This window comes from Xiphophorus maculatus, chromosome 16 (genome assembly GCF_002775205.1).
Source record: "Xiphophorus maculatus strain JP 163 A chromosome 16, X_maculatus-5.0-male, whole genome shotgun sequence".
Classification (NCBI taxonomy): Eukaryota; Metazoa; Chordata; class Actinopteri; order Cyprinodontiformes; family Poeciliidae; genus Xiphophorus; species Xiphophorus maculatus.
Window position 1 is genome coordinate 8747032 of NC_036458.1, and position 144179 is coordinate 8891210.

Consider the following 144179-nt stretch of genomic DNA (forward strand, 5'->3'; position numbering starts at 1 on the left):
TGTTGTTTTTGTTTCATCAATGTGAGCCTTCCAGCCTACCCATGCAAATTCTTTAGAAAAGCATATATTGGCTTCATAAATTACTGAATGACTTGACTTGAAAGACTCTGAGGTAAAATAGACAGAATCAGAGCTTAAAGTTTGTCCCTGAAGTATAACTGGGATGAAAACTTAACTTCTACACACAGAGTGAATCAAAAATGTACTTTTTAGTGACTATTCATCCATATCCCACCGAGAAGATTATATGAAACATACCGAATTACTGAGCTTGACAGTTTCCAGCGATCCTGTTAAAAGTTAAAATGTTCCTTTCCAAATGCTTCTCTGCAGGTCTTGATGTCATTTTCGTTCACAATCCTTTTTTTTCTTGACAGATTTAATGTTGTCACTGCTCTGAATGGCTCTCCGTGCTGAGCAGCTGCATTAACCTCTTGATTTTTCACCCTGAAGCCAATCAGAGTTGTCATTAATGATTTCCATCAACTCATCTTTGACAAGGAAAAGATAGGGAATTTCTGAAGGGGGTAATAATGGGTCCAGTATCTGGAAAAAAAACAATAATGCTTCAGAATCAGAGTAATAATAGACTCAAACTATCTGCATGTAAATTTGCATTATAAGCTCAAAAGTTGTCACGTAGATTCCCACAGCAAAATGGCACAAGACCTCTTAGTAATGTTAGACTTTTCAGCATGTGGGTTTTATGTAAAACCAGAACATCTAACAGGACCATTTGTTGCTAGTCCTCATGGGTCAAGACCCTAAACTGGGTCTTCTTTTAATCCTTTTAATCATTATAGTATGCTAATGATGATTTGCATTGACTTTTGAATTCACTTTTAAATTCAAGATGCTCTAAACTGGAAATAACAAAACCATCTTACTTTAAGTGCATGTCCATTTAAAAAAAAGTTTAGAAAAATAATTAATTTTATATTAGTTTTTAATTAATGAGAACTTAGAGCATAACTTTATATAAGAAATCAAGGGGATCGATAACAAAATCCCCAAAGTCAAGGTATATTTTAGGAATTAGATACAACTACTAGAGCTAAGATCTTGTTCATGTGTCTTTTCAATTTTATTTTTTTCTTCTTTCTCAGTAAAAGAAAGACAAACACTCCTTATAATGCATCTATTTATTTGATTCAGGTGTGGACAAACCAGAGTTTCCAGCTTTGAATCCAAACACTTTCAGCTTAACATATTTAACTTTAACATAGTTACATAAAAATAACTAATATTGCTCCATATGACAGGATTAAAAGAAGAAAATCACACAAACTGAAATAGGTGAAAACTAACACCAGTTTCTGTATGCCTGGGCTACTGCATGAAAGATTTCTCTGACTTTATCTATCCACGTTTCATTTTTATTGCTTAATCCCCTGCTGCACGCCTGTGAGTCCAGGCGCCTTATCCAGGCACGGTTAGACTAATGTGCTAATGCGACAATGTGACCCACCATATTAAGGAAATTGGGTATTCACTTGCTTTCCAACTGATGAACTCATGTCTGTTGGCCAACAGCAGTATTTAAACTGTCATTTGAGATATTCTTTATTAATATTTGATTAACCTGCCAGTGCTGTCTGCAGCTGGCTGCTACTTAGTGAGCCATCAGCAGACATACCAGTTTAGCAATAAGCTCAACTTTATCTCCGTTCAGTTAATTATAAGTTTTCCCCAAGAATGCTTAGGGCTGGATGACATGGCACTAAGGAAACTCTTCTCCCCCACACACCACATGACACTTAATGTATACTTTAATGTTTAATTAATCCTATACATTGCTTCTTTCTGTTTAAATCATAAAACATCAGATTAATATTTTAGTCATTTTTTGTAACTCCTATAGAGGATCATAGGATTATATTGAAATCCTAGGACATCAAATCTAACACCTGCAATGCCACTTGTGTATATATTGTAATAACTCCTCATTATAAAGAAACAAAGGTTCACTGGAAAACTAAAAGCTGTCTGACTGACCACTCTAACCTTCAACGTAAATACCAAAGAAGCTGTTGTAAATGTCATGAACTTTGAAAGACTCTGAGGTAAAATAAACCTCTGGCGCTCATCAGAAATGTCTAACAGCTCATACTGGAATCCATTAAGCGAGAGCGCATCTACATTAAATGAAGACATAATGAATCCAAAAGGCTTTTATAACTGCTGCTGCTAAAGCTCTTAAATTTAACACCAAACATCTCAAAGAGAAACAGCTGTGAAATATGAGATCACAAAATTAAAGACTGACACAAAACAAAGATCATTTAAAGGGCAAATATCAGACTTTAGAACTGGAAAACTTAAGACATCCTGAACATTCGAAATACTGATATCTTACAATTGGCTATCCCCCTTTTTCAAGGCAAAAAGTTATTTTCATGTTATTTTCTGACAACAAAAGGCAGTCTGAACTCGATAGATACTTCAAGATATAAATGGTGATACAGCATCTGTAACCAATTTTCCTACTCTGTATTGTTGTCAACAAAAACAGATTGTTTTCTTGACAAAAATGATCCTTTAAACAGACGCTGAATCAATGTGTGGGCACTAATTAATGACACAAGATGGAATGAGCACTTTTACTTTAAAAAATGAGCAAAAAGTATGAGTAAGCTTCACAAAAGAGTTAGCAGGTTAAAAGGACAGACTTCTACTCACCCATCAAACACAATCTGTCTTTGTTTTGCTTTGATTTAAGGAAAGAAGTACCCCAAGGGCAGGTCCAGAGGATGAAACACAGGTCATGACACAGCTAGAACGGATAGCCTGAGCAGAGATTCAACAGCCAAACTATCGAGGTGACCCTTTGTGTTGTTTGTAAGCCTTAAGTCTATCCGATAAGAAAAGGCGTTATGTGTCCATCAGTATGAAAGTTTCTGCTACAAATCTCAATAAATCTCAATCTGCCCTCTTAAAACTCTTCTCTGGAATGCTTAACAATGACAATTAAACAACTACTGCATGATTCACTAATGTAAATGAGGCTTTCCCTGTGAGACGGTTGTTTGGAGAAAAGTGAGTCCAGACACTAGTACGCATCCCAATGACACATCTGGTCAGAAAAGGAGCAGATACTACATCTACTTAAATGAATCCAAACTTTTGTGTTCTAAAATAAAGTTTTTGTTATAAGTGGCATTTTATTACTGTGGTGAACAAAAGTATAACAACCATTTTACACTGGCACCTACCTAGCACTCAGCCCTGCTAGGTTACAGGGTTTTCCACACATAACAATTACTTGGTACCACCCCCATTTTCAGAACCGACTGTGCTGAGGTTCCAAGCGTGTGAGTTCAGGCAAAAAGAGCAGCATCAGAAGACCATCAGTCTCTTGTTGTGTCACAAGATCGACTCACACGCTCCTTTACTTCTCCACCACGGCCTGTCCTGGCTGAGCATATATGTTCAAAATATCGTCCATGTTGGCTTTGTTGCATTGTATTTGTGGGGCAAACAGATCATGTCGTGCTACTTTTCAGACTCTGGGGCTGTCCACCAGATGTTTTACTCAATTGTAATGGAAATCCAATTCAACTCTGTAGGGTGGGGCAGAGTTCCTCTTAGAATACCAACAAAACTGAACTCATCATGGAGTCCTTTTAAATCCCTGGATAAGGTGCCAGTATGTTAGGTTTCCAAGCTTGATGTTCTAAGACAACGGTTCCCCTGATTTTCATCACCATACTGAATAAATAATCATATAAATCATCATCTAAACAACATAAATTAAAGCTGGATACTTTATTATTACTATTTTACATGAGGATGACAATTGTTTTATACTTTGATGTCTGAGTTCAGTGTTCCAAATGTAGCATTCTTGGAAAACCTAGAATGCTAGGTTGTCCTGTGCTCAAGATTTCTTTCAGGGTTTGTTTGCTTTTTAATTTCCAGATTTGCAAAGGGAAATAAAGCCTGATCACAATAAAGAAAAAAAATCAGTAGATCTAAAAAATACAAGGAAAAAAATAAAACTGATCAAAACATAATATCAAAAAATAATCTGCTCATTACATTAATTGTAATATTTGAAGTGCTACACTGTGAAATTTTTCAGGTTGGCTAAACTTTTATGGCATCGCTTGACAATTCCGTGTGTAACAGATTTCTGCCTTGTTTCTTGCTGACAGGTTCAGTTTCAACAATATGACTTCTACTTGTGGAGGACAGATTTGAAGTATTTATATCGAGACATCTTCTTGTCCCCATTAATGAGCCAAAGCCATGCCAGATAATGATCGTGTTCGCTTTTTCCAATGGACAATGAGAACAGACGTTCTGTTGGATGATTCGAAACCTAGCAGCCTGTAACCCCTCCAGAGGAAATCTCATTAAATACTAAGATGGCATGCAAGCTAACCTCTATCTGCATCGATGCACCTTTTGAATATGTCATCAGTACCCAGGTTTTTTCCCCTGGAACTGTCACTGTGCATCGTCGTGTACTTCAAGCAGTTTCTCTGAATTAAAAGCAGTTGGAAAAAAAAAAAAAACATATCTCCTCTGCAGATGAATCTTGGTACTTTTTAAAAAAATATATCAATGTGTTTCCAATTTCTTCAAGCCTGATGCAATGCAAATGGCAAAATCTGCACTAAACTTATAAGTTTCCCATTAGGGAAGAACATACATGATCACTGTCAAGTAGCCATACAAACATGCACACAGCTAACCATCGCAAACCTTTTCCACTCACCTCATTTCCTGTGGTCTGTTGAACATGCCTTACCTTCAGAAAAGGTCAAATTGAGAACAGTCCTCCCTGGAGAAAGAAGGCTAATTAGCCAGTAGCAATGGTGGATGAGTACCAGCTCCTGGGATACCACTCTCTGAGGCAACAAATAAATGTTTTCACATGTAAAGCTGGGATGCTGTCCTCTGAAACAGTAATTAGGAACAGAAAAGATCATATTATTTATTTAAAACAGTTTTTTATGAAGTAATCAAGTAGCTGAGACATATTTAATCTCAAGAGGTTTTAAAAAAAAAACAGTACTGCTTGCCAGTTTTTTGCATTTATTTATTTGGTCCATGGCTTCACTTCATCTTTTATGTAGAGCATGGGTTTCTACGCAGGGCATCACATGGGGGATCGGATGTTAAAAATTTAAAATAATAAGGTAATTAGCCCCCAACGTGCCCATGGTGTCCATGACATAAGCTCCTTGAAAAAATATTGCTTATAAATATTGGTACAAATTGCAAGACTGTTTCAGTAGCTCCATCTCTAGTTCATAATATTACATAGGTCTGGCTGTTTACTTTAATATTTTTTATGTGAGTGTCTAATGATTTTTATGTCTGTCCTTCTGTTTTAGTTTCTGTAAAGCTCTTAGTCTTACATTTCGTCTTCTGAAAAGTGCTATGTAAATGTTACCTTCCCCCAACTCTAAATAGTCAAACTTGTATTTACTGTAATGAGTTCATCATCATAAATTATTTCCTTTTTATTGTTTTGCCACCAGGCATTAAATTATGAGTAAGTGTACGCAAACATTGCCCTAAAACATGACAAAGGAAACCTAATTTCTGGCAGAGAGCGTTGCTACGATGCGATCCATGTTTGTGCATAACTGCTTAATTTCTTCTTCCAGTTGCCAGGAAACAAGAGGAGTCTCCAGGATGTTATTGGTGCTGGCCATGAGACACTTGCGTAACTCTCCAGCTCAGTAAAAGATTTGAGGTTTGTTATTTTCAAATTTTCGCTAACTAGCACCTTATTCTAGTTCTTTATAATAACAAAAAAGCTTTCAACACAACTGAAAGACTAAATTTTAGTGGTGATTTATTTCAGTGGATGCTGTTTTCCTCAAACAAGTCTCAAACCAGCAGTAGATATTTTCTGAAATGCTTTTGCTTGGTAAGTAGTACTTTTCAAAAGAATATTTTAACAGCTGTTTTGGAGGTTACAGTTTTGCAAGTTAAAACAATCATTCTGTTTTTTTGGCAGAAGAGAACCACGCTCTGGCCTCTGCCTTCTGTTTAAATGTGAGATCATGAAGGAAGTCAATTCTCTCCACAGAATAACACCCAGGGGACTCCTGAAGGAAACGAAGGGACGGCAGCGATAACAGACACTCTCTCCAGGAGGCCTGATAAGTGCAGCCAGCCTGCGTTTGTGAGATAATTAAAGTGCTTAACTAAGCAAACGTGGCCAGCAGCTTGGCCAAAATGACCAACACTTGCTTAAACTTCTACCACAAACAGGTCAAACCAAATTATTTACATACACTGCATAAAGACACATTCAAACATCTAAAAGACAGAAAAGGTTTGAAAATAAAAACTTCTTAGAGCAGACTCAGCTCTGAGAAGTATAGATTGGAGTAATAAAAAAATATATTTTAATATATTTTTAATCTATAATGAATTGCTTCTTGCTCTCTATTATAGTACTCTGAGATGGCTACTTCTGCTCCAAACGTTTCACATAGAGTGCATATTAAAGCCCCTTTCAAACTAAATCCAGTCACTTTGTGAGAAAAAAATAGTAGCTGTACGGTTATACAAAATTTACACAGCAGCTAAATCACTGTTGCATCTTTGACACAGTATTGAAATCATTCTTCATTTGTTTTACTTGCTGATCAATACAGTAAATGTGTGCTGCTTGTTTGGATGTAATTTGTTATTCCTGGGTGGGGATTTATGAAAGCTCCTTTAATAAAACAGAAACATAAAGCTGCCGCGGTTGTTTTCAAGGTGTGAGTTAATGCCATTAGTGTCATACACATGAATGGAGAATGAGCTCAGCTGATATATTGCCTCATTGGCTGTTACTGTGTAGGCATTTTGAAAGAAAAGGGGAGAAAAAAAACGCCTAAATGGTTCTTGAATATAACTCTCTGTAATTGTGTAACTAATGGCCTCACTCTGGAGAACAGGAGACAATAATCGGATCAAAGCCAAAGCCACTGAGATTGCCTCTGCCTGCCTGGGATAACGTCTCTGAGGGAAATTATCAGAGATTGTGGCAAAGCTTTTTGCAATCACACTTGCTGGGCTCTGGTGTAATGTGACTTATTAAAGCATTTCCATTGAATCATTAGTTTCACCGTTTCACTGAAAATGGGCTCACTCAGACAGTATCAGTCCATCTCATTCTTTTATCTGTTATCATCTCCGCTATCAGCAACCCTCACACACACCCCATTAAATATTTTAAGATATTTGCAGTTCACTGCAGCTGCTCTGTGCTATAATGAGTCTTTTCTTACAGAGTTAAAAAGGTTGAATTTGCTGCATATAGTTTTTTGATGTGAATTTTTTACTGTCAAATTTAAAACTTTGGAGAAGTTGGTATTGGCTCAAAACTTAAGTTCCTCTGAATTCCCACAGATCTTTCAGGAAATGGAATAGAAAGTTTGACTTTGGAGAATTTCTTAATTCAAGTTGACAGAGGTTTTAGATCAACCTCAACACTCCTCTAAGTGAACTAGTAAGACAACCATTTTCTTTGTTTCTTTAGTGTTTTAGATCTACAATTAGGCGTACAGGCTACATCCAAACAGATCAGACATGTCATTTAAGTCACTCACTTTCTTGGTATCTATTGAACCAATACGTTCAATAAATGCCTTGAGGCCAAATCTAATAATGAGAAATTGGGAAAAGTTTGTTTGAGAACCTCAAACCTGCTTAGAAATGTACCTCACCATTTGGAAGAGATTAAAATTTCTGGTCTCTTCACTGGAGAAAAACATTTTGGTTCATGTTAGTCTCATTCACAAATTAAACAAGCAAAATATTCAATGGGATGAAACAAAAAACTGAAAGTGGTGTCAGAGGCTAGTTGTAAATTTTTAAGCAATTACTATTGATTTTTGTCTATTATTAATATTGATTTTTGTAATTTATTTATTGCACATTGGAAATGGCATACTTCATGTTTATATGTTGACTTCATTGCATGTTATTGGAATTTTGTGACATAACTATAAAATTAGTCATCAATTTTTTCCAAATGTAGGATATCTTTGTATTTAGTTTTATTTCAACTGCAGCAGCAAGTTTTTTGAGGTATCTGTCTACCATCTACCTGAGCTATTATTGTGTCTTTTCTTCTTTGCAAAATAATCAGGTTGCAGGAAGACGACCTTGGACTCTAAATGAGCTCTAGATCTGAACTTTGACTGGGCCTATTGCAGATAATTAATTTAGACCCTTCCATCGTGAGTTGGGCTTTATGTTTGAGGTTGTTGTCCAGCTAAGGTGATCCTCCAATTGTGATTCAAGTCTTTGAAGTGAAACATCATGACAGCATGATTTTACAACAACCATATTTTACTACAGAGTGTGCTGTGTAGTCCTTTGTTAGTGTTTTGTTCGTGCTGAGTGTGACTCTAAAGATACACGGACATAATTACTAACAACTGAAGTAGCATAGCTCACATAGACATTAGCTCCCGCTATCAGAAACATATGAGGAGGGCAGAGTATCAAACTACCAGACATATAAAACGTAATTTGAAATCATTTCTAATTATTCGATGTCTCATTATAATCAGAAAGCAAAGCGTGCAGGTTTAGCTTCTACTTACTTCTGAGGGTAGACCACCTGGACGCTCCGTCTTGCTTCTGGGTTTGACTGCCTGTTTTTCCAGCCAGCGAACCATTCCGCCACCTAGTGGTCGTTTATTTCACGTACAGATGAGACGTGTCTGTAGGCTACTGCTCAAAAATGCCCAATATGTTTATAAACAATTTTGAAATATTAAAAAGAAGTGCTGAGATATTCCACTTCCCACACAAATAACGTCCTTACCTCTTCGGCTCAAGCACAGTGACAAACGTTCAGAGGATGAAAACACTAATGTTACGGCCCCTCTGGCCCATGCCACATTACTCGGGATAAACAAGACAATGATGTCTTTTTGCTCAGATCTGAGGAAGAAAACAGTTGAAGAACAGACACAGATTCCAATGTGTTTTCAGGTTTTTATTCAGATTGTATAGATATATATCACAGCTGCACCCACCATCTCATCTCTAAACAATGAAGTGAAAGGAGCATTTTCTTTGGTAAAAACATCTAAGAGCTAGACTAGTACAAGGACACATTTCACCAGTTATGCAGTTTTAGGAAAGGGAAATTCAGAAAGGAGAACAATCAGTCATGTTACAAAAGGGTTTTTCAATGACTGGGGTTATTCTACGACAGATTTTTTTTTAAAAGTCAGATTATGATAATTACTTGCATGATTTGATTCTTTTGTTGGTGAATTTCAGGATTTGATGTCTGGTAGGAACTTTACACCACACCAATGTTAGCTTCACAGTAAATATTTAAAATTTAAAAAGCACAAAACCTCTTGCTGTGAAGAAGTCATATGCAATCTCAAAACTGAAAAAGAAAACACATTGTTATGAATAAATGCATCATTTTGCCATCTTTTAAGATCATGTGCTTAAGAGCTGAAAAGATTGTTTATGCTCTTCAAAATAACAATGCAAGAATGTGTCGATTTCTTACTGAAATTCAAATTTTAACAGTTTATCTCAACATCAAATTGAACGACTTAATGCAAGCACAGAGAAAGAAACATTAAAAAACAATCTGTCTTCCAAGTTAGTAAAAATGGGCATAGCTTAATGGCTTGTGCTTGACAGATAAACCTTATAGCTAGATGCAGAAAACAAAGAATCAGTCTGTGAGACATGACAAGCTGCAGTACAAGGATGCAAAGAATGCAGGAGGATTAGTAACATTTGCTGACATAACTGGGACTTACATTGAGCTCCACTGGAATTGTCAGCCTCTGTGTCTTACAACATCAAAGATGTTTCAGCCTTGAAATATTAAAAGTGTTCCATCAACATAACTCAAAGCGAAACAATGCAGTTTAAAAAAAGAAAAGACCTTCCCGGAATGTGAAATAACAAGAAAACAAAAGACAGCTGGATGTTTTGGTGGGCCAAAAAATGCGAAACATCTTAATCCTGAGGTACAGCGATGAAATGACTCAGAGATTAGAGTTTATCCTTTAATTGCTCACTTGATGATATTTTCTACGAATAAAGAAACCTTTATAAAGACCTTTTTGAACTCTTTGGTAAGTTGATCCATATTTTACAAGAGAAACCCCCTACAGGAATACTGCAGTGCGGAAGATTTGCTTTTTATTCTCTTCATATAAGGCAGAGCCATTTCTAACCCAACTTGTGGACTTGTGTGGATTTTAAAATCACCACTGTCAGTTATCTGTAAACGTGGAGTGATGATTTGCCACAAACTGTCAAGACTGAGTAAGTGTAGTATTTTTTTTCCTCCTTTAATTCTGTTTCTGGAAGTTGAGATGGCACTTTACACACCCTGAAATCACTGTCTGATGTTAAAGTGAATGTCTTTTTTTTCTTTTAAGCGTGCCATTGCTTTCATATCTTTTTAAAGATATTGAAGGTTTCTGAAAGATTTTTCTCTCTTTGTTCTGTACAGAATAAATGACTTTGGTGCTGGATCCAACAGCAGGCATCCGTACAAAAGAAAGATGTGAAAGCATTTTAAAATTCAAGGACTGCATGGGTCTTACTTTTTGAGGTCACACATATTGCATGATTATTTCCAACTATCTGCTCCAAAGAATAACCATTCCAGGAACCATTATCCTGGAATGGTTTAAAAAAAATCTTCCGTGACTAACTCTTTTTTTGTCTTTTAGTATATTAAAGCTTTCATCAACAAAAATTCAACATGTTGCTTTTTTTGAGGGAGGAGGAGAAATAAATAACTTTAGGGAGAATATTTCAGAAAGCATACCTTGCTAAAAACTAAACTTCATGTGGAGTTTTTCCAGCATTTATTATGTTTGTTTTTAGTTTTGTGCTGAACATTTTTTGCATAAAACAAAAACATTACAATTGCATCAGTTTAAGCACTTAAGTTGCATCAGTCCAACACCCTGTTCAGAGTCACATCATTGCCTTTCAAAAATGGTGCAGCAATGGCACCATTTAATTTGCTGCAGGCAGCACAGGAAAAAAAGGAAAAAATAACTCTGGCTCTTGATGATGATGGTGATGGCCATATTGGCAAACCGAGTGTTGAATGTATCTCAATTCAGGCTTGAATGACAGGACAGCTTTTTGATATTTGAATTGAAGCAACTAAAAACAATTAATTTAAACCTTAAATAATGATGGATGGATGGATGCTTTTCAAATTTAGTCATAATTAATGAAAACAAAACAAAGTTTAGGATCAGCCGTCTGATTTAGCTCAATCACACTGCAACTTTAAAGGCACAAATGTGATCTAATAATAACAGCAATGCAGCATTTTCCCAGCTGTTGCAAAAGGATATCATGTAAACAATTCAAATATACTTCAACGTTAATATCAGTTGACATGGAAAAGCTCCTACCTGTCAAGTACAGAGTAAAGTGGACAAAGAAGCATTAAAAAATTGTAACTTCATTGTCCCCTAATAGATTTTGGAGCAGAAATGTGGATTATAGAAAAAAAATATAATAATAAAATAGTGCCAAGGGAAAAGACAACTCTGCATCATCACTGAGACACCTAAATATTTCTTTCTACCCCTCTTCCCTGAAGCTAAGAACGCTTTAGAGCGAATAAAGGGGAATGATGTGGGTGAGCAGATATGATTCATGGGGCCAAACAAACAGTGTGTCCTATGGCTGCTTGTTAAATGTTCTGAAAATGGATAGTGGCATTTCAAAAATCCCAGAACTCTGTCATGCGTTCTTGCACAGAACAGAGCTGAGCCTCTTTGGCATAGACTGCCGAGACAAAATGATATGTCAGAACTGCACCCCCACATGGTTCATCATGTAAAGGTCACACCTATCTCTGCAGAGAGGGCCTGATCGGCACCTTAAAAGAAACGCTATGTTAGGTCGACAGGAACTGCATTTTAACTCACTGCTATTTGGGGTGGATTAGCGGAAGAAGAAAAAATGGAGCTCAGTTTGAAATTCTCATTGACCCCTATTTTGCACAGGATTGCATTGTCGGATCTCATTTTTAAAAAACTGCCAGGTTAAATTCCCCTTGAGCTGACCAGCCAGGCCTGTCACAAATAATACTGCAGGTTTAAACTCAGCATAATGAGATGTTAAACACGGAAATGCTGATGCTGTCAATCTTCAGACAGCAGCTGCAACATCAAAGTTATCTCACAAGCTAAACACTGCATTTTTATTCATGTTTTTTTTTTTTTTGCATAATGTCCTAAAGTTGTTGTTTTATCTAAAATCTTTGGTGCAAGATTTAAAAATAACAGCTCAACAGCTACTTATAAATCAAATCAATCATTCCTGGGAAAAGGATTTTTGAGTTTCTGTAATCGCCAATATTTTTTTTTCTTCTAATAATCCCAGAGCATTTCAGTTAAACATGCTTGTTCATCGATGCACTACAATGTACTTATTCACCAGAATGTATTAAACTTTTTTTTTCTATTTTCAAAACTAAAAATATTCTGTTTTTCAAATATCACAGCAATGTAGCTAACAGGAGGCAGCAGAAAACAATCAATCCAAGCAAAAAAACGACGGACATAATCAGAGCATCACAAAATATCACTAAAATGTTGGATATTTATCTCTTTCTTTTAATGCACAAAAGATGTAGAATACTCATCGCTTCATTTTCCAGTATCATAATCATGATCGTGACCTTAAGCAGAAACAAGGCAGACCTAATCCAAATCGTTATACTAATATTAGAAAACACCAAACCATACAAACAACACATATCATACTGCTATGTATGTTTCATGCACAGTGTTCATTACAAGGTACTGATATTCCAAAAGGGGTCAGTTTTCTTCATGTAATTTGTAAACTTGCCAGTTCATTGTGGGTGTCACACCAAGCTCTGCATCTCACAGAGTGACCACTTTAAGCAAGTCTTAAGTAATTAAGTAAGTTTATATAGTGCCTCTCCCAGACACAGCCGGAAAGTGCCGTGCAGCACATGTGAAATGAAGTTGCAAGCAGTGCAACCCAAATAAAAAGATTCACAATAAAATCATGACTTACAAGCCTGAGAGCAAAACACTGTCAACTGGAGTCAGCAAAACAAAGTTTATGAGGCAAACCTTTCCAGAGCTGTGGAGCTATGAGGCTCTGTCTTCCTTGGTTTAGCTGTAAATGTGAGACACAAAAAAACATATTCCAAGGTTAGGATTGAAGGCTACAAGCAGAGATATCTTTGATGAAAAGCAGAGAGAAAATCAAGAATCCGCAGGAGAGTAAACATACTTCTAACATCTATTAAAAGTCGGTGTAAAGCAGTTGTGATATAGGTTCATTTTCTGGGTTTAGGGCAAAGTCTGGGTGATGGATGTGAATAGCTAGGAGTTGTGAAATTGATTATTTGCCCAGCCTAGTAAATAGGACATTACAATCAGAATTATGACACCAATACATTTATGCATTTCCCTGAAGCTGCCAGGAAAATCACATTTTCATATTTTAGAAACAGTTCTTGGACGAAAGGTACTGGTGTGAGCAATAGATAATATGCAAGTCAAAGTATAAGCAGGAATCAAGTATAACTCCTACATTTCTCATGTTGGCTGTGGAGGAAAAAGAGACCTGAACTTAATGTTTAAGTTCACAAGACATTACCTCAAACCCACAGAGTCAGCCATGCATAGCACCTCGCTAACGAATTAAGACCATCTCTCCGTTACAGTTAATAAAGAATATGAACATCAATTAGTGATAAAGGACTAATATACCAGTTAACATTTTAAACTCTAGAGCTTACTTTAGGAGCATTTTACAACTTTTTTATTTTCAATCCATTACAGTATCTCAGTGAAACTGAGAATGATAAGAGTGACAGTTCCACAACTGTCCTTAAGAAAATGATTTAATCGCAGAGGAAATAAGGATGCAGATGACGCTGAGGAGTCACCACCTAAAAGAGCTCAAGGACAAAAAGCTAAATACGACGTTTGTGCAGCTATAAAAACAACCTATTTGAGTGCCTTGTTTTTGTTTTTCTTATTTGTATTAACATATTTAGATGTTGAGTTCACTTTTTATTTCCATTGCCTTTGTTCTAGCATCACCAACATTATTATTTTTTTGTTACTGTGGAAATATTAAACCACAAGGTTGAAGAGGGGAGGGAGGGTCAAAAGACTCAAGGGAAAGAGTTGAATGTGGGAGGGATGAGACAAGAGCACTCCCAGAAAAAAGGCTAAGAAGTCATGTGGAAGATATTTTTTAGCATGGTAACACAGTCATATTCAATAAATAAGTTTGGAACTCACTTCCTGTTGATTTAAAGTCTGTAACCAGTTTCAGTATGTTTAAGAAGCACACAAAACTCTGGTTATGTCAAAGACAGAACTGTACCCACTTTTGATGTTTCATGTTTCACTGTTTGTTCGATTATTACTTTAACTTTTAGAGTTTTTTTTTTTTTAAAAAAAGCCCATCTAGGGACAAGTGCTGCGAATTAGCTGTTGCTATTGCACTATGACGTAAACATGGGACTGCTGTTTTGTTCAGTTTGTCTATGTCACTGTATGTCTGTCCCTACCAAATAAACCAATTAAATTAAATTAAATTAAATTAAATAAGAATAGCATTGAAAATGTTATTTTTTTGATAACTCAATTCACTAAGAGAAACATGTTATATAGATTACACACAGATGTTTTAAAGCCTTTAACTCTGTTAGTTATGCGTTTTCTACTTATAGCTAAATGTTAAGTGTTTTGGGGTGGTCATCAGAAGCCATGATCCCACAGAAAATGTATGAGCACGCCACACATTGTGGAAAAAAAAGTCTCTAATTTACAATAAAATACCGGCAGCTGTGGTTTCACTGAATTTTATTGTGTAAATATGGATTTTATCACATTTATAAGGTAAAATCCATATTATTATATGGATTTTACTGTACCTATCCAGTAAAATTCTGGCAAGCACAGCTGCAGGTATTTTACCGTAAATTAGAGACCTATTTTTCCAGTGCAAGTGAAACATTTTATAAGCAAAGAACTCTGACTTGGTTACAGCAGTACAGAAGAAATGGGTCAAAATCACAGTAAACTATCATGAAAAACCATTTCAACTCATACAGTTCAAAGGGCAATTCTCCCAAATTTTAAGGAAATAAATTAATATAGACATAGGAATTAAAATTAAAAGCTAAAAAATCTCCATGAATATATCTGTCTCATTATACTGAGACAGATATAATGAGGAAAAAAGTTACCAAACAATTGTGGTAACTTTGAAATGACTGACAATAGAAAACTTTGAGTCTGATTTAATGCCTCTCTTTGCAGTATTTATGTATCTTGTATCAACTACTTTTAGTTAATGGACTTTTTCTATGATGTCATTTTATGCAAAACATTGCAGTATCTGATAATGGACAGGTGTTGCTGTTTGTGAGATGCTGTACATAAATGTAAAACAGATTAAAGAGTGATAATGTGCGGTAGGGGTCATGAAATGTCACAGAATCAGCAATGTTTGAAATGAAAAACCTTCAACAGCCCTGCATAAAACTTCAAAAGGAATCATTTCAGCGCTGTAGTTTTTGATCACTGGAGACAATTGATCTTACATGTTCAAAGAATATTTATGCTTCAGGCTTTCCTAAGAAATGCTTCAAACAACCTGCCTTGAAGTGTGATTCTAATATCAATGCCAAGAAAAGTACAATGCATTCCTGACTGTAAAGTACAATACCTGCAGGGACTCTTCTTCAATTATGAAGACATTTGCTCTTTAACAGCCATCCGTTACTGAGAGATGAGGTATACATTTTTTGGATTGACGGGGTGCAAATGGCTCCATGGGGATTAATTTAGAGCCGTGCCTGGGAATCTTACAAGCATCAATTCTTCGTACTTCAGGCCATGTAACAAAATGCATGACATTGAAATACAGTGTTGTTTTGACTAAACACTTCAATAGTAAAATTAAGGCTGCTATTGAGCAACATAATGCAAGTGGTGAACACCTGCCTTACAACACAATATGCATCACAACAGATTTATGCACAATTTGAGAAACATTAAGAAAGTTAGCCTCACTATTTTCATTGTGATGGGAGCATGTTCCAAATTCATTACCAATCATCCCCTTGCTTTTTAGAAATACAGAGTGAAGGACGAGTTCTTGTGAATACACAAAACTGTGACACTGATTTGTTTTAGGGATCATCTATTCATCCCTGACGTGTTTTAATCCAGAAGATCACCAACTTTACTTCTACAATAACTATATACTTAAGAAAGGGTGACTCTCTTCCTGGTAACTTTAAATGTGGCTGCAACCTGCATTATTGCTCAGTTAACTTCAACTTATACGAGGATATCAGTTGTTTTTCTGAAAAATTTCAGTTCTTCCACAGTTTTTAGTTAAAATGTGTTTTAACTACACACATACGGCAAAAGTCTTTGTGGCAACTGGAGATGTGTCTTTTGAGTCTCTGTTTCAAGATGTTTTAAATGTACATCAATTTAGGCTTAAAACAAATTCGTCACTCATGAACACGACACCGTGATACTTAAACTTCAGTACTTGAGGCAGAGACAGTGTAAGCAAAATCTATTTAAAATTTGGTAGCCTACAGAAAAGTATGATGATAGTAAAATATCATAAAATTGTGGAGAAGTGAAAAATGATGGCTTTTATTTTATAATGGGAGTCTCTCTTCACTCTCTACAGCAGATCTTTGTTAACACTGCTGCAGTGGGAGGAGTTTTCCTTTTAGCCCTATTTTGAACCCCACAGTGGGAATGCTCACAAAAATGGCCAGAATAAATGAAAGTTCAAGTAAATTAGGTTTTTGGGGGAAAAAACACCATGCCTTTAAAAGGAGCTCACTCTCATCCTGGTAACTTCACATGAATTGCTCCAGCATATACTGAAGGTTATGACATGAAGAAGCCAACAGAACCACATCAGCTGCAAAAAGCAAAGATGAGACTCTGAGATTTCAAACAGGGAATCTTTCTTTCTATGACTAGGCCTTTAGATCCTGTCCATGGAACCCTTAAACAGGTTAGACAACAAGAGCCAATCTGGATTGAGTCCAACACACACTGGGATCAGGCTCAACATTCTGCAAAGAACGTGGACAAAGCTCTAGCTTTATATACATAAGGCTCGGTTAGCTTTTAGAATCATCCCATCAACCTACTAGCATACATAGTACTGTATTTTAGGAGAGACATTCATAGGTCTTCAACTGACACACAAAAGATGTATACAGTACAAAGAAGCTGTGAGGAGTGAAGATCGCTAGCACAGGTTGAAAGATTTCCTTGAGATATATAAAACTCTGGGAAGAGTTGGTTGAGTCCAAAATTTGTAAAGCTTCTTTTGTGCACTTAAGTTTCAGTCTTATTAACAGCACACAAAACTGTTGTGTATCAATTTCCATAACCCAATGTGATGTTAATAGTGTGATGAAGCAGTGTGTTGGATATTTTCTTAGGATGTGGGGTAACCTGGCTCTACAAGAGCCTTAAGGTTTCTTAAGTACAACAACTAGGAGATGCTGGCAAACTCACAGATTGTTGTGTAAGCCCTGTCCTACATGTCCAGAAATTGAGACAGCCTGGAGAAGTCGTAAATCAACTCCACAAGCTGTTCACCAAAATAATCGCTGTTATTGCTGTGAATGAAAATTTTCTGATCGAACAAAATGCTAACTCGATACATTAACCTACAGCTGCTGATCAAAAATATGTGTGTGAGGTGCGCAAGACAAAGAAAGGTGTATTGGTTAACATAGAGCTGCCTGGTCTTGGTTTAAAATGTGTACTCTGTGACTACAGATAAAGCAAAGTGACACTGAATATTTAGATGTTACAGCACAAACTGGTTTGCTAAAACAATTAGAAGGCTTAGCTGTAGGAATCAGACAGTCGCTCTTTTCCTGCACACCAACCACACACAAGCTGCTCATTTGTGTCGTGGTTTCACACGTCTGATTGCACAAGTGAAGTGACATGTAGCATGCATGATGAGTGTAAGTGTTATTTGTATATTTTCAACCAGTGCATCCTTCTTTTACATGCTGGCATCACTCACTCTGAACTGGACAAAGGAAAAAATGAAAAAAAAAGAGTGCGAAGAAAGTTCACTGGCCACTTTGTTATGCACAGTGAGACTTCTCTCAGGTAGCCTTGATAGAGACAGACAACTCTTGACACTTTGCCTCCAGCCTAAAAATTAATCTTCATACTAGGAGTGGTGGACAGGCATTTTAACTAGGCTGTAAACCTCATAGCAAGCAAGAGAAGGAGGGGTATAAAACATAACTATTCATTTGAATAATCATGTCATATCATAGATATAGATAGGGATGTAAACTGGTCAACAGAGGTGGTTAAAGTCAGAAATGTTGTATTATTATTTTTTTTAAAAACTCTATTAGAGTCAGAATTGGTAATAAATTCTTCATGATTTTAAGCTACACCAATTCCAGTTTAAGTTCACAGAGCCTAAAGGCCGTTACTCAACTTTTTAAAAAAGAAGCAGTGACATATTTCTGGTTTAGCTAATGTAAAAGGCTGTTGTAGAGCCATCGTTCTGTTATCAGCTCTCTTCAGAGCCACAAGAAACACAGCAAAAGCTCTTGCAGAATGGATGACTGTGAATGGTGAACATACTTTTTAATATATCAAGGAATAATGTTTCTCAGTCTCCTTGGAAAACTGTCAAAATCAGATTAACACCAATATATGGATAAACACCAGGAGCACTGATGTTTCTTTTGTCCTAGCTGGACATTTGATTTTTGTTTTGTCATTGTTGAACTGCTGAGGGGGTCATAGGAGTTTGGCTGTCTGAGAATTTGTCTGGGATTTTTCTCCTGGACTTCCTAGCCCTGATCTTGGATAAGTAAAAGTCCCAAGGTGATATTGTTACCTTATGGCTCTTAATTAATACTACATATTATAAGTAAACCATTACCTTTCACTACCCTACAGAACAACAGTCTGACCTTGGTCGGCAGGATCTATTTTCTGAGAGAAAGGACAATCATCATCATGCTACAGGATGTGTAGGTAAGAATTACAATCTTTTTTTGTCTACATTTTAAACATTATTCCTCCTTTTTGCCAACTATCTGTAGTACAATGAAGATCTATGCACCACTAATAACTTCAATAAGTTCTGATTGTTAGCACATTCAATTTGGCATCCTTTCACAGCTACAATTGAAAAACCTCTCCAGATGTAGGCAACTTTTGGAAAGAAAAAGAAATGTGGCATATGGCAAATGCAAGACTATTCCACGCTGTTTTTCAAATAATTGACATCAATCATAGATTGCACCCATCTGTTTTGTCTCTTTATGGCTGCAGATGACGAGAGAAGACTTATTTTGTCCATGGCGGATTTGGCTTCAGTACTACATTAAAGATGCAGCAAGTGTCTGGAAAATAACATGCCCGAAAGATAAGTTCTTTATTGGGAGGATGGAGGGTGACGGCAGATAGGTCTCTATCCTCAGAAACATTCACACATATCCTCAGCTCACCTTTACTTGAGGGAAACTGAAATTAAAGAAGGGAGCAAAATACTGGAGCAAACAAGGGCTCTTTAATAAACTATGTTTAGCAGGCTGAGGTTCTTTTTCCATCGATATTTCATCAACAGTCCATGTCTTACTTTAAAGAAATGAGTGCACAGTATTGCAGAGAATATCAACAACATTTTCTTTCATATAATTTATAAGAATTATGAAGCTTGCTCATTAATGTTCACATTAGTCTTTGGAGGCAAAATATAATGGCAAGACTATGTGTCTTTTGAATCATCATAGACAAGATGTCACAGATTTTTGCAATAATTCAAATATGGACAACTATTGTGAAAATGTTGCATTTTACAAAATATACGACTAGAGTTGAGCTCACATCAATAGAAACTATACACATATTAAATCATAAGAACTGTTGACTATAACCAATCTTGATATAGCCTCCTTTTAGATATGATTTTCAGCAGCTTCAAGCCACACGCCTTAAATTAACTGTCTGCTTTCATTCATTATTGAGGCAGTCATCTCTTCGACAAACCAGCAGTCTTGTAGACATGAAGCTTTTTTCTGTTGCACAAAGATTAGAACCAACATATGCATCCTAGGACCAAGGGTGTGTGCTTCTTTTCATGTCTGATGCAACATCAGTGCAATTTTTATTCTTTTCCTATTAAGACTAAAAAAATGATAAACAGTTGAGCAAACGAGAAAACAGAAAACATTATTTAGACTTTTGGGATTTTGGTTCAAACACTCTTTCATGTCATTTTATTTTTAATGGCAAAATGTCTTGCGCTCCTTGGGGAGTGGCACAAGCAAGTTGCTCTATCCATGCACAAACAGCCATTACTTTTGATTTTTTACAGAAATAGAGAAAAATAAACATCTTAGTGACAGATGTGTCCATTTTTCCCGTAAAAATTCAAGTTTATGGAGGTGGTTTGCAAATTCTTGGAATTTAAATAATTTTTTAAGCAACCCAGTCAGTGACAGCAATCCCAGCTAAAGAACTAAGATTGCTTGTGTTGGTGCATCACTTCCAAAATAAATTGCGTAACTTTGTATCAGATCAAAACTATATAAAAAATGCTGCAAAACGTCTGGCATCTGAACAAATTAAAGATATAAACCAAGATCACCAGGATAATGGGAAATGTTTATCTATCCATACATAAGATCTTTATTAGTATTCATTACTTGTTGTTGCAAGTATTTGGACAAACAAAGAAAGGCCTGTCAGCTGTTGTTTAACAATGTATCTTTGCTTTTCCTCTCATGGATGGCTGTAAAAATCCATCACATTGTGTGTGGGTAAAGCTGCGGGGATCTTATATACTCAGCTGTCCTATTTATCGCAGCACAGAGTGAGGATCAAATCATCCATTGCTGCTGAGCAAGGAATTGTCTTATGATCCAACACTATAAAAACAGAAGTAATGGGAGATAAGGGGAGGAAGAGTTAGATTTAAAGAACTTCAAAACAAACAAAAAAAACAGTAGGAAGTTAATAAATAAATCCTATATGATATAGTCTTGCCGTTATTTAATTCAACTCAAGTAAGTCTTTGCTTGAAAAAAATGCAGTCGCTGCAAGTTTTGAGCTGCTTGGTATTTTAAACACGTCAAAAGGATTTTCAGCTTGGAAATCTAAGTATGCTACAACCCGCTGCCGCCTTGTGAAAGGATCAGCCTGGTAATTGTTATAGCATTCTGAATAGATTAATTACTCTGCATAGTGATGTGGTCTTACTGAGTAACTGACTCACAGTTCAAGCAATAAAAAAGATGCTGTCATCCCCAAGCCCTACAAAAGAATAGTTATGAAATCATAATTTAGTATTTTTGCATGTGTTTTGGTCTTCCTGTTCTGTGTTAAAGTGCAGTCCAATTTTATTTACTATCACATTAGTTATTATATCTCTGCTGTTAAATAAATCCTGTCCTAATAATGGAAGAATAAGTTACATGGTTAGCTAACAAAATCTGTGGTAATCATATCCTATGCTTTTGGGGTTGGATATAAGACCCCAAAACAGTGTGTGAATAAAAAAGGCAGATGAAAGTAAATTAATGATAACTTATTTTTAATAAAACTATATAAAACCAGGTTACCTCTGCCACCCCATTAACATTCAAAATGTAGGAAATCATGTAAATCATGACGTAAGATAAAATGCAATGTAGAAACTAATAAAAGCATGCAGTCTGTGAATATCTGGGTATGGTCAACATGCCACACATAAAACTTTGCTGCAGAGTTAGTGTTGGTTACAGAAGGTTGTGCAAGATCATGGACCCCAGGCTGTCTCCTCTGTTTTCATCCAGTCACTGACTTAACTTTACTTTATCCAGGCAACCCACTGGGAATGCTCCCAGTTCTCCCGATAAGCTAATCCAGGTCTGCAATTGAGCAAAATTAACTTGTTATGGTCTGTGCAGCTGTTCTAGACATCAAAGTTGACCAAGCTGAATCATCTCGGCCAGTCATTTCTCCTCCATGAACTTTGCCAGAGAAAAAAACCTAAAGCTTCAGGGGAGCAACTGGCGCGCTGTGAAAAGCAAGAGCCACAATGTTCAGCATGCATCTCTGTGTGTTTGCAATTGGCGACACGTTACGTCCAGAGCTGTGATCGATTCTCGCGCCAAATATGAGATGAGATGAGATGAGCAGCTGGTGGATGCAACACGCTGCAGAGCTGTTTCACACTCATGAAAGAATTAGACACAATTTGAATATATCAAGCTCATGGAGGCACATTGGAGTGCTAAATAAGTAAGTTCCCTTTGTCATTTTGTCAAAGCAAAATGGGAACGGGGAATAAAATTCTTGAAAAGGGACCAATATCCAGATTGTACACAGAATGCTTTTAGAGTGCGCATGAGGCATATTTAAAACACGAGCTTGAGTAAACAACAGTTTGCAGGTAAAATAGCATTATAACCTATTAGTATGTTTAAGTATTTAGCATTATCATGACATGTAAATCTTTTTTAAATTGTGACTATGATAAAGTCTGGAAATATAAACTTGTATTAGCTGAAAAAATATGAAATACTTAATTCCTTGCATTTTAAGTGCTGGTTAAGTCTAATTTCTGCATAAGGTAACTGACACACCAATGCAATAAAAATTTTAATCAGCACATCTCTGCTTGTGGCCTTCATCAGCATCAGGCCATAAACCAAAGAAAATCTTTAAAGGCAACATATAAAGAAATGAGTGATGACTCAAGACTTATGGCAACCAGTATATATTGATAGATTTAAAATGTTTTATACTTCTGTTATCCAAATTTTAGACAAATGTTGCAGTTTAGAAAAGTGTTTCTGATCTTATCTTTGAGGAAGGGCTTACCTTGATTTTTAATGGAAAGACTAAAATCAACTATTTTCCAGTTTCATGTGAACAATTTTAGAGCGAGTCAGAATGGCAAAATAGAAAGTGATCCTTTCTAGAATAAATTCTTTCTTTAAACATTAATTCACTAATTCATTAATTAGTGAATTTGTGATGTACAAGAAAATCCTGGCATGTAGAAAGAAAGGAAAAAGCCTAATTAAGGTGAAAAACAATAAATTTGATGCTACATTGTCAGGTGCCTGCCATTCTCAATCCCTCTCCTGCTGACTTCCTAACCCAGGGCAATATTCATTATGTATTTATCAGCAAGCACTGTACTGTAATGCTTTCTTCCCATGTTTACTTCTACTGCTACTCACACAGGCTGACTACCACAGTCCAGTAGTAAAACTGTTCTCTGTTAGTGTGCCAAAACAAAAAGATGCAGAGGGCATCAGTATGTGATTAATTTAAAGTGAGAATGATGTGGATTATGTCCAAAGTATCAAGATCCAGAAGTATGCAAATGTAAGCAAACCCTTACACTGATTTATTAATAGTAAGGGTCATTGTTGTTAACTGTAAAGAACATAAAGGTAATGGTTGTAATATATTAACACCGTCTATTGTTTTACGTTTAACTTCTTAGAAAGATCAAATTGTTTGGATTTCATTAATAACCTAAAATTAGTTTGGGAGAGTAATAGTTACATGTGACGCTAGCCTGGCCATTGCCTTCCTGTGCAACTCCATTGGAAAAATGGAAAAATTTTTCTTTTTCTTGGACTAGTCTTAGTCCAAGACTATGCTGGACTAAGACTTCCAGCATAGTCTTGGCTTTCTCCCCTTGGCTTGGATTGTCTTCAGTCAATTTTTGACAGGGAATAGAAGAAGAAGTTGATGTTTTGCATTGATTTTTTAGAATTGTAGTCTGCCGGTAGTTTTAGCAGAGGCAGCAGAGGAAGTGAACAATGTCATTCAGCCTGTGTTGGCCACGCTTCCAAATGTTCAGTTGTTCAGTTTTCAAACAATTTAGACCATGTGAGGGGGGGAATAGCAACCTATCTAGTGTAAAATAATTCAACACACACCTTTAAATCATGAATTACCTGCAATTAGTCAAAAAAAGTTACATTTCACTAGACACATTCAGGTCTGATCACTGCAAGAATTGTTGAATTAAAAATAACAATAATAATAACATTTAAATTTTCTGGCAGAATGAAGCAGGCTAAAAGATTTTTGAAAGCAGCATGTCCTATTTTAAAGGGATTTGAGAATAAAACATAAAGTTTGTCTTTAAACAAATGTGCAACAATGTAAGCCAATACTCATCCACAGCAATGTTAAAGTATGTAATAAATTTTAAATAATTAAATGTGTCAAAAAAAGAAAAACAATCAAAAAAGAAAAACAGAAGACATACAGAAGTAAAATGATAGGGATGTTGCTCACTAATCAATAAAGTAACCCCATTCTGACTCACTGCTCTGACATCACTGGCAGACGCTGGAAGAAGAATCAAGAAGAATGTTTCCATGTCAGCACTAGATATAAATATCCATCATCTGGTGATGAATGAAACAGTCAAGGGAGACTAAATTTGCTCTGCGTCTGCGTGGGCCCTGATAACTCTCCCCAAACATATCTCGTCCTTCACCAGAATGTCAGCTTGAACCTGTTTCAGAGACAAAAAGAATGCAGTGATTAAATTCCTGCCTTCAGCCACCGAGAACCTCAGCACTCGAGAGGATAACACCAGCCAAGGTCAGTGCATTCACATTCCAAAGCATAACTCCTTGTTTATCTGTTGTTGTTTTTTGTTTTTTTTTAAGTTTTGAGGCTAGGAATCGGAGGAAAAAAATCAGAGAGGAATAACTGGGAAAACTCTGGACATGGCGCAATGTAATCGAGCGCAGTGACGTTCCTATAAAAGCAACGAGTTTGTGGCTGTTTATTAAACAGCAAGCTTACACTGCAGTATGGTCTTAACTATGATTCATTACACTCACTGAGTCTTGTATGAAAATAAAAGAGGCGCCCAAGGAAGCTGCTGGATTTCAGCCACACTAAATTGCTGTAAATTGCTTCTGCATTACATGCAAATACTTTCTTTTTCATGAAGTTCACTTTGGTCTGTTTTCTTTCCCTCTCACTTTATTTTACCCCTGATTAAAAATGCATGAAAGTGGAAGTTTTAAGATCCTCATCATAAGTCGCCAAGGGGTTTTCAAGTTTACACACTGGAGGCAGAGTTTGATATTTTATTCATTAATGACTTTTCTCACATCATAATTATAGAGGTAGACTTAAGGAGTTTGCCTTAAAGTCAGGGCTGACATTTCTTCCTTTATGAGCAGCCAGCTGCACTGAATGTTCACCAGTTGTTGAGGGTTTCATGTCATCCCTTGCAGCAACGGCAAAATGAGTTCTTGAGGACTATTTGGATCTGTAAAACTGATAAACGCTCTCACATCCAGGGCAAGAATCACGTCAGGATGGGAAGCTGTTCCTTTTTTTGTAAAATGCCATAAATACGAAAACTGAAGGGGATAAAGCACAGCTTATATATGTGTTGAGAATATGTTATTTTTAAAAGGTGAATACTGCTGTTTATTCTATCGAAACTCCTGTTATATTTCACATTTTCACACCATTGTAAATATGTTAACATGGAATTTAAATACTCAGTTTTATTCTTCCTTTTGTGGATGAAACTAATTGATGAATGCATAAATAAAAAAATAGATTATGTAAATGTTTTACCTTCCTGGAAAAAATGTGAAAAAAGTGTTCAAGGACGTAATATTTTCAAGAAAAATGTTTTATTAAAGTTTGGTTCAACATCTATTTTGCATCTTCCTATGTATGCATGTATGGATGGATGGATACATGGATATTCCATTCTTTCAAACAGCTCTTTGAGAGGAAATATGGGACTTGGCTCATTTCATAGAACTGTTGCTTTGCTATCTAAATTTACGGTGACACCAAGTTATCTGGAACTTCATTTGCTTCTGGCCTGCAAGACTTTAAGATCACAACTGGTGTGAAAACACCGAAATGTGTTCAAAATTAACTAAGCTAAACTAATAACTAAATGGAAGTACATTTTCTTGATAAAGTGGTTTTACTTGTTATACAATTAGCATATTGTAAATGAATTAACAGGAGTTTATACGTAAGCAGTTACATTTTCAAAGTGACCTGCCAAACTTTGCTCCTTCTGACCTCTGACTCCACCTTCACATCATGCAATATAAAGGATTTTTCTCTCTCGGGTCGATTAGGTAATGTGTATCTTTCACTCTCTGGATTTCAGGCTCCTTGCAAGCGGACAGTACAACGGTCCCACCTGCTTATCTTCCTGACAACAGAATCTCGGCCCACTGCCCTTGAGACTAACTTAGGTTACACTAAGGAATGAAAAGAGGCCAAGGGTGTCTGTCTGGAAAACCTTTTGAGGTTCTTGCAAAGATGTCGCTGCTAAAGTTTGTTTGCTTGCTGACAAACAGATGATGGTGATGAGGACAAAACAAAAGACTTTCAAAAAACTTCCGTCTGTGCAAGCTAAAGAGGAAATAATAGGTCCAAATGTCACACTTTTAAGGTTCATGTGTACCACCAACAAAGTTCAATGTAGAGCACTCAGCTCTGATTTAATTTTATAAACCTAAAAAGCTTTAAATGGTTTTGCATTCAGTATTCTTTAATTTAATATCTCCAACAAAATGTGACAGCCATCCCCCCTTTCTTATTAAAGTTATGACTACTATGCATTGGTCTATTGCATACAATCTTTGTAACACCACAAAATAGAAAAAAGTCCAGTGAGTATAAACACATTTGCAAATATAAGAAATATGCAGGTAACATCAAAACAAAAAAAAAAAAAACAACAACAACAAAAAAACCTGTCTTAGAACTTAAAGCATGATAAACGTCAAAGAAGCGATGCTTTGTATAAGGGTGCTGCTCTACTTTAAAGAAAAGTTGATTCACTTGGAGAACCCTCATTAAATATCTTTTTTGGACCCTCAAAATAGCTCAAAAGTGCGGTGAGTGGCCACCAAGATTTTCTGTGTACTAAAGTGGTGCAATTATTCTTTAGAGCATAGGGTGATCTATAATTCATTCTGTGAGGTTCATTGTTATTCTCATTGGTGGAAAGGGCACTCTGGGGAATGTGATAGGGTCTATTCTTGCAGTTAATTAGAAGAGAGGGGAGGCTGGCTTTTTAACAAAAAAAAAATATTGTGAATGTGACAGAAAGCCATTAGGTGACAGTGAAATTTGACTAAATGGGGAAATTGCACAAATGCAGTCTGTGGTTGCATCTTCTCTCCAGAAAAATGGTGAAATGTAAATACTTTTGAAATCTCTCTGACTTTGTCCACTGTGTAAGTGTGTGCTAACGATTCTGCTTATTCTTTTGCATCAAGGATACACAGAAATTTTATAGCTGAATAAATGAGCACTTCTGGTGCTTTGAAGATCATTAATACCACTTGAACCTTTCCACATTTTCTGAAATTCAGCAACAAACTGAGTGAACGTGATGGAGAGCCATCTATTGTTCCAATCCCAGCAGTAAATTTTTAGGTGTGGCTTTTTTTCTTTTCCTTCTACCAGCTTTGCAAGATCTCCTTACTTGGAAGGAGAACCTCCACACAGTAATTTTCAAGTCCTGCCACAGTGTAGCCATTGCATTTGGGTCTGGACTTTAACTGGGCCATTCTGACATGGCTTATATGCTGTGTTTTAAAACCTTATACCGTAACTCTTAAGATTTTTTTTCCTATATTGTTGTTCTGCTGAAAAGTAAACCTTCATAGCCTCAAACAAACTGTAACCATCTTTACTTCTGCATTGTCCTGTATTTAGCTTGATTTATCTTTAATCCACCCGGACCAGCTTCCCGTCTCTGCTGAAGAAGAACATTTCCACTTGAAACGCATGTCTCAGTCAGCACACTTCAAAGCACAATCTTTTGTTGCTGATGAAAGTACCTGAGCGAAGAGGGAGCATCCACACCAGTCATTAAGAAAAAAAAAAAAAAATCTTTGTCATAAAGCCGCTCCATTTTCATTAAACGTGTGATTTGCTCTGATTCAAAGGCAGATGAAGTCATTTACATTTGTGCTGGCAAGAAGTATCCTCAAATGTTCATTTCACTTTGTACAAAACGGTAATCTGGGCTACTAATAAACAATGTATTTACTTTTTTAAAAATCTTTTTGCTAAACATCCACTTGTGCAGTTTCTGCATGTTGTTTGTGGCTGAAAGGAAAAAGAAATAAAACCCCAAGACAAAGCACTACTTTTATAGATTTGACAGGCAATAAAGAATCCAAGACCGTGCTTAACACATATATTAGCCCATTTCCCAAGGCCCGGGGACATATTAGTGCTGCTGGAGAATATTCATTCATAAATAAATAATGGTGAAGCAGCTTATGGGAGGCATCTGGCTTTATATTCGTATTAGCTGCTGTGCTCATGAAACCATGTATCATGATAAAGAGGATTCATGAGCCCTGTTCCTTTTTAAATAACGGTTCCGTCAAGCCGTTTGTTCTTGTGGAAAAGTGCAATATTAAAGTCATGTTGAATCTCTTTTCCAGCTCTACTAATACATCTAGTAGTTTTAAGAACAAAAGTGAAAATAAACATCGGAATTATTGTCGTATGTTTTGTGTCTTGCACTCTTTGATCTCCAGCTAACCGAGGCACTTGTTGACTTGACTGAGCTTGTTTCCCCACACAGGTGTGTTGTACTTCTTCCTATTGTTCTTGAATTTTTCTACTTCAACAACAACATGGATGCAGCACCTGTTTTGATGCTCATAATCGAGTTACAGTCCAGCAGAGAGGATGGATTTGTTCAGCTGATGGCAAAACAGACAAATCTCAGCTAGCACCAGGATGACGTTTGCAGGAGGTTCTACTAAAATGGGTCTTTAACATATTTTAGAAGCCCTCTTGCTGTGGACTCTACCTGCTCACCGTCCTTCTGTCGGGCTGGCTGAGAAACATCGGAGCTGGAGCGAACAGAATGAAAAACAGCTTCTTCCCAAGAGCTCTCTGCTGAATTCATAAAACATGCATGCACACACCTGATGGACAAGTGCAATATACCTCAAGGGCAACACATACATAATCACATTGCGCCATCCCCTATGCTGTTTTTAATTGGTTCTTTTTATAACCTACTGGGTTCTAAGACTATAGATTTATTATTTTCCAATTTTTGACTTTAAATTAGTAAATGGGTTAGTAAATTGTGTCCATTTTAAAGGTTGTTTCACACAAACTAGTGCCATGTTTTGAATGGAATGTCAATTAAACCCTCCCACAGTCAAATTTAATTCATTTCAATGACCAATTCAAACACAAAAAAATCCAACAGTGTGGTCAGATTCCAAACCATTAGCATATCTTCAAATTCAATTTGCTTTCTGATAAAATACAATTTGCTAATTGTCAAAATGTCAACTGGTAAAAATGACTTAAGGACGGGAGTTCAAACATACAGGTGGATGACAAATATACACACACAAACAAAATAAAATAAAACAAAACCACAACAAAAACACACACAAACAAACCCTAACCATAGAAAAAGCTAAAAAGAGAAGCACTGAGGCAGGAGTACTCTCTGTAAGATTTTCTATTTTTTTTTCTTTTTCTAAAAATCTCTAAGTACAGTTAATGGCAATGATTACCATGCTCAAAACCCTTTCACAAATCTAAGATTTCATCCATCTCAAAGTCTTTACCCTCTGGGAAAAGTAGAGTTCCCATTATTACACAAATCTGTATTCTCTCTTTCAAGAAATATGCTACATGCCTAATCTTTTTTTTCTTTTTTTTTACTGCTTTTATAAAGGCATAATGAAAATCCATGTATCCACAACTGCAACAGAGACACTCTCATTCACTGATAGGTTCTTGCTTTTTTTCTCTTCCACCACACAGCCAAACATAAAAAACAGGCTATCAGGGTAATTGTGATGACATAAAAAGTGCCGTCAGCGGAAATCACCTGAACTGTATAAAGGGTTATTACACCTGTCTGCTCAGACAGCCATAGCAACAGAAAAATTGGATATTTACTGCAGTCTGTCCGTTCGCTGCAAACTCAAGGGATTTACAGCTTTCTGACATCCTAATCCATGCTGTTGATCTTAAAATTAAATCTAAATAATTTGTATGTGCATCTAAATGACTGACCTAGTGTGCATTTGAAGAGTGAATCTTTATGTCTTATTGAATAGATTGTATGAAGCACATTCCCAGCTCTAAGGTTTGGCTGGCTGCATCTCGAAGTGAGTTGCGCCAAAACCGTCTGGCCCATCTCCGCTTCTAAAGAGGCTGCTGTGATGCTGAACAAATAATTCCTTTAACGGTGAAGAAAAATAGGAAAAAGTAACACCCCAGCAGCTTTGTGATTGGGTGCCCATGGGTGCACGCATCTATATTAAAAATCACCCTATTGTTTGGACGGTTCTGATCAAAATCTGAAAGAGTGGCGATTTATCTCAGAGCTATCTTGGGGTATTTGCTTTGTCTGAAACCACTAGATAAGGAAGGAAAGGAAATGACAGCAGGGAATGATAAAAAAATATATATTCAATACAAAAAAAAAACGAGGAATGAAAAAGTGGATAAGTAGCCGCTTATTTACCATGAAAATTCACCAATCTTGACACTCTGATGGCTTCCCAGTGTTTTACGTCTAAGTCTTCAAGTACTGAGTACAGTTCAGCAGCCCTGATGATGGTGGGAAGAGGTGGACTTCAGTGAAAAGACCACACACACACATACATATATAACACATACACACGCACACCCTTCACTGTGGGATATAATGCATCTGCAGCCGCATCACCTCCGCCCTGTTTCGCTGGTGTCTTGGATCACTGGTCATGCTGTCCAACACTGTTCCGCCTGGGAAAGATCTCAACTATCAATCTCTAAGCTGTCAGCCTCGCTGACCCACTGGACCCCAGACGGATCCTTCGACAGAAATCAAACAGCTCTTCCTTTCTGCAGTGAGAGCCTGACTCTTTTTTTACCCTCCTTTGAACATATCTCTCTGAAGGTTGACAGTGAAAAAAAAAACAACTAATAAACAAGCAGTGTGAAAGTAAAGCAGGCTCCTCTAGATGTATATTATTTGGCCGAAAAATTCACGAGTTCTTATAAATTATTCCTAACTTGAAGCAGAAATTCAACAAGAAGAAGCTTTTATGAGCTAAACGTGCAGAAAACCTGTTTATTTTTTCTTTTCTTCAAGTAGCTCTGGCACTTACCGTTTTACACATTTTTTTATTTTTTGTTTACACCTGCCATTATTCTCCTTTTTTTTTTTTTATAAGATCTCGCCACTATGAGCGTAAGACAGCTAATAATCTGTTGTTACAGACAAGTTCATGTTGTTGACCTTTATCCGTGCCAGCACATACGTATTATGCTTGGGGTCTTTCACCTCTCGGCTAGTGCCTCTCTGTCTCTGTCTTCCCCTGGTCCTTCCCCTGAATTCTAACCTCCTTTTCCTGCCTTGTAAAATCAATTTTTATTGATTCCTTTGCACTCTACAGGGTGGAGTCAAAAGAGGGGACAAAGGAGATAAAACCATAGGCAGATTGTCAGAGTAACTCCACCATACCACTGGGGACTTAACCGATCATGAGAGAGGAGGCAGATACTGGTTTGAATGCACTTGAAAGCACTGGCAAATACGAGCATAATGGCATCTGGTGCTGATGGTGGATCTTAGCCAGGTTGTCTGGGTGGTCTAATTCATAACATAAATAAACAGGCTGACGACAAGAGAGAGACTGAAGCAAAGATACATCAAAAGGACAGCAAACACAGCTGTTGCGAAAACTATAAAAGTCAAATAAATTCATGAAAATGGTTCTACAGTGAACAATTTAAATAAGTATTGCACATTTCAATTTTCTTAATATCTGATCAACAATTTCATCCCATTTAATGAAACTCTAAGCATACATTAACGGATATAAACAATAAAAATAATTGTAGGCTGCAGATGATATCCATGCATTACAAGGATTATGTATTGTCACATGTTAACATGTCAACTAATCAGTCCCAAAAACATTAAGAACATTTGCTCCATGTCAACTTTCTACAATAAGATAAATATTTTCATTTTGAGCTCATCTCCATAGTAAACATTATCAACTGGAAAAATACAATGGAGTTAATAAACTTGAAAAATTGTAGGGAAACACTTTCACAAGTTTCCTCACAAAGAACAGAGCGGTCCGTAATTATAATAAGTGCACCTCAACTGCGAGAGACAGAATCTACAAAAAATACATATTTTATGATCCTTAAAATCTTTTTTGGATTTTATTTCATGAAATAACTATTTGATACCATAAAAAGCTAATAAAAAGCAAAGTTAATATTTGATAATTACAGAGTCACTTACAGATGTGGAACGTTTCCTGTCGTTCTTAACTAGGTTTGCACACAGAGGGTTTTTGGCCCACTACTCCATACAGATATTATCCAGATCTTTTAGGTTTCAGGGCTAATGCTGGGAAACACAGGGCTTCAGCTCCTTCCAAAGATTTTCTATTGGGTTCAGAGCAGTCCCTCTAGGACCTTGAAATGCTTAACCGGTTGTCCACTGGTTGCCCTGACTGTGTGTTTCAGGTTATTGCCATGCTGGAAGACTCAGCTATGACCTGTCTTTAATCTTCTTACTCAGGGAGAGAGGCTGTTGGCCAAAAATCTTAAGACATATCGCTCCAGCCGTCATCTTCTCAATAAGGTGTAGTCATCCAGTTCCCTTTGCAGAAAAGCAGCTCATAGCGTGATGTTTCCATCCCCATGTCTCACACTTGGGATAAGCGTCTTGGGATTTTACTCATCCTTTTTCCTTTATACGTGATAAATGGAGTTCATACCAAACCGTTCTATTTTGGCCTCATCTGGCCACAGGACCTTCTTCCATGCGTCCTACGGATCCTCCAGATGGTCACTGGTACACTTTAGATGAACCTAACATGGCTTAAGCAGGAAGTACTTGCTGCATGATTTTTAATCCATACTGTGGTAAAAAAAAAAAAATTATCCCAGCACCTCCTGTGTAGCTTTGAGTTGATATCTCATCTTTCTGTCTGAGAGATGTACATGTCATCCTGAATTTCTTCCATTTTCTAATAATTACGCTAACTGTTGTTTTCATTTGTCACCAAGCTGTTTGCTAATTGTCCTGTAGCTTATCTACACTGAGCAGATCTACATAACTGTAGATCTGCAGTTGGATCTGCATGGGCTGTCCAAGGACCTATGCAGTCCTTGGACAACCCATGGAACAAAAGTCTTCTTCTTTTCCATTGCGGCGGACCGCAAGCAATTCAAGGTGCATAACGCCACCTGCTGTAAATGACTGTTTAACACAATTACCTCTTCTAGATTCTCATAAGTTCTGTACTTAAAAGTCTACTTGTGTGGACACGTGTGTCTTATACTGGTAAGTTCAAACAGGTACAATTACTAGAGGTAATGAGTGGAGGAAAGGAAGGCTTCTTAAAGATCGACCAACAAGTTTTTGAAGTTCTTTTTAAATTGACTGGTGATCAAATGCTTATTTTATGCATAAAAATTCTAATCAGTTCTATAAAAATCAGAGGATATTTATCAGATATGCGATGTATAGTAGTTTCACAGTGAGACCAATCAAATAAAAAAATATTGAAACCAAAAGCAATCTAAAGCCATAGTATTTTTTATTCACTTTTTGAACCAGAAATATCTTGTGTAAAACTTTCTGAATTCACTTTAAGTTCTCAAGAATTTGAGGCACATTTTGTTGAAGGAATGTTTTAATAATTCAAATAATAATAATAAAAAAGCTTACCCAGGCTCCCTGTACTACAACTTGTCAAAAGAAATCTACAGCAGATTTCATTTCTAACAGCTCTGTTTTTTTCATTCCACACTGACGAACCACAGGAATAGCGATATTATCTCCAAATCCTATATGTCAATATAATAAAACAATACTTCCCAACTGTGATTTCTTTTTTCCAACCAGAAAGATAAAGGTGTTCAATTATTATTCTCTTCTCAGAGAAAAGCTAAGCTCAGACATGCTTGCATCTGCACATCCTCACTCCTGCACCTCTATATTGCGTGACCAGTAAAAGCCTGAAATAACAACACGGTTCACAAATTTAGAGCCTTTTGTGTGTTGCTGAGTGTTGATATCTCAGATTACACACCGTATCTGCAACAAGAACACAATAAGCCATATATTTATGTGCTTATGCACCGCTTGTACAAACACTTTGCGTTTTAAAACGCATGCTGTGGGGGATGTTGGAGTCCATGATGTACTTCATGCCAGTAAAGTAGATTTAGTGACATGAGAGACAAACACTGGTTAAAGTAGCAAAGTGTGACCTCAATAAAATGTAAATACATTGAGACAGCTGTTGTCTTCAGCAGTAATGTTAACTAATCAACAATATCCTACCTACAGTAACATAAGTGGCTAGTTTGCTTGACAAAAGCGCCACCTGGTGGGGGAACATAGTGTAGTTACAAAAGCATTTTTAAAAGAAATCTAAACACTCAACATTTTAATGAGAAGTTTAATTTTGTACTTGCATGGAAGTATGTACACACTTGTCCATTTGGATGAAACAAATATAAAAGTGCACATGATAGAAAAAACAAAATTAAAAAATAAATTAAATTCAAAAGACTTATGAGTTCAAAACAACTAAATGACCAAACAGTTTAACAAAAAAAAAATGTACAGGCATATTGTGGAATAGAGGCTGTAATGTATAACAAAAATCTGAAAATGCAGCTGTCGATGTGATAAAAAGGAATAAACTATTCTCAAACTTAAAAAGTAAACAACATTTGCAACACATTTAATTTTACAAAACAGCTTGTGGATTATATAAAAATGTAAAAAAAAAAACATTTTGTGTATCCAGAATGATTTTCTAGCTTAACAAAAAAAATGACACTCAAGACATTTCATTACACAGCTTTCTAAATTCTGCATCATCCAAAGATACATAACTATTACATGTGACTGCTTAAGGCTAGCGATCAGTTTTAGTACATTTGTAGTGCTTACACTTGAAAAATGCCTCGAAAATCCATTTCAAAGCACTGCAAGCCTTTTAAACTTCGAAGCTCTACTTGAGGGAATATATTTGAAGTGCCACAGAACCTGCAGAAATGAAGTGTGTAACTCAAATGTAAAATGCAGCTACTTTAGTTTCAAGGTTCAATGCAGCTTCAGTTTAGCAGCAAAATGCATATCTGAATATGTAACATGCTATTTTATCTTAATAGAGGGAGATGTTTGCTCCTGCAGCATGGCTGGCTAAATATTCAATTAACAAAAGTTCACAAGCCATAAAAAAAGAGTCATCTGTAAAACTGTCTTTTTAAAAATTTGAATCAATAGTAAAAAATAAAATCAGCATGACCGAAATGACTGTCTGATAAATACGAAACTAAAAAAAATAATGTCATATTTATGTACTGTATTACAAAACTAAATTTACTATCTCTATTTATTGCATGTAGCTACGTTAATATTTTTTTTATTATATATATTCAAGACTGACCACACCTTGGATGCAGCTGAGAAAATGGCAACAGGGGTTCACACACTTTTTTTCCCCCCACTGAAGTAAACTAATGAGAGGCTTTCACAATATACAGTCATAGATAATGAGTCGACATAGTAACCACATATAGATTTTCGCATCCATAGTATTATCTCTGCTGGTGTACAACGATAAATGTGAAACAACAATGACAAAAAACCCACCAAACTAGTGGGAGCACCCATAAAGATGAGAGAAAGTCAACATAGAAGAAATTAGATGACTCGAAACACTTTACAGCAAAATGAAATATTCTGTGTTGTATAGTTCTGAAATATCGTAAAGGTGTGCAAATAAAGCAATGGGATATACCAGCCATGCATTGCAATCTATGTTACACAGCTGCACTCTTGCATAGTTGATTTAAAATACATGCATTAGTGTTTTCATGCAATACTGCATTCATTAATCATTCTAGTCTGTACAATGACAAGTTTACAGGAAACAGCAAAGGAAAAAAAAAGACATGCACTGCAGTGCAGAACAATAGACAAAGAAGATTCAAGTGAAGATTGTGATTCAGCTTTAATGTTTTCAACTGGAATGAGAATTGGTTAATTATTTGATTGTGCACATTTTTATAATTTTTTTTATCTCACATAATCCATCATCTGGATATTAAAATTATAAGAAGTAAATCCCAAATTGTATTTGTTTGCTTTAGTACAATTTTTATCTCTCTTGAACATTTGGAAGCAGCTTTGATACATAAATTTAAAAATCAAAACAGCCATTCAACTCAAATATATAAATTACCTACTGAGTGATATATTTCAGGTGTTTATTTTTGTTACCTAGGTGATTCTGGATTACAGCTCATGGAAACCATAAATTCAGTTTCTCAACAAATATAAATATCACACAGGACCTTTAAATTGAGTTTTTACTACAGGTGCGTTGTCTTATTAGGGATAACTGCTTTACAACAGCTGCTGTCTATTTCTATTCCGTGTATCAGCCACAAAAAGTTCCTGTTAAGGAAGCTGCCTGTTCACACAGTGCTTTATCTCATACCAAAAGAAAGTGGAGTGGAAGAAAAAAAGGGTGGTAGTAAATATGGCAGAATCAAGAAAGGTAACAGTAGATTTGAGAGGACTGTGAACCAAAAGGTCATTGATTTGTTGTGGGGTGAATCACAATGTGTGGCGTGCAGCTAGCACTGGAGCATAAATAGTCATCGCACACATCTGCAGCCAGAAAATTAGAAAATTAAGGTCTGAGATTGCAGCAAAAAGAGTGCAGTATCTCAATTTCCTGAGAAACTGAATTTTGACTTTATTAACTGTAAGCCTTATTTAATTAACAGTTCTTTTTAAACTGAATTACAGAAATAATTTTAATCTTTCAGTAACATTCCAATTTATTAAGTTGCATCTTAGGCGAAAACCTGACTATTTCCAAAGAGTTAGCTGCCTGACGTTTAATACTAAACTATAAGTCCTAACCAGTCAGATCTCTAAGTATTGCATGTTTAAAGAAACTGTCAGAAATGTAGTGGTGATAGAAGCAGATGAGAAACAGTGGAACATGCCACCTGTCTTTATAGGGTCCCAGAAACTCTAGAATGTTTTAGGAAGATGATGTGCCCAAAAGAGATGATTTATATTTACATATTATTAATAAAGTATTAACATTTTCTGTTTTTTATCAGATTGTCTAACAGCAACCTTCAACCCTAATAGAAAATATAAAAAAGCTTTGTAAGTAAAAGGGCACCACACCGCTTTATGGCTACATGAACTTGGACATGGCTGGAAACAAAAACATGAAGGATGGAATGAGCCATTTCTGAAATGTATACCAGCAGTTACTGACTTTACAGAAAGACAAAGCAAAATGAATCAAAAAAAAAATGTCTCCTCTGATTCGAGTGCCATGCACGTGTTCCTGATAGATTAGGAAAATAGAGCAGCTACAGCAACACCACATTATCTAAACATGCTGCCTTTTATTTTTATGGTCTGTGACAGAAATGTGCAGGCATCAACCGAGGATGATGTCATATCCAAATGTATGACTGTACTTTTCAGTATTGGAGAAACACGTTAAAGAAACGCACCTACCGGAAGTAAAACATAGCTAAAAATGTGTTTGTTGTGTTTTAATGGTCACAAAGTAGGTGTGTCTAGTTTTTAGATTCAAGCCTATTTCCTTTGTTTTATGAAACATTATTACTGATAAATTCTGTCTATCACGTGAACAATGTATTTGATTCAATAATTTTATTTGCCAGTTTAGATGCAGAATTCTACACTTTCCAACCTGATCTTGGTGCATCACGCAACAGTTCTTTTAAAACTTAAGATTGATAAAGACCGATTCAGGGTTAGAGAGACTTTTAATAGACCGATATAGCCAAGTATGTAACGTTTTGACAGACACATTTCATACAGACCATTTAAATAAGGCAGTCAGGTTCAATAAGGTGGCGTTTTCTCAAACAACCCGAGAACCATTGTAAACGTGACAAATGCTATGGAAACCGACTCCTGCATATCTAAAATAGAAAAAAAAATATTTGAGATTTAAATTCTGATCCTTTACAGACATTTAAATCTTTGAAAACAAAGTCTCTGCTGGTATCTGATGTGTGAATATTGCCAGTAGAGGTGGCAGTTTAACAATGACCAAGCTACAGTTACAATCGAAAATAAACCCGGCAGGCCTGACGACAAGCACCAGCCGTACACATTGATTTGCTTCATGTTTTTTTTTTTTTAAAGTAAAACTGTCTTGCACTGTCTGGTAGATCAGATCAGAAAGTTCAGCATTCATGTCCACACATTGACAACTACTCCCAGACAACATCTGTTGAGTTATTTAGCTAAGTAAATGGCTCTTTACCAATAATGTGATTCAGGCTTCAGAAGACAAAATGTTGTTAAAGATAATATCTTGAATGAGGTACCAAAGGTTATGATACAAACACCAAAAGCTCTGTAACTCGTTAAAATTGTGGTTATAGTTCTTAACGTCATTATTTAAAAGAAAAAAACCTGTCAGTGCTACTGAAGCAGTGGTCTGTTACAGCACCAGGTGCATTAAATGAAATATTTCTTATGGTAGGGTGACCCCTGCAACATTGAGATGAATGTACCCTTTTACCATTTTAAGTCTAAGGCTCCTTACTCTACTTCACAATACACCCTATAATATTTAACCAACTATTATATAATAATTTTCCTATGTTTTTATCTATACAAAGTGCTATTGAACAACATTCCTATAGGTGACACTTACAGTAAAAGACTATTTTGCCAAAAGGCAATATTTTGTTCCATGTGCAGCATTGAAAGGCGCTTAAGATCATTTCTTATCTTGCTCACAGAGGGGGAAAACAGATACAATTTATGTTATGTCTACAGTTTTATAGATAAATCAATATATATTTATAAACTTTAATTTTAAAGGGTTTTCCTTTCAAAAAAATCCAATTTTTTTCTTTTTTTACATAAGGACCTAAATACATTTTTACTTAAAAAAAAACTTTTATCAAAACAGTACTCTATAACAACAACAAAAAAGTTTCAAAATTTTGCAAAACCTCTTTTAGAGAGTAATTTTGAATATTTCCATTTTTGGTCTAGAGCCAACATTCACTTTAATCTTTTTAATATTCAAAATAAAGACTCATTTGTTGTTGCTCCTATGCATCAATACCAAAAGCTTTCAAAAATGTTAGTGTATCTTTAGAAGTAAATATGGCATGCATTTTCCTCCACTGCTTTCAATTTAAAAACTTAGGATTTATATTAATAAATGTGTAGACAGCATGAAGAGAGGTGAGAAAAGCAGAGGCTCACAGCAATTCACAAAAAATACAATTTTTAACGAATTATTTCAGAATGAAACTCTTAAAACATTCTTTCTGAACTATGAAATAACTGGCAACTGGTGCCAGAGGCTAATTTTGATATCATGGTTTTGTTTTCTTTGCCACTGACTTTTGAATATTTACAGAAGACATTCAAAACATAAGCATCAAAGGCTGGAAAAATACTGTTAGCATGTCAGGCAAGTGCCATGAACTCTTATATGCAGACGATATAATGCTTTTACTTTAATAAAAAACAAAAAAGAAATATCTTAAACAGGGAAATTTCAAAGCCAAAGACTTTAGGGCTGATGTACAAAACCATAACACCAAAAAGTGTGTCTCAAATACATCTGATGCTAACTGAAACCCAGGCACAACGTAAATAGCTGCATTGTTCTATTTCTCATTACTACTACCGATGTATCACTGAGGCCTCTGTGTTGTTCGTGCAGGAGATTGCATGCTTGATGACAGCTTTCGAGAAGATGCCATCTTTTCTAGAGGTTTCTTCCCATCTGTACGAGACTTGCTACTTACATCGGATGAGGAAGACTTGGACTTTCCTAGTAGAGTACGACTAAGAGAGCTGGGGGGCTTGGAAGACTCCTGCTTGTCTGAGTTTGACTCGCCTCCCAGAGTTTCTTTAGACGTTTTCAAGGACCCAGCTTCTCCAGTCTTTTGACCATCACCGTCTACCTCCTTAGCTTGTCCGTTCTGCTTGCATGTCCTCTCTGAAGCCTTTTTGGTAAGCAATGCGCTTTTTCCTAAATCAGCCGACCGGCGACTTTCTCTCTGTCGGAGGGCACTCTTGAAGAAAGACAAGCCTTTCTCCTCTGATTTGCTACTCCGTTGCAAGTCTCTGGTGGATACACTTGGTGAGCGCAGGCTTGTGACTGAAGAACTGCTGCTGGAACTCCTTACAGACCTCCTCTCAAGCCGACTACTGTCCCCATTCTTGGGAAGTGAACTACGGGACACACAGCTGCTCCGATGGCTGTCAACGAGGGGGCTGGTGTGCATAGAATCTCTGCTGTAACTCCTTTCCATCAGTCGTTTCCGGCAGCTCGTTGAGCCCTTCTCAGTAATGCTTGAGTTCTTCTTCGCAGTTGGAGAGGGAGAAGCTGAAGACTGAGGTGTGGAGCAGAGGGAAGGTTTACGTTGTGGAGTCGCCTCAGGAGTTTTATTTGATTCCTTCGTTTTAGAGGGCGTTCCACTGGGTGTCAAGGTGCTTTTCTTCGTGTTTACAGTCTTCTCCTTCGTGCTGCTCAGCTTCTTGCCTTTTGCCGGTGAACTGGAAGACGCGTCAGAGGCTGGGTTCTTATTAATTGAGCAAAGACGTTTTTTGGAGGTTTTCTCCAACTCTGTTTTGCTGGAGCTCTTGATGGAGCCTGTGCTTTCGGACTTCAGGGTAAATCCTCCAATGCTACTTTTTCTTTTTTGCTCTTTGGAGGGAGTTGCTTGAGTGGGTTGTATGTTTTGGTCTATAGCTGTGATCTCATTGTTGTTTTCAGTTGTGTCATTTTTGTTGCTCTTCTTTTCCACTGGGGTGGGAGCTCTGCAGTACATCATGTCTACGAACCTTTTATTGCTGTCTTCACCGAAGTTGCTTTCCATCATAGACAACGGAGTCCTGCTGCCAAAGTACCGTTCATGTCGACTGTAGCTGCCAAAACAGGACGTGGATACCTTATCGTCGCCTGCCTCTCCTATCCTCTCCAGAGGAGGAGAACACCGAGAGTCTAAGGAGAAGCGTGAGGGTGAGTTGGATCTCATCTGGAGCTTGGCAGAGAGAGACCAAGATGGCTTCATTCCACTGTCACTGAAGGCCAAAGGGCTGGCAATAGATGACCTTGAGGACAAGCTCTGTCGCTGGATGCTTCTCACAAATGGGCGGACAGAAAATCCTCCTAAAAACAGCAAAGGTTTTAGAGATTCTTTTATTAAGCTAAAAAGATGTTTGTTTTTCCTTAAACTAAATGAGTGAACATCAAACAGGGGTGGACGATATGGACTTAGAATTTTATCACAATATTTTGTGGTACTATTGTGATAATAAAAATCACGATGAAAAACTATGTATCATGTCTTTATTAAGTAACTGTAAGGCTCAACAATGACAGCGTGACAAACACAAATACTATTCTTGAAAGATTTTCCCATTTTAAATTGGCTTCTTCGATAGGAAATGTAATTTACGTCAACAAACTATGCAAAGTCACTACATTTAATCAGATTTTGAAATTTACTATTATTTGTGAAACAGTGGAAGAAAATAGTAAAAATAACATTCCTGATAATGTCAGTATTGTTTTTGTTTACATCATTAATGGAAATTTATCAAGACAACAATAAATCAATAGGTTTATCATGATAAGAAATTTCCATAAGTGATAAACAATACAGTAAATGCCCACTTGTAATATCAGAATAATATGTGGTTTACAAAAGTAGGACATGATAATAATGTGTATTTTATTAAATTGAGGCAATCTAGTAATAACGGACATGAAAACAAGTTTTGCAACTCATAAAAATTGTGGTTGCCAACTGAATCAATAAACTGACATGGACATAAATCATAACAGACAGTTAATTATCATATATATTGCAGAGGCACAGAATTACTGAATTTGTTCCTATCAACCATGTAACATCTAAGAAACGTTACATGGTACATACAGAAACGTCTAAGTAATATTTCATTAGAAAATTTTTTTGGGGGGGAGAGTTTGTAGCAGCTTGATTACAAGAAAAGAAAAAAAATATAGTTTTTATTTAGCCTTATTTAATTTCTGGTTGTAGGCGTCTTTAGCTTTGTGATTCACTCAAAATTAATATGGGAAAGTACAGTCAGATGAATGTGGTTGAAATGACCATTTCCCCTGCAATTTCAAACACTATAAATGAAGGTCTATCCTCACCATCATCCTCATTACGTTCTGCAGGAAACTCCACTGACTCAGCCAGTGAAGCAAGCGAGGTACGTCTGGATGAAGCTCCAGAGGCCAAACTGGCAGGCCTGCTTCCAGGTAACCTATTGATCCAATGGTCGCACAGTGATGAGCTAGTGGAGCCTGTGTGACAGACAAAGGAGGATTCAACCACAGATCAAAACTCAAGCTCCAGTACAAAGACAGTTCTCAAGCAATTTTGTCGAAACATGATCATTGGGTTAAATTTGTATAAAAACAGTATAGAAAGGATGCTGACCAGCAACAGAGCTGTTGGCAGACCAAGAGGGAATTGCGGTTCTTCTCTGATAAAACAGTATGTAGGCCGTTTGCTGACACACAGCATCATCAGAAATTGGTGTCACCTCACTGTCATCGAAGCAGTACCACTGACCATCAACAGAGTTTTTGCAGTAAGCTGAGAACACAGAACAAGAATAAAACAGATTCAAATTAACAATCAAACCCATTCATTCAGATCTTGAAACATGAACATTGTTTAAAAATGCTTCAACTATGCGCTTCACCAGTGTAGTGTCCTCCATGCATATTGCCATGATGGTTGCAAACAGCATATAGGTCATAAAGGTAGTCATCAGGGTTCCTTCCAAGGCCGTAGGACCGTCTCCATGGCGACCAGTGAGACGGTAAACTCCAGCTGCTCTGGCTTCTCTTGACCACATGTGGTGCCATGTCCATCCCCATCAGTGGGAACCTCACCATGTTCTGCATCTTCACCCTCCGGTCTCCTTCCTGAATTCAGAAACCGATCGCGATCCAGAAGCAGGTTAGATTGAAAAGCTTTTTTTGTTTTTTTTTCAGAAATCTATTTTCAAAAGTGTGACTTGTGTAATATAGGGATTAACTAAACACAGTGATGTATTTCAAACATTTATTTCTGTTAAAATTTTGTTTTTTCACAAAATTTTATCATCATAAGACCAATAAAAACCTTATTACATAAAGTTAGCCTAAAAAATATGTCCATTTTTTGACATATTTTGGACTCAAATTTGGACAAATTGGACACATTTTGCACTCAAATTTGGTTGTGTTGCATGAATTACTGCATCAGTGCTTATCTGCATTGTTGGTTCTGGTGTTTCTCATCATCTTCTTGGACTGTCCTTCATACATTCTCAAACAGGTTATGTGATTTACTATAACACTTTTTCCTTCCACTCAACTTATGTATAATAACCACTAATATGCTTCAACAACCAACTTCCACAGCAATGATTTTTCATGGCTTATGGTCCCCTAATGGAGGGTCTCAATGACTGAAAACTTCGGACAAATCAGCAGTCTTGTCTATACTTGAGTAGACGATAGAAAACCTTTAGATAAACCAAATCCTTTTTTATAGATTTTTTGAAACATTTTAATTTTCTGGGATACTCAATTTTTAGTTTGAACTACCTGCAAGTAATCAAGATCACCATGAATAAATTTAATTAATTACTGAAATAAATAATGTTTTTAAGTAATTTTCAAATTTATTAGGATGTGATTATATGCTTTAAAAACTGTTTTAAGTTTATTTAGTAATCACTTAAGCTCAAATACCTGTCGAAATCTCTTGAGATGCAGTATAAGCACATCCGGCAGCGTCCACAAGCTGAGCTTTATCCGGCCCTGCTGCAGCTGCTTGCAGTGGGGACAGCGCCAGGCATCATCTGGAGCCAGCTAAAACACACACACACACACACACGCACGCAGTCCAAAAAGAAGAACAAGTTTCAACCACATTGCTTTTAAAATAAGCTCCACACAGGATGAGGCCCACATTTCCACCCTTTTCTCTACTTGCCAGTTCAAGGCAAGTTAAACCACAATGGAGGCATTTGACTAAGCTTAGGATTTTTAGTCTATATGAAACATAGCATTAGCAGTTACATGCCGTTAAACTGTTAGAACAGAATAGCTTTTGGGTGTTTGGAGAAATTTTTAAACTGCAAAACAAAAACAAAAAGAAAAGTCGGGATTTTTTCAAACTGCTATTGCCAAGGCAAATTTAGGTTATATTCTTTTCATGGGAAACTACTGAGTGAAAGCATATTTGTCTGCTGGTTGGCACCTGCTCCTCTTTAGTGTAGAGCTGAAAGCACTGAGCGAGGGTGCAGGCCTGGGGCTGATGATGCTGCTGCCTGTGCAGATAGACGCTCTCAGCATCTGGAATATACTCCTCCTCAGTGTGGCCGAACAGACTGCAGAAAACAGAAAACGTATGATCAAAATGAGCCCCTGATTTCTTCAAATACCTTCTGTTTTTGTTGATATTATTATGAGAGTATATTTTGATACTGTATTGCAGGTTAACACCAATAAATGTGACAGTAATCAGTTTGAGTTTATCACTTCCTCAAAATGACCAAATAAACACAACTCAGAGGACTCTTCTAGAACAAAATTTAACAGCTGTCCACAAAAGAATCCTGATCCACATAAATGTAAAAAATAGTGACTGAGTAAAAAAAGAAGAGGCATGTGCACTAATGAGCCAGGATAGTTTGGCTGGCATGACATAAAAAGATGATTCATCTGATTGGGTAGGAGGAACTTCATCATTGGTGATTAGTTAAAAGAAAGCTTTTTCAACCGCAGAACATCAGTTCTGAGAAAAATCTGGTTTATATTTTCAAAATCAGACAATTGTGAAAGGCAGTACCAAAGTAGAAACTTTCAAGAGCTCAAAAGAGACTGAATCTGGTTTGAGGTTATTTTGAAAGCAAAAACATTGTCAGAAATTCTGATCAAAGTTGTCAGATTAGGTCTCCATGACTTTTATAAATTGTTGTTGACCTGCAAAATATTCTGCACTACAAGAGATGTTATTCACTGACCGAAGGTTTTCGATTTAAATAATACAATCTTTTTAACATTTCTAAATAGTGTGCTGCATTACAGGATCTTTCTTTTTATGGCGTTTAGCACTCAGAATTAATTTTGTTAATTCAACTGTGTTTTAACTCACTAGTCCTTGGTTTCCTTGTCCCACTCGACCACAATCTTCACATGTGGAGGTCCTCCTTGTCCACAGGACTTGTACGCTCTGCAATTAAAAAAAAAAGGTCACTGGCATTTTTTTTACAATTCAGACTCCTGTTTCACCCATTTTGTCCTCTGACTCGTTCCTGTACAGAACCATATTGTGCTTAACTGCTAAAATCATGTCGTTTTATTTTTAGTTGTCCTTCAGAATTTTCAATTAGAGATAAATAGACATAAAGGTGTCTAATTTCAACTTTAAACGTATTCAAATGTAAAAATTTAATTGCTACAGTTACTTACTAATAATAAAATATTATTAATATTTTTGTTATGGGAAGTCAGTGTTAAGAACTGTTAGAACCAAATGTCCTTTTATTCATTATATGTCACTTAAACATCAAATGGTGTAATAACAACAATATATAAAGGATTACTACAGTGACAAGCTTTACTGGTTCATTAATGCAAAATGCAGTGGAATAACAAAACAAGCTAAACTAGAATCTCAACACTCAAATTCCTGTTTCAACATAACTTAACCCAATACGTAAAAGCAATAAAACTAAAGGAGAACATGAGTAGAAGCAAATCTAGAGAAGATTGGTGTATTCTATATATCTCAATTTTCATATTTGCTATAATTGTTTTTTGGAAGGCGTATTTCTATAACCGAATGAACTACAAGAAGATACATCCTGGAGAATAAAAATCAGGCTTAATTTATATATGAAACTAACGCTTGATGTCACAGGTTCAATCTATAAAAGTTTAGGAAACATGACATTAACTATATGAACTGACCTTTCAACCGTTGGGTGACACAGTGGTCTCTCATCTTGAGGAAGGAGGTAGGTAATACCAACAACGCCAACCACCCGAAGACTGAAAGGTCCAACCTAAACAATAAATTAATAGATGTTCTACTTTCTTTATAATGCTCTTTGTGATCTCACTGCTGTAAAAAAAGAGTCAATTCACAGACAAAATATTTAAAGTAGATTACACACAACGTAACAGGCAGAAATTTTAAATCTCCCTACCTGAATGTAGACCCCAGGCCTCAAAAGATGTCGCATTTTCTCCAGGATCTCTTTTTGTAGAGCATCCCAAGTCACAGTGCGCTCCATGTACAGTACAAAAGGCAGGCCAAATCTAATAAAACATATTATATAGCTGTGATTAACTAGGAAGACACTTGGCCAAAATTACAAGCGCTGACATATTTTATAGCAGTACCTTTTTGCCTGGTGGCCAGTGCACGCTCTGTTACACACCAGGAGAATAACCTTTTCTGGCCCTACGTTTTTATTTGGAGATCCAGTTACAGGAGTCACTGCTCCCTGCATGAAGGATGGAGTCCTGCTGATTTCTGTCCCGTACTTTAAATTGTTATGATTTAGATTTGCCAGAAGGCTTCCTGTGACAAAAAAAAGACACGCTGAAGTTTCTGTTTCTGCATTGTTTATTATAAGCAGAAAAAAAAACACTATGAACCCATTTTTGAAAATTGTTTCCAGCTTACCTCTTTTTGTGCGTAGGTTTTCTAATTTGAAGGTCTCTGGTGTCTCAAAGGCAAAGATGGAATCGCTCTCTTGGATGATGTCAAGATCATCGTCATCATCGCAAAATGAGCGATGGAAGCCATCGTAATACATTTCAGTCAGAACAAACTGCGGGAAAGAAAAAGGAAAGCCGACATAATGCTTCTGCTGACAGCTACCGTCAATTTCAACTCATGCTTCAGGGAAAACTAGTTAAATTTACGAATTACTATCTGACTGGAAGGTAGAACAGGTTCGACAAACACTGACTGAGCCGACACCTTGTGCCTGTAACATAGCCTTTCAGTGTCAGACCCTGAACAGAGACAGGAATAGCACCTGGTCCATTGGGATCTTGGTTTCACGTGACACAGCGTCTCTGAGGCGATAGACAGTACTTTTGAGAGGAACAGCAACTCCAATCCTTATGCAGTGAGAGTACTTCCCCTGGTAGACCACAGTCACATACAAGGGCCTGATGAAAGAAAAACAAAGTAAAAAATATTGTTTTATGTATATTGATTTGCAAATTACCAGTTCATTTAAGCCAGCTGTTAAGTAAAAAGAAAAGTTTGACACATCAGTAAATTTAAAATGAAGCATCACATAGAGACTGACATTCTGACACAATAAATTAGTAGTTTGTCCTTTACTTTACCACATCATTTCTGAATTATTCCAGCAGAATAATCAAAGTTTACTTTAATAACTGCACATTCAAGAGAAGATGTTTGATACGCTCAACAGTAATGTCCGGGTTTCATTTCTAGTCAACAAGATTTTTGATCCTTGCAAGGCCAAGTCCTTCAACACGTTCTCATTTTCTCTATTTTTAAGAAGGTCAAATTTGTTCTCATTTAAACATTTTTTACTTCTTCACTTCTACCAAAGACAAGAATCTGCAATTTAGAACAAGTGGGGAAAAAAACAGTAAACTCATCCATTCTGTACTACCAAAGAGAAAAGATGCACTGCTTACAGGTTAAACTTGCTGATCTACAATATAACAACATGCTTCACCTACAGTAGTTTTTGTTTTTAGGCCCGAGCAGCAAAGCGCTGCGAAGGCCTATTGTATCTGTACTGTTTATTATTATTATTCTTACCCCCTCTTCGTGCGCCTTTTTGGGGGCTTTATCATATTCAAAAACTCACCAAACTTGGCGGAAGCGACTGGGCGGTTTAAAAATTTTGAATTTTCAGGTCGCCGCAAAAATCGCAAAAAAAATTGCTCAACGGCGGCAACTAGCAATTTTCAACAGACCCATTGCTATTCACTTACTTCATCGTAGAGACTTGAAATTCGGTACAGTTGTAGAGCTCACTAAGACGCTCAGAATTTACAAGTAATGTCATAGTGCAAGTATCACAGGAAGTCGGCCATTTTGTATTGAAGGTCCATTTTTTACCTCGAGTTTGACGTTTACAGCCTTCGTATTTGATCGAACTCCTCCTAGGGATTTCGATTGATCGGCTTCAAACTCGGTCAGTCTGATCATAAGGCATGTCTGATTTAAAGTTATCAAATTGGTGAGTTTTGGAGCATGTTGAAGGGGGGTTACCAGGGGTCAAAGTTCACCTACACGCCATGAAACAAAAACCTCTTATATTTCATATACAAAAACACATAGAGGGACCAAACTTTCAGTGATTGATCGGCATCGGGTGTCCTATAATACCATGCGGTGAAATTTTTTTTTTACGTAGGCCACGCCCCCTGAGAGCCGGAAGTGTAATGTTTTACTGTGAACGGTTGCTATCTTAGCCCTTTGACCTAATCAACATGAAACTGTGTCCAGAGACAGAAGACATGTTGGTGTGTTGTGGATTCCAACCCCGACCGGCTGCGATGAAGCAGGTGGGCGTGGCGGCGTTGCGAACGCCATCGAATTTCGTTTGGCTCTGAATTCCACAGTTTTTGGGAGAGCTGCTCCAAACTCACTAGGATGGATCCTTATACACCCGCCAACAGGAATCCATAGCGAAATTTGGTGGGCGTGGCCTAATTTCTCTACATCTCCCCCTAGAATATTTTAAAAAATCAGCCCTAAGCCATGCTTTATCCTAGAATTACGAAACTTGGTACACATGTGTATCTTGTCAGGACGTACAAAAAAGTCTCTTGGAGCCATGCTCTAAACCCAACAGGAAGTCGGCCATTTTGGATTGAAGGTCCATTTTGGACCTCGAGTTTGACGTTTACAGCCTTTGCATTTGATCGAACTCCTCCTAGGGATTTCGATTGATCGGCTTCAAACTCGGTCAGTCTGATCATAAGGCATGTCTGATTTAAAGTTATCAAATTGGTGACTGTATGAGCTTGCTGAAGGGGGGTTACCAGGGGTCAAAGTTCAGCTACTCGCCATGAAACACGAAACTCTTATATTTCCTATACAAAAACACAGAGAGGGACCAAACTTTCATTGATTGATCGTCATCGGGTGTCCTAAAATACCCTGTGGTGAAATTATTTTTTTAAGTAGGCCACGCCCCCTGAGAACAGGAAGTGTCATGTTTTACTGTGAACGGTCGCTATCTTAGCCCTTTGACCTAATCAACATGAAACTGTGTCCAGAGACAGAAGACATGTTGGTGTGTTGTGGATCCAAGCCTTGACCAGCTGCGATGAAGCAGCTGGGTGTGGCGGCGTGGCGAAGTGACCTGTAACGCCGATGCCATACGTTTGCTTCTAGATTCCACATGTTTCGACCGAGCTGCACCAAACTTGGCCTGACTCATCCTGGTGTGATACCTGACAATGCTATGTCATCATATTATGACGTCATCTAAGCCCCGCCCCCTCAGAATGAATTAGAGAGATCTTCTGTGTAATTACATAATAAACAGTCCATGTTCGTTGTTTGTAGGGCAATGCTGCCCTCTGCTGCCCACTGAAATAGTTTCATTATTTCAGTAATTCGACACCAGAGGGCAGCATTGCCCTACGGAATGACAGTTCACTGTTGTAATGGAGGAAAAAATTAAATAATTTGTAATTCTAACACAAAAACTCACAGAGACACCAAACGTTCAGTGATTGATCATAATCGAGTGTCCAATAATATCCAATGGTCAAATGATGACATCACTTAGGCCACGCCCCCTGAGAACAGGAAGTGTCATGTTTTACTGTGAACGGTCGCTATCTTAGCCCTTTGACCTAATCAACATGAAACTGTGTCCAGAGACAGAAGACATGTTGGTGTGTTGTGGATCCAAGCCCTGACCGGCTGCGATGAAGCAGCTGGGTGTGGCGGCGTGGCGAAGTGACCTGTAACGCCGATGCCATACGTTTGCTTCTAGATTCCACATGTTTCGACCGAGCTGCACCAAACTTGGCCTGACTCATCCTGGTCTGATGCCTGACAATGCTATGTCATCATATTATGACGTCATCTAAGCCCCGCCCCCTCAGAATGAATTAGAGAGATCTTCTGTGTAATTACATAATAAACAGTCCATGTTCGTTGTTTGTAGGGCAATGCTGCCCTCTGCTGCCCACTGAAATAGTTTCATTATTTCAGTAATTCGACACCAGAGGGCAGCATTGCCCTACGGAATGAAAGTTCAATGTTGTAATGGAGGAAAAAATTAAATAATTAGTAATTCTAACACAAAAACTCACAGAGACACCAAACGTTCAGTGATTGATCATAATCGAGTGTCCAATAATATCCAATGGTCAAATGATGACATCACTTAGGCCCCGCCCCCTCGGAACAGGAAGTGCTATTTTTTTACTTGGAAAGCTCTGTTTATGGCTCTCTTGACCTAATCAAGATGATTCGGATGATAAACTCTGTCAATGCTCGCTGCTGGCTGAACCGTGTGGGCGTGGCCAAATGGCGAATATCAGTCCCTCGCCATATACATACGTTTGGCTCTTATTCAGGCATAGATCATCCGATTGGCGCCAAACTGGATATGTGGATATATATGACCTTTGTTCACCTCTAAAGAGCCCGACGGGTTTGAAATGTAATTTGGCTCCACTGCGCCCCCTAAGTTAATACATGGGCCGTATCTCCTCGACGCATCGACCGATCTGCGCCAGATTTTTTGACAGTCGTCGGGGAGCGCTGCCGAACGCATTCACGCGTGTCGCCTGGTGGACGGGCGGGGAAAATGCGCGACAGCTTCTGCGGTGGCTGGCGGGCGGCGGTGCTGAAAACTGCGGCGGAGCTTCTGCGGTGGGGAGTTGGCTGCGGCTCTGGAAATTGTGCGAGACCTTCTGCGGTGGCTGGAACCCCCGCGGTGGCCAATAGGCCGGAGCGGCGCTTGCTGCGAGGGCCGCCCGAGGCTGCTTGCAGCTTTAATTCTTCTTCTCTCTCCTCCCGCTCCGCTCACACGTAATTGTTTTTGTTTTAAAACCAGAGCACATGCTCCTTCTCAACCCGTTTGATGCTCCTGCACCTTTAGCCTGACAGCCCTCCTGTCAAAACAGGTTTCCTTCCTTCCCTTCACCGCCACACACACTCCAACTTCCACTATTGTCACACCCTCGTAAGCTTCTTAAAACACATACACCTGCATGCACAAACACTGTGTTTGACCTAAAGTCAAAAGTGGCAGTGCTTTAGAGACTGCATGTAGTGTATTTAGGTGTGCGTAGTTTCAAAGAAGAAAACACAGCCACGTTAAGAGGCAATAGTTAGGAACATGTAGGGACCCGTAAGCATATCTCTAGAAACTGATTCCTCCCTGTTGATCCACAGCCAGAGCTTTAAAGAGGAACTCACCGTGTGTGTGGCAGAGGGATTGGTAAGGAGATGCAGAGGAAGGGGTCAAAGGTGTTGCTCTGCTTTTGGCAATGCGGGCAAGTAAGAGAAGACCTGTAAGGGAAAAAATAAATAAATCTCTTAATGTGATCAACAGATAGTGTTAGCAGACTCTAAATCGATTAAGCCTACCTATACTGAGCCTGGAACAGCTCCTGCACAAACGACCCAGCAGAGAGAGGAGGAGAGGGCCCCTCTATGCTCTGGTCATCTTCTTCAATGGGAGGCTAATGAGATGAGATGATTTATTAACCTGACTGACTGGTCATAATTACACTCGTCAGTGAGGTGCATATGATGCCTTGAGATGCAATTTATATTACTAAATTCAAGTGGAAGCACATGGTCAGGCGAGTCTAATTTGATCCAACTACAATTTAAGCTAATGAGAAAAATTAAATAAGAAACAATGTGATAAAAAAAATATATAATCTGATGGCTCAGAGATCAAGAGTAAAGTCTCAGATTTCTCACTTAAATTACAGGCCCATCCTGCAACTTATTATCCTTCTAATAACTTCACAATTCACCTTAATAGCAGGCCTGGTGTTTGGGTTGACGGTGTTGAGATCCTCATGTACTCTGTCCAGCAACCACAGCAGAAACTCTTGAGCATCGTGCTGAGCATTCCCTTTAAACTGTGTGGCATTTTTTGACACAGCATTCTGCAGCAAACGACAAAATCCAACAATACAAAAAACTGACAAAAACTCTAAAACATTCATTTTGCCTATGATATAGTTCATTTTAGCAGATTAATTCACAACAAATGACATCTTGGGAAACTTAACAATAGAAACAGATAAATGCATATACAGATATATAATCAAATCAATGAAACATACAATCATGCATACGCACTGAAATTTGACTACATACATCCAAACTTGATTTTAATACTCAGAATAAATCGATTTTATCTACGTCATATGTATTTCTAGGGTTTATTTCAGCCTTATTTTAGATAAGCATAAGGGCTACACAATATGTTGTAAATATTTCCTCATCTTAAAATTAACACGTGCAATAATAACATAGCAAATGCTGGCTAAGAATGTAAAATTTCCTGACAAATAAACCCTAAGTGTTTGGAATGAATAATTTACATGCTGATAATTAGTGCAGCATCAACCAACCAATCAGACATTAGACATTTTCTGTCATCAGCTCTGACAAGTGATCATTTGGTGAAATAATAAACTGGATTTTCTTCCCATTATTTATCCAAAGGATAAAGCTAAAACCTACCACAATTTTCAATAGCATCAACTTTAATTCACATTTTCTAGATTAATACAAATTCCTCAAAGGTTAGAGACATTTTTATTGAATTGAAATGACTAACCCGTTCGAAAAAAAATTAACATTTATTTTTAAAGACTGATTATTTTTTCGAAGTAATCAGAATCAACAGATAAGACTCCCAAAGAAAATTGGCACACAGTATTGGCCCAATAAAAGCCTGATCAGTGCATCTGATCAGTGCATCTCTACCCAACAATATATTCTGCCTGTTTGATGAGGCCTCAGTTTAGCAGATATCCCCATCTAAATCAGTGCCAAGATGCTAAAGGTGACATAGAATTGGAAATACTGTAATATGAGAAATCAGCATTAATGTCCATTTATACTGTGTTGTTTTGGTTCTTACCTTGAAGTCCCTGCTATGCTGAGGTGTATACTCAAACGTCCACAAAGCCCGCACCAGTCCGGACAGCTGCTCAGTCACTTCTCCTTTGCCTAGAGGACCTTTCTTCTGCAGATGGACGCCGTTTGTTTTCGGCTTTTCCTCCTCTAACTCCTCGCCTTTGTAGTGCTCCAAAACGAGGTACTCGGCGAAGAGTTCCGTGTTACTCAGGCACTGCAGGATTGCATTCATGAAGCAGGTATTGCCGTGGTTCTTCAGACCTGACACTCCGGGAACTCGCTCTCCGGACAGGAACCCACCAAAGTCCCCATCCTCCATGGGGACATCTTTACTCCCGGATTTGAACGCGGAGAATCCTCCATCATCCTTGTCATCATCGGTCTGTACTTCAGATCCAAAGTGTGATAAGGCTGTCAGCGTCCGGAGGACTTTGCTCATAAAGCTGCCCACGGAGCGCACAGAGCCTCGCCTGAACAGCTTCTTGCTGAAGCTCGACTTTTTGTCCTTGGTTGCGGCTTTGCAGGACATGATTTCCCTTTTGCCTTCTGACAGACGGGCTGTGCTGAACCAGGGTCAGCTCACTGGCTGCCTGCTGCTACATCTCAAAACAGCTAGTATTGGGACAACTCCGAGTCTGTTAGCTAACCTTAACCGTTGATACACGGGACATTTTGCCTGAGATGCGCCTCAGTAAAACTCGCACAACAGTTAATTACTTTTATATATATATATATATATATATATATATATATATATATATATATATATATATATATATATATATATATAAACAACTGTAAAGGACTGCGATAATTAATAGAATAATATCCAAATATTAGCCCGGCTATTACGGAATGGTGCAACTTGGAATGGAATTACCTTGTTTTTGCGGCTTTCTGCCCTGCAGCAATGAATCAGTTACGCTGAAGTATAAAATAACAGCAGCCTTAGCTAATTTAGGAAAGGCTAATGCTAGCTCAAATAACAATGCGAACACCTGAAACGGTGACAGTCTGTTTCGGTCGAGATATTTTGGTCCAGTCGGAACGGATATTCCGCCATGGCATGCAGCTAACGACGGTCAAAGCTAGACACCGTGCTGAAACTGAATAACCTCACATTTTAGGTTCATTTGGAGACACATTCGGGCCAGACTGGAAAGGCTTGATTTACTTCTTCTTCTTCATGTGAGATGCGTAAGTCACCGTTTACAACTGCTTTACAGCACCACGCACTGGTCAGGAGGGAGTATTACTGAATTGTTGTTTTGTTATGTTTTATGATTTACGTCTCATTTGACATTGTTTATAGCCAGAGCAGAGGTCCATAGCGTACCTAAAAATTGTGCTCAAGTAACATAAGCACTGCTTCAACATGTTTTAACTGAAGTAAAGGTAAAAACTAGCCGTCCAAAAAATTACTAAGAGTATAAGTATTTCATGAAAATGCTATATGAGTACTAACTGATTATAAAACATGTGTTTTGACATTTTACACTGTCACAAGATAGACAAAAACGTGAAATTCTGTGCAAATTGTGGTATTTTAAAGACTAAAATAATAAAAATGATCCAAGTAACAACAACAATAACACTGATAATAATTATGAAAATAAAATTACAAAATATATTATTTTTAATACAATAAGTTTGAAAGTCATAGATTCAAAACGTAATGTATATTAGCATTATTATATCCAAGATGATGGGATATAAGCCATTTATTATTATTATTATTAGTAATAATAATAATAATAATAATAATAATAATAATAATAATAATAATAATAATAATAATAATAATAATAATAATAATAATAATAATAATAATAAACTATTTATTTTTTTAGACTTAAGTCACATAAACGCACATTTAGCTGTCTTGGTGCTTGCAAATCAATGTTCTATCCCCATTCTTTAAACAATAATAATATTAAAATCACCTTCTTCTGTGTCATACTGTTGCGCTGAATAACATTGAGGTTTTTCACCTTCTTGATTCAATATTGCCAGTGAAAACTGAAAAAACAAAATAACAGGTGAATGCTTCTTCAGTTTTTTGTCTCCCTGAGGGGGGCGCAAGAAGCACGCAAAAACAAAAAGATGGATGAGAGTCTGTTGCACATAAACGCATGGAATACAAATTAAATTGTCATTGTTTAAGTTATTCATTAACAAAGATTTTTTCTTTACCCTGGTAGTTACATTTATAGTTGCACAATTGTGACTTACGTTACTGTTACAGATAATTATGTAACTGTGTTTGTTGCTTTTTTCTTCTTCACAATAATAGAAAAGTAAAATTCTCTCAACTGAACTGAGCATATGTCCTGAACTCTACCCAATGAGTTGTGTGAAATTAATCGAGAAACTTGTGAGGTTGGGCTTTATGATTTATTTCAGAATTACAGGAATCAAATTAACAGCGTAACATAATGAGGGCATGAGACTGAATTTTTCTCATGTTAAATTTGTTTGACATAGACTGACGTGATCAACATTGTTTTGTTCCGAGGTCAACACTAATGTATTCTGTTTGGGGATTACAGTGGGTACTTGAATTAATTAATGCAAAACTTTGGTTTGAAGCTTCTAATAATAAGGCTGTTTTGTTAAGACGGAGATAAGAACAAAAAATAGACTTGCACATTCAAACCTAAAAGAAAACCCTAAGAATAGACGTGATGAAAATAAATAAACAAAATAATCACCTATGAGAAAATATTGATCCAATATAGCTTAACATCTGTCTGAGAGCGGGACTTAAAAAGTCACTTTTCCTTTTGCCCCGGTTATGACCAAATCCTTCACTTGTTATTTGCCGTCAACACTTCAAGTAGTTGAAACCAGCTGGGGAAGTTCTCTAATGATGTGTCCATGGAAACAAGGAACATGGTCACATGTGTCTTATCATCACTCTGCACAGGAAAAGCTCTATACTTTATCTTGGATCTTACAATAATGCCAAGACATTTCAAAGTCAAGAACAAGTCCACATTTGTGTTTTTCCTCCTTAATGTGCTTAACAAAGCCTCTGATAAAACCTTTTGGATTCTTTACTTAACACTTATCTCAGATTGAATGATTTGATTGTACACCCCTCTATATATATAGGCATTTTGGAAGAGAGAGCTTAAAATTATTTATTTACCAACCCTCAACAAACCAAGCATGAAAGCACTCAGTGAATAAATCATTTTGGAATCCTGAACCAACTTTTATGTCCTTCGAAACCAATGAATTTTTGGCAAAGAATTGAGATAAGGCTTTAAAGATTTAGGATTAATCTAATGTTTGGAGAGTTTTATTTACAAAAACAACATCTATTGTTTATAAAAAAGATTTCATCAGTGTTTTTCATTGAAGACAAACATTTTAAATAATTTACAAAAAGGAAAATTAATACTTTAAAACATGCTTTATTTGACCTCTTTGATGTATAATATTCCAATAAACTCTAATTAGGCTGTAGTAGGAGATTTTACTTTGTGACTAAAAATGAATTACTCCTTTCTACACTATGGGTTGAGGCATGCCTGCACCCTCTGTGATAATGACCATGTAGGAAATCTTTTTTTAAAGAGAGGTTATAACCTGCAGGGATATGCTTGTGTGCCTATTTAAAGAATTTACTTGCATGTCCTTCTGCCATTGTAAACTAAAGAGTGAGAAAATGCCTGGTGTTATGCAGATCTAACTTGATTGTAAATATACCAGCTTTTATTGAAAATTAAGGAACAGCATGCACAAACAAGTATTATTGTGAGCGTTGAACCAGAAATAAACAAAGGAAACGATTATATTGTTTTTTTTTTTAAAATAATTCTGATTTGAAATGTTAGCTGCATATCAGTATTTGGTTTAATTTAAAGTGATCACTTAAAGTTTGGTTTTACAGCAAGTTGTTTACTGAGTTCTTAACTCTAACCCCTGACCTTTGCTTCCAGAAGTTATCTTCTGTATATTGACAGTTATTTAAAAACACAACATTGTTTGCTGGTCTCTTAAACATTAAATAGACTTTGTGTATTTGCTATTTTGTATCTCTGTCATGCATCATCATACTACTACATTAACTTCTGGCTTTGTTTAATTTCTCATCTACTGTTCGAGCTAATTAAGTTAAAGAAAGGAAAAACCCATGAATCACGTGTTGATTGACAGCTGAACTTGCTCCCCTCTGCCTCAGAGAGGATTTTTCTCGGCGACATCCCCTCAGCAACAGTCAAATGATGCGTTCACGGACATTCTGTAAACATTTACTTCAGAACTTATTCAAAACTGAACGCATAATCAGTGAATTAGAAAAAGTACATTTACTTTATAATTAAGCCAAACTTCAACTTATTTTATAAACATAAATGATGTGATTGATTTACAATTTTCTAAAAAGAAAAAAGTAAAGTAATGTCTTTACATTTGGAAACCAAACTATTTATATCAAATTAATGTAAATTATCCCAAAGAGAAACAATGAAGTCTATTATTGCCACTGTGCTTAATTAATATTGAGTTGCTGAAAGAATACAAATTCTCTGACATACAACCTTTCATAGAAGTAGGCATGTCTAATTAAGGATACCAAGGTTTGAAAACATTGTTCTTTCAAAATGATTAAATTGTTAGTTTTTTTCAGCTGTATGGTACACAGCGCTGCCCCTCCACTGCCGAAGAGAAAAAAGGCAATTGAGCAACTAGTTTAAGTTAAATATACTTATTGTTTTTATCAATTGTTCTTACTGTCTTTGTTTATATTAAGACTCAGCTCTATCGCTGAAGCACTTTGTAATTTCTTTCTATAAAAGGTGCTCTGCAAAAAATGTTTACTCGCTTGTTTACTAAATCAGAACAAATAACGTTATTGTAACTCAAATAACAAATGTTACATTATGTTAGCTGAAGTTTAAAAAAATCTGAAATAGTGGTATTGTTACTCAAGCTTGTTGTACCCTGAGAATTTCATACAACATTTCCTCATTTCCTACAACCTGATAAAATTGAACTATAACAAGGATTGTGTGCTTACACAAATTAGCATTTTTATGAATAGCTTTGGCTTCAAGATTTAAAAAATCTTGAAGCCAAAGCTAAAAAGCCAAAGCTCTTCCCAGACTTGACTGATGGCGGGAACGCGTTTCTGGCTAAATGGTATATTTCTGACAGTAGACAGGGTCCGTGAAGTATCGCTCTACTTCCTATGGCCATATTTGGGTTGGCATCGGGGGAGCGGAGGGGTGAGCATTTCGAGAGACTAATAAGAGCTTTTGTCTGTCGTCTATCTGAGGAAAAAGACCCAAACGTTGTTTTCCCATAAGTTGACTGCGTCACGTTCACAGCAAGGAGCGACGTCCTGCTGCACTGATCAGAGCTTTGATTGTAGGAACTCTGACACACGCAACCTTTGCAAAAGAAAAAAAATATATCACTCTGGGAAAACTGTCAAGACACGCAGGTAAGATATATGTTTATATAATTTTTACTTATGAAAAAAAATATAAACAGTGTTGATCAAGCTAGATTATGCACGAATTGCTTTTATGATTCCGTAATTGCGAAATATGACCCTGAACGTGCACCTGTTGATTTGAATTAAGTTCCAGATAATTTCAAATCAGTCATTCTTGAAAGAATAAAGTTCTATTAATGTTCCAGTAACAGTAAAATAATATAAGGGACTATGTCGAGGATAAAGATTTCTTACAAAGGAATTTGACCTGTCAGACATATTGTGTTAAGAAAAATAATTTATGTTCTATATGACTGGAATATAAGCAGAAGTTCCCTGTATGTTAAACAAGAACGTCCTACCCATTCAAACCTAATCAGCTGGTAAGGATTGACTCAGACTCAAGATTGACACTTTTTTTTTAAAAAAAGGGAAATTATGCCAAGATAAGAAAAAAACTAATTAGAAAAGAATAAAATATGGTAAAGTGAAGAGCTGAAGATATGGTTGCAGACTGAAGACATCCTGAGTTGACTGATGCACTCGTTTCAGAAGCAGTGCTGTGAAGAATCCTGTGGAGGTCTCTCTCACTCTCTCTTGCTATTACACGCACAGGCACACACACTCACAGAGATCACAGCTCCAACTGTCTTACCCCAGAGACAGCCCCAGCAGTTCAGTGCTTTCAATTTACCTGTGCTGCCTGTATTGACAATAATTACATGCCCAGCTGGTTAAAAGGGCAATAAAAACTACTAGGTTTCATTATTCATCAGTTGAATAAAGGACAATAGAGATTAAACTCTGTGAGCGTAATCAACACGAATATCTGTATTTTGCAGAAATCTTCTGTGTCCTTCAGCACAACTCTCAACTGATTTTCTTCAGAAGCAGACTGGTGCAGGTCATAGCCTCACTTCAGGCTGATCTGTGTGTCCTTGCTAATTAATCATTAGAACTACAGAGCGAATGTGTGTTCATAACTCAAAAATCATTTCTTAAAACCACAACTTCCCTACATGTGTTGAGTCATGACAAAAAAAAAAGGTTATAGTAATGCAGTACAACTGGGTTGCTTTGTTCAGTCTGTAATTACAGCCTGTTGAACAGTAGTATGACTTCATCACATTCTTCTTAATGTGGCACAGTGTCTTGTGGATTCAGATTGATGTTTTTGTGTAAACTATGGAGGTGGCTCTATTGCAGAAAAACTCAATGTCTGCTATTTTTGACTGGAGAGGTACTTTTGGAGTGTTATCAGGCTGACAAAAGAGTGTATTATTGGGGCATAATAAGCAAGACTTTGTGCCATTGTACTAGTTGATTTTTTTTTTGTGTGTGTGCAACTGTCATTAGTTTTTGCTGCTTGGCTGTGCAGCAGAGGCTTTTTACAAAAGCACACAGCCGTCAATTCTTGGAATATTCTCTGGCAATCAATTCTGAAGTCAAAGTGCCTGTCATGTGTCTTAACAGCGTAAGCTGCTTGCAATAGACCAGTATTGTGCTTTTTTAGCTGGTTATGGATTATGTGTTATCCACAGGTGGTTGCAGTTAAAGATCCCAGTCATGTCTGCTCTGTTTTTACATCCCTCCATCCCTCCATTTGGAAAGCTTATTAAGGGTTCGAAGAAGACCTGACACTGTGATCCATTTAGCCTATGAGTCCCTAAGGGCCTGCCACATAATAACATTAGTGGTCATTGATAAAGCTTTTTGCTCTGTCTTAAACCTCATCAGGAAACATCAGTAGCACTACAGAATAATCTCCTCAAGGTTATGATATGATTTGAATCTGTATCCCCTCTGGCTGGTGTGCGAAACAAGGTCTTGAGAAATATTAAGGTCCTAAGTGAAAGTGTTGTTACATTCAATTACATAAGCTGTCTGCATCCTTTTTTTGTGGAGGCTCAAAGGAATGTATTAAATTATCTTCTCCCTGGTATTTATATTGATTTAAGCTATTAAGTCTCACACAAGGACATGTGTGCCTACATGAAGCTGGTGTTAATAAATGGATGTAGAGCACATTGCAATGACGATTTTTATTATTTCAGTGTTTTTAAATTTTATATGAGAGCATAAAGTAGACAGTGAATACCTTAGGTGTGTGATTTATACTGAAATATTCTCAGGAATGCCTGGTGTGCTCATAAAAAACTCTGCACCTTTCAAATCATTTGATCTTTTTGTCTGTTGAACCAGGCATCATTAAACTTGTTATTTATGAAGTGTGCGTTTGTATAAACACATTATGACATAAAGGGGTTGTTTTTTCATCCTTCACAGAATTCCATTTACCTGTATTTACCGGCTCCTTTCCCTCTACGGTTACCATAGAGACACTCTATCCCCATCAGCAAGTCGACTTTGGTTGCAGGGCTCATCGGCTCTCTTGCAGGAGCGAGTCCGGTAGGCAAGTGCCTCCCTGGTTTGACTTCGGCACCAATGTAGCGAGAAAGGCATTTACTTAGCTTTGACAGTGTTTCCCTGGAAGCCCGTGGCCCGACCAAGGCGGCACGTCGCCCCGTTTTGTCACTTTGGGTTGACGACCGAGACCGTGTGAAATCCAGCTGGGAGACATCCACCCCTGTAATTGAAATGAGTTCACCTGGGAGACAGCTGCAGCGCCGTGCCTGGAAGCTGTCACAGTCTGTGCATGTGGAAGTGATATGAGAAGCACTGAGCAGTTATCACTCGGCCTGTGACACCATTGTTTAAAATTTGGGAAACGTTTTCACTGCTCAGTGCTCGCAGCAAACATGCCTCAGGTATTCCAGATGCATGGCATTTAGATATGTGATGAAAAGAGCAGAGAGCTGGTAAATAGGAGTCACTCGATGGAGCATGAAACATTGAGTTGTTCACCTGCAGTGACAAAATCCACATAAATATAGCTGCAGCACAGCTTGAAGGTAGAGGTGCTTATGCTCTCATGCGAGACTTTGTTGAGTAGAAGCATGGATTTCTAACGATATTTGTCAATATTTTAAATACAATTTTTGATTTTATAATCTCAAGTAAGACTTTTAAAATAGTTTCTTATCTTTTTTTCTTTTTTTTTTGGCAATGTATATTATCTTAGTTTGCACATTTTAGCTGGTTTCTGTGCACCATAAAGGAGTAATTGTGGAGTTGGCACAATGCAGCAACCTTTCATCCTGGCTCATTGTGCCAACAAAATATGGTTTGATGCCTCTTAAGAAGAAGCAAGCTCACCTGAGAACAAGATTTTTGTGTTTGTGGAAGCTCTTTTCAATGCTAACAGACAGCTGTTTTTGCTTTGTTGCCAGTTCTGTAATATAAAAAATATCTCTCTGATTTTCACTCTTGACATCCAATGAGAATACTTTTGTCTTGTTCTTTTTCTCCCTCTGACATTTAGTTTTGTTTGATCTCAAAATCTTGCACGGATGCTTCACTAATCTTCAGCCTGTGTTTCAAGCATTGGACAGTATGATAACCTCCCAACAATTGAACTGTATCTTGGCATTAACATAAAACTTTAAAATAAAACTGCATAACAAAATGCAATAGCTTAAGCATTCCCTGAACTGCTAGTAGACTGAAAACTGTAGTTTTAAAAGCGTTAGTTTGAGAAGAGTGATCATTCAGCATTTTTCACGACTGGAAACATTTATAAAATAAAATAAAATCTGTTTTTTCTGTAAGTATGAGAAAAAATATTGCACCCTTCTTTCAGCCAGCTCACTGGTGGTTACATATAGCCAAGGAAAGCACCAGTCTCTCCAGCATTTTTGTCTTTCATCTCATTAAAAGAACTGTAAATCATAGAAATAGTTGTAGATTTTTTTCTTTTTTGTGTTCGTGTTTGTGTTTCTCAAACTGTAACTTTTCAAAGCTTTACCCTACCCTAGCCAAATTTTCCTTGGCTCAAAGCCAACCAGACAGAAACTTTATGTATGATCAGAGAGGAGATGAAAAGTTGAAGCAATGTTGCTTTATACCATTAAGGTCCTGGGTTTGAATCCATATGTGGGGATTTTTGTATGGAGTTTTTTGTCTTTCCCTGCTGTTACGACTGGAGTCGTTAAATGTTATTATGTAAATGAGTGTGCAGGTACTTGTTTTTGATTGGTGCCTGGAGGACGACGGGGGACGTCCGATTGGTGGCTTCCCGGATGTGAGGAGTATAAAAGCGGCTGACGTGGACTTCCTGAAAGATCCCTCCTCTGCTCATCTCAACCGGCCACATTGTTTGTTTTGTTTGTTCAACATCTTGGTTTGGAGTTTGTAGGAGTGAGCTGCCATTTATGTTGCCTTAGTTCTTTCCTGTTTTTTTTAGTTAGGGAGGTAAGTTTTTGTCATTTGGTTTATTTATTTTCGGTTAGGTAAGTTGATTATTATTTAGATAGTTCCTTTTGTTTGTTGTTTTGGCACTAGCTCATTCTGAAGTTATATGCTCCATTTTTGTTATATTTAAATCAAACATATATTTTTTAATAAATATCATTGTAAAATGTTTAACTTTGTATGTGTTGGCTGTTTGGGATGGGACGAGGAGGGACCTTTCATGTTATGATCTGGCCACCCCTAGATGGGTCGTAACACTGCTGTGTACGTGGGTTTTCTCTGGCTACTCCGCACTTATGGAATATTCCACTGTCTTCCTCCCACTAAATGTATGCATATTTGGTTAATTGACCACTATGAATTACCAAAAAGTGTGTCTTGGTCATGGTCTCTGTTTCGCCCTGTATTGGATTGGCAACCTGGCCAGACAGTATCCAACTCCCCATCCATTGACTGATGGACATAGGGACCAGCCCGCCCCCCATGAACCTGCAAGGATTAATCTTGTGCAGAAAATCAATGGATGGATTGATGTCTATATTGGTTCTTTGTCAGAACTATCCGTCTGTTTTGCTTGAGATCAGAAAAAGTTCAAAGTCTGCTAGTGAAATACATCATTCCTGTGTTACATCTGTTTTGTCATTGACATTTTTTTCATATTTAGAAAAATTATTTTTCATTATGCAGAGAAATAAAGGTGAATAAAATAGGATGCCATAAATTCAATTTGGACCTCTGCACAAAAAAAATATACAATCAGCTTCAAAATGTAGCATTCAGACAACTTGCGTAAGCTCAGAGAGCAATCGGCAGCTTTAAAAATAACTAATGTTTAGTTATTTTGTTTTGTCTTTGTGACTCATCAGCAACCCATGGGACCTTCTCTTAAGCATCTCATGCAGGGCATTTATGCTGCTTGGTTTTAAACTGTTTATGTTGAAATTCAAATTCTAAAATACTTTAATGATCCCACAGGGAAATTAAATAAATGTTAGAGAAGACAGAGCCAGCCAATGACTGAAGCTGAACTCAACTGATGAAACATGCACACCCCCACAGACACGCATACACAATAGTTGTTGACATTAATTAAGTCAGGGAATCATGGCCTGGAGTGAGCAAATTATACATTGTATCTTTAATATATCAAAAAACACCTTAGCAAATAATTTTAATTTTCAGTGGACATTGTCAGACTTGGATGAGAAATATATTTATTGAAATATTGAAATATAAGAAATATCCAGATTTAAATCCATCTGAAATTAAGATTTTGTGACCGTCAATGGGTTTGCTTTGAGCTTGACTGAAGTGACAACATGATGAAATTACCAGAAATATAGTTATTTTAATAAATTATCCATAGTTGCAGGTGTAAAATGTACAAAGTTAAAAAAATATATCTTATTTTCTTTTCCATAAATATGTCTAAATTTTTTGAACTTCTTTTATTATTTATGCTGCTGTATTCAAAGACCCAGCAACTCATTATATCTGAGTTCTCAGAGATTTATTGTGTCATCAAGGAAGTCAAGAGATATTTCAGCAGTCAACAAGTCTTTTTTTGTTGTTTTGTTTTGCTAACAATGATTTTGTCATTTATACTTTTAAGCAGCCACTATGTGTTACTACAAGTCACAGCTATCATAAAAAAGGTTATATAAGGTATAACTTGAAGAGCTCCAGTTTTTCTCAGGTGTTTATAATGAATAACAACTGGTATTGTCATTAGAGAAGAACTAAAAACTGAAAACTTATAGTAACTTACTGTATGCTTGTCAGCCTCCTAGCTAGACACCAGACTGTTCTTTGGCTCAGACAATGATGCATCTTGTACCATGAATTTTGGACTTTCTCTGAGCCAGAACTCTGCGTGCATTCTGCTTTCCATTCTGTTGGCTCAGCGCTCCAAATTATTACACTCAAAGAGGCCAACATGTTTCATTTGCTGGATCCATTTGGTGTAAGCACTATGCTACTAAATAGGCAAACCTAAACCGTGCCATTCAAAACCAAGGGAGAAAAATGAATTAGCGTCGCCTCTAATGTGGACCACAACAACAAGCACCCTCTTCCTACAAGTACACCAGGCTAATTGTCCTCAAAACTACTGACAATGCTTCATGGCATCATTTTCACATTGACGCAAACACATAAGCCTGTCATCTGTTGAAAAGAGTAACTGACTGCAAGCCTGAGTGTGTCTGGCTGTCTCTGAAAACAACTATTCCATCAATCAAATCCCGTCTCTGTTTAGTCTTTGTTGCATGTTTTTTTGTGCGTGTTTTGTTTCCTCTATTTTTCCCTGCTGCTTGCAACTGTTGGAGCTTAAAAAGATAAAAAAAAATGCAGAGTTAAGCAGGTGGTGCTTGTTAACAGGGCTGTTAAAATGTATTTGCAGCTTTTGTCTTTTTTTTCCTTTTTTGTCCCACTAAAATGTGACAGATCATCAAATATGTTTTGATATTAGACAAAGATACATTGAGTGAAACCAAAGTGTAGCGTTCAAATGATGATTTCATTTACTAAAGGAATAGCCATCCATACCAACATAGTGATGTGTGATTAACCCAAATAATTAGTTGTAGAACCCAGGACAACTAATCCAGGGTTGTTTTTTTACATCACAATGAAAGAATTTAGGTCAAATTCATTTTGGAGTTTTTGATTTTAATTAGCCACATTTGAGAGTTTTGAGTATGAACAACTTTTTTAAGGTAATATAACAGAATTTGAATCTGATTTAATTCCAGACTTTGACAAGGTCTCTTGTTTTTGATGTTTTTGAGACAGTCAGAGGTGGATGTGTCGTTCGGGTGCATTTTCCTGCTGTTTAACTCGGGTGCGCTTGAACTTAAACTCAAACTTGATGGCTTGATATTCTCATTCAGGACTTTCTGACAGAGAAATTCATGGTTCCATCAAGGAAGTCAAGTTATCCAGGTTCTGAAGCAGTGAGGAAGCCTCAGACCATCACATTTCAACAGATGTAACAGAACACACACCATTCTCGAAAGGAGATTTTAGTTATCGGTAGGGTTGTCCCTCTATTCTTTATTTGCTGGGCAGACATTTTAAAATTTTAAATGTTTGGCTGTACAAGAAATTTACGTTTGTATGACTGAAAACTTTAAATCTGCTCATGCTGAACTTTTACTTAAAATACACAATAAGCAGGTGTGCAGCTACAGGGACTATGATAAATTATGCTTTGTTTCAATGAAGACTGCTTGAAATGAACATGTGGGTTCTGGTATGATTAAAAGATTTAACTAGTAATAAAAGTGAAAGCTGTGCTCAAATTAAAGTCCTTCCCTGAAGTCTTGCAAAAAAGGTCACAAGGAGAAACTGCAATCAAAATGAACCTCATTTTTGTTTGCTCACAGTCCCTGTTCTGTGTAAACTGACTTGATGCTGTGCATAGGAAATATTAAGTTTGATTCCTATACATGTTCTATTATTACATGCCGCTCTTAGAATATGACAATATGTTCTGTTGTATAAAGCATCTCTACTAGGAACAGTTTGTTCCATTCATTTGTGTAGAGTAGGAACTGTGAGGTCATATGATTTAGACATGCTTAGAGGACTCCAGGAAGCCAAAATGAAAATTCACTTTGTGGCAAGTGGTTCCGAGTACGCCAACTCCGTCTCTGAGAATTGCTTAGCAACACATTGCCAATCTCTCTGAGGTCGCCTAGTAGGCTCATGTTGCTGTCACGATAACCCAAGAATAACTTTCTCTGCAATAATTGGATGACATTTGAAAAAAAAAAAAAAAATCCCACATGTTGATAAATAAGATAGAAAGTTATTATCTTGCTGTGTGTTTTCTTCTCTAAATATGTATTTTGCCTGTTTTTATAATAGAATTTATGTTTGTTTTTTGTCACCCAAATCCAATATCTGTAGTCAAGATGTGCATAGTTAAGAGGTTTAGGTTTTGTACAAACACATACTTTCAAAAGCTATGGCTTTGAAAGTGAATAACTCAAGACATTCACTTAAAAATCATAAATTCTCCTCTGGTAATTGTATGAAGTTAACTTGTTAGACTGAATAGTAAGAGATGCAAAAGTTAACAAGTGTCCTTCTTAAGCACAAAGGTTTCCCAAATATTATCACTAGAGTCTGTGTTTGCACAGGATATGTTAATTCTAATTTTAATTATCCTTTAATAACATGCAGTAATTATTTCTATGTACATATAGGATTAAGGTGTCATTTCCTTTATTTTTTGTGCCTTTTCTCAAAACAAACCACATGCCAAAAAGCTTTTCCATTAACTAATCTGAGCGTAACAAAATTCATCTTTTAAGGTGATTTTTACTTTGCTTTTTTAATGATGTGTTTCATATAAATGGCAACAATTATTGCTTTAGAGTGTCTCTTCTATTTTTTTAAGCTTTACAAGAATATAAAAAAATATATACTTTGAACGTGCAAATTAATATTGTCCTGAATCTTGGGGTTGCTAAGTATTTACAGAGAGCTAAAAAATTTTTATTATTAATGCTCTAGTGAGTTAAAGCATAAAATCTGAGAGTATCTCTACCTAATTTTTTGTATTAATTCTTACAAATGAATTAAAATAAATATTTGATTTTTGTCATTTCTGTCTTTGCCAGTGAAACATGACGACACTGCTTGACCTGAAGAGCAGTGTGCTAAGGCAGGTCCAGAGGAGCCAGTCTCTGAGGACTCGGAGAGAGGCCCCGCCCGCTGCCAGCAGTCCCCTCACACACTGTCCTCCTGAGCCCTTACCTCGCAGGTGAGTCACTGTTGATCACACAAACACAGATCATCACACAGAAGATGTTATAAAAGGTCACTCTCTCATCACCTGGTCTTGAGTAAGTACGACCTCAGATAAACAAATTATTAAGCTGAGACAAAATATTATGCCTCAACATGATGAAGCTGAAATTCAAAAGTACCGTAATGTGTAGAAAAGCTGCTAAACATCTTGCAGCAATGATAATTTTAAGGTAATTGCCTTCCATCCTAAATTGTGGGAGAATTTTGACCTTTGTTGCATCACAGGTATTTCTTAAGGTCCATTTAAATTACAACTTATTGTAATTTTAAATGTACTCTTTTCATAACACCTTTGAGTTCTAGTTTTATAATTGTAATATTCATAACTTTTAAATTTCACGCACCAAGTAAAACAAGAATGACTGGATGTGTATAATTATATTTTTTATTTTATTTTTATTTTATTTTTTGCAATTTATGTTCTTATTATACAATTTGAACTAAACAGTAACACTTTTGCGAAATACATTGGTAAGAGGACTGACAACTGAATTTATTTTCAATTGCAAATCATGTTTTTACTGTGAAATGATGGATCCAAAACTTTCCAAACTGATAGGTCCAACAGATTTTCTTTTTTAATTTGAATCATTATTGCTGTTGTCTTTGCTTTTCAACATCATGGTAACAGAAACCTGAATGTTCCAATCAAACAGAAGGACAAACCTCTTGTGTTTACATATTTAATTGAAGTTGATGATATTCAGTGTTTTTGATTGAAAACACCTGACTGAATCATAAACCTTGCTTAAGGTTAAACATAAGTGTTCAGTCTGTACAAATCTATATTACTTTATCTAAAACTGCCAGCTACTGCTTGAATTATTATTCGCTTGATTGTTCCCATTACGGATAAGTAATAGCTTTGCTTATGAGATACTTTTTTTGTGAAAATAAAGCATGGTCAAGGTACCTCAACAGATAATGACATGTCTTCAGAAATGGCAGCAAAAGCTCTGAAGTAATAATTCATGTTTGCTATTCATTTGTTTTCCACTGGCTGTGCTGGCGAAGCTACAGGTCATAATTTCTTGCTGGCACAATGTGATAATATATCACATTTGTACCTAAACCATGGCTCACACTGAAAAAGTCATCCAGACACAGACTTCCCCCCTGTGACACATTAACCACACTGTTACATGCACAGACAGGCTCTTCAGGGATATAAATGCTGCTTGCTTGTAAAGCAGCTTTAAAACCTGGTTCTGATGTCAAAAAGCTTCCTGAATTTATTTCAGTGATAAACGTGGCTTCTCAGATCAGGGAGTAGCTTACCAAACCACTAGCATTTTAAATTTTTTCTCAGTTTATTCTCAATTTATTCCGGTCATGACTCTGCCAATGTGTTTTGTTTGAGGGGATCTTTTAATAATTCAAGTAGTTTAAAGAAAAATTTGGAATTTTTAGGGTCTAAACTTAATCCTAACTTCATGATAATTCAGACTAGAAAGGCAGAGAGTATTCTCCACTTCCATGAACACAACAGACCACTAGTAGCATGATGTTCTATCTCTAGAATTTTTAAGAAACTGTGCTAGTTATTTTGCCGGCCACTTACGTTAGAAAGCTTAAATCGCTTTTGCTTTTAGCTTTTTCTATAGGATAATAAAATTCTCACTTTGAATTTATATAGTCCATGATCTGGCATCAAGCTATGTTAAGTAAAGATAAATATGTGAAAACATCTTAGATAGATTAGGCAATGACTGGTGTCTTGTTACAAAGTAAACACTTGCTTAAAAGTTAATATTTCACAAAAACAAATTTCCTTAATTTCAGTGCTAAGATTAAAATTGCTTTTAATCAAATTACAAGAGTAGTAATCAGGGAGGAATGTCAGAGGGCTGACGAAGGACCCAATGGGCATGCACTTCACAAATAAGCAGTGTATGGCAGAGTGGCTGAACAGATATAGACTGCTTGAATTTAGCCAGAAAAGACCTTAGAAATCATAAGACCGGGACGAAGAAAGTTATCTGAATTAATCAAACCAATAGAGAATTTTGTGTTTTGATTCTTAACACGGTAATATTTGTATTACCTTCGTATTTTGACCATAGATGATTAGCGATGCTGTAAAAACCTTGTAGCAAATTATGCCTAAATAGTAGCCAAAAAGCAATGCTTCACAATTAATTTGCCAGCATTTTGTATCTTGATTGAACATCAACCTCAATGTCTACATTTATTCTATCATTTCTCATATTTTTGCATCTCTATTTGCTTTCCTTTTGGCCAGTGGAGGGGCAGGCAGCGTAGTTCTCACTATGCGGTTTGATATGATAACTAATGAAGTCTCTCAGGTGAAAAGAGTCATCTCATATTTTCCAGTCTCATTCTGAGCTTCATCTCAACCCAGAAGTGATAGTATGAACCTGAGGTTTCTATGGCAACCCAAATACAGGCTGCTGTCACAATGTGAACCTTTACTTATAAAGACAACTACATCTATTTTTTACCAGGGAAGTTTACCACAGGTTTGTGTTGCATAGAGTTACATTTTTGATTTGAATGATTAAAGCTAGGCATAAATAATAATACATGGTTTGATTTTTTATTTTTTTATTTAATCCAGTGTTATTTTGTTTTATTTATTCTGTTTTAATGCCGCTCAAATATGGTCTGGAGCTTTTCATTAGCAGCTGATCGGAACTGACAGACAATGTCTCACCTTCTTCTCATTTTCCGTACCAGTTTCCTGGAGCTGCAGCCTTCCCACTGAGCCTCAGCCTGAGCGCTCATCATTAGATCCAGGCTGTTGATCTTTGTTATCCATTCAGACTGCTGCTGACCTGCCTGCTCTCTCACTCTAATTGAGAATTTGCAAATGAGGCCGGGTAGATTTGGACTGCTTCGTTTGCAGCTGTTGACCCAGTGGTAGAGTCAGTCGTCAGAGATGAGGCTCTCTGAGTAGACAGTGACTGGCAGACAGAGGACATAGACATTTAATTCAGTTGAGCACATTATTGGTTTTACCTCTGTGAGAACTGATTGTTAAATCTCTGGAAATGTTAAAATAATAATAATAATAAAAAATAAAAAAAAAACTCAGATGTGAGCTGGTCAGACTGTGAAGAAAAACCCACAGGATTTATGTTTGATTGTATACTTCTGCTGGTTATTTACATGTTTAGTCTTCCCTCTGATTGCTTTCAGCAGTGGCAAATGTGATATTTCACACTTAATTTGCTTTCGTTTTAAATCTGAAACTTGCTGCAATGTCTTTAATAGCTTTGACTCCTTGTTGTCCCTGTACTGAAGCTATTACATCTTCATACTGGAGAAAATGAATTAGAATGTTGTTAACTAGGAATCCTGAATATGTACATAGTTTACATAGTTGTACTCCAAAGCTCATTTATAAATTATTACTCCTCATTAAACTAGAGATTTAAAAAAGTTGTTTTAGAAATTTAAGTCAAAAAGTAAAATGTACATAATACAAAGCAGCTATTGGAAACTGCATTTTATGTTATTGCCCACACAACCACATGGAAGACAGTTGTCCAGTAAAACCACTGACATCCTCCACAATGGGCGAAGGCCACAAAAAGGCCTTGATAAAGAGTACATTGTCCAAGCATATTAATGAAAAGAGAAGTAGAAGATAAAAGTGTGGGAAAGGCTGGTGCAAAAGCACCAGGTTTTGCACCAGTCTTGGATTGCTTCACAAGAGGATTGTGAACCAAGGCCCATTCAGGAGTTTGAGGGAAGTCCACAATTTGAGTTCTTTGTTTCAAGAGCCAACGGACAGACACATATCCAAGGCACAAATTTCAACTTTTGTGCCCCTTCTGAACAAGAGATAACATCAAGGTAAGTCTTGCCTTGGCAAGATTTGAGGAAAAACGTGACTGTTTTCTAGTGTTGCAATGTGCTCTTTTCAAATGAAACTGAATTCTGCATTTCATTTTGAAATCTCTGGTCCCAGACCGGGGTTTGATGATGAATTGTCAATGATTTGGAAAGCTATGTCCTCTGGTGGAGTTTTGTGTTTCAGACAAAATAATGTGATTTTTCTATTGTAAATAATAATTATTTACAATAGAAATTGTAAATAATTTTCTATTGTAAATAATAATTAGTTTTGTACCCACCACTGTTATCCCAAGCATGACAAAGAATGCGACATCCAGTTGGATTGTTCAATCCAAGCAATCCAAATCCAGTGTAGTTTTTCAAAAACTATCTTTGTGTTGTGCCTAAGCAAAGACAAAATGTGTTTAACCTTTTTATTATTATTATTATTATTATTATTATTATTATGGCACCAAAATATAATTGTCAAGTTACTGAATGGAGAGATGTAATTAGAGCTTTTGTGGTTGTTCTGGTTTTTCCGCTCTGACGCTTTTCCACCTGTAATGTTTTGTTTGTTAATCAGAGACATAATTACAGTAAAACAAACAGTCTTTGTATCACTGAGATTGATCCTTGTTGTAAAGATCTTGTTTACGATGCGAGATGCAGGCTTATATTGTTGTGTGACAGCCATGATAAGGCCAATTTTTTTAAAAAGAAGGATCTTATTTTGTTCCAATCCAACTGGATGTCATATTCTTTGTCATGCTTGGGATAACAGTGATGGGTACAAAACTAATTATTATTTATGCACGGCCATAGTATGTTTAAGTTTGCAGAGAGTGCATGCTGTCCCCTTCATACATCCATTTAAAGGTGCTTAAAACAATTCTCTTAAATAGAAGACTTACATGGGATTTGTACTTTCAATTTTTGCTGTGCCTCTGATTTGCTCTCTTCAGAGGAAAACATGATTGAAGCATCTGGATGAATTTTAAAAATAAATTAGAACATTTTTTTTCCTGTTTTTTTAAAGACTTGTTTCCTAGCAACATCAAATCACTGTTATTCTGGTTATGCTGGTGTGTTTGTGTGTCTGTATGTGAGAAACAGAGAGAGAGACAAAGAGAGAAAGACAGATCGAAAGATGCATTTGAACTGTGTTTTTATATATGTGTAAAGGTCAAATCAAAATAATCTGTGTGTAATTTTAATCAGTAGGGTTTTATTTCGTACCTGAAATGTATTGCCTCCCATTCAAAATGAGACAACAATCTTCAGGCTGACCACCAGAGGACGAGACAACAACAATACCTCAAGCAAATGAACACAGTTGTAGAAAAAAACCAAGTGGCCCCAAATACGGGCCTTGATTTTATGTTCAAATTAAAACTCTAAACACCAAAGAACCAACTTTATAATCAGTCATAAGTGTCCAAGTTAACTTACATTTTTTCTTCATAGTTCTCTCTTCTTATAAATCCTAAACCTCTTAGCTAAAGCCACAGCTGCAAAAACCTATTTAAATATTTTTCTCTGAGAGAGTCTTCTACAACTTCCAAAATGTTGGTAGATAACCGATAACCGATAACCTCACTCCTCAGCTGTCATCATGGACGACTTGTAATTTTGTCTAAACTTTCTTAATTAAATACATTCGCTACTTTACTCAGAGCTGGTAGCCACATGCATCCTGGCTTTTCCAGATTCAAGTTAACAGCTTTTAAGCACAACTTCTTACAACCATAATTTTTTTTTAAAAAAAAGCTTTTGATTGTCAGTTTTACATGCCAATAAACTCATCACCACATCTCATACTGGACTGTGAACCACACCATCAGTGGTTTAACTTATATTCTGTCAAATCACAAGATAATTCATTCACCTTAGTCACATTTTCAAGTTACTTACTAGTTAGCATACAATTAGTTAATCCTAGTTATCCAACCTGAAGCTCAATTCCTTATTCAAATTAGCTTAAAACATTTCTATCTAAGGAAAGGTGGCAGATTACGCTGAGTCATTGACTCAAATGCCAAATAAACAGTACAGACCAACAGTTTGGACACCCCTTTTAATTCAATGAGTTTCCTTTATTTTCATGACTATTGACATTGTAGATTCACACTGAAGGCATCAAAACTATGAATAACACATGTGGAAATATGCACTAAACAAAAAAGTGTAAAACAACTGAAAATACCCCTTATATTCTAGTTTCTTCAAAGTAGCAACCTTTTGCTGTGATTACTGCTTTGCACACACTCTGCATTTTCTTGATGAGCTTCAAGAGGTCGTCACCTGAAATGGTTTTCACTTCATAGGTGTGCCCTGTCAGGTTAATAAGTGGGATTTCTTGCCTTATAAATAGTCATAAAAATAAAGAAAACCCATTGAATTAGAAGGTGTGTCCAAACTTTTGGTCTGTACTGTATCTCAATATGCATTAAGCCATCTTAGCACTACTGCAGAAGCTAATATCTACAGTCTCCCTGACCTCTGTTGCTAATCAGCGGCAAGGAAAATGAATGGGGCTCCAAGATTGGTTGCTTTGTGCACGCCATTCAACAGTGTGTCAAGTTGTATTGCACAGAGGTACTTCAACTTCCCACTTTCTTTCAAATATTTCAAAAATCTACAAAAGCATTAGCGTATTAGCAAATGTTTTATGAATAATTTGGATTCATGTTCTACATAAGAATCGATGAATCTGCTTTTAGTGATCCATGAATTTGAGGGGTCCATTGTATTGCAGTATCCACAGCTTGTTTTCCTAAAACAACAATCTAAATTTCTGAGTTTTTTCAGAAAGACTGCCAGTGTCTTCAAATTTAGCTTGCTCTAAAGTAGACAGAGGTTGGGAGCTCAAAAGGGTAAAACAAAATAACTGCTGTTTTCCATTTGGCCTTCCTTATCTACTGAAACTCTTGTTTTTTGTTGACTTATTCAAATTAGCTTAAAACATTTCTATCTAAGGAAAGGTGACAGATTACGCCAGATTACAAGAGCCGGCAGATTACAAGAGTCTTTTGAATAGAGTCTTGCTTCTTTGAACTTTGTTTTGACTTTGTTTTAAACATCTCACAGCTACCTTTGAGTCTTTTACACTCATTAATACAGTTCACATCCTTGACTGTTGCACACAGTGTGACCTAATAGCGTTTATTACAGCATTTACTGATTGAGAAAATCCTTTTTTTCGGTCACTCATCAGAGCTGATTAGGATAAAAATAAACCAACTCTAGTAAATAGCCAATTTGTTGGAAACCCACTAATTGTTTCATACTATAATAACTGTGAGCTATAATCCCACTAGCTTTAATAGATATATATGTACACGAAATTAGAATTAATCTATCACATTGTCTAATAAACATCACACATTTCTTTGTGTATTTGGCCTGACATCAGTGAAAATCCTCCCAGTTCTCCCAGCATGCCTTCTATTAGTCTCCATAAACACCCTCACGAGTTTACCATCCGCTCTTCCACCATGCTGAAAGTCAGTGGGTGCTGGGATGGGCTGCCATATGCCTGCTGCGAAGTGATGACGCTAATAAAGAAGGGAGTAGGGGCTCTTCTGCACAGTGTTGCCTGATAGATGAGAAAGAAGACAGAATCACAGTGGGAGGGGATAGTCAGGATGAGGCGTTAAAAAATAAAGGAAAAAAAAAACACAGCCCGAGTGATTGTACCGGTTCTGCTACTGCTCACATCAGGGCAGTTATGTTATTTCCATACAGCCTGAGAGGAAGGCACCCCTTGAGAGATTTGGGAGGGGGGAGAGGTTGGTGAGAGGGCGGATTTATTGGGGATTCCCAAGGTGTTCAGCCAGCTACCCTTTTTCTGAACATGCCCTCATCACCATGACAACTGTGACTAGCGGGAGTTTTGGGATTCATTCCCACCTGGAGGAAACAGAAAAGCATCATTTGCATATTGGGCACAACCCGACATATAAAATTTGATTAACATGCTTCATGCAGAGTGTAACTGAAAGCCTTCTAATGCTAGACAAGAGAAGGTGTTTATACATCTGATAAAACACAGAACTGCAGGAGAGAAAGTCCTGTAGCACATTGATGTCATGTATCATGTATTGATAAACCCTGATCAAAATGTGTGTTAACAAGACGCTGTTTGATCTCACCAATGTCACCAAACATGGATGTGTGTTCACCTAATACTCATAAATATTCATGTGCCTAGCAAATCAGGTGATGTAGCCTATTTAGGTCAATTTGTGTAGTTTGTCCTCTTATGATAAGTTGTAGAAATAAGAACAGTTTCTCATTTTGCTCCACTTTCTTGGCAGGATTTCAGGGGAAAGTGCGGAGTTCTTTGAGCGTATGAATGCCATCCTGCAGAAACAGGAGAACATGATGCGGGCAGCCCAGGCTGAGGTAACCCCAACCCAACTTCCACCTTTCCATCTGTTACACACTCGAAACGTGAACAGTTTGTGTAGCCAGCAGGGCACAGAGCTGTCTTTCAGCCCACCATCATGACCACTATGACGTCCACAGACAGAAGGACTGGGTTAAACAGGGTGCTCAGAAAACTGGGAGCTCAGCTGTTGCACGCTGCTGTCGACTGATATGTTCAGACTTTACTGGCAGAGCAAGACATGACTGATGAGAGCAACTCATGACTTCACACCCAAATTACTGCATGTTAGCTCAGTAAAATGACACAAACGGAAACCGTCAACGTTGGTCAAGACGTGAATCATATCCACACTGCTTTAAAAATCGACAAACTAAAAGAAATTAAGTTTCTATTTGTAGTTGTGACATCGAAATTTAGTGGCATTTCTTTCTTCAGTTTTTAACATTAATTAAAAATGATCTTACTCAATAGTTTATGCTATTTTAAAGATAGGCATTATTTTACAAAATTGTGATTTTTTTCTCACTTATGTATTATGTAAGAGTAAATAAATCTCAACTGTATGCAATATAACCCTTAAAGCTTATAATGATTTTAGTGTTAATGTAAATATCTAAATAAGAATAATGTGACCTTGTATAGATAATATCAGCCAAGCTCTTATTAATTGTGAATACAGCTTGTAATTTTCCATACAGTTCTGAAGTCCATGCTGATGACATTTACAGCTCCTTAGCCGTTTCTGATTGCTTTATTGTGTTTGCAGACCGACCTTTGTGAAGTATTTTCACCTGACTTAAGTGATACTTTCCAATATCTGACTGCGACCTCAGCTTCTCCTCTCTGATGACCAGCAGAACCTTTTTATCAGAGCCTAAACTGAATTTGTCTCCTTGCAGTGCCAAAGAGGGCCATGCACAATGCCGCCACCACAAGAGCATGTGGACCAGGCCTTTATATCTGAAAGAGTCAGCAGGACAGAGGTGTGTCGGCTTGTTTTTTGCTATTTCCATTGTGTTTCAGCAGGAGTTATGTTTTAAAAGACGAAAAGAGGGGAAAGAAACGTGGCTTTTATCCCTGCTTGTGATGTGCAGCAGAGCAGAAATCATGTAGGGAAAAGAACTTGTGCATTTATCCTTGAAAGGAAGTTATTGAGTGGAGTGTGTTTTCATGTAGCTGGATCTGCTTTATGAGGAAGCTGTGTACACGGTGGTCAACAGGGTTGGCGTGCCTGCTCCGGAACATGTGAAAAGTGACGACGAGCTGTTTGCTTACCTGCTGAAGGTATCTGTATGTGTGTCTGCCTTTCTGTCTGTCTGAGTGTCATGTAATAATCACAAGCACAACCATAGAACAGACTGTGTTCCTGGAGCTTCATTAAATTTCTGTCAGTAACACTGATGGTGGCCTCCCAGAGAGTGTTATTTGTTGTGAGGAGGCTGTAAGAATTCAAGCAGATGCTCTTGGCTCAAAACTGATTAAACATCAAAGCCCAGTTACACTTTGCACTGATATTCAGCTGTGATTATGCTGCACTAAGGATTGTAGCCTTTTGGTTGTCTGAAATGAAATGGGAGTCCTATTTCAAAGGGTTTTCCGACAGTTCAGGTACTAAAGAAACAAGCAAGAGTTTAAAACCACAGTAATGTTCAATTATTTATTTTTTGCCAAAGCAGAATTAGCAAATATTGCTGTTACATGTAACTACATAATGATAATTATATCAACGTCTTTTTCAAGGTGTTTGACATGGGTGATGAGGAACATGAGATCATTCTTCAAAAAGTTCAAGAATCAAAGGTGAGGCATTTTACTCTGTCACCTTCTTTTTTACAATTTATAGCATTTTATATTTTATTTTTTATTTTTATTTTATCTACAACTACCACTCAGTGGTAGTTGTTATTGTGTCTTGTCTCTATGCTGTAACTGCGAAGAAATTTCCCTGCTGGGATGAATAAAGAACTTCTATTCTATTCTATACTTCTATATTCTGAAGCTGACAATAGATGTACAGTTATGCCAACACTATAATGACACCATGATGATGCATGACACTGAGAGACAGGATTTAACAATACTGTTGTGTAAACTAAAAAAAAAAAATTATACTGATGTTTTTTCTAAAGAATATTTAAAATGTTTCCTCAGCTGCAACTCTTGTCAGCCAGTCCAATGTTTTTCATCAGCCTAAGCTGTAAACAAAACAGGGCAACAACTATTTCCTGTTGTACTTCATAAAGACAGTCTCAAACATAGATTTACTAGAATGTTGGGCTTAAATGACATACCTTCATATGTGAGGCTTACATATAACCAAATTATCCTTTCCTGGAACTGCAAAAGTAGTTCCCTGGGGTCACAAAGCACATCCTATAATTGCACTGATTTTACCACTATAAAATTACATGATAAAAGAAGGAAAATTCTAAGGTAGGTAGTACTTTTTCATTTACCAAGAGCTTTTGATTATTAGGCTTGGGAAATGAATTAGTAAGAATTTTTGTAGCAATAGATTTTAAGTTAGGAAGTCACTTGCACATGAGGCTTCCTCATGCGTGGTTAATACCTAGCTGTTTTCAAGACTTTCAGCTCATCACCAAAAATAAATAAATCAAAATACTGGTGGAAACATGCTAAAGTCTGCTCAACCTTAGTTGAGCAGACTTTAGCTCAACTAAAGTCTGCTCAGGGACATATTTCCCGACAGTTCAGGTCGGTAAACCCAGTTCAGGTAAGCTAGCAACTAAGATAGCACCTAAGCCATCTTAGGGTAACTAAGATAGTTGCTTAAATGTCAACAAATATTTTTTTCATTGGTTATTGAGAAATTTATAAGTAATTTTCAATATTTTTCAGTTTCTAATTAAAATGTAAAATAAAAACATGTTTTTTAAAAATAGTTTTATATAACTCCTACCTCATTTACTGTCAGAAGTACTTTTTGGTTGATTGAAAATCATTTCCAATTTAAATCTGCCAAGGGTCTGAATAATTTTGGTCTGTTTAAATATCACTGTGACAGAATCATTGGTTACATGTTTATGCTGAAGATTATGGCTTTTTATTTCTGAGAAAAGAGACTCTCCCCTTCACTCAGCTGCTAAACAAGACAACACTCCTCCAATAGGTGCAGTTACTGCTTTATGTCTGTGGATGTGTTTTGCATGAATGACTCTTTTTGGACCCCACAGTACAAGCAAACAAAAGAAAGAAAGAGAAGGGGTAAATTACAAGGTTCCAGCTAAATAAGTTATGGAGCGAAAAATGCCTCAGGTCTCTTAGGCAAAACACACCTGTAGAGGTTTTTAGCCAGACAATCTCATAAAAAAAAAGCAACTAGACAGCACTTCGCAAGACAAATTGCAATTTGAGATGAAATATCATCGCATTTTAATTGTGAGGTGTGTTATTACATACATACATATATTTTTAAGTCTGTAGCAGTAATGCACTGACACCCTTGTTAATCTGGCAGAAATCAAAACCCAGATGAGGTTAAATTTTATAAGTCGAACAAAGCTTGTTATTAAGTCAAGCTTTTCCAAATACCACTCCTTGCTAAACTGAAGCCTTATCTCCGTTTTGAATCTGTTCAGTCATGCAAGAATTTGATCAAATACACTCTTCCTTCGCAGCACATACTGATATTTGCCTGTTGGTTCGGGTTTCTTTAGTAACAAATATTCCTTTCTTACAGCGAGCCAGTTTTTCCTTGAGAGTCTCTGTTATGAAAGCAAAGAACCTGATGGCCAAGGATGCAAATGGTAAAAACATTCAAGCATGAGCTAAGTATTTTCTAATGGGAAACAATGTGTTTCATGAAATATACTTTGTCCTGTAGTAAAATGCGACCGAAATGCTTTTTTGTTTGACTTCTTTGGATTAACCCCCCCTCCCCCACTCACAAGCGCTTCTTAAAAGGTTTTTGAGTCATTTTGACCATTAGCAATGATTCACTGCAGGACTGTAAGAATTATTTTCAGTTGCCGATTTATCTAATTACTGATGGATGTGAAAAAGCATTGTTTATTCCCTTCTCTATGACAGGGTACAGTGACCCCTACTGCATGCTGGGAATCCTGGTGGGTCAGAGCCCTCGAGAAACTGAGGAGAAAAAGGAGAGAAAGTTCAGCTTCAGAAAGAGGAGGGAAAAGCTGGAGAAACGCTCTAGCACCAAAGAAGTTTTACCTGCCAGATGCATTCAGGTGACCGAAGTCAAGCCAGAGACTCTAAACCCAGTGTGGGATGAACACTTTGTGTTGTGAGTACAAGAAAAACCTTTAAGCTTTCTGAAACGTGCTGTCCATGACGATTACTGTGTCACATGCAGAAATCACGGTTTCATTTGTTTCACACTAACGCCGCAAGTTGTTAGTTGTATGACCAGCTCACCACATATTCACTGCTGTGAGAGCAGAACCGAGGTGTTTAATGCCAATCTTAGTCACGAGGAGGATCAAAGGCCAATGTGTTTTCTCTGTTTTTCTTATCTGTTTTTAGTGAAATAGACGATGTTCACAATGACCTCTTGCATCTGGACATATGGTAAGTTGAGAACACAAGCAAAGCTGCTACAATGTAATTCTTTGCATATCAGTTTTTTCTATTTTTTAATTGAGCTGCAGAAAAAGACTTTAAAGTTTATAAGGGATGTCAAATGAGATTTGATTTACTTTGAAATGAAGTTGTGTCTTTATTTAAAAATTGAGAAAATAAATAACATCATCGCCCCATTTTTAACCGAACTTTACCATTATCCTATAGGATAATGGTAAGATTCTGAGACAGTGTAACAGACTGCCTTTAGGCATGTTGAACTGTTTTTAAGCAGTTTTCACACAAATATTTTGAACTGGGGATGTAAAAGCAGAGAGGATCTGACCCTACATGCCTTATGGAGTCAGCAAAAAACTAGACTGACACACTTACGTAGCTAGTTTCCTGCCTGACCCGAAGAGGGTGATGTTGAGTTTTTTCTGTGAAACTTAGCTTCAAGGGTTAGTTTGAAATTGTTGCAGAGTTCTGATGGTATCTGTAGATTTACACACCACGGGTCTCAATTACACGTTAGTTTGGAGCATTAAATGGTTTTATTTACTTTTTAATAATCTCATAGTTATATTTACACTTTAAATAAAAGGAACTAATGCTAACAAATGAGCAAGGTTTTATAAAACTCTATATTTTAAAACCAACTTTAACTCCCAAGTTTCCATCCTGCCTTATGTGTCCTGACTACACTATCAATCATGCTTAGTTAACCAGCTTCATCAATGCAAACAAGATTATTCCATTCTTTTCACATGAAGTGCACATTCCTTTTTTTCCATTTAAGAACCAGAATAAGGCTTAGAGAACCTAGCCACTTCACACATTTTACACCAAGAATGTGAACACAGTCCTTTCTTTGGTCCTACAGAATCCTGAAATACTTGTTTGGTTAAGAAAGGTCATCAACAAAGTTGTAGTCATTGTAGTGACTATTAGAATTTGTGCAATTAAATATTGAAATTATTCATCGCAACTCTAGGAGAGACACTTAGATAACACTTTACAAATACACATGTTTTTGTTTTTCTTTGTACCGTAATTGTTTTTTATTTGTTTAGGGAATGGTCATGCATTACTTATTTGTAGCATTTTTTCATTTTAATTTTTTTGGCAGTTTTGGAGAATGTATACATTTCCTATTTGAAACTTGTTTCTACTCAGAAAGTATAAGTCGCTCAAAGTCATTCTATTCGACGCATCATTTACTTCTCAGTTCTCCTCATGGTTTATCAAACTGAAACAGTAAACTAGAAGAAACTCAACCTTATGCTAACCTGTGAGTAATTTCTTTTTCTGCAGGGATCATGATGATGATGTATCTGTTGCGGAGGCCTGCAAAAAGCTCAATGAAGTCAGTGGGCTTCGAGGAATGGGCAGGTGAAAAATACATCAGTTTACAATACTGTAAAAAAAACTATTTAGATTTAAACATAAAAAAGCCTTTTTTAAAACAATGTTTTAAACAGTATAATATTCTGTTTAACTGATTTTATTTGACAATGTGGCTAATCAAAGTCAACCCATGATTTAACATTTACTTTATCACATATGGTCAGATTGTCCTGAATTAAGTTTTTTTTACTCAGGTTTCATATTAAAATCTGTTTTCTGTATCTACTAGTAGACGGTAAATATCTAGAAGGCCTTTTTCTTTGTGACTATTTCTGTTTACTGGTTGTTTTGATGTGTAAAGATGCAACAGGTTCTGATCCAGGGCAAAACCTGATGCATAATTGGTTCAGCAGTGAATTCACCCAGTCAGTATTGTGGCAGTAAACAGAAAATAAATTAAACCCATCAATAAAATGGTCACTTTCATGTGAAAAAAGCATGAAGTGGCAGTTATTGAATGAAGAGGCCTTTGTATCCATTTGCTTAAAAAAACTAGCTATGTCCTGCTTGTTGATTCCACAGAAAATCATTTGATTTTTATCCTTTGAAAGCTGCTCACAGAAAAGCCAGCCGCCCATAAAGCTGTGCACACAGACAGCAGAGCCTGATAAATAGCAGACATGTCTAATGAAAACCTCCGAATGTCAATCACAACCAAGGGACCAGAGAATCATTTGCTCATGGTGAAAATGGCAAGATTTTAATTTCAAGTAATAAAACTGGAAATTAGTTGTTTTGTTTTTTTTCTTTCCAGGTATTTTAAGCAAATAGCAAAGTCAGTGCGTTCCAATGGCTCAGCATCATCGGGGTCTGAGGAGAACGTTGACGACTTCCTCGGATGCATCAACATTTCTTTGAATGTGGGCGACGATGTCTGTCCAATCAGCATGCAGAGCTACTACATCAAAACATGCAAAATCAAACTGGAAACAAAACTGTGAACTAACTATTTTTTGCAGGAAATTCCTGTTGCTGGATATGATACCTGGTTTAAGCTGGAGCCGCGGTCAAGTGCATCTAAAGTTCAGGGAGAATGTCACCTTATTCTGAAAGTCTTCACGAGCCAGGTTTCTACAGGACGTCATCAATTAAATGTGCACCTGTCTATTTGTACATCCTCTAATAAATGTTTTGCTTTCAGAGAGACACAACTTTATCAAAGAGGGACACAAATGTCTCCATTCACAAGAAACTTCTGAGTCAGATTGTGGAATACGAGCATGCTCAAGTTAAGGTAAGATTTCTGCAGATTATTGGTTCAAATATGTTTTACACCCAATACTGAGAAATTTTATTTGTGACATTGCAGAATTTCTTATGTTTTTGTTTTTTTGTTATACTGAATATTTCAGACAAAATGTAACCGAGAGAATACAGAATGCCTTTTTGATTGTGATATCATTTATTTTGAGAAAAAAAACTGTCCAATTCAATCTTTGTTTCCCTTTCATAAATTATCTGAGATTTACCTTTTTTTTTTTAAAGAAAACCTTGGTTTCTTTAAGACCTTTAGAACATATTCTGTGGACTAAGAGACATATTTTAACTTCTGAAAGGCTGCTATCTCATGTTTGAAACTAATGTAGCATTTAAAATAAAAAAATATCATCTTAGCTCTAAACCACGGTAGTGGTTATGTAAATTTCTGGTGCTGTTTGGATTTTTCATGACCTTGGATGATTGCTCTGATTGATCGGACTGCAAATTCTGCTTTCTGCTGGAAAATCCTGAAGAGAAAAGTTTGACCATCAGGTTGTGAACTGAAGCACACTTATGTTAGGCAAGGACCCCAAATAGCTTCACCTCTAAATGGCTAAAAAAAGGTAAGGTTTTGGAATGGCCTAGTGAAAGTGCAGACCTAAATTAGATCAAGATTCTGTGGCGTGGCGTTTCACTGGTCATGCCACTTTCATAGGTAGAACATTTTCCTACTAACTGAAATAATCATTTATTAAAAACTACTTTTTATATATACTCTTGTTATATTTGCTCAGTTTCAAATAGGTTTAAATTAAGCACAACAAAAAAGCAATAACAGAACAAATCTGCAATGCACTGTGCATTACCACAAACTGTTAGTATTCTGCAAAGGTGTTGATTTCATAAATCTTTTAATCTAAGAAGAAACACAATGTTATACGCTTTTAGATTGGTCTTGATCAACTCAGCTGAGGTTTCTAAAGGCCTTTTAAATGTTTTCTATGGCTTTTGGCTGATGTTTCACCTGTTTTCACTTTGATCTTTCCTCATCAACACTGCATATTTTGCCTTTGTGTCATAAAACCCTACAAAATGTAACTGAGAGATGATCATCACAAAGCTACATATCTACTTTGTGTCAGGTTCTTTTAGCTGTCTGAGTCAACACAGAATTTGTATGAAATTATGTTGCCTTTCTCACTCATCTAAGTACATATCATTGAGAAAGAATGTGTGAAAAAGACCCAAATGATTTTATTTTTTTATTTTTTATTTTTTGCAAGTTATCTTTTTAATGGCTTATGCCTTGTGTGTGGGAGCCTTTTGTGTCTGATACATTCATAGATAAAACATTCCTGTTAAAGTGATGATGAAGTTAACCGAAAAACTTGAAAGAAAACGAAATCAAAGACCTTCAGAAATGCTTGAGACCAGTTTACAAGATTAATATTAAAACTGTTTTTACCTTTACATTCAGGCTGGCGCTATTTTCCAAAACCAGCCTCCACAGATACAATGTCTTGTCTTTCCCCAGGTTGTCTTTGATGAACAGAGTCAGCTACTCTACTGTGAAAAAAAGAAGAGTATTGCACTACCACAACTTAGCTTTCATTTTTTTCCTTTGTCTTTACATACAAACTATTAGTATGCATGTTATTTTTCTCCTTTATTTTATTTTCTTTAAACTATATATATTTATATTTTACATCTGTACACCACATCTGAGTCATCTTACATCTGAGTGCTTTAAACCGAAGATAAAGTCCTTGTTTGTGCACACAAACTTGGCTAATAAAATGATTCTGGTTAGATATGTGTTTCAGTTTGAAAGAAAAATATTCAAAGGTTATGGATTAGTATGGACTTTGTCTTTTATGCTCATATCTTCATAAAAATAACAACCTGATCTATTTATTGAGATAAAGCATGCCTAATCAGTTCTGCTCAATTATCAGTATTTGTTACAATGGAGCTGATCAATTTATTGCTGTATGTACGCTGTGGCTGCTGGAAAAGACCAGTGTTTTGTTGTTGGCTTATCATTAGAAACTGAAAGGAGGCTCGTCTTCGTATGTTTCTGGGTCTGATCCAGGGGCAAAGATGTACAATTACACATCTGTTTGCAGGCATTTGGACGTGTATAAATGGCAAGTGTAAATAATGAGTTGGGAGGATGTGACAATTTATTTGCATAACAGTGGCAGCTGCCTAAAACAGGTCTATTTGAAAGAATGAAATATTACCTGTGAATGATTTTGTGCAAAAAAAAAATTGCATGTAAAGCCCATAAACTTATCATAGTTTGTTTAAAAGGATGGATAAGGCGTTCTCGTTAAACTTTAATTTGATGGACTGAACAAAGCTGTTGCACTGGTTATGATTTTGCCGCAACCTTTCTTGGAGCTACTAGCTTCTCTTTTTTCTGATTTAAGTGTTGTAATTATTCTGAAGTGATGGGTGCTTTTTGTTCTACATTGGTATTAAACCTTTGTTAGTATTTAAATGTTTGTAACAGCTCACACACAAACAAAATCTGTTTGACAAAAAAAAAGCATCTTACTTTGCATAATATGTGAATTAAATGACCTTGTCACTCTTTTAAAACCCCAGAGAGAGCCATACAACTGGAATGGACAGGTTTCTCCTCCAGCATGGACTGTTCTAACTCACCATGCTGTGCAAACTGATCTCTCACCTCTACAGCAGGCTATTGTGTAGGTATTAATGACAAAATTACATTGATTAAATTGAGTATGCGACCTGAAGCATTTGCCTGCAAGGTGCATATTTTCTTTTGTTTTATGCAGGCGCTGGCAGTGCTACAGCAACCATCATCGGAACCAGAGGCTGTGCTACTCCCTGCTGCTGCGCCTCCTGAGGACCATCGATGCAGAGTGGGACCCTCCCACCGTGAGGGGAGACCTGGTAGGTTCTACATTATCGGCTTCCCAATAGGGGAATAATAAACAAACAAGCAAAAAAACTTCCATCACCTAGAAACAGTCACCTCATTAGCTCAGCCCTTCACTGGCATTCATCAAGGTTTTTGGTTCAGCCAAAAATGTCCCACAGCTAGTGTACTGGAAGCTATAACTGAGGGCCCTTCCTGTGTCCAGGAGAGGCAGCTATCAGACAGCTTCAGACTGTACACAGAGCACTGCCTGTGCCTGATGAAGAACATGCGTCAGGTTTTCCCCTGCACAAGCGCTGCTGCCATTACACGCTACGAGCTCATGCTGAGGTAAAGTCACAGCACCATCACATCAGGCTCTCGCCTGTTCTCCCATATCAAGAACCTTTTTCACTCCAACGAACACAGAGAGACTAAAGCCGGTCAGTCACACTCTGTGCAGGCAGCAGTAATATCACAGTATATTACAATGATATTATCTTGATCATTTCTCATTTCCATACGAAACAAAATAACGATCATTTGTTTCTAACAACAAATTGTCGCACAAATGCTAAAAAAGGCAGAATTTTGTGTGCCAGAATTCTGACATATTCTCATCTATCTTTATATTATTTTTCATTTATATCATGCTAAGCTTTCATGCAACTTGTAAAAATGTTCTTGCACTTGATGCTTACATTGCAATACAAAATAAATCTGAAGCTACTCGTGTCTTTTTAAAGATTGAAAGTGCAGTAGACGTTTGTAGATGTATCTTAGAAACATGTGAGCTTGAGCAGATCGCCATGACAACATTTATTTCAACAAGACAAGGTATTGATGATCAGAAAATTTAGAAACAATAACTTTATGCTATACAAAGCAATGTAATGTTTTTGAGTATTCTCTAACCAGAAACAGACATTTATTATTCAGATATTTGGAATGATTTAAATCTGAAGAAAAAAAAAATTATTCAAAAATGTTCATGTGGGAATTGCAATTTTGTCAACATATTTACAGAAGTTAGTGATTGCTCAGGTAATGGACCCCATTATTACATAAAAACAAACTGCCAGTCATACAAACTCTCATACACACCAAACACGTATCTTTCTCCTCCTGCATAAATAACCCAGACTCCTGCATACAATTAGACTGAAATTCATTTAGTGAGATTGCAGCTATTATACTTGCTAAACTCTGAGAACAATGTGTCACTATGTGATGAGTTGAATAGCAATTTTGTCATGTAATTGGTTTTTCCTGTCTGTGCATGCCAGGGGGATTGGCTACATGCAAAACATGAGGGCATTTAAGACTGTTTGTCCTCTCCGAAATGAGCTTCATTTGGACATCACCACTGCTGTCAAGGTAACAATGGGCGAGCATTTATAGCGAAACAGAACATCTGTATTACAACTCAGTGAAACGCCACAGGACTTGTTCTTGCTGTTGTAGTAGTTTGGTCTGCCAAAATAGAAATAACTGGAAATCTGATAGGTTGTGTTACATGAAGTTTGCTCTGGAAAATGGTGTATCAATTTACAATACAGATTATATTCAGAAAAAGCAATGCAAGCACAAGGAACAGAAGGTTATTATTTGTATCAGAATCACAGAAAAAAAAAATCAATGTCAAACTATCACAAATTTAGTGATATTTTTGAAAAATAAAACAGAAACTAAAAGTTATCACCCCAAGTTAGTCAATTTAGCAGTTTTTATTGAAGTCCTAATGCAAAAAACATAGAAGTTCACCCATCAATAAAGACTTTATAAACCTATGAAGAGTCTCAGTTCAGTGTAGAATAATCTTCTTCTTTGATCAGTTTTGGTATTTTATATAAGCTGCAAATACATTTTCACTGATTCATAAAAATACAGGACAAATGCGTCCAGAACTGATTTACTGTGGAGTGCCTCTTTCAAGCGTTATGAGTAATCTTGCTATTTTAAGGGATGGTGGGAAATTCTAGCCATTGTAAAACTCTGAACTAACAGTTCCCCAGATTTCACAGAGCTTACAATTTCATTCAACCCTCCTACAGTTTTTGTTTATACCAAAGTACAAAAAATAATGCCGCACAGATAATTTAAAAGAACATTTTTGATAGCATTGTAAGCAGAAGGTTACAGAACTGGCCTCTGGCAACACACTTCCTTGAAGAGGAAACACTTCCTTTTCCTCTTCAAATTAACAGTCTTGGACATAGCTACTATTGGGTGGGAAAGTTGAACCAGAAATATTCATGTCTTTTGATTATGACAAAACTTCACATTTTAATCCTCAGAGGCATTAACATGCTGACAGCAACCAGTTCTGAGTTCATTTTGACAAAATATGTCACTAAATGTTGTTACATCACCGGTAAAACCCATTGTTTCTTTTCATCAACAGAAAGGAACGTCTGAGTGGTATGAAAGCTTAATTGCCCAGTACAAACCAGAGGAAGGGGTAAGTATATAATGTGTAAAAATAGAAGGAATCTTATTTTACTAAGCATGATGAAGCTTGTTAATCTTCCCTAACAATTCAGTCTCTGGAGGAGCAGCTGAAAAAAATGGTTCAGGTGATTGATGCAGTTTGTGCAGACGTACAGAGAGGCCAAAACATCTACAACAAACTCTTCTACAGGTGATTTTTTTTACTAAAGCCAACAGTGTGTGCTATGTATTTTATGAAATACAACCAAGTCTTCAAAGGCTGTGAAGACTTGGTTCACAATCAAAGACTCATTTTGTGTTGTTGCCTAGTAGTTGGTCTCATGTCATTTCGTTCTTTGCTCTCACAGTGCTGTGAAAGTAGATTACTTCAGCATATCATACAGGCAGCTGGAAAAACAGGTAAGTCTTTGAAACAAGGTGAAAAAGCCTTCTGAAGTCTTTGTGAGTCATGCTGCGATGTTGTTGTTGCTAAATTTGACTCTGCCTCTTTCCAATTCTCCCTCCTGGCAGGTAGCAGATGATGTAAATGTAGCAATGGAGCGGGTCTGTGGCACTCTGGAGCAAGAGAGCTCCAGACTGACTCAGACTATGGGGGAAACCATCTTCGAACTCTTCATGTCTTTGAAGATCCTCAAGGGCTTCCGAGAGTTTCTTCCCCTCAAGTTTGTTCAGCTTTAATGACTATTCATATGCCCGCCTCATCATTTGATTAGCCTCCCTTTTATTCATAAAGACTTCTGCTTTACTCAAACAGAGACGCCAAAATGTTGGCCCTGACAGGCTTTCATAACTGGTTCAAGTCGTCGATTCATAAGTTCCTGCAGATTGTTCATGACAGATCCTGTGACAGAATCCGCAAAGCTGTGGAAACAGATCAGGTGGGACGCTTCTGCTCTTCAAATGCAATTATTTTTGTAATTAAAGTAATTGGAGTTGATTTGTGATGACAGGTGCTACGCCTAGGACCAGACATGCGTTCTGGTTAATGGCCTAACCTTAACTCATATAATTATTGAATTAAGTTAAATATTATTTTCAGTGCTTTTGACCACACAATTACATTTTAGTTGAGTAGACTGAGGAGACACATTTGATTTGTTATTACGGTTACTTTAATATGCTGTAAATGTGAACAAATAAATAAAATTGAAACAGGTTCACTGAAACATAATGGATGCCGTGAAAAGTTGTATGTTAAGCCTCCTGACAAAATATTAGTGTTTATTTTTTTTCTGAATAAATTCATGTTCTGGCAGTGTAATGATTAAAAAGCATGTGTTTTGTGAACAGCTTCAGCCTGTGCAACAAGCCAAACACAGTTGCTCAGCAGTGGAAGTGACAGCTTGCTTCAGCCAGGTACGTGAGATCTGGCTCCAGCTGTCCTGGCCAGACTCTGCGGGGGCCTTCATCTTTGTCACTCGTCTGACAGACGTGAGTGCCACTTTTAGCATTGCAACACATGCATACTCATATCCTGCAGTCATAAAGCGATGACTCCTATGAGACATGCAAGATTTTATCAGTAGAAGTGAAGAAAGAAATTTTCAATGCCTTACAAAAGTACTGGCATCCCTTGAATTTTTGCATATTTTGTCACACTGCAACCACAAATTTTAAATATTACGTACATTCAGATTGTATGTGATAAACCAACACCCCGGGGACATGTATGTGAAGTGAAACAAAAAAAGAAATACACGGTTTTCAGATTTTCTTACAAATAAAATTGTCAAAGTGTGGCATAAAAATTGGATAAAATCCAGTGCGAGAAACGACCGTTAGTAGACAACTAGTTAAATCTAGTCTCGTTATAAATGTTGCTGTTCTGTGAAGGTTTGTTAAGGAACATAAGTGAACAAACTGCATCATTAACACCAAGGAACATATCTGACAATGAAGGGATACAATTGTAAAGAAGTTTAAGGCAATTTCAGGTTGTAAAACCATAACTCAACCGTTGAGAGATGTTCAACCCATTGTCCAAAAAAAAAAAGATTGCACAACTACAAATGACTCCAAAATGATATTACTTGGCATACATGGTGGTGGCACAATCATGCTCTGGGAATGCTTTTCATTAGTAGGAACTGGACAACTGGTCAGAATTAGCGGTAAGATGGGATGGACATACATCTGAAACTATATATTTATATACACCAAAACTTCTGAGTTTGATGAAAGTTACAAAAAAAAAAATGTTTTGTTCTCTGTACATTTTCTGGCATTTAGCAAATAGAAATAATCTTGTTAATTCTAACTAACCTAAAAAAAGAGACTTTATCTAACCTAAAAATCAGAAGTTTGGTCTGATTTCACTTCGGGCAGTGAAGAAAAAAAAACAAACACATATGCGTCTTTCTATTCTGTGAATGTAAATATCTGGTTTCAATTGTGAATACATGAAGAATCCTTAAAGGAAACCAGCTGGGGCAGACTTGACACTGATATGAAAACTCCAAAACATTTGTGGATACAATTGCAGCCAAAGTTGTTTGCACAAATAAGTCACTCAGGCAGGTAATTTGTAAAGAAGAAAAAAATAGACCACCATCCATATTTTTCCTTCCACACCACAAAATGTAGCATCTGTATCGCATGCGATCCCTACGAAGTTATGAAGTTGCATAAATGGTCCTACCTTCATCTCCCGCAGAACTTCTGCAATGAAGCTGTTTGCTACTCAGAGATGATGACGCGCAAGATTGAGAGGAACCAGCTGGCCCGAGACCACAAGAATTTCACAGTGCAGGTACCGCCTGTAGCAAGACAAAGCAGGGGGTGGGCACACGATGATGTAAAAACGATCAGAGAGTTCCTGCTTGTAAACACAAAAGCACAGCAGGAGAGCACAAATGTGGGCACAGAAATAGAGCAGAAGTGTCTTGCTGTCATGAATTGTTTATACTCATAAGCCATCTCTCTACTTCTTGGTAGCTCTGCTTCTTTTCCTTCTTTTTTATCTCCTCCACCACCCCTCTCTTTCTCCTCTTTTGCTCCTCTTGGCTTTCGGCTAGCTCTGCATCGGCCTGAACAACGTGGAGCATGTGCGTGTTTTCCTGGCTCACCTGCCTCGAGACCTGGACTGGCCTGGCGTGGAGCGGGCCATGGAGGAGTCGTGTGGAGCGGAGGGGAAAGAGCAGGTCTACAAAGCCCTCAACGGGCAGCTGTTCAACATGGACCTGGACCTGCAAAGAGAAGCCAAGCGCCTAATCACAGTGCTCACCGACAAGGTGAAAACATTAACCTCAGCTCAGGCTACATCCGTACTGATAGGACATTCACATGTTAAAGCTTCAAAGCTAATTAAAACTGTCAGATAAATTGCGAAACAAAATGTTTTCTGCAGCATCCACCAGCACAGCAAATTATTATTTTGTTTTGTGCCACAGATTAGTTTGTCCAGACTGTGCAAATATTGAACTTCAATTAAATAAAACATAACAATAAAACATACCCGTTTAGCTATAATTATTAGCTCTGCTCTTAAATGAGCTTTTTTCTGTATAGGTAGGTAACTATTTTGATATTATCACCACCTACTGACTAAAATATTTCTTATTATTTTGGCATTTTGTCTATTTTTTAAATGATAGAATATCAGTATTAAAAATTTAAGAGTAGCATAGCTAAGACCTAGATAATAATTATAAAAATATCCCCGCAGAATTTCCACATTAGTGTGCCTTCATATTTTTCAACCCAGATAAATGTTTACCACTATACTGAAGAATACAGAAAGAAAGCAAAAAGATATATATTTATATATATATATATATATATATATATATATATATATATATATATATACACTACATATATAGTATATACATGACTATCATAGGTCTGTTGGTCAGTAGATGGTCATAGATTGAAACACAGCTTGCTCTTCTATACCTGGGCATTATGTGTGCAGATGCAGCCTGAACTTCGGCGGTACATTCAGCACATCAGCTTGTCTCCAGACTCCATCAACAATGACGACGTATGTAGCAACAACCAGCTGACATTTTCATTCCTGTGTCAGTTTTGTCATCTACTGTATATTTGTGACATGTGGATTCCTCCCAGGCTGTTTCCCCTCTCATGAAGTACCTTCAAGACACGATGGTCATCCTGACAGCAAACCTTGTTAAGGAAAATCTTACCAGGTAAAAAAGAATAGACAGTAAAATACGTTCGCAAAATATTTTTTCTTTATTGTCAAAATAGGGTATTTGTGTATGTAAGAGAGATTAAGTCAATACAAGTTGGAATAAGACTGTAACATCACAAAGTGTGGAAAAAGTGAAGCGCTGTGAATACTTTGCAGCACTGTACCTTTAAAATCTTGAAGATGAAATTGCAGCAAAATGTGGATCTAGCATAAAATTGAAGGTAGCAGCTATAGCATGACAAAACGTGGACCAGTCCAAGGGTAGGAATATTTTTACTTGAAACATTGAGTATTTTTAACTATATAGAAATAGGTGAAATATGTGTTTTGCATAATTATAATCTACAATATTGTTAAGTGACAACACTTAATATTATTTAATGGCTATATTTGTCACTAGAATTATTTTCATATGTGTACTATAAATAAAATCTGATCTGATCTGATCGGACAATTTAGCCAGAAGTAAAACAATAGACCTCCTGCATGTTTCCCACCCATGTAAAAATCAGCCAACATGTTTGGCTGATTAAAACCTTGAGCAAAGCTGGCAGGCAGGAGCTACATATGAAATCTGTCCTGTAAACCTCTAACCTTTCCAAGTCAATTATCTGGGAAATGATGGACAGCACTTCCTCCAGCTTTAAAAGAGGAGACACCATCTGCTTTTGATACGAGGACTCTGCAATGCCAGCATGCATGACTGCATGAGGGTACATTAATGCACATGGTGCTAGTAACTTTTGCTTATATGGAAGAAACATTAAGGCTGGAAAAATATTTACTCATTTTAGAGTGACACAGGCTGCTACCAAAGATGGCATCTTTTTCAGGAAAGGCCTTGGCTCTGTGTTAAATGATTGGGCAATAATCTGGATTTGGCTAAAACAACCAAGCAGCTTTTGACAAGAAGTGGTTATTTTAGTTCACCACTTAATATGTTGCTGTTTTCTTCCAGAAGTATGAGTTTCACAAAATGATTTTACATGTTTTTGTGGCCTGTGGGTGTTATTTTTGAGAGCATTGTTTATGCTTGCTGTCTCACAGAGTTCTGCAGAGCATGTGGGAGCTGCTCCTGCGAATGATCCTGGACGCGGTCACAGAAAACAGGGGTGTTCAGGTGGAGTTCTACAACCGCTTCCAGTACACAGTTGAGGTCAGTGTCATAACTTTGTTTAACTTTCTTTTCCATTAGTAAATGTTTGCTCCCGTCCCTCTTTAGTGATCTGCCTCTGTATGCTGGCTGTAATGCACTAGTTAGCATATGTCAGATATTCATGAAGTCTTCAGATAGCAGCTATGTGGCAACATGAGCTCCCTTATGAATGACAATGTGGAAACTGTTGTTTATTCAACAAAGTCAACGAGCTGGCAGGGGACGTCACACATTTCCATGAGAAGCTAAGGTCTGCCACAGACGTGGGCTAAGTTAGGATGCAGTAGAGGTTCGCACTGTCCCTCCACACCTTCCTCCACAAATATCACGTTTGCCTGCCCAAGGTTTCGTAATGTTAGTGTGAACAACGGGCATCTTCTCAGAGCTGAGACTTTAGCCTATACATATTGGAGGGGTATGTGTAATGACTCATAGCATGCTTGTTCTATTTTTGTCGTCATTTAAATGTTTTAGACCCTGTTGCAGTTCTTCCATGTGAAGGGTGACGGTCTGGCTTTGGAAGACATGAAAAGCGGAGACTACAAGGTATATAGTCATGCAATTCTGCCAGCCGAGTTTCATGTGCATGGTAAATTAAATTGGTCTCCTTTATATGTTTCTCTAACTGATCACCTTCATTGTTTAGGTCTTGGATGAAGAGCTCAGGCTAAACAAATGTTCCTCCTTTGATCTGATTGAGCAGTACTACCTGGAGAAGATTTCCCTCCAGGTGTGTTTTAAGTTACCGGACAGACAATTTCATTTAAGTGGATGGAGAGATATTGATTGAATACCCTGAGCTCTATTGCTTCACCCCTGATTGAAAGTCTGGCCTTTTCTCAAGCCCCTAAAAGCAACATGCAATCAAATATTGCAAGATACTGTGGGAAATTTAGAATATTTTTGTAGGCCACTGAATAAAAAAACTGATTCTTATCGTTAGTGGACGTGTTACTGCTAGGTAAACACTTAATAAATATATTTTGACTTTGCTTGTGATGTAATATGTCGCAGAAAACACTCAAGCATACGCCTTACGGTCGAATCAGTGTGAAATGCTACTACGATCCTCCAGAGCAGAGACTCACAGTGGAGATTCTACATGCTGCTGACATTATCGCATTGGATGCTAATGGTAAAAGTAAAAACAAATGTTTTTTGATAGACATAAGCTTTGTTGAACATCTTGTAATACTTTTGTCATCTCCTTCAGGTCTTAGTGATCCATTTGTGATTGTGGAGCTTTGTCCTCATCACCTCTTTCCAGCAGCCAAGAGTCAACGCACTCAAGTAAAGCTAAAGACGCTGCATCCAGTATTCGATGAACTGTTTTATTTGTGAGTGAAAAGCCATAATTTCTTCTCCGCATATATATTTAAATTGTTTTTATTGTTTTATACTTGTGCATATGTATTAATTGTTTTTATCTTGTAACCAGGTTGCTATGTATTGGAAAGTTTTTGCTCAGGTCCCTCTTGAAAATGAGATCTAGATCTCAATGGGGTTTACCTGATTAAATAAAGGAATATATATATATATAATTAATATATTGTTATCACTAACTTCAGTCTATTTTATCTGTCTTTTATTTAGCAAGCCAACACCAACTTACTCATAGTTACAGTATGAAGTGAAAGGAAATAATACATAATTTCCATTTTCGCTTCCTTTTTTTGTCTAAATAAGAACCTGAAGCGTAAGTTGTGCATTTGTATTCATCTTGTCTGAGTCAGTACATTCTTCCTGTGTAAGTTCATCTTCAAGTATTTCGGGATTTGTCGCATGCTGGTCCTTGGCTAGCTTTCAATGAGTCCAATTGGGTGGACAGTGTCTTTGAGGGTCAGTTTTCAAATCCTGCCACAGATTCTCAGTTAGATTCAGGTCTGGACTTTGTGCCATTGTAACAAATGAATAAGCTTTTATCTAAACAAATGGTTTCTAAAGTTGAGATTTTGACGCCATCTGACAAGAACACCTTCTTCTTACAGTAACAGTGGCAGATTTGCTCTACAAAATGGGGAAAGACATTTCACCACTAGCACCTTAAAGTTATTACATTAGTGACAGCACTTCAGGCCATACCAGGTTCAGGTGATTGATTGAACAGAAAACAAACAACATTATTGGGAGACAGATGGGAAGAAAACAAAGAGGGAGAGGAGGGGACCAGGAAGACACCAACACCAGCAAAAAGACACATTTTTAAACATAGTTTTTTAAGGCTAATAAAAATAGTTTTTTATGTAATAGTCTAATCTTAAATGTCATGCTCTCTTGGTTGTAAGTAGAAAATCATTACAATTAACAGAAATAAAGGCTTTCAAGTATTCATCTGTGTGTAATTAATCAATACACTGTGTTTCACTTAGTGATAAAGTTCCTAAAATAAATGGGATTTTCAGTAATACTCTAATTTATTGAATGGGTCTGTAGATTTACAATGAGGTTAAATTACACACAGATGGGCTCTGTTTACTAATTAGGTAACATCTGACAAACAAGACATTTGGTCGCACAAATTGTTTTTAGATGAATCAGAGTAACAGTTGGAGGGGCGGGGGAATACATTCACACCACAATAAAAAACAAAACAAAATTTAAAGCCATTAATAATTTTCCTTACATTTCTCAATTTTTCCTCTGACCTGTGTTGGTCCATCACGTAAAATTCCGATAAAGCAGACTGAAGTTTGTGGTCATGTGGCAAAATATGGAAAAGGCCGTGTGTGTGTGTGTACATGGCAGTGTATACTCTGTTTCTCATTTGATTGGTTATTTGACTCTATTGTCTTCCAGTCATGTCAGTCCTGAACAGTACAGGCACAGGTACGCCTGTTTGACCTTCACTGTGATGGACTATGACTGGCTGTCTACCAACGACTTTGCTGGAGAAGCTGTCGCTCCACTCAGCGACTTCTGCTGGCCGGGGAGACCCAACGCCTCGGCTGCCGGAAAGAATGTCCAGCCCGTCATTCTGCACTTGTCCCGCAGCAAACCCAGTGGTACAAATACTGTAGTTGAGGATGTTTCAGTCTGTTTGCCTTACGAGGTAATTCTAAGAATATAAGAGGTATGTTTGCTCTTTCTCCCTCAGAAAAGCCAATCATGAGGATGTTGGATGCTCGCACGGGAGACAGGGAGGCTCAGGAGTTCGTCCGCAGGCTGAAGGAGATTGAGAAGTCGATGGAGGAGGACTGAGAGCTGTTAGTATTGGTTGTATTCATGTTTTCTGATCACATCTTGCAACACGTGCTTTTGTACTTGTAACAATGTTTACAATATTTATCCTTTCTTTTCCAATGTATTGTTTGTTCGGTAATTATACCAAAATGAAAAGAACATGAGGATGTTTTCTTACTGGAAGATGAACATCCAGTCACTGTGCAACGCTATGCTGTCTCAGTTTAACTATATTTTAGAAGTCAATGGATAGTTGATACTGAATGTTACTAGTCTATATTTTTTGTAATGAAGTAATTGTTATGTTTGTTGTATAATATTTGATATGATAGATTTAACATTTAAAAAAAAAATATTTTGTGAAAGTAGCCAACATATAGCTCTAAGTCTTAAGTCTAAATCTATACCTCAGATATGTTTATTGCTTACAGAGGTGCTTTGATGGGGGTTCTTCAAAAGTAATGTGGAGTTCAATTGGATGGAAGCTTATTTAGTGTGTTCACCTTCTACAGCATCCATCATAATTAATGGCACCCCTGGAAAGGATGTGTTAATAAGTGTTGATCTGTAGGGGGTTTAATTTGTTTAACTATTACTCTTTCTAAAGATATGGGAAAGTTTAGACCAAGTTATCCATTTCCTTTACGACTAAAATCACCACACATCTGTTCAACCTGCATGCAAATTCTCTTGTTTTTCTCGCTACAAATTGTGGTAAGTAGAAGCAAATCTTCTTACCTGTTGTGTATATTAAACAACAGGAAAGCAAGATGTTGCTTGACATACAAATCCACCTTAAAACATTAAGTATAAATTGCAAAAATAATTAAAGTACATTTATTTTTACGTTGGAGTAAAAATTACAAATAAAAGGGGGAAAATAATGCAACGGAGGAGTAAATTTCTATTAAGAACTTTGTGAGATCAATTTCACATATTTACATGAAAATACTTAGATATTCTCTGATGTTGAAAACTTCAGAGCTTTTTTTCTTAAAAGATTTGGACACTATGATGTCAGGAAATATTTTGTTTAAATATTTTATCTGAGTTTTTTTTTTTTGTGTAAATTTGCAAATAACTCCCCTGTGGCCAATTATTTTTATGAAATCTTACTTTTCATAGGCATTGTTCTTAGTGCAAAAATTGTGCCACATTTCATGTTATTAAAAGGTAGGATTTTTTTTTTAATTATTTTGGGACTTGTTGCAAATCTAAGGGGTTCCATTAATTGTGGAAAGTGCTGGATGATTTATTCTTTCAAGCTTCTTAATATAAACATAAGACGTTAATTGTAAGAATGCAGTTTTAGGTGGTCTGAAATCTTAAGCTTGTGGGCCAGTGAGAGGTCTGCAGCAACAAGGTCTAACATTTCCTCGCACACAAGCCACTGCGTGGTTTCATTTAACTTTTAATCACCTTGCATTAAAAGACTTCAGTGTTATGAAAACTTAGTCACCTACCTCTTTCTTTTTTCCTGTTTGCACAAGAGCAATAGGGTAACTGAAAGCTGTTTTATTTATTCAAAGCTTTAATATAAAGAATATCTAACCTAACTCTCACCTAATTAACAAAAGACTTGATAAAATACTTGCTGACTTATATAAAGTGACGCAGTGAGTTCAGATCATTACAAAAATATTTTATTTTGTTCAGAATTGAACAACTTAATGAACAGATGAACCTAAAGAGTTCAAGGAATTCATTTCTAGGACTGTGCTCCACTTTCTCTCTTTTTGTCCTTCACATTTTTATTCTGACGGAGGCAAAAATACTGCATCCTCGTTTCAGAAGTGCCAGCGTTTCAGAAACATGTTTAAAGGAAAACCAGGCTAATTGGTTTGGATTCGCACATGCAGTGTTCAGAATCCACCAGAGAACGACTTCAGGCGTCACAACGCCTGGGATATGAAAGCTTTAAATCCACGAAGGCCTTCGTTTATGTTTTAAATATAAATCTGTTCCACGGTTTGACATTTTCTCTCTCAAGGTGAAGAGAAGTGAGGATAATGACACGTGCAGTGGTATAATTGCACTTGAGGGGGAAAAAAAGTCCTACCCTCTGCAGCAGCTCTCACTGGCCTGACAGGCAGAATTAAGCTTGAGCTCCAAAAGCTCTGTGAGTGTAGCTGGAAGACTGGGACCTTAATGCTGCTGCAAAAAAGATGAGGGTCACACTTTGACCTAGAATCCAACCACTTTACCTTGCGAAAAAGAAATTCCTATTACATGGTTATGCAAAATAAGAGTATTAAACAGGCTTCAAAAAGCACAAAATATCCACACCCGACTCTCAGTGTTGCTATAGCAAGTCAAGAAATAGTTAAGTAAATATTGATTAGATTAATCCTAGCTTAGTTTAAAATGTGTCAATACATATGTTTACTTTATTAAAGGGATTGTGGATTTAAAAATGTTTTTAAAAAATGCACAAATGGGAAAATTTGCTGGTACCTTTAGTAAAGATGTGTTAAAATCGTTAAAATAAATCTCTTCTTGTAGCCACATACAAGAAGAGATTGGGCAATTTCTCTGTGCAGAATCTCTCCAAATTATCCTAAGTCTCATGGTGTGATCTGCACACAGGTTTTCTCAAGATTTAGGTCTGAGATGCACATGACAGCATTTTGTCCGCTGAACCATTTCCGCCTTTATTTTAGTGTATGATTTTGGATCATTATGAAATACCCAATTATAATAAATGTTGATTTCAACATATTTTCAGTCAAAATTTTACTATAGTTCCAAGTGTCCATGATGCTCTATAACAAGTTGTGTGACACATTTTCCCCTTTGTTTAAGCCCAAACCTACCTGTGTAGATTATTTTAGACAAGCTCATCAGAACAAAGTTTATGACGCCGTAAAACGCTAGAAAAGTTGATTAGACGTCACAATTTAGTAATTTCAGTTGTCATAGTAATTTCACTCTTAATGTAAGAACTTTTGTGCTTGGTGAGGATTATTTCATGTAGCATTTCTTTTTTGTGATAAAACATTCACTATTGGAAAACCTGTTTAGTCAGACTTAAATTGTGCCACATTTATAAAGAAATGTATTTGTGGGTGGAGCCGGAGAGCTGCGTGGGCTGCACCTAGAACGAACTTATCAAATCTTCTCCGCCGATTTCAAACAGCTTTTGGTTGAGACAATGTTGTGATCTGGGATAGCACCTTCCTCATTGGAAACATTTTCAAAGTCTTCTACAAGAGTGCCAGCTAATAACAAATAAGAGCTTTTGCCCCTTTAGTCTTTTGGGGTTTGTTGATACATATAAGCTTGCTCTTTTTTCACAATTTCAAAACAGTCACTAAGTTGTAGTAAAGAAAGCGTAGCAGGTACTTAGCACCAAAATCCTCACACCGACAGCATTTTGACAGTGACGTAACCTTTTAGTGGCTGCTTGTGTAGTGCTTTGCTGTAACCATGTGAAGTTGTGAGGATAAAGCAGTCAGAAAAAAATAAAAACAGAAAAGAAAACATTTTAATGCCTAAAAAAAAAACGTGATTTGCATTACAGGGTTTGTTCAGGTGTTCAGGAAGCCTGCTTTCTTACAGGTGCAGGGAGTCATTTAGTATGTCTGAACAGCACTTGCATTTATGTTTGTTTAGTTTATTTTTGAGATGTGGCATTTAGTTACCCCCTAGAAGACAAGCACAGCTTAATAAGGTAATAGTTGAATACCTATCAGTGTTTGATTGGCATTCTTCCTCAAAAACTTTAATTTATTACCAACATATGTTTACAAAAAACAATGCAACCTCATTTTGAGTATAAACAAACATTAAAATTTAGATTAGGGTCATGACATTTATATCTTTGTAAAGACAATGTTAAAGGGGGGCAGTTTTAAATTCAGGGTTCTATCTTTGGAATAATAATAAGAATAATTTGTTAGTATTCAGTCACAGTAAGCTAGTTGTGTTTTGTGATCAGCATAAAGAAGGGGCGAAACATAAGTTTTAAAAAAAAAGCATGTTTTAGACATGCACAAATTACAACAATAGTTTAATTTCTCCCCGTATAATGAATTGCTTAATTTTGAGGATTTTTCTTCAGATTTTAGAGATTAAATCTAGTAAAAACTGTCTAAAGTGGCAAAAAAAACCTTTGAAATTGTTATTGTTAAAGTGAATTATTTGTCATTGAATTGTAAATGCCTGTGTTGCTGTATATTAGATAATAACTTTAGAAAATGTCCATGACCCAATAAAGACTGTATTTAAATTTCATCCTGGTTTCTTCATTCTCATAAAAAACTGTATGTATTATTTATTGAAATTATAGCAGCCTTAGGAAAAGGGTGCAACATTGGCACATGATGCAACCTAGCACACGATCCTAGTGTGAAAAAAAAAAATCCACAGGCTGATTTTGACCTTTTTGTCCATTCATCCTCTCTGTCAATCTCTCACCTTTCTTCACCACTCTCCTCCTCTCCTCTCCTCTCCTCTGTGTCTCTGGCAATCCTTGACCTTTTAATATTTTTGCTTCCCAACTGCCGCGACTAGCCGGAGATCAAACATGTACTGCAACACAGTGGCAACTCTGCAGAAGAGCGACATAAAACCACGAGGAAACAGTGGTGTTCATTATGTCCACCATGAGAATACAGAGCCGCAGGACACACTCACCTTAGTGTCCACACCACTCAAAGGGACTGCTGTGATAGTGGATTAGACAAGGATTTCTCATAGCTGCAAGACACGAAAGCTTGTGGTTTACTGACTTGCAGTCGATACGTTCTAAATTAGAAACCTGGTGAAAACAGATGGGTTATGAACTGCATGTTGGCTCAAGTGTGGAGAGGACTTCGTCATTTTCTACAGACACAATGCCCTCCAACCAGTGCATCAGCTGCAGCATGTGAGAGGCTGAAGCCGGTTGCAGATTAGTGATACTGGTTCCCTGTGATGAATTGAGTGTTTGTTTGACAACATGGATTTTAGAAAAGCTGGATAAAAATGTTGCAGGTCTTCTGATTTCCGCCACTAGATGTCGCTGTAGTTTCATGAACTGTTTCCACTCAGCAACTTATGCACTTATGTCGTCTTCTTAATGACAACAAAAAAGAACATTTATTCTTTTTTTTTAAGGACAGTAGGCTATATAATAAATAGTGTTTTTTTAGTAGTAATGCCAGGATGTATCACCCATTACTAAACTTTTTATGTTTTCCAAGGAAAACAGCAGAACTTTGAATTTGTCACTTTGTTGTGCTGTTATCAATGCAGCAAATCACAACTGGATAAAGGATTTTATGCATTTCTACTTTTACCTTAAATTTAAAACTTTGAAAATTAATAAAAAGTAAAGAAAATACTTACCTTGCAGATAATAACAAGCCCTGTTTTCCATTGTATAGCTACTGACGTTCAATTGCAGGAAACATATAAGAATAGTTTGTTGATAAAGTGGATATATCTTCTTGTTACGTCTTCTCTAGGAATAACAACACAAGTAAATAAGTCCTGTCTTATGTTTTATGACTTATGTCAAAGTCAGTATTTACTACTGCTGTCTGTTAAAATGACAGCAATAATCACTATTCCTTTATAATTTTAGTAGAAAAGTAAAAAATATATATATATATCTCATTTAATTACATTTGATTATTTGAATTTCTGAGAACATTTCCTTCCAGGTAAAGACATTGTTTTGTATCATTTCAAATAAACCCAAAATAGAGGTCTATCATGTTTTGATGTTGGTTAAAAGTACACTGAGCTTCTCGTACTAACTTTTCCTTAAATCTTATGAAAAAGCTGGAAATCTGTAGCAGTTTCTGATCCCCAGGAATGTTGGCAGTGTCTGTGCATTGCTGTTGCTCCTCTTCTGGCTCTGGCAGATACATTTAACACAGCATTGATTCTGCAAAGTCTTATCTTCTCTCAGACAAGCCTAATCCTCAATGCAGAATGTTACACCATAGTCCCCGTCTCCTCCCACCGCAGCAGCTGAACCTGGATCCCCCACACACCCAGATGTGGGATTTCACACCTGCACTACTTTCAGTATCAGTCAAGGGAGCAGGTTAAATTGTAAATTTATACAAACTAAGCTCTCTTTTGGATCTCTGTGTGCATGTGCTGGCAAGACTCCACCATTCTGTTTGTAGTTTATGTTCATAAAATGAAAAATGTGACTATTTATGCACCCTAATTTCAAAATTTTGGTAAATTGCCTCTGAACTGCATGCTATATCATTAAAAATGTGTACTGCTGGGAGGGCCTGTGAAGATGCCTTTAACAAAGATCATTGCATGCAAGGACATAAACACCTGTGCCTGCAGGTGCATCTCTTGCTGACAGGTCTGCATAATTAGACACTTCTGAAGTCAGCCTTTGCTCTCCAGTGTATGTGATGTGGGAAGAAGCCTATACAGCAAGTCCTTTGTGGCTTCTGAGGCCTCTGCTGGAGTGAGAAGAGATAATATTGGACAGCTTGCCCTTGAGGAATGCAAATGGGATGGTGTTTGGGCCACAGCCAGTGATTTGCTGGGTCTTTTGGCCAAATCCATCACAGAACCATCCCTTTATCTTCTTACAGTCTTGTGTTGACTGATCCCAATATACTGTCTGAATGAGACCAGAATGAGTCCATTAATGAGGACACAGGTTCTGACATGTTCTCATTAGGTCTATTCTCTGTAAAACTAAGGATTGAATCTTTCTGAATTAAGGGACCTCACTCTGCTTGAACACTTTAAATGTTCAAGCAGAGTGAGCAGTAAATGATTAATGCTAATGATTAATTTTCCAGATAAAAAAAAAAATCTGATTATTAAATTATTATTAAAGCCAAGTGGAGGAAAGAAATTGCCACAGTGTTGCTACATATTAATTTGCGTGCAATGCAATCTTTGATTTCCGCCAGACATCCAAGTTATTTTGCTCACAAAAATACTTGTTGTTGAATTTCTCTGGGTCATTCATGAGCATAATGTTTCTCTCATAGTTGTAGGTTATGTTTGGGTGCTCCACACTTTAATTAATTAACATTGACATATAACAATTCTGTTTAATAACACACTTATTACGCAAAGGTAATATGTTTTTTAAGACTGCAGACATGATCAGAGTGGCCAGCAAACATATTCTCAAAGTAAAAGGTAAAATCTCAGGTGTTCATTCATGGTCTCTTCATAATTTATCGGTGTGATTGTTTATTATAGAAGAGTGATCCGTTTTTCCACATAAAGCAATACATTCAGCAGCAATCAATAAAGTTTTTCTCTTAGCTCTCTATGCTGTTGTTCTTTGCCCACATGTACTTACATCTGCAGAACCAGTAATTGCACTGAAAGCAGTTAGAAGTTCTACAAAAATACATAATTAATTACAACAAACTGTGTAAATTTGATCATGTGCAGCATAAAAATAGTATCGCCTTTCAGGACTTATAACAATCCCATAAGCCAGTTATCACATGAGCAGCATCTGATTTCTTTTTTCCACTGACTAGTTATAGCAGCAACCCTGAGGAGGAGTTTCAACTACAATATAAAAAAAAAAAAAGGAAAAGGTTTTCTTGGAAAAAAAGACAAGAATATGAAAAACAGAGATTAACTTTTATGAGGAGTATCTTTCCTTTAGGGACCTAAATAAGAACAGAACTGTTTGTCTCTGAGAAGGAGTCGTTATTGTGGTAGAACTCATCCACATGAATCCACTCAGTTTATCCACTCAGCAAGTACAAAAACAGCGGCTCTCTCAGCTGCTCTCAAACATGCACATACTGTTTCTGCTACTCTATAAAGGGGTTTTATATTTTCAGCAGGCTTCTGAGTTGAAATTCACAAACAAATAACAGCAGGAGCAAAAAAGAAGAAAAAAAAGGGAAAAAAAACTGGCTCAACGTTGTGTTTACTTTATTTAGTTCAGCTGACACCAAGGGAGCTTGTTTTGGAATGTATCTTTGTATAAATGCTTTAACAGTAATTATAGAACTGGCAGGGAATGCTATCCATAATTTATCAGTTCCCAGGGTATTTTTCTTAAGATATAAAAAGGTGTTTAGCACATATGATGTTTGTTTTTTTCTGCCACTTGTTTTTTTTGTTTGCTTTCTAAAGAAAACTTGCTGTTCAAACGAGCCTCGTGGTGTTTAAAAAAAGCTCTGAGATATGGCAGCAACAGAGGTTTCTGTTTGCTGTCGGATTTATCAGACAAAAACTGCAGACATGGAGACATCTCAATGTGATACTACAGAAAATCTTATCCCTTAAATAGGGTATGAAAACTGCAATAAATCTAAAGTTTGAATTTCTGGTATACATTTTAAACTGACTGGTAACAAAGGGCTGCACAATGAAATGACAGCAAAAATAAATATATCCCAGCGGGAATTTTGTGTGTTATATTTTATTTTTCAATGCATTACAGATTTTAGGTTAAAATGAAAAGGATGTTTTGCGTGCAGCAAAAACAAGTTGCACACTGTTTGCTTTGGCAGGAAGAAAGTAAAATACCAGTTCTGGGGAAAACATTTCAGAGCTAATAGCTGTAATGTGGCATTGATAAAACATACTTATTCCATTTCGACAACGGTTTTCTTTTACAACTGAACAAGCAAATTTAGCATTAGGTTTGCAGCTTCAAAATTTAAAATGAAACCTGCTTCCTTTCTGCTAGGAAATATGGTAATTGCTCCTTGTCTAATTACATTCGGAATGCAGGAAGGCCACAGAAGGTTAAGAAGGCATCAGAAAAAGAAGATTTGCATTCAACACTAATCAAAGCATGCACAGCGCTGCATCAATGCCAGAGGTGACATTTTGATCAGAGCTCTTGAGACCTCTCGTTATTCATTCTTATCGCTGCTGCCCTTTTCAGAAGCAGGAAATTATTATGCAAAAATCAAAATTCCTTAAAGATGCCGCCATGCCATCCAAAGTCTGTGCTAATTGAATCTCAAAGACCAGCATCCCTGTATCCATTTCTTAGCGGCTGTTGCGTCCTTCTAAAATTCTCTGTTGTGAAGCCTGACTCTGAGGTGATTGTGATAATAGTGAGCTTTAGTTCATTTCCTGTTGAAGCTCTCCATGAACGGGGCATCGGAGGGTCAAGTGGTCAGTCGGAAAGCCGAACTGTCTTTGAAGTCGGTGACGGCCACTTTCAGACAAAAGACGACTGTATCCATGGTCACCGATGGTGAAAGAGCGAGAATGTGACCGGTTACCGCTAAAATCTCCTGGTTCAATCCGAGGTCATCAGACTTCACACTTTCCAAACAATGTTGGATAAGATGCTTATTTTTCCTTCCAGATCACTAATGCTCTCTCTCAACTGGTGAACCAGGAAATTCCAACCACAGTCACAGACTTTCGGGACAATGTGTTTCCTCTTTTGCTATACAAATTGTTTTTGCAAAACTGTAAATATTTCGTATGTGGGAGCTGTCAAAAATTTCCTTGTTTCTACTCAGTTGTTATGGACAATCCTCAGTTAGATTCTCCCACTTTCACTGCCTGATCTATTAGAAGCGGTGGCAAATTTTCTGCTGGGACACTGTGACCTGCTTTTCTGTCACGTGCAGAGAAGATATTTATGATAATGGAGAACAGTCCCATAAAAGTTGTTCCCTGGCACAGGGTGGGAGGTAGAGCTATTTATCCTGACTGGACCCTCTCATGGAGGCTGTGGGAATGGACCACAGGAATCCTCCCACAAGAAAGCAAAGGGTGAGACACAAGTCTAAAGACAGGCTCTGTGGTCTTGCCGCCTGTGGGTACAGTATGTGAATCAGAGCAACAAAGTACAATGTCAGCCTTTCTCTCATGCCCCCAGACCTTCATTTGAATCACATTAGCTTTCCCTGAGAGGTAAATTGGAGGAGTTCCGGGTAATGGAGTTTTTGGTAGTATTGTGTAACAATAAGTCCCAAACGTAATTATTAGCAATTTTAAACAGCAGTATCATGTCAGGACTGTTTATCAGGAAATATTAACCAAGATACCTTTCAGTCTCAGGATTTATGTTATGAAGTTTTATATTTATTAGCAGAAAATTAGCATTTTGGTATAATTTTAATAATACTTTAAGTCCCACATGTACATGTACATATACACTATTAATATCAACATCAATTGTTTATTTTTTATTTACTTATTTGATTGTGACAACTATATGTAATTAACATAATACATACATTAGCAATTATAGACATGGCTAATTTGCAATGCTCGCTCCTACAAGGGCCTTTAAGTAATTTCTAAAATCCACTGTTAAACACACATAACAAAAGCAGATAAAATATATATTAGTAGATTAGTTGTGATCACAGATCTGGCTGTTTTTTTAAATGCCTTTCAATTCATATCTAAAACTGTTCCCAGTCTGAATCCAGTTTAAGTTCAAGGTTCAAGAAATTCCACAGGTTGACTGTCCGAAGGATGACTTTCTCAGAGGCTCTGACGGTCCAGCTGGCGACTGCTCATGTGTTAAAACCCACCGCTCTGAGTGGAACTACAAGTTCACTGATTATAGAAGAGGGCCGATTGTACAGACATTTATACATAGATTTTAAAAGAACAAAACCTTATGAAATTTTCAAAACTCAGTACATTTCATTTCTGCAGATCTGACAGTGATGTGTGTATGAAAAGTCTGTTCTCAGCATGAATGGAGAAACCTACAGTATGTTGCAAGCACAACAAAATCAAGACTGGTTACCTTAGTTCTAGGATCATCAGAGCATTTAGCAACTGAGACATGGGACAAAATTTAACACACTTTAAGGTCTTTGTGGACCAATACTATGCAGGTTATAGTGAAACACAAAAGAAGGGAAAATACTAAAATGGTTTAAGCTCACGTTGCTAGACAATTAATGCTCAAACGACTTGTTTTATTAAAATTTGATTCACTGATATACATAGATGTAAGGTGATCTCACTGAAATTCCTTCTGGTAAGATGTATAGAAAAATGGATTAATACACTAACACAATGCATTTTGGAATTCATTTATTTTGCTCTGTACAAGTTAAGTCTTTTATTTCTGGAAATAACAATAGTTTTGTGTTTGACTGGAGCAGCTGGTAAGATCTTATCCCATATGCTCAAAGAGACTCAGCTGTCCCAATGTTTTTTTCTACCAGTTTCAACAAAGTTTGTTTATCCAGAAATAAACACATTTTCAACCAAACCATTGCTGCATTCAACTGGTGAGTGTTTAGCTGCTGTAAGGCCATAGATGATTTTTCCTCTCAGTTGGACTGAGAAAATTAGAAATAATTCTGATGTCAACAATATGTAAACAAAACCAGCTAAGTTTCCTCTCTTTTTTCAAGATTTATGCTTTTTTGTTTTCTTTTCTTTTATAAGATGGTTGTTTCTGAATGGAAATAAACCTCCTGGTTGAACAGAACTAATTTAAAATCTAAATCTGTCAGTGGTGTGAATAATTTTACACTTGACTAACTGCAGAAATAAACGCTGTGAACAAATTTAAGATGACAATTCACTCCAAACGAAATCTTATGTTCTAATTATGCTACATTGCTCTACACTTTGTGAGGCTTTAGCCAAAATCCCACATTAAGCCACTTGGTTCTGCTCAGTGATGTCACTGAATCCCTGGGACCACCATGAATGCTGCCAACACTCACAGTGTGCTCTCATCCACTCTGTAAAAGCTAACAAACTCTGTGGTCATTACAGCCCACTACTGAAGTGTTTTTTGCGTCATGTGAACATCATGTGGTGAGACTTAGAAAAAAAATTTACACTCTGTGCTCCTTATAAAAAGTATGCCATGGTACCTTCACCTTCGTTTGGAAAATCATGTACAAAGGATGTTAATTTAAGACTGAATTTGGATAAAAATGAAGGAACACTGTGAGAAGGGTTGCCAGTTATGGAGTATTGTTTTTGTTTATTCTTTCTAGCAGTCTTGATTAAGACGTTTCAGTGGTTCAAATGAAATGTTTGCACAGCCTCATCTGTCCCAAATTCCTTTTAAACTGTTTAAACAAATTAGCCGTCCTTGAAAAAAATCCAATTTAACATCAAATGAATCAAATCTAAACAACATATATGCTAAGAACCTCTCAATTCCCATAGAAGGTAATGAAAATAGACAGAAACACTGCTGATCAGTCACCACCAGCCTTTAAATAAACCTTTTGTGGCCGTGATCAGAGACCAGCATGGAAGCCCTCGTTTCTTTTAAGTACATGTTATTAAAACTGGCCATTTGACAAGCATGCATGAATTGAGTGCATGTAAGCGAAAGAGCTGCCTCTCTGGTTCTAATCAGCATTGCTTGTTTGGCGAGCACCATCTGCTGAGGACCAGACCCCTGCAGGGTGAAACTCAATCCAGATGCCTTCTATTTGGCAATACCAGCGACGTTTCAGTCTCAGTCTCATGTATGTTCTCCAGAGTGGATTGCTCGAACATCATGGCTGATTCCTTGTATTGACATCAGACCTCTGTGTCATCTTGCGTAGAATTTTTTTTTACAAGTGCCTGTTCTGTTTCGATCTTAATGTGAAGTCTAGCAATGTTTCTCAATAATTTGTTGTGTAACTGCTTTATTATTTTAGCCTTTAAACCCTGAGCACCATCATAAAGTGAGCTAAATTCAGATGTGTTATTTTTAACACCTCAATATTTTTAGAAATTGATGGGTGGATTATTTAGCAAATAAAAAAATAAAAAACAACCTCCCATCTGTTGCACCACGCCATGCAACAAGCACCGCAGGAATTAGGTTAACCAATGAGTTTGCGACCTCATCCAAACCTTCTATGGAAAATACCACAAAGATAATCAGTGCATGAGCAGGCAGACAGTACTTTATCAGATCAAGTGCATTCACCCACCACCCACACACTCACACATATCAGCCCGGTCAAACAACACACACAAACAGCCTCCCTTTCACTCAAATCCTGGTAGCAGCTCTGGGTTGTTACACAACAGGAAAATCCAGCAGTTAGCCCCAGAGTGCTCTGCATTTGGAATGAGGAGGGTGAGGGGTGGTAGACTTGTGGCGTCTCAGGAAAAAAAACGTTGCTAAATTAAAGTGAAGGTGTGTTCATACTATGTCTGCATTTCAGGCCTTTCTCCTTTATGTTTTGTTGCAGTATGGTCTAATAGGGATATAGGTCTCAGAATAAGTCAAATAGGTCGCTTTTCTGTTGTCCAGTGAAATTTGGAATGCATGCCCAAAATAATGCAAGAAGATATTGAATGTTTTATATTAATAATAGAATTTTTAAATAGTCATGGCGAAGCAGTTCTCTTGGTTTGTAGGAATATCACATGTTTATTCTGCGGAAATGAATGCAAACAAAATAACACTGAGTTTAATGCCATGCAATAGCAGGTCAACACACTAGTCAGTTTCCTCACAAATTTTTTTTTAAACTACCATAAATTTTAACGAGGTTGTCGTTTTTTCTTAAAACTGCCTCAAATAATTCTAACTTCTGTGTGAGCCATTTGCTTTTGCCCACTTTATTAGTGCATAATGCATGTTTTATTAAATCTTAATGTCAGACAATGATAACATGAGTCAATTTAAAATCCACTTTTGAAACTAGGATTTCCATTTAAACCAACCTGGCCCTTTGTGAAAGTAATCAAACCTTAAATCTAATAACTTTTTGTGCAGAACATGTTTTATGCCGGCCTGTTCAATGTCTGTTTACGGTGCTACAACATGTCAGGTGGATTCAAGTTCAAAGTTTAACCAGGTCGCTCCAAAACCTTAACTTTCAAGTTGGGAACTCACTGGTGTGCATCCTGCTGCACTTTAACGGCATAAAGAGATAGTCAAACATTCTCCTTTTCTGTTCAGTCGACTACAAAAAGTTGTCCAAACCTTTGCACCATTGCAACTATTATGGAATTTTTGCAAATTGCCTTTAAAAAAGTTCCACTTTTTCATTAGAAGTCTACAGAATATTTTCCACAAACTCATAGGAAATCATTAAGAATCTTTTTGTACTCTTTTTTTCTTTGGCAAATGCAAGACAGATTGTTAATGACTTTGTATTTCATCTGTGACGGAATTTTCTTCAGATCTGATGTCTTGCTTTTTGACACTTTTTTGGCCTGCTTCATGTCGTCAGACAGGTTATATTTAAGTGATTTCTTGATTGTACAGGTCTGACAGCTATCACGTAGTTATCGAGTGTTGCTAGTGGTTTTGGACTCAGCTTTCTAAAGTAAATATGGTTAATAACTAAGTTGTAATTTTACAAAAGGTTGATTTGGATAGTTTTTATTCATAATCAAATTATCAAATTATCATTTGTAAACAGCTTTTAGTTTTCACTCACATTATCTTTTACATGAAATTTGTTTTTGTTGCTCTGAAACATCTAAGTGTGACGTAAACAAAAACAAAAAACTTTTTCATACCACTCTGAAAACCACCACCGCTCATCTGTTCAGCTGTAAGAAATCCTAAATTGTTATCTGGCATTTTGCAATGACTTTCCACTTGCCTGATGATATAAATCTTTTTTAGCCCTTACAGTGTTTTTACTTGTGCCTGCATACTTTCTTTGGATTTAATGGAACCAGGTGTAGAAATTCAGAAATACCCCAGAGGGCTTCAAATATAATGATACCGTTTCTCCCTCCCTGAGTCACAGACAAGAACATTAACCCCTTCATCTCCAGCTGAGTTTTACTTTTCAAAAAGTTTAAGATTTCCAGCGTATACTTGAACAAACTCTAGTTGCCATTTATTGTTTCTGTGAGGCACAGCAGCTTTAGTTGTACTCTGAAGCGAGTCATTTTTCAGAGTACGGCTAATTTTCACATAATAAATCCTTTTGGGATATGCCTTTAATGTGGCTGAAGTCGCCATCTCTGCAATCTCTGTGACATTTACGTAATTCCACAATCTACAGCTGGGTGCCTCGTTAAACAGAATAAAAATAAATTCTGAATAACCTAGTTATATACAAGTAAACAACAAATTCTGGACTGAATGAACATAGTTGTTCTTCGGTCATTATTGAAACAGCAGCAATGCATATAAATGCAGAAGCAGAGGAATGTCTAGGGATGTTTTTTTGTGTGTGTGATTTCTGGGCATACTCTTATCTGATATGTATGTATTCAGGATTTCTTGTTCAAGCTTGAATTTTTGCTGCCATGCACAATCACTGTAAAGTTACATGGGTGCAAGGCAAAGACCCAAGCAAATGTAAAAAGTCTGTAGACGTTATTGTTGCAGTGATGGTTTTCTAGCTGGCAGTTTGTCTTTGTTTGGACTACAGTCATGTGTTTTTGGGTGTGAAGGAAATGTGGCTGATGTCAGAAAAACCGTGTAATGACACCCTCGCGGTTCAGCAAGGTTCTCCCACGTCTCTTCCACAGACACCTCTTTATAACCTCTCCATTGTAACTCAGTTTATCCTTCAACCATCTTGAGAAACACAGAAATATTGTGCGTACGAAATGTGTCACAATAATTGATATTGCTCCACTGAATCCAACAGTCTGTGTGGGAGAGAAAGGTCGGAGCATGCAGCACTCTGTCATCTGTTTAACTTGTCTGTCTTCAGAAAATCCTGTGCGGTGAATTCAGACCTCTCATAAAACAAGCCTGCCAGACAGGGGAGACCACCTCAGCTCTTCCTCCACACAAAACCTCCCACAAAGCATTAGAAGTGACAGTAAATAGGGCTGCTGGCAGGTACAGGCTGGAGGAAAGAGTTGAACTGACACACACGTCCCCAAAACAGCTTCAATTTATATCACAATTATCAAAAACCGACTTAAAGAGTAACTGTGAAGATAAGCTTTCCGTACTTTTTATATGGTAAATAAGATTAAACTGGGTCTGCACACATGATAGGGAAAGACCTCAAACAAAGCACTAAACAGCAGAACAATAGAGTAGGAGGGCTTTGGAGGAGAAGGGGCCCCAGAGTGGGGCAGCTCAAAGACCCACAGTATAGCTGCACAAAGAGAGGAAAGGCCCTGTACACCACCCAACCAGAAACACTCTCATAAAACCATTTCAGTAAGAAGCATTGTGCGTCCGGTTTTCACCTGCTGAGGGATCTGTCACCTTCAGTGAGGTAGACAAAATCTACCAAAATGGCCCACATTGTTCACCACTGAGGAGAAGTATGGTGGAACATTTTGCTCCCTCTCTTTTTTTTCCGATTATTGGAGTTCAGATGGACAATACTGTTGTGGACATGTTTCATGTTTAGTGGTGATATTATATGCCTTTAAGTCCTGTCCTCCAGCATTTAACTTGTTCATAGAGGTTATGTTTATGATTAAGACTGTCAGGGAATGCTTCTTAAACAGTACCACATGTCTTGCTCTTTACCCTTTGTTTCCTTACTTGTACAGAGAGATTCTTCTACAGCTGTATCAGTTTCCAACGAGACACAAACATTCCTGTTAGCAACCATGGAGCAAACTGGTAACTAACATTATTAAACCGGCTAAAGTGTTGTCTAATATAGTCCTGTCTAATCAGAGATTAGAAGACTTGGGCTGAAATAGAAAAATAAATGCCATAACTTGAGAAAACATATGATGCCTTGCAAAAACATATTGACCTAAAATCATTCCATTCTACTTCAGTCCATATGTTTAGGGTCTTGGAAGGTAAATCTCAACCCCAGTCTTAAGTCTTTTGCAGCCTTTAATGGGATTTATTGTAGGATTGCCCTGTATTTAGCTCCATTTATCATCTAGAAAATCTTAATATGGGACTTTATATGGCTCTCTTTCAATAATAACTTTCTTTGAATAAGTTTGAATTCTCTCAACTGTGCTGTGGATCTCTGCAGCTCCTCCAGAGTCCCCATTGACTTCTTTACTAGTTTTCAGATTAATGCTACCCTGGCCTGCTATGATCAGTTTGTTTTTTGGGTGATGGATTTATCAATACTCCATTAGTTGTATTTAGGCATACACAGGAATGTCACAATTTGCGGTGAAGAGGTGGTGAGAAAGACGCCGAGGACCCAGGTAGGAATGAAGAAGTGATGATTTAATGATCTAAAAACACAATAATCCAGGCAGCACAGATGAGCCGAAGGCTAATGCTCACAACTAGTAGCAACTGGTACAAATGAATAACTGAAGGCAGACCAGACCAGACCAGACCAGACCAGACCAGACCAGACCAGACCAGACCAGACCAGACCAGACTAGACTAGACTAGACTAGACTAGACTAGACAGCTTGACAAGAACCCAACCAGGAAGAAGGAACACAGGTGGGTTTAAATACACAGGGAGACAATCAGGAGAAACAAGGTACAGGTGTAACTAATCAAGGGGTAGACAGGACAACACAGAGACTCTACAGAACACAGAAACCTAAATAAACACACAGAAACAACCAAATCCTTACAAGGAGGGATCTTTTTAGTAATTGGATTAGACACAATTTTATTTCAATGTGCCAAAATAAATGTGCTGTACAAAACAGAAAGGAACATTTATTTAAAGGTTTTGAAAACATTCATTTCCCAATTGTGAGTTACTTTTTCCTCACACAAACAATAGAATTGATTGAAACCTTCTGTTTTAATGTCACATCATGTAAAACAAAATGGGTCTGAATGCTTTTGCAAGACCTTAACTTTTATATCCACAAATAAAACAAAGAGGGGGCTTCTTGAGGCCGCTGGTGGAGGCACTCAAAGGCTTAAGAGCTCAACAACCAAACACAGCAGTTGTTTTTAAAGTCTGAGTAACAACTAAGGCAATGCAAACAAGGCACTTTTGTAATTACCTGATGAAGTTTCGGGTGGAAATAAATTGGTTGCAGCTAAAAGCATTTATTTCACAAAGCCATCATGACTTCCACTGTCACGATTTGTTTGGTTTGCCTAAACATCAAGACCACAGTTTTTTTGAGACCATTCTTCTGTTGTGACAACAAACACCAGTATGGACACTTGACATACCTCTGGTTTAAAAACCGCTCACGGTAAATTCCAGCTCAATCGACTGAACAGCTTCTTGTTACCCAGAACAGTTCAAAACAAGACATATTGGTTCATGAAGGGAACCCATTAGTGTCCACACTGGATCAAACATTAACACATAGAGGCAAATACTGGTGTGACTGAAAGGCCACCGTAGTACCCTGAAAAACACCAGTTTGTACAAGTAAAATTTAAGTTAATCCTATGCACAAGTTTCATTTCCAGAAACAAGATGTTGATCCTATTGCGAGATTTTTCTTTGAAAAGGGTCATTTTTCATTTGACAAGTAGAAACAATTAAGAATAAGTAATCGATTTCAGATGTGACCTTATAAAACTCAGCAACACATTTTTTCTTCATGTATTTGTACTCTACACTAATGTTGTTTTATCAGTAATATGCTGTTTCTGCCACCACACTACTGAAAGATGTCTCTACACTTCATCCATAACCTAGTGAGGTTCTTGTCTTTCTTTACTTTTTGACATTGTTTATTTAAAAGTGGATTATGTGGTGTCCTAAATAAACAGAGAACGACGCAAAAAAGCTGCATAGTTTGTCAGTGAGCTAATTATGGAACTTCTAGTCTTTTGTAAAAACACCCAATCTCTGAGGTACACAAGGGTGTTTCAGTGCATACTTGCATGTCTATGTGTTTTGTGTTTTTATCAGGATGGTAAAGCGGGATTTGTATAGTGGCTTATGTTTTCAGGATTGAAAAGGGTGTGTTTGTGTTTTGTATATATTTTGTATATTCTCTTCGAGTTTGGCAGTGGTCACATCTGTCATGTTTTTTCACCCTCTTATTATACCCTTCAGCTTGGTTTCCTTCATCCAGTGTCAGTTCTTCGCCTTAAAAAAAGGAAACCCCTCCACCCTGAAATACTACTTTTGCTTTCCTGCTGCCTACTGCCTGCTTCCACCCATATTGTGTTTTGTGACATTGACTGCAAGATCTGAAGATATCACATATAACTAAAATTAAAAAGGAAAGACATTTCTGATAGCCTTACTGTATGCAAGGCACCCTTTCAGAGATAAAAGACAGATATCTTACACTGAAGTGAAATATTCGTATTGTGAGGTCAGATGAATAACTGCAATCAAAATTCTCTTATGAATTTACTATCTAAAAATTTCACTGTCTTGGACATACAGTAGTCAGCATATTGTGACATAAAAATGATTGTGTGAAGGTTTTCAGTATGTCTGCTGTTCTTGAGGGCTTTAAAATGTAACAGCTTCAGAAAAAAAAAATCTTCTTATAATCATTGTTTTTCCAACATGTCTTGAGTCACACAGCTCCTGCTTTCATTCACTTTCCACCATTTCTGTTTGCACTGCAATGACACATGAATACTGAAAATGATAATAAAACAGTGGTGATTAATCATCACACCCCACTCAGCTCTAGCAGCAAGAGTAATGAATGCCTGCCTCCACTGCATTTCCTAGAGTTATTTAAATGACAAAAAATTGCATAGGAAACTTTTATAAAAATATGTTTTGTACATACTTGTTTAAACTATTATGTTCTGACAGTGAAATAAGAGACAGGTAATCTGTGAAAAAATCAAGCACCTTTTCCTCCTCCCTGTGGTCCTACTATCCTCAGACATAAACTGCTAATAAACTGCTCCCGGTCAGAAACATCCAATCAGAGCCAGGAGAAGGGTCTTAGCCATGCCAATCAGGTTTGTGTATATGCTGCTCACAGCTTGGTGTGGGACAACGGTTTTAAAAAATAATTGATGAGGTCATGTTTAAAGGAAATAAGATTTGTCTGTTATCATCTCTAAATTTCAGCACATGTCCCATCTTGTTTGTTTTGACATGTACAGTAAGTAAGTCTTTGAAAGTAAATAGGGGAAGGAAGTGAAGACACTCGATAATTACTGGGAAGGAACCTGCCAGGTAGGTTTGCAATGGAACCTTCAGCATTTTTTCACCAAGTGTCAGCAGTACAAAAGCATTATCTGATGAGAAGATCCCACAGCCATGAATGGGTAAAAAAAAAAAAGAGTTAAAGAGAAAAACACGAAAAGGGTGGGGGTGTTCTGCTCCATTAAGAGCTGCAGCAGGAAGTATGGATAGAAAAGTACTGGCAACTTTCTTCTCCTTAGTAGTCCTCACGTTTTACTGCCCTTTTCATCACTCACCATTTCAGAAAATGTGCCCAGGTCAGTGACTGGGAGATAACAGAAAAGTCAATAATGTTCCTGCAGGATCAAGGTACATCAATTTTATTAATACAGCTGTAAAATATTTTATCATGATTACTCTAAAGTCTGTTTTCTACTTCTCTGAAACTCTTCAGGTTTCAGCCCTCCCCAGAGAAAGACTTAGTATCACTGAAACACTCCAAAGGTCATGTACATCTACCAACTTGAAGATATATGTCCTGTTTATTGCCCATAAAGCTCATTAGCATTTCCTTCCTTGGCCTCTTCCCTTCACTTATCCAAACATCCTCACCAATTCAATTCTCCACACCGAGAGAGAAGCTGCATGGCCTGATTCACAGCCAGAGGCCCAAATGGCCGAGCAGGAATGACAAACTCCGTGCACTGATCAAAGGTCATAAGCAGAGAGGTCCACAGACTTTGTTCTTTATTCAAAGAGATTTTGACACTGTTCACTTCCTTTCTCTTTCTTCTTATCAGTGCTTGCTCAGTTCCTGTTTTTGTTTCTGCTTCACTTACCCAAAAAATGGCTTAGTGGAAAAAAATGGCTTCATTATACCCCAACTAAATACACAAAACCTAACATGATGGTTAATATTTTCTGATCATGCTTTCAGTAATGCCATTATTGAGACTAAACTATAACAGTTTTTTTTTTCTTGTCACACACATTGTTACAGTTCTTTGATTTAGAATGATATTGCATCAAAAGCAAATGTTTCTTTAATCTGCATCTCTTTTCTCAGAACAATTATGTTAGAGTGTAACAACTTTTATCTTACTGTATGTTATTTTAGCACTAAATTACTGGGAGGAGATGCAGTGAAGGGACTGGCCTGGGATCACCTCCAGAAAATAATAGATGAATGGACAGACAGACAAATAGATAAATGACTTATGATGCAAAACAAGTTAAGCTTGTTTTGTCTCTTTGGTTTTGTCAAAGAGACAAAGATCTTTGGCTTTGTCTCTTTTTTCATTTCTAGATATGAAAGTGGAGTGTGGGGTACCTAACTAATGCTCAATGCTTTAGGACGGTGATGTTAAAAAAAAGAAATGCATTTTTCAAACAAAACATAAGCTTGTGTTTGTAGCTCATGGAGGTTCTCATTGTTCCGTTGCAGCTGCTAAGCCTAATGACAGGGAGTACATTTTATATTATTTACATATTCATGAATATTTGCTCTTATTGTCATTCAGTTTGGGGATTTTTGATCTATGATTGCTGAAAGAGGTTTTTCCAAACACACAATGGAGTGTAGATTGGAATCAAGAAAGGCTTAATGTTTTAAAATAAGCCTTTGGCAAGATAGAAAATGTTTTTTTTTTACCTATTGAGTCGATGAGGAACAGAGCCTATTGAGAAAATGTCATGTATTTTTGGCGAACAGATGAGGACAAGTTCCAGTTTTTACTTTCAGCAGAACACATAGATCTTTCATCTAGCTTGTTGCTGGGTACAACAATAGGCTAGAAATTACACTTGTCTCCAAAGTTACAACATTTGGAGTTGTTACTCAGATCACAGCATTTTAGAGGATCAACAACTCCAGTTGGAATTTAAATGACCAAAAAAGGACTGCTACAGATACCTGCAAATTAGGGATTAACTTCAGAAGCGTAGTGAACAGGGGGGAAATCTCCAAGGAAATGATCACGGTGGAGGAGCTGATCGTAGCAGTCGCACAGACTGAATAAAATTTTTTTAAAGCTGTAGAGCTCCTCAATAAAATCAGTGCTCATGTTAGGGATGTAAAAGGAAAAATGGGAACAAGAAGCAAGCATTAGAGTAACAGATGGCAACTGGAAGGGAAATTTGGATCAGGACGAGGAATAGCCCAACATGGAGGGAGTTTGAGTGGAAAGTGAAAATGCAATATTTTATTATACAATCCATCACATCCAAATTTGGTAAAACAGCTCGCTTATTTTGGAGGAACTGTGCAGCAGTGTTCTCTAGACTGTTGCAAGTTTTGCTTCATCCTCTTGACGTTTGGAATTTTCTTACCACCTGCTTCAGATTTGCATTCCCGTATGCTTAACAGGGCCATGGAGTGTGATAGAATTCGACTACGTAATTCCATATTGTTCAGGACTAGATCATGGACTAATGCTTTGTGAAACATGGACAACTTTGTAAGCAAATGGGATAGTATTAATGTGGAATGTCAACTGGAGCAAGGCTACTTAATTGCATATGTTTATGTCAACCATCTGTGGTAGATTAAATAGATTGTTTAAAAAAGTAATGTGACATGATGATCTTGCATACATGTAAAGTCTGTTTGTATAAAAAGTGAAGCAAAACTACTGATGGAATCTCGAAGCATTCTTTGTTGTGAAACTGGAGCAGGACAATGGTTCAGGTGCATGTCAAATGCTCTGCAAAGTTTATGTCTTGAGACAAGACAAAGGAAACTGTCTAGGGCACATGTGTGAAAATGAAGGTCCCAGGGACAAATCCACCCCACCATAGCTTTTTGTGTGGGCCTTATCAATCAATGGGCCTAATCAATCAGCCCATACAGTTTTCTGTGACTGATTATATGATTGTGGAAATTCACGTAAAATCAACAGATTCCCGCATTCTTTCCCGCTAATGCACAACTGTAAGTTTATTACCAATTTTCCACAAAAATGGTCAAAAACATTGGGTTTACTGACCACTAACTCTCACCTGTAGGTGGCAGTACTTTGTACTTCTACAACACAGCTGCCTCAGCCTTATTTGATGTCAAGTTATTAGTTTGTCCGTGATTGATATAACAATTATCACAATCACAATTAACGTCTTACATACGTCAAATGCAAATATTGCAAAATTTTACCCAATCAGAATGAATAAGCCAAAGAGGTCAGAGGTTGTATTTCTGTTGGTTAATAGTCCAAGAGCCTTCTGGATGCTTTACCTCTAAATGCAGAGTAAACAGGACTACTTTTCCAGTAGAACATGGATTTACAGTACTAGTAGACAGGAATGAGTTTTCTACCTACACACAGACAAATATGCGCACACATAAACACACAGACTCCTACAAATATTGGCAGTTGTTGTAGTGGATGGTAAACCACAGTGTGCAGGCAGACAGCCAGTGAGTGCAATTGAGGCCCAAAGTAACCACTTTGAAATGAACACTTTAGAGGACGGCCAAACCACAACATCAAACACACAGACACACACTGAGGAAGAGCAAAGAGACTCTGCAGCCAGAGCATTGTTAGCAATGTTGTGTGCTGACCAAGGCCTTCTAGAAAAGGTTTAGAAGAGCCATTTCTTCTGACCGCCTGAATTTGGAGCACGCTGGAAAAGTCTTTGAGGAAAGTTTGTATTGGGGGGAAACAAAACTGATTATGTCAAAAACACAACTCTGGATCACAAAAGAAAATAGGTCAGGAAACGCTAAGCATTTTTTTTCAGTGATATGGTCTTTCAAAGTGATTGTGAGGGTTGACACGTTTCATCTCTCTTCTTTTTTTGCGCCAATAGTCATGTGTTTTTGGAAATATCTGCATACATATCATCCTAGTCTTTTTCTTTAAATATGGGAACTTAAAAAATATCTCTAAGCTCCTCTTTTCAGACAAGTGCTCAGCATAATTAAATAATATTATTGTCAAATGTGACATAATGTCAATTGGGTGTTGGTTTATACCATTGAGGCATATTCTCACCGCATTCAGATTTTTTTCTTACTTTTTTTCACATGTGTAGGTTTTTCTGTAAGCTTCTCAGAAGTTAATCTTGTAATTTTTGTTTACGGTATATTCAGCCTCAAAACAACACTTAATATAATTTCCATTCCATACAAGCAACCCAGACACTGATAAGCAACAAATTGTGGGAAAAATTCCCACATAGAATTGATAGATAACTTCTTTGTCATACATATAAAATACTTTTTGGTTGCAGTTATTAGCAAAACCATAAGTATCAATAAAAATACTTACACTTCTGACTAGTGAGGTAAAATGTATGCAAAGTATCTGATGTCATTTTTTTCTACAATTAAAATCTGATAACACTAGGGATAAAATATGTGACAGAAAAAAGAGACAAAGTTTTCCTAAAACATTAATAAAATCTTCCAAATATTTTTTCTTCCGTAGATTGGGGCTTTACTTCCAATGACAATTTTGCACAACTTTTCCACAATGACGTGATGTATTTGAATACTGATTTCCAAAACAAGCAAAGTCTTTGATAGATGTAGGATGGTTTCATGTTAAGGATTTCTCCAGCTAGAGCAAAATATATTTTTTTCCAAGGGACATTCATCATCTGATACTTTCCACCAGCTCTTTGTTCATGATGATTGTTTTCTGCAAATAGAGACTGTCACCAGCTAACCATGGCTGCTATGGGGATGTGAAATATGACTACAGTGACGGAACAGGCAAACATATGACTTGGCGTGTTGAGCAGAGAAACAATAATTGGTGCCAGGGGAACCAAAATCCAACTACGAGAGACTTTTTTTATTGAAACTCTGAGCTTTTATGTGCTTTTTATTTGTTTTTCTTGTTGCCTGGACTTGCGAAATTGACTTGCAGTGTTTTCAGTGATATCGCATTTCAAATCATTTCATGTCCAATGATTGATAGTCGTGCAAAGAAGCTGAAATACTTAGTTGATGTGACCCAAAAAGGCAGAGATTTCATACATGTCTCTGTTATTCTTCAAGTAGTATCATATTTCCTTAAAAGGTGGCAGTGTTCCTGATATTTTGGAGAGCCCCCATTTTAAGAGCTCTCAGATCTGCTGGGGTGGTAGGGGGGAAAGTGTCTCGTGGCTGGAGCCAAATACAAAGAGAGACCAGAGCGTTGTAAAGTACACAAACACACAGCTGTGAGTGGACAGCCGCCAACTGTTCTTGCCAATCCACCACAACAGCCCACTAATCTTGCTTAGATCTGCTCATCAGAGCCAGACAGTGGGCATCCTGTGCTGCAGCCGCTGCTGCATCTGGGGGAACCGAACAACAGAATAATCTGGGCTTTGAAGCACAGCAGAATGCAGTAGGGGGGCCCATCACAGCATCCCTCACTGATCACTCCACTCATCCTGTTGAGAAACTGTAAAAATTGAAAACTTCTCTGAAACGAATCTCTTGTTTTCTACTCGCAATAATTGTTTACTTATATAAATGACAATAAAAAAGAAAAAAAACTCTTGAACTGTAGTGTTTGAACCTAATAAATTCCTGAGTGGATTAGGTACAACAGGATTTTAAAGGTCTGCTTGGACTTAACAGCTTTAATGAAAGCACAATAGCAATAAAAAATGTTCATGTTAAATACTATGATGTGTTTACAAGCTTTAATTAACTGAAGAAAGAATAGTTGTTTTTGTTGTTCTAGATATAGGGCTTCTGCTTCCTTGACATATTTATTACCTTAGCAACCACTAAAATTAAAGCTTTTTTGACAGACTAAGAAATTGTCAAAGCCTTTATATGCAATGTTTATACATTGCAAAAACAATGTTAAAACATTGTTTTAACTTGTAACAATGTTACAAGTTAAAATAAAAATAAAAACTGATATGTTCTGTATTGTGATTTTCAAAGCAAAATTACTTTACTTGGATGTGGCTCTTTCAAAATATGCATAATGGAGCATGTAAAATTAGTCTTTGCAGTGCTCATTACTTCACACATGTACGAATTTAAGTTTGTGGAAATTTGCAGATAAACAATTACTTGACAGACAGAGTCATATTGCAAAATGAAGGTCACAATAATCTTCTAAATGCTTTTTTCTCTCAAAGTTTTATTCAAGCCAACCTGATCTGGGCTGAAAAAAAGCCAACAGATAAATTTCCCTTGAGAGACAAAGAAAAACCAAGGAACGTGCCATAAAACTACTGCTAAGGCATATGGCTGAGGTGGATGTTATTGAAAAGGATGCATTACAATGCTGACCTGAGGTCAGAGCACATTCTGTCACAAGGGACAACCTAGCAGGAGAGAAGCAGCTGCCTGCATGCTTTTCTTTCTGCCTGTAGTTCAGCACCACCTCGGTTACCCTGCATCGTTCTATCAAAACATGCCTCCCATCAAAGCATAAGTTCATTTTACTGACCTCAGGAATGTTACTAAGTTATGTGGGCCTACACACTTAAATATAATGCCTAGAAAATGCACGACATATCACATCTATTCTTATCACAAATGTGTTGATAACATCCAATAAAAGATATTATAAGATAAAAAAATTTTTTTAACTAATTTTCAGTTTTTTCTTTACAGCATTTTGATTAATGTTGCAATTTTTAAATGTGCTACAGTAAGAACAAAATTGAACTTGAACACTACTTGATCTTGGTCACATTGTGAATAAACCAGTGTCTACACATAGTTCACAACTTAGCTAAGCTGATCTTTTCGCATAACCTGTATGTCTTTGAGTTTAGTTTACCTGAGTTCTATGCTCTGGTTCATATATTTGAGTTATACATACAGTATTTTGTTATATACTGTATCTCTATGTTTCTTTTGTGTCCTGTGTTTCCCTGCTGACATTATTTTTTTTTTCATGGTTGCCTTGAGCTCCCAGTACTTCTCACAGCTGTTCTATATTAGGTTAATCACAATCACCTGCTCCTTGTCCCTGTTATCACTTTTCTCTGAATTTATATTGCATGTTTGCTTGCAGTTATTGTTATATCAACATGCTAAATATGCTATCCACTGCATATTTTGCTGGTTTGGTTCTAGATGATCTGTCCTTGTGCATTTTGTTGGTGTTTCCTTTTGTCTACGTGTCACTATTGTCTAAATTAATCAAAAATACAAAAAATAACAGCATGGGGAAAACGTAGCTGATCAAAGGGGGTTGTACATCTCTTATGTCCTGTCAGGTCTTTTTTTCTATTTATTAAATGTTTACCTTGGGTTCTTAGTCATCCCACACATTTGGATCAGACAGCCTTAAAATGCTGAAAAGAGCTAATCCTGTAAATCACATCAATGTTAGAAATGAAGAAAGGGTATAGACATACATTTCCAACTAGATTTTATTTTCTATTCTCTAATGACAATGACAATAATGTCATATAATAAACTGCTATGTTTTTCTCATATTGTCGTGACATAAAAAATGTAGAAATAACGAAAAACCTTCTGGTTCTACTTCTTTCACTTTCTTCTTCCTGTCTGTTGAATTTCAGTGAATAGAAATGACCATACAACTGTTGTGACTGACTTAGTGGAAATTACTAATACTGAAACTAATGCATGTCTACTACAATTATTGAGTAACGTCCTCCACATGTTGACTTACAAAATAACGGCTTCTTCAAAGTATCTGTCAACTTCTGCTTTACTATAATGACAAATTTTGAGTAGTAGCTAGTTTTCAGTAATGATTGACTATATTTTATGTAATTCTTCTTCTTTTACCCCAATGTCTGAGGTAAAAAAAGATTAGCAGCTGTGTTATTTTCCATTCTTTGGTGATTCATATTTCTCATTTCAACATAAATACTTCAGTAAGCCAAGACAAAGAAAAAACTGACAAAATGTTAATGGACCTTTGGGTACAACAAAATGGTTTCCTTCTGTCCGAAGGAAGAAGACTCAAAAATAAAACGAAGCAAGAAAAATGCTCACCACATAACTTATCTCCGCAGGAAAACACACAGAAAGACACCAGTCAAATGTATTGGTTCATTTCATTAATCCTAAATTTTATTTTCAGCTGCAGTATCATGTAGTCATCTAGGAGATGCACTGTTCAAACATTTTATTACTGTATTCAAAGTCTTGTGTCACAAAGCACCAACATACACATGTACACAACAATCCTGCTGACAGAAACACATCCTGTCACATGGGAAGCCCTTGTTTTCCAGGAAGCTGCCTGACAGGATGACAGACCTCAGCAGGCAGCAGAGTCAGTTGCAATGGTAAAACAAAGACAGGCTGCAGAGGCTCAACTGATTTCTATTATATGATTTATAATATGATTTATATATATGATCTATAATATGATATGATGTTAATTTTTGATTAACATAACGCTTAATGTATCAAAGCCCCACTTCTTTGACTTATATATTTCAACTTTAGTCAAAACATTCTATTTCTGTCCTTGAAGTGTACAACATCATGCTATCTCGAATATTTTTAGCTGCCTTTCCATCAATAAATCAAACATCTTTTCCAATGGATTAGTGATTTAATTTAAATTCACGCTGTCTGATTTAGTCTATTCCTACAAGGTTTCAGTCAGCAATATTTCTGATTAGACAATGTTGACTGGGTAGTGAGTCAGAGGAGCTCTTCTGCAATAATCCATCCACTTCCTCCCTTCTCTGTGAAAATGATGAGACGCCCAAGCCACTGGATGCTGGTGCCTGGTCTGAAACACCATAATCTCCACCACAGACTTAATGAGCTTAATGTGCACTCCCAGGCCACTGAGCTTAGAGGCATGAGCACATTGTGGACTGTGATGTACTGCTGTACAGTTTGCCTCTGTTTGTGAGCATGCAAATACCCAACTAGATAAACAAATTATCACTGAGACGTAGCTGCTGCTGTTCCTGACCATGATTATCATAGGTCATTCCAGAAACACCCCACTGAGGTGGCAGTTGTCTGTTATATGATGACGTATTTAGGCGTTAACAAGACCGACACTGGTTACCAATGGGACCAAATTAAGTGTGCAAATAGATGGCACGCGTTTAAATCTGAGAACTACCTTTTGTTAACAAATGGAGTCAAAAACTCTCAGGCAAAAATAAATGCAGAACAGAGCCTTATATTGGAAATGCAGTTTCCGGGAACAGGGCCTGATTTCTGAGCTTGATTGGGGATAAACTCTGATTTCATTATCAACATCCACTCAATTCCTGGCTCTCCCCAGCGTACACCCTTCCTTCCACGCAGCAGTGAAAGTCTACATCCCAAGCACCGTCATGCATAGACGCATTAATCAGCATGTCTGTGTTTTAACCTCTAATCAGAAATTAAAGCAATCTTGATCTATTAGGAAGACAAGAATCCATCTAAAAATCTAACAATGCCAGAGACTGTATACATAATAACCAGATAATAAAATAAACTGAAGAATCATCAGAAGGATGGCTAACATAATCAATGGTACAAGAGCGTATGTCATTAATCTGAGTTGTTTGCTATGTATTGGTTTCACACTATGAAACAAAAGCTGTGCTCCCGATCTGAGTTCATACTTTAAGTTCTATCTTTAGAAAGCAATAAAGGGCCGGGAGTTGGATATAACTTCCGAAGTAAAAAATCTCCTGCATACAAACATTTTTTTTGAGTAGACAATTCTTCATCACAATGGCCAAGTCATAAAATGGCGCAGCATGATGTGGATGGATGGACTAATAAGGGATGTCTAACTAAGTCTGTTATTTTAGCTTGTGTTAGTTTAAAGTGAAAGCAGTGTAGATTGACTACAAGTTAAAGCAGGCTGCTTAAACAAAGTATACATTTTTTCCACTCATTTTTAAAGACAGATCTGTTTTTTAATTAGTTTTATTCATGCTTTGTAAACTTTCACTCCCATCTTTTCCTTTCAATTAACTGATGTGTAGCAGTGCAACAGGATGTTCTATTGTACTTGGGGCATGATATCTTTGGACAGAGAGATCTTTTTATGTGATTGTGTCTTATTGTCAGAAAAGGCATTCAGAATTTGTCACATGCAATGATAGATTACACTGTTATTATTCACAGTGCATCCCTTCGTCCTGCTTTGGAAAACAGAAAAATCCTTGTGTTTTCACATGTACCATGACCATAAAAGTACATACTTTAATTGTGCCTTATTGCAACAGAGTATGCCTAGCCATTGTACGTAAATTATTTTCTCAAATGCGCTCACAGCTACACTTGCAGGACAAACATGTATAACCTGGATTTCAATCCAATAGATAGATAGAGGTAGTAATTAAGACCTCATGTCAAAAAAAGTTCATATCACTTTTAGCAGGCCACCTGGTTACGCCCAGAGATCAAATTATTTTAGGGCTTTTAGTTGCACCTGCGATAAATTTTAACAGAGCATGTACTTATTACATATAACTCATTAGGAGCAATAAAAAAGATGAGGTGTTTCTCTACTTTTTTATAGCTCTGAACTATGTAAGTATGATACATTTTTATGATTTCCATTGTCGATCGTAAACTTTTGGTATCTATAGCAACACAAACAAGGGGATTTTCAGCTGGGTATGTCATCTTTCATCAGGGTAGTCTATGGTGTAATTAACTTCTGTTAGGAGGAGAAAGGCATGACGAAAACCAACTTGCCGTGCAACATGGTTTTCTATGTCAGGTTTGTTTGAGGTGCTGCTGCAGCAAAGAATTTACATCATAATCCTTAAGCTTTACTTCTTCTGTGTTAATGGATTCATTTAACAAAGCAGCACCTATACGTGTTTCATCATTTTAATAGACTATTTAAAAAATTGTAGTTATTTTCATTAAACCGTTAAGTAGAGGAGTAGAAAACCTTACTCCGCTTATGAGTAATTAAACACAACACAATATTTTTCATAACTTTGAGAAAGTGAAGACTTGGTTTGCTTGGGTTAAACAAAATAGCACTTTGTTTTGGAACCATTCCAGGTGTGAGATAGATATTTATTTCTCCAGAAGCTTAACCTTTGGTTTAAATTAATAATGCAAAAACTATATTTCCCCTAAGAATCAATTTTCATTCTTTCAAAGAAGACATTAATACAGCATGGCAGTGCTCTTATAAGCTCATTTGTTAAACAAATCACATGTTTGTTTGCAGCCACTTTTCTTTTTTAGTAAACAATTATCTAAAGAAAACAGTATTTTCTCCTTTTCTAGCACAATACAATAAATTCAAAGCAATGTTGATGTACTTTAACTAATACTTCTGTTGGTCTTTTGGGTTCATTGACACAAGAAGGAAAAAACTAATTAAAATCAACTTTGAGAAACAATCTTATAAGCTTATGCTATAAAAATACTGCTCCAATCTGCACTCTAAAATAAACCAGAAGCCGGTGTAGTTGCATTATGATTAGAGTCATGTGGGATTTTTGTCTGAGGCCTGGCAGCAAAGTTTTGAACAACTTGCAACCATTTGAGGGAGGTTTTGCTAAAATATGCGTGTAGTGCATTGTAATAATTAAAATGCGATTAAACCAAAGCATGCATAATTATTTCCAGTGAGACAGTGAAGCTGAGTATTTGTCAGATGATAAAAACAGGAACAAACCACAGTTTTGAATTGGACATCCAAGGTAAAAATCAGAATCAAAGGTTATAAAAAGGGGCCAAGACCAAAATATCATGCCGATTTATGCAAGCCTTTTTTTAATCAACCCTTAAACCAGAAACCCATCATTACTTTCATGTAATGCTGCTGTTGCTAAGGCAACACTCAAATAGTGGGGCCGCTTCCCCAGAGGGTTGTGGCGAAGTGTCAGGGGGAGCTTGAGAAGCAGGACTTTATAATAGTCTTTATTCATGTTAGCTGATAAACAAGCCTCCGGTCACTAAGTGGCAGCAGTGTTCAAACTACTCAACAGGCTGCCTGTTCAAGCCAGTAGAAGTAGCAACAAAACAAAATTAGGATCCCTGAGAAGCACTGTGTAATAGGTAAAGCATTTTTGGTTAGAGTGACTCTGTAACAGAAAAGGATGGAGGGGTAAATATCAACAAAATAAAATTGACTTTTTTTATTATTATTATTTTCAGTTTTTTACAACACTTGGCTAATGAGAAGGCATGCAACTGCCTTGAACATAAGTTTATAAAGGTTCATAAATTAGAATTTGCATAAACCTTGAGAAAATATTAATTCTGGGTAAAATTAGTATTCCAAGTCAACATGTATATCTAAAGTGTGATTCTTGATTCTTAGGGGAAATATAGTTTTTGCATTATTAATTTAAACCAAAGGTTAAGAAATGAGATTAAACATTTTTGCAATTTTGATTTGTTACAGGACAACCAAGAAGTAAATAACTTCTAGGAGCCTTTCTGTAGAACCCCACTTTAAAAATGATCCACTACCCGTAAGGCAGACATGAACAAAATTACAGTACACCACTAGATTTCTATGTGCACAAAACATGGATTCTCTGCCATACTTTTGCAATGAAAGGCCTACACAATATCTCTGACAACTGATGTGCTTGACAAGTAATTTTCTCTATAAATACATAACATAAAATATGGTCTATAATCTACGAGCCAAAGTGGCGGTATAACTTACCAACTGCTGTGCTAATTGTTTATGAAACACTGTACTTCTTTGTTTATTGTGTAGTGTCCATTCTTAAAGATGTTTCAAATTTGTATGTGCACTCGTGTGTTCACTCAAACCCCGCCCCCTGTGCGCTCTGTCCAATCAGAGTAGAGAACAGCCGCTGAGCAGCGGCGTCAGAGAGCGACGGGAGCAGACAGTGGGGGGAGGGGTCTGTGTGTGTGTATACACTGTAGGACTCAGCAGCAGCAGCAACTCAACAGCCGTAGTAAAGTCTCTAACGGTCGGCCCCCTTTTTTGACCGAAAGCCTCGTACAAAAAGTTGATAAATGACGGGGGACTTATCGAAAACCGGGTGAAGCAGCTCTTGCTCGCCCTTGAAGTCCCCCTTTATATTATCGCGGAGGACAAGGGGATACTTTTAATACGTCCGTTTGTTTTCAAATGAAGCAACTGAGAAATGCCAGTGGAAATGCTACATCCGAATCCAATGCCTCCCTAGGTTTGTCACCGATCCAAACCCATATGCTCGTGGTAAGTTATCCTCTTTTTCTGTCGTTTAATACAGAAAGAATCTGATAAATGTTTCTTCTTAAAGTAAGTTAAAGTGAATTTAACCCGCGAATAAATGGTAGACATGGGGGGGAAACCGCTTTAGTAATGTCTGCATCTAGATGGGACGATAAAGGTAAACTAGTGACAGCCATCTGCTTATTTAATTAGCGTAATATAGGGTGGTAACTTGTTTTACGCCAAAATTATTTTAGGTTAGTTTATTTGTAGAGACTTCGCAGTTTAAACGACGCGTTTGCATTCAGAAAACAACACCTGGGGATGTTTCCTTGGAGGTTAGGTCTCAAGTGCGGTAAAACACTCCTCCACTACCAATGGAGATGTTGTTTATGTCAATATAACACCATCTCTTGTTCAAATGGCATATACCTAAATGTCATAGTATGTTCAGTTACCCATAAGCAGTTTGTAGAGGGCCATAAAATGAAAACAGCCTTGAGATACCAGTGTATCTTCTATATCTCTGAATCAAAATGAAGAAAAGTTTTTTCCTCTTTCAAATTTTTTAAATGGTATGGTAACCCTTAATTAATAAGTGAACTTTAACAAAGCCATAACAACATTTGCTTAATGATACATAATTAATAGTCGGCTAAGTTTTGGTTTTCAGATTGTAATTAAGAAAAAAATAAATAAGGCATGAACTGAATGATAATAAGGTTTACAGTATTGGATTATTTTCAGTTTGAGTGTTAATATTAGAATACAGCTTGTTCTGAATTAAATTAAATTGTCCTTAAGAATAAGGCTTTGCACTTGTCAATTTCATGCACTTGACCAAATGGGACATAGGCGTGTAAGGGGCCCAATTTAGAGGCAGTAAGCCTGCTTTGTGCTGACCATTGAACTCTCACTCCGCTGATGCCTGTCACTGTCAAACACATTGCCAGAAAGCACACCGGGGAGGCGGATTGTTATCTGTTTCTGACCAGAAGCAATTAGTTCCTGATAAGGCAAACTTTCCTTCTGCAAATTACAGCCTGATGCTGCTCAGCACTCTGTGCGGGATAGAAACGAAACAATGACTTGCTCTAGTTCAGCTTTTTAGTAGGTGTGAACTAACTGGCAAGTTAATGATTGATGAATATCAATAGCTTTAAGTCTATTGCTAAGTGGTGAATTAGATGAAGAAGTCTTGAGCTCTTCTTTCAAGTCACATATTCATAGTTTCTTACTGTCTCTAACAGCAGGTCATGTTATCTTATTATCTGGCTGTTTGGGGCTTTGCTGCTTTTACTGCTTTTCTGCAGGCGCATGTAGGAAATCACGTGATGTCATCCAGCACTTTCTGTGAATAGGCTGCAAGTTCCTGTAAGCATATACGAGGGGTGCGGGCTGAGTATGTCACACTGCTCTCATCAGCTTGCCAGGTTCTGACTTCAGAATGCCGAGACGTCAGGCACGCGGGCGTCACTGATCTTGTTTTGGTGGGTCCGGTGCATGCTGAAACACGGCCTTCCCCTCTGGGAGTATTTAGTTTAAATAATTTTGACATGGATTTGTTTGCAATGTTGAGATGAAGCTAATCCAAGTCAGATTCATGTATGAATTGGGTTGGATGGAAACTTCTCAGCATATGCCTATTGGGCTTTATTTTGGGTTGTTTTAATGCTGGAAACATCAAGTAAAAGACTCAGATGTACACATATTGTCCAATATAGTAAGCTGTATAGTAATACTACTTTGAAAAAATACTAATTTAATTCAACAGCATGAAAGGTTATTTAAAATATGTATTCACAATGAAACAAAATGTGCATATGCCATTAGTTATAGAAATATGGTTGAAAAGTCTGTATTTTTGTTGTGACAGCATCTGAATCTAGTGCTTGTTGTGGTTCATCTTGTCTCCGTGGCCTTTCCTCAACCCCAGAAACATCACCCCCAGCTCCAGACTCCAGAATAGGCTTGGATAGGAAGGATTCTCATGACACCAAATTAAAGCAGACACTGTTCATACAGCGTGAACTTGCACCTCGCTTGTTTTCCCCCCAGCTGAGTGGAAAACTAGAGCTCTCATTACCATGGGCTGCTGGCAAAATGTGCATAGCTGAAGTGCAATGGCTGTGACAACACCCTGGTAGATATAGCTTGGAAAGAAGATATTTAAAAAAGTCAGACCAGGAAGCCTCTATTGAACTATTTCAAATTGCCTATAAAATTATGCAGTTTTTAATTTTCGTTTCCATTTTGTCTGATCTATCTTGCAGATTGGCCACAAAACTGTGTTCTACATGCACTTATAATGGAATGTAAGATCGTTTGTCCTGACTTTGTTGATGTATTCTTGAAATCAAATAAGAGAGATTTCATACAATCTACCTTGATTCACATTCATGAAGCAAATCTGCCGCTATACCTCATTTCAAAGGTGCTCTGTTTGATTATTTTATATGGTTGTTTACCATAAAATGCTGCTTGAAAAATCAATCAGAAGATTAGTACACTGTGGTCATTAAAGGGATGGTGATGGTTAGTTACACAACTCGGGTGAATTGCCTGAGAATTTTAAAGGATGCTCTGTTCTAAAGAGCCCAGAGTTTACCAACAAAATATCCCCCAGACCACTACACCACCAACAACTGCCTGAATTGTTAACAAAAGGCAGGATTGTTAACAAATTTGGCTTTGTTTAGGCCAAATTTAACTTAACTTGAGACTCCTTGGACGAAGCAAAGTTTTTTTCCAATCTATTCTTTTCCAAATTTGTTAAGCCTTTGTGAATTGTAGCCTCGGTTTATTTTTGTGAAGACAGTAGTGGCTTCTGCTGCTGTAGCCTTTGAAATGTTACAATTAAGGCAACTATGGACAAAACTTGTGATGGGCACTGGTCATTTGGCAATCTCATCTTTTCCATTTTGGTCGCTTCAGACAAAATTTCTCTTAAACAAAATTGTGTCTTCTGCCACCTAAAATTTTACCTGAGGTACAAAAGGACGCAATGACAATGTTTCGGTATGAAGTAGAGGTACAAAGTGGGAGAGATGCTTCGACTCAGGCAAAGTAACTTATGGCTCAAAATGATGGCATCAAATTGGTGTCAAACCATTGGCTGCTGGTCATTTCACCCCTTTTTCGACCAGTTTGGTACTTTCATATGGGACATTTTCACATAATTCATATTAACTCAAATTAACTCAAGGATCATGAGTTAATTTGTACCAGCATATTTATAACCACTTTCACAGCAATTTCTATAATAAGCTAATAGTCTAGTCTTGTTTGATCAAAGATCATCTGTGATATTTTATAATCTGGCAAAAAAATTTTGATCAGAACCAGAATGCATATGGGAAGTGAGTGTAATATAAAGATTTCAAACAGTATCATCCATCCACTCGTTTTCTTGGATTATTGAAGGGGAGTTTTAGGCTTTTAGTCACCAAAATTCCTGAAGACATTTAACTATAATAAAAAATACACTCATGCCATATTTTAAGTACATGAGGTAGAAGCATGTACTTGTACTCCCATTTTGCCTTTGACTAAGTGCAAAATGGTAGTACAATGGGATTCCCATTTTGTGTCTGAAGCAGTATATCTAATTAAAACTATTCATGAAAAAACATTGTGGCTAAATTATTCAAAAATATATCATCGGATCTTAGTTACGGTTGTTAAGCAGCATAAATAATAAATAAATAAACCTCCTCCTGATGTCATTTATTTATTATATTTGTTTTTTGTAGTTAACCAACAAAATAAACTGCCATGACACCGAACATTAGCAGCAATAATTTCTGCAGAACATTTGTTGACATCCACTGCTTTAGCCGTTGCTTTTCCATTTCCTCCTCGATGTTTGTGTCTGGTTGTGACATTGCCTCATAAACAACATATCCTGGGCTCCTTCCGATTTGGATTTATTTATTTTTTTTACATTTTTCTTGCCTTACTAGAGAAAAGAACCTTGACCAACTTTCTTCCACAAGCTACATAGGACATATCGTCCTCTCTGTGTGTGCACAGTGCCTTCAGACTAGTGAGAGATAATAAGGCAATTGTTTTACATACTGTGTGCTGTATGTTTCCTGGAAAACAGGAAGCTTATTTTCTCGCTTGTGATGTTTAGCTAAGAGAATTCAGTACTAATGGTGAAGTTTCTGTCGGGCCCCAAAAAAAGGCAGCTTTTTAAAGATAATCATTAGCAGTTTCAAGGGAGCTAATGTGTTAATGAAAGGGATGCGGGGGGCATAAATGTCCGCATAAAGCAGGTGCTAATGAATAAGGACAGCAAGCTGTGGTGCAGCAGGCCCTCTTTAATAAGCACCAACTTCCCCTAAAGTCATTTTCTCCTGAAGTAATTAAAGGTTATGGAAGGGGGTGAAGGAGGCAGAGATAATATAAAACATGTTCAAGGTATAGCAGGTAATCAATGGTCCTGGATCATTGCTAAATGTGAACTATTATCAGTGTCTGTTTTAGTCAATGAGTCACCTAGCTGCTGTTTACAAAAGGGCTGCCCAGTGCTTCTGTGACAAGGTTCTCTTTTTTGTAAGGAGTAACTCTACACTCACCCCCCCAATCTGGCTCTAGTTTAGCTCTGAGCTCTAGCCTCCTCCATAGGCTCATTACAGAGCAGAGCAGAGAGTAGGCCGGCGTGTGCATGTGTGTCTGAGGCTGAAGGCCAAAAACGGCCCCTCTGTAGTGGTGTTATGTAAGTGAACGGAAGAATGTTTTCCTTTTACTGGCATAGTTACTCATCGCCCTAAAAACAAAACGCCATTCGCTGCTCTTAGTGCCAGGGAGAGGTTTCATGAAAAATCTGTCTAAGTTACTGCCCATATTTTTATTGTAAAACACGATTTCAGAAACATTCTGCTTTTTAAATTTTTTTTTTTTTTTTGAAGGAAGGTGAACATATTTAAACCAATGGAAATGAAATTGAGATGATAACAATGTCTTGTAATAGCTCTCTATGAAATGCAAAATCTCAATTTCCTTGACCTAACCTTGTTAACAAATTTATTTAATATCACCCGGCTGGATTATGATTGCTTTTTGCCGATCTGCAGCCCAGTCTGACGTGTGCATTCCTTTTTTCTTTAGTTTGTTTTTAACCTTTCCCTGAACCCAAGCCTAAAATTCTTTCGTCCACTGACCCTTCGACTTAGCCTGCCTCACATTTCACTTGTTATAAATCCAGCCATCAACACACTCCCAGCCGGTTGAACTTGGCAGGAACCTGAACATCGAAGATTAGTGCGCTCAGCTTTGAGAGCAGCAGCAGCAACAAATCTATATGTAAAGTGTTCTTCTTTTTACCTCAGTTCTCCTTGACCTCCTGAAACATTTGCAAGGCCATTCCTACATGTGACAAGGAAACTCAGAGTCGGAGGAGGACAGGAAAAGCTCGCCATGGTGTCAGACAAATACAGTTTTGTGTTCTGCCATCAGAGCAAGGGCTTTTTTTGCTCTGCCCAGTAAGGGTGAAATGGTGTGGGTTTGGAGGCTGAACTGCAAACATATTGTGAGGCGTTTGTATTCAGCCAGTCAGATGCAGTGAAGTGAAATTAACAGTGTTACCCTGAGCACAATAGCCAACTCACTGCTGACGTGCTTTTGTGTCAAGGCCGTGTCTGGTCCTCTGGCCAGCACAGAATGCAATAACAGAGCGAGCTGAAATCTGCTCATTAAGTGGTAAAAAAAGCAGACTGTATGTTTTACTAAACAGAACAATGTGTTTGTTCTTATGAATACATCGTAATACAAAACTTGAGCTCTTAGCTACATTCTGTGTATCTTTTCGCTTATAAATTCAATTTAGTTTCACAGCAAACATCGTCTTAAGGTACAGGAAAATAATTTACGTTCAATCCTACATATGTTCCAATTGATCCTAGTCATCAAACAGTACAGTATGGCCAATTAATTACTTGAATATTGCAAGTCGAGTCACTGACTTGCAATATTCACTCCTTCTGGACGAGCACAGATCGACAAACGTATGCACTGTCGTTGACTTTACAGCAATGCCTCATACTGGGCATGCATTTAGCGACACTGGAGAGGAAATCCTCCCCTTTAGCAGGAAGAAACCTCCAGCAGAACCTTGCTCAGTACAAGCGACCATCAGTCACGACCGACTGGGGGTCGGTTGAGGATCTGGTGTATGATTATTTTTGCTGTTCATGAATGTTGAAAGCTAATAGCAGGAGAGGTAGAACGTTTCTTTGATGGCAGCATTATCTCAGCCGATGCTCTTGGCCAAACGGAATGCCAGACCTGATATAGCTTGTATGGAGAGAAAAATGACTGAGGCAAAACAAAGAGTTAACAGTCGAATGAATGCAACATTGTTAAATGTTGTCCTCGAGTTGTGACTGTCATAAGCTAACTTGTGTCTCTGTTACAGTGGATCTGTTGAGGGAGCTTTGCCAGCGTTGGAGCCCAGCGATGTGGATCAGCATGCTTTACAATGAGACTGACGCCATCGTGGACTTCCAGCTCTCCCAGGATTTGGGCCTCATCCTGTCGATCCTTTCCCTCGTCTACCTCCTGGTCTGCTTCCCCTTGGGGCTGTGCTATAATATCCTGCTGGTTGTGGTGAACCTCTCCAACAAGGTCTCCATGACCATGCCGGATGTCTACTTTGTCAACATGGCCATCGCGGGACTCGTGCTCAACCTGGTGGCGCCCGTGGAGCTCCTCAGCTCCACGTTCACTCGCTGGCACGCGTGGGAGTACAACGACGAGGTCCACATCACTCTGCTCATTCTCTTCAACATCTCGTCCCTGGTCATCATGTACTCCACCACGCTGCTCAGCCTGGACTACTACATAGAGCGGGCGCTGCCGCGGACATACATGTCCAGCGTTTACAACACCAAGCACGTGTGCGGCTTCATTTGGGGCGGCGCTGTGTTGACCAGCTTCTCCTCGCTGCTCTTCTACGTGTGCAACCACATCTCCACCAAGATGGTCGAGTGCTCCAAGATGCAGAACAAGGAGGCGGCTGACGCCATCATGATGTTCATCGGCTACGCCGTTCCGGCCGTGGCCGTGCTTTACGCTTTCGTGCTCATTTTGCGCATCAGGAAGGAGTCCACTCCTCTGGATCAGGACTCGGCTCGCTTGGATCCATCTATACACCGGCTGCTGCTGGCGTCGGTGTGTGTGCAATTTGTCCTGTGGACCCCGTACTACATGACCCTCCTGGTGCACACGATCGCCGGTGCGCCAGAGTACATCAGCAACGGGCATTACCTGCCTTCCTATAACTTCATGAGGTGCGTGTCAAAGCTGCTGGCGTTCTCCAGCAGCTTTGCGATGCCTCTCATGTACAGACAGATGAACAAAAACTTCTCCGGCAAGCTTCAGCGGCTGCTCAGGAGGCTTCATTGCAGGGACCAGTCCTGCCCTCATGAACACTCAGCAGTGCAGCAAGTGGTGACGTGAAACTCCCTCCACTCCCGCTACCCCTTTTCCACCTCTTGGCCCAGCCAGCACTTATCTCCCTCCTCTCCTCATTGCGCCACCCCTGCACAACCAGTGTGTGACTGGGCTTCCTCAACTATCTGGACTGTGTGTGGAGCGTCATTGCTAACTGTGGAATTTCCTGTCCCCTTTCAGAGCTTAATCTGATCCTTCTCTCTCTTCAGTGACGGAACAAATCACGGAAATAAAAAAAACATTTGCTGCTTTTTTTTTTTTTTTTAGTCAGAGACAAGAGACTTTTGGTAGTTTAAAGGTGTTAAAGTTTGTACAATCATCTGGTATCAGTGAAGTTAGAGTTTAAACCAAACATCGACGTATAATTGTAAAGCTGTCTTCAAGCAGCATACCATAGTGGATGTTTGGCTTATACACGACTGCCTACATTTCATCATGTGAATCATAATTATTTTTATTTTTCATAGCATAAAAGCTTTTTTTTCACACAAGCTGAACCAATAAGCTAGAAACCCAGAAATTAAGTAATAGAGATGCACCAGTTGGGCTTTTCTTGGCCGATAACAAATGTTCTGGAAGTGGTTTGTTAGAGGTATAGCTCAAAATCAATGTTACTAACCTTTCTTTGTCTTATTTACTAAACTGAAAAAACACATAAAAAATTATAAAAATTTATTCATGCTTCAAAAATATTTGGAGTTCTCCATTTTAATGCATTTAACGTTTTAGGAAAAAATGGATTCTTTAGTACTTGATCTGCCAATCAAGACACTATTTTGATTTCTGAGTAATTAATTGGTGCATCTCTATTAAATTATGTATCTTAGTGCTTCATACAAAAGTATAGCTATAGCGATGAATATAGCCGTCTGTAAGCAAAAATCCACCCGAATTAGAAGGTGACTTGGTTTGGTTTAATGTTACGGTTCAGGATTATTGATCATAATATTACCTAATCTGCACATTTTTGAAGGGAAAGAACCATTTTTTTTCTTCTAGAATTTGTTGAATCTGTTTACCAGTGGCAGATCCACCCTGCAGCTATGAGTACTGGAATGAAGACGCGTTTTTTTTGACTCAGTTTCACAGGCACAGAGAGCTTACTCTCACATGTGCTTAGCTCCTCAGTAGATTCGCTACTGTAGTTTTATTCACACCACCTCACCACCTTAAAATCTCACTTGACAAATAGAAGTGAAGCTTGTATTCAGGGCTCAACATAACCGGCGTACCTCTTATTTCTCTGCTGAAACATTATTACCTGTTAGTCATAAGCAGCTCCACTGAGCACATTAACCTGAGCTTGACAACCCAGTCGCTTGATTTTTTTTTTTTTTTCCTGAGTTGTCTTTCACTTCTGCGGGTATTCTGTGTGCAGAACTTCACATAGGGTCAGTGACGTCCATGCAGAGTCTTGTAACCAAACAAGCAGTTTGGAGGTTTTGGCCAGTTGAAACATTTTAAACTCTGGATCACATGAGAAAAAAAAACTGTAGAAAATTTGGAAAAACTTGCATATTGAACACCTGTTTGTTATGCGGGTCGGATGCTGCTCAGATGCATTTAAGCTACTTTGCTTTTTTTTGTTTTTTTGTCTGCCATTTATTTAAAAGAGTATATATTATTGAGCTCTTATAAAATGCTAAATAAAAAGGTTACAATTGCGCAGTGTTTGTTTTTGCCTTTGCAGACTTACTCGGTAACTCTTAGTTGATTCCATTCCCACACTATAAATCATAAACACTTCAAGATTATTGATGCAAAGATATTTGGATAGCTTCTCAATATGACGTGACATAAACAATAATCAGAATGTTTTTTGTTCAGATTATAACTTGGTCTTATTCACAGCCCATGTTTTTTCAAACATTTTGTCTACTGGGAATGTTTTGTCTCCAACTATAAAATGAGTCATTTATAGGCCTGATTTTGGCAGCATATGTCTACTGTGGCACCTTCAGTCAGACTGTGAGAAGCATTCCCAATTTGAACTGTGTATTTGCTTTTGGAGCCACAGTATGTGCTTGCAAGAGTCTTGCATTCATGGTTAGTTTACAGTGACTTGTAGTGGTAATGCTAACTTCAAATGGATATGGAGGGGAATTTTACATTTTCCAAAATGGCACTTGAGCCAGTATTTATTGTTTCTCCCCAATCCTCTTAAAATTCTGCATGAATTCTAGCATAAAAACTCAGCATATTCTATTATAAAAACCCTGGAAAGCATTCATTTTATCTTGGATCCAAATATACACCAGGTGAATGACAATCCTGCATATTTGCTGAATAATAAACTGCAGTGCTGCAACAAACACATTTTAGGAGATGATCTGTGCCTGTTTTATTTAAATGTGTAAATGTTTAATTATTTTGAATATTGCTGAGACTAAGAAGCTGAATTTGGAGCCGCCTTCCCTGGAGACAAGCCGACTGAATCCTTGGCAGGAGGAGTAATTAGGAACGATGGCGTTGGCTTACTGTGTGCTGCCTCATAAATGGAAAAAAAAACATGATCAGACCTCAAACTCACGCCCAGCTAAGACAGCTGCCCAAATATCAGAGTGGTTTATTATTTCAGAGAGGTGGGGGGCTTTCAAACTCGCAAAGGCGGAGATAAATCCGAATCATTCATTTTACTAAAACAGACACTTGGAATCATTCTCTGCGTGATGAACGTGTGCAGATGTTTGTGTTTGGACAGCAAAATCTCAGCTGTGCAGATTATCCCTTTTAATGTGCTTTAATAAAAAAACAAAGCAATGCTCTTTTCAGTGTGCGTATATGTGGGAATTATGTATATTTTGTATGTAAAAGATTTGAAAGAAGATACTTTAACAAGATTACAGTATTATTTTTTTAGAAAATTATCTAGATTCTGTAAGTATTTTCCTGTTAGCTGAGTCAAAGACTTAATAAAGAATAAACTAATATTATGACCATTTTTTTTTACTAATTGCAACAACATTTGAAATGTTACATAACATTGAGAACATATGCTTCAGCATTTGCAGCGCAACCGAACTGTTTCACTAAATTAACCGGTACAATCTGTATAAATTGTGTTGATTGAAATATGTCTTTCCTTATTTTAATTTTAAAAGAACTGACTTGGTGTGTGATACTCAAGAATGCTTTATCTTAGAGTAATGGAAACTCTCTTTCCTATAACCCTGATCAGGTCATGGCAGTAAGCAAGCGGTGTTGGTTGTTCCCTCCCCCGGAGATGCAGCCGCAGTGGGTGTTGGCATTAATGCCACAGCTTATGTAAGGATGCTCTAATCACAGCGTACAGGCTAGTGGAAAACAGAGGCATTCCCCACATTCTGGGAATTGTTCCGTCTTTCGTGGACAAGATAGAAACGCTGGCTGCATCTGAGAGCTGTGCCACTACCAGACTGCAGAAAGTGGCACAACTGTTGGCCGGAGATGAGTAGGTGATCAGGATCACTCTGCAAAAGTCTAAGTATAGAATTAAAGGTGTCACTCTGAAAGGTCTGCAGACTGAGGTAAGTGCTGTGGTGTAGGAAAGGAAAACTTCCTGTCACAGTCAGACTAAACAACGTAACAAGCTTGTGTTGCTTATTCTTATTTGCATTAACATATTAGCAGCCACAAAACTAAAAGCATACAAGAGAATTCACATTTTACATTAGAAAACAATATAGTGTGATTTTTTTTTTGTGTATGTTTCAGAAGAACAAAAAACATTTTAGTTAAAATTATATAAAAAATTTTTTTATTAAAGTTTCTTATCACATTCCTCTTGTAAATAGTGCATTGGCGGGAAAAAATCTCTGCGCAAGTACAGCCTGAAAATTGAGTTATTCTGACATATCCCACAGTTTTTAATGGGTTGCATTAGTCCTAATATTGTTTTTCCTTCTTAAGAGGCTGAGCCAGACCAAAACTATGAGGGTCAAGTTGAAAAGTGAACAGCACCAGGCCACCTAAGAAGACAGAACATTTGGCCTGCAGCTTTTTATGCTTTTTTTGGCTGTCGAGCACATTTCAGACACGACCTCAGACCACTGATGTTTCTCTTAATACGGGTGAAATTGGACTACAGAGAATGAGGACAGGAACATGACTGGGCAGGGCACACTTGGAATTATAGAAAAAGTATAAGAATGGGAACAAAGAAAGCTATTCAGGGCATAAAAGATTGAAGATAACAGGAAACGGCATGCTGCAACTAAACATGTTGGGTTTTAAAATAAAAAAAAGAACAACAAATCAAGACAAAACAGTCACAAGGGATCTGATGTGATAGTTATCTAAAACATGATGATGTTGAATAAAACAACATAATAAATCCAACACACTTCCTCTTCAAAGAAAAGCATCAACACATGACTGGAGCTCAAGGGAAAACAAGTGGACCAGAGCAGATGCTTGAAAAACAATCCACCCTTCCTCCCTTGCCAGTGCTGTTCATTGCTTTTTCTGTTCAGAAAAAAAACTAAACAAAAAAAAAAAACTAGATAGTCTAACATTAAAATCCCTTCATCAGCTAAATATCAGAAATTGCTCTGGAAGCAGAGCAAACAGGGCCGGACTTGGCAGGAAGATCCATTCACAGTTTGTGGTTGTGGCTGTTAGAGATGCTGCATGGAGCCAGCAGCACATCAAACTGGTAAGTGGAGGCAGATGACGGTGTTTTACCTTCCCTCCTATAAACCACCCACTTTCTAACCCCCTCCAACCAAAACCAGTTAAACCACACCCTTTCCCACTCAAAACACTGCCAGCACTGTCCTGTTCCTCTGATGTCCTTGTAAATGGGGGGTAGAGTATTGTTGCTCTCTTTTACAGACTCAGAAAGCAAATTTACTAGGTAAATATGTTCTTACAGTGTTTGCAATGGGACATACAAAATAAGTCTAATAAATCAAAACCAAAACAATGCTCCGCTGTCATTTTGTGCCCAACAGTCTTTCAGAATTTTCACTTTGCTTGTTTGAAAACCATGTTTCCAAACAAGCATATCTTGTTTATATATGATATGCAAAACAAGATATGCTTGTTTGAATATCTATATGTCTATATATAGATCTATATATTTGATGTTTAAATTTGTTTGAACATAATCAAGGCGTCAGTCGTCAGTCACACCAGCAAAAATATTCACTTTTTATGTCAGCGAGCCCTCTTGTGGACATAAGGAGACATTGCAACCTTATGTAACAATAGCAACTCAAGGCTTAATGTCTGATGTCTTAATTCATGTTAAAACGCCACAAACATGTAGCAATAACCAATTTGAAAACCTATTCCATACCTGTACAACTGAAAATAAAAGCAACAAAAAATATACATGTTATTGTTGGGGGTGTAAAAAGTAAAAATCTGCAGTTCTCTGATTACATAAGGGTGCACATTTTTAAATTAATATTTTGCCACAGCATCTACTGATTGCTGAAAAACAACCTGTCTTCTTCAGTTCCCTCTATCCATTATACTGAATATGACTAACATAAAGCAAAGATCTGCTTTCCTGGCTGCATTTTCCTGTTTTTTTTTTTTTTGGTTTTTTTTGCATCTTTCATCGCTAAAGGCATAGTTTGCAGAAAGTGTACAAAGAATCAATAAGTTCTTGTACAAGGGTATTATTAGTCTGAAGAAGCGTACAAAAGACCCAGTCTTATTTATATACTATGTCACAGTAGAGATAGTTCCCATAACTGTGAAAACTGCCTGGCAACAATGATAATGCTACAAATTGATATTTCTCCAAAATTACTGAAAAAAAAACAATAGAAAGACTGATCATGGATTTAAAGAAACCAATAGCAACACCAAAGAAGTTGGAGGAAATTCAAACAAGAACCAGTTGTGATTTAGATGTGATAGATATCCCTTTATCTGACTAAAATCTTCCCAAACTATGTGGGCAATATGGTGTCATTTATCCCAGCAGGTGTTGGAATATAGTCTGACACTGCAGCTCTGATCTGTGAGGATTAACATCTGCTTCTGTAGACAAAAGAAGACAAATAACCAAACAAACCTGCAAGTACAGTACTCGCTCTTAAAGGACAAAAAAATCCAGCAGTGAAGTAATCTGCCAACTTCTTTATGTATTTAAAATTACTGACAGCTTTAGGTCTTATGGCCACTGGTGTGTTTCTGCAATCATTACAATCATTCCACCATTCTCTACAGACTCACTCAAGTCCTTTCAGATTGCAAGGACAGTTTTGGTAGACAGCTACTTTAGGTCTGGATCAAGATGTTCACTTGGATTTCAGTCCATCTGGGCCATTCAAGGGTATTGACAGGTTGCTCCTGAAGCCACTTATTTATTATCTTTGCAGTGTGCTTTGGTCATTTTTGAAAAATCTCTCTCTGTTTGCCTGATACTATGTCACTTTCTAGGACTACTCGCTTAATTTCTGCTGCATAAATTAATTTCCCCATAGCATGATGCTGCCACCACCACGCTTCAAAGTACAGATGTTGTCAGTCAGTTGATGAGCAGGTCCTTTCCCCCCAAAAAAACTGATACTTGAAATGACAATAAACTTTCTGGCAAAATTCCAGCAGAATGCCACACTCATCTGTCCACTGTACCATGAAGACCTGATTGGTGGAGTGCTTTAGCCACCAATAAGGTTATCTTATGACTAGTTCTCCCGTCTCCACTAAGTACTACTGGAGGTCCGCCTACACGGCCACCTCTATGATCAAGGCAGTTCTTCTCTGATTACTCAGCTTGGTTGGGGATTGAGCTCTAGGGAGGGTCCTGGTGGTTCCAAACCTCTTTCATTTACAAACAATGGAGACCACAGTGTTTTTCAGGATGTTTAATGCTGCCAAAATATTTTTGCGTGCTTCCTCAAATTCATGCCCTGACACAATCCTGTTCCTTTG

General features: G+C 37.2%; 3 protein-coding genes and 1 long non-coding RNA gene across 5 annotated transcripts; 3 read left to right on the top strand and 1 right to left on the bottom strand.

Moving 5' to 3' along the window:
- Window positions 1–2668: 2668 nt before the first annotated feature.
- Window positions 2669–6032, top strand: LOC111611569. Its single transcript, XR_002754087.1, has 4 exons — window positions 2669–2819; window positions 5619–5707; window positions 5819–5884; window positions 5975–6032. It is a non-coding gene; the product is annotated as an uncharacterized LOC111611569 (long non-coding RNA).
- A 33003-nt stretch (window positions 6033–39035) lies between these two features.
- Window positions 39036–53960, bottom strand: usp31 (ubiquitin specific peptidase 31). The gene is made up of 16 exons (XM_023349130.1): window positions 53269–53960; window positions 52148–52282; window positions 51750–51844; window positions 51579–51671; window positions 47179–47314; window positions 46821–46968; window positions 46535–46715; window positions 46339–46450; window positions 46100–46194; window positions 45282–45359; window positions 44385–44514; window positions 43874–43993; window positions 42835–43060; window positions 42567–42725; window positions 42278–42430; window positions 39036–41263 (listed from the first exon to the last, which is right to left on the bottom strand). The coding sequence occupies exons 1-16, from the start codon at window positions 53791–53793 to the stop codon at window positions 39780–39782; spliced, it is 3870 nt and encodes a 1289-aa protein (XP_023204898.1). The 5' UTR covers window positions 53794–53960; the 3' UTR covers window positions 39036–39779.
- A 4550-nt stretch (window positions 53961–58510) lies between these two features.
- Window positions 58511–101242, top strand: baiap3 (BAI1 associated protein 3). 2 transcript variants are annotated; one of them, XM_005796792.3, is made up of 34 exons: window positions 58511–58716; window positions 67650–67792; window positions 75960–76047; window positions 76933–77016; window positions 77210–77317; window positions 77774–77833; window positions 79734–79800; window positions 80084–80297; window positions 80537–80581; window positions 81887–81964; window positions 82734–82839; window positions 82939–83046; window positions 83121–83213; window positions 85790–85893; window positions 85987–86104; window positions 86296–86420; window positions 87356–87446; window positions 88474–88530; window positions 88613–88710; window positions 88868–88919; window positions 89031–89182; window positions 89275–89398; window positions 89811–89951; window positions 91174–91269; window positions 91535–91750; window positions 92434–92502; window positions 92589–92668; window positions 93721–93829; window positions 94304–94375; window positions 94476–94559; window positions 94844–94964; window positions 95043–95166; window positions 96626–96831; window positions 96924–97027. In XM_005796792.3, the coding sequence occupies exons 2-34, from the start codon at window positions 67656–67658 to the stop codon at window positions 97025–97027; spliced, it is 3531 nt and encodes a 1176-aa protein (XP_005796849.2). In that variant the 5' UTR covers window positions 58511–58716; window positions 67650–67655. The 2 variants fall into 2 exon arrangements, with proteins under 2 accessions (XP_005796849.2, XP_023205374.1); XM_023349606.1 differs by lacking the exon at window positions 58511–58716 and having other exon boundaries at window positions 67656–67792; window positions 96924–101242.
- Window positions 101243–129591: 28349 nt separating this feature from the next.
- gpr146 (G protein-coupled receptor 146) lies at window positions 129592–138974 on the top strand. Its single transcript, XM_023349600.1, has 2 exons — window positions 129592–129878; window positions 136273–138974. Exon 2 carries the CDS (start codon window positions 136314–136316, stop codon window positions 137313–137315), a length of 1002 nt encoding a protein of 333 aa, XP_023205368.1. The 5' UTR covers window positions 129592–129878; window positions 136273–136313; the 3' UTR covers window positions 137316–138974.
- The last annotated feature ends 5205 nt before the right edge of the window (window positions 138975–144179 follow it).

Bases quoted from the DNA above. Each gene is read 5' to 3' on its own strand.
- usp31 (XM_023349130.1), bottom strand. From the start codon at position 53,793: ATGTCCTGCAAAGCCGCAACCAAGGACAAAAAGTCGAGCTTCAGCAAG. The intron at 46,451-46,534 runs GTACTGCTATAA...ATGTTTTATTAG, and splicing joins ACTGGCCACCAGGCAAAAAG to ATTTGGCCTGCCTTTTGTAC. The intron at 45,360-46,099 runs GTCAGTTCATAT...TTTTAATTGCAG, and splicing joins TGTCACCCAACGGTTGAAAG to AGCGTACAAGTCCTGTGGAC.
- baiap3 (XM_005796792.3), top strand. From the start codon at position 67,656: ATGACGACACTGCTTGACCTGAAGAGCAGTGTGCTAAGGCAGGTCCAG. The intron at 77,017-77,209 runs GTGTGTCGGCTT...GTTTTCATGTAG, and splicing joins AAAGAGTCAGCAGGACAGAG to CTGGATCTGCTTTATGAGGA. The intron at 94,376-94,475 runs GTATATAGTCAT...TTCATTGTTTAG, and splicing joins TGAAAAGCGGAGACTACAAG to GTCTTGGATGAAGAGCTCAG.
- gpr146 (XM_023349600.1), top strand. From the start codon at position 136,314: ATGTGGATCAGCATGCTTTACAATGAGACTGACGCCATCGTGGACTTC.